General features: G+C 44.8%; 10 protein-coding genes and 1 long non-coding RNA gene across 11 annotated transcripts in view; 7 read left to right on the forward strand and 4 right to left on the reverse strand.

Moving 5' to 3' along the window:
* The first annotated feature begins 18,589 nt into the window (after positions 1 to 18,589).
* On the forward strand, positions 18,590 to 50,225 carry LOC128274819 (zinc finger protein squeeze-like). Its single transcript, XM_053013134.1, has 4 exons — positions 18,590 to 19,126; positions 30,019 to 30,045; positions 46,297 to 47,251; positions 47,357 to 50,225. The coding sequence occupies exons 1-4, from the start codon at positions 18,590 to 18,592 to the stop codon at positions 47,860 to 47,862; spliced, it is 2,025 nt and encodes a 674-aa protein (XP_052869094.1). The 3' UTR covers positions 47,863 to 50,225.
* Positions 50,131 to 56,128, reverse strand: LOC128274818 (sorting nexin-13-like). Its single transcript, XM_053013132.1, has 9 exons — positions 56,016 to 56,128; positions 55,823 to 55,929; positions 54,823 to 55,326; positions 53,429 to 54,508; positions 53,212 to 53,367; positions 53,023 to 53,138; positions 51,819 to 52,943; positions 51,396 to 51,751; positions 50,131 to 51,323 (listed from the first exon to the last, which is right to left on the reverse strand). The coding sequence occupies exons 1-9, from the start codon at positions 56,126 to 56,128 to the stop codon at positions 50,909 to 50,911; spliced, it is 3,972 nt and encodes a 1,323-aa protein (XP_052869092.1). The 3' UTR covers positions 50,131 to 50,908.
* An 899-nt stretch (positions 56,129 to 57,027) lies between these two features.
* LOC128270510 (transmembrane protein 26) lies at positions 57,028 to 64,939 on the forward strand. Its single transcript, XM_053007916.1, has 7 exons — positions 57,028 to 57,221; positions 58,748 to 59,415; positions 59,550 to 59,709; positions 61,342 to 61,635; positions 61,861 to 61,932; positions 62,174 to 62,404; positions 64,642 to 64,939. The coding sequence occupies exons 1-7, from the start codon at positions 57,028 to 57,030 to the stop codon at positions 64,937 to 64,939; spliced, it is 1,917 nt and encodes a 638-aa protein (XP_052863876.1).
* A 9,595-nt stretch (positions 64,940 to 74,534) lies between these two features.
* Positions 74,535 to 74,963, forward strand: LOC128274322 (uncharacterized). The gene is made up of 3 exons (XR_008269296.1): positions 74,535 to 74,674; positions 74,744 to 74,798; positions 74,866 to 74,963. It is a non-coding gene; the product is annotated as an uncharacterized LOC128274322 (long non-coding RNA).
* Positions 74,964 to 96,382: 21,419 nt separating this feature from the next.
* Positions 96,383 to 111,764, forward strand: LOC128270511 (uncharacterized). The gene is made up of 9 exons (XM_053007917.1): positions 96,383 to 96,463; positions 98,800 to 98,841; positions 99,871 to 100,035; positions 100,473 to 100,593; positions 101,468 to 101,615; positions 101,912 to 102,315; positions 105,242 to 105,397; positions 110,202 to 110,340; positions 110,866 to 111,764. The coding sequence occupies exons 1-9, from the start codon at positions 96,396 to 96,398 to the stop codon at positions 111,762 to 111,764; spliced, it is 2,142 nt and encodes a 713-aa protein (XP_052863877.1). The 5' UTR covers positions 96,383 to 96,395.
* A 133-nt stretch (positions 111,765 to 111,897) lies between these two features.
* LOC128274452 (dual specificity protein kinase TTK) lies at positions 111,898 to 123,522 on the reverse strand. Its single transcript, XM_053012665.1, has 6 exons — positions 123,458 to 123,522; positions 123,325 to 123,393; positions 122,313 to 123,252; positions 122,149 to 122,255; positions 121,439 to 122,083; positions 111,898 to 111,928 (listed from the first exon to the last, which is right to left on the reverse strand). The coding sequence occupies exons 1-6, from the start codon at positions 123,520 to 123,522 to the stop codon at positions 111,898 to 111,900; spliced, it is 1,857 nt and encodes a 618-aa protein (XP_052868625.1).
* LOC128274454 (sex-regulated protein janus-A-like) lies at positions 113,728 to 114,288 on the reverse strand. Its single transcript, XM_053012667.1, has 2 exons — positions 114,238 to 114,288; positions 113,728 to 114,176 (listed from the first exon to the last, which is right to left on the reverse strand). Exons 1-2 carry the CDS (start codon positions 114,251 to 114,253, stop codon positions 113,782 to 113,784), a joined length of 411 nt encoding a protein of 136 aa, XP_052868627.1. The 5' UTR covers positions 114,254 to 114,288; the 3' UTR covers positions 113,728 to 113,781.
* On the forward strand, positions 114,620 to 116,045 carry LOC128274453 (pseudouridylate synthase TRUB2, mitochondrial). The gene is made up of 4 exons (XM_053012666.1): positions 114,620 to 114,822; positions 114,889 to 115,080; positions 115,152 to 115,505; positions 115,585 to 116,045. Exons 1-4 carry the CDS (start codon positions 114,693 to 114,695, stop codon positions 115,851 to 115,853), a joined length of 945 nt encoding a protein of 314 aa, XP_052868626.1. The 5' UTR covers positions 114,620 to 114,692; the 3' UTR covers positions 115,854 to 116,045.
* On the reverse strand, positions 116,700 to 119,960 carry LOC128274451 (heat shock 70 kDa protein cognate 4-like). The gene is made up of 2 exons (XM_053012664.1): positions 119,824 to 119,960; positions 116,700 to 119,038 (listed from the first exon to the last, which is right to left on the reverse strand). The coding sequence occupies exon 2, from the start codon at positions 119,036 to 119,038 to the stop codon at positions 117,071 to 117,073; it is 1,968 nt and encodes a 655-aa protein (XP_052868624.1). The 5' UTR covers positions 119,824 to 119,960; the 3' UTR covers positions 116,700 to 117,070.
* Positions 123,523 to 126,862: 3,340 nt separating the features above from the next.
* Positions 126,863 to 138,112, forward strand: LOC128275734 (terminal nucleotidyltransferase 4A-like). Its single transcript, XM_053014344.1, has 6 exons — positions 126,863 to 127,530; positions 132,479 to 132,657; positions 132,745 to 133,191; positions 133,260 to 133,394; positions 133,469 to 134,163; positions 134,260 to 138,112. Exons 1-6 carry the CDS (start codon positions 126,863 to 126,865, stop codon positions 135,142 to 135,144), a joined length of 3,009 nt encoding a protein of 1,002 aa, XP_052870304.1. The 3' UTR covers positions 135,145 to 138,112.
* A 2,096-nt stretch (positions 138,113 to 140,208) lies between these two features.
* The window catches only part of LOC128274198 (glycerol kinase-like), a 4,729-nt gene continuing 2,546 nt past the window's right edge, over positions 140,209 to 142,391 (forward strand). Inside the window, exons 1-4 of the mRNA XM_053012307.1 lie at positions 140,209 to 140,730; positions 140,807 to 141,065; positions 141,131 to 141,675; positions 141,756 to 141,923. Coding sequence (XP_052868267.1) covers positions 140,662 to 140,730; positions 140,807 to 141,065; positions 141,131 to 141,675; positions 141,756 to 141,923 — 1,041 coding nt within the window. The 5' untranslated portion in view covers positions 140,209 to 140,661. The remainder of the gene's footprint in view (positions 140,731 to 140,806; positions 141,066 to 141,130; positions 141,676 to 141,755; positions 141,924 to 142,391) is intronic.

Here is a 142,391-nt window from a genome sequence, read left to right on the forward strand (position 1 = left end):
CAACCTAACACCTCTAATCGATCCGCTTTGAATTGGCCACCAATTTTCGCTGCATGAGCATTAACCTAATTAAACTCAGCCCTATCCTTGGCCGACCCCCTTGCCGCCGGCCTGAAGGGGTCATAATTACCGCGAATGATGATCATCTTCTAATTCTAGTGACGCCCTCAGGTCCGGGGACGCTACAGGACGCGCTCACAGCTTCCAGTCCGATCGAACGTCGAAGAAATGGTGACGCCGGGAGCTGCTAACACCAGAGGCATCCCGGGTCTGACCTGGGGAGATAATTATAGCCCCGCGGAAGGCTGCAAAGGCGCGCACGCGTACTCCAAGTGCCGTTGAAATAGCGTCATTAGGTAAAGGCTTCTGGAAACTAGGAAGTCGTAGAAGAAAAAAAACCACAAGAAACACTAAACCCAACTCTAAAGAAATACTGTAACACGTTAGTGTTCCCGCGCCTAGTACGCTATAAGGCGAAGATGCTCCAAAAACAGTGGTTACTCCAAAGCGCGGCCCATCGCACCCGATCGGTCCAACTTTGCATACTCGTTCTCGGCCGCTAATGATGGTAGATGAGATTTTTTTCGGACTCCAGTTTCGAACACCAGCAGCACGCCGCCGGGCGTTGGGTGCGAAGCGTGAAAATCGTGCCACGGAGCGTCACGCCTCATCGGCGGCTCATTATATGGCGCGTCCCGATCGCGGCCTTCCGCCAAAGGGGTGCGATCGGACCGCCGTCGCCGCCGCCACCGAAAACATGATTTTTTCATTCGATTTTCAATACCTGCCCTGGTCTGGCCGTGCGGGAGCCAAATAATTTAATAATAGTTAATAAACTTTCCGGCCAACCTCCGGGACGCCAAACGGGGACGCCAACTGTTCAATTTGTCGAGGTCAGACCGCGGCCGCCGAAGCGCCGAAGTGAGCAGCCCTGGAGCGAGAAAAAATACTTACGCAGTCCCTCGCTGACCCTCGCACTATGTTCTATTATTAATCATCGAGAAAATTATATAATCATTACTGGCCACCGGGGCTGGACAGCGTCGTGCGGCGCTTCCGTCCCGAAACGATGCCCGAAACGTGCGCGGGCCGCGGGAACAGTTTGGAACCGGGACCGGGCTGCTGCTCCCGACACAGCGTGCCATGACTAATGAAGAGGAAGAACCAAGACGTGCACGCCTTGGCTCCGGAGACCAACCGCGGACCGCATCATCATCGCCAACCGCCGCGTCCATGTGGCGTAAAGTGGCGCAGACATCATGTGTTCTCCAATCGGTGGCGCGGTGCTAGAGCCGCGCGCCTTCATTAACGCCCGGCCCAGGAGACCCCCACTTGAGCCGGGTGTCGGATTTTCGGCTCAGCTCGTCGCGCCGAGTGGCTCAAGAAATTATTGTAATGAACGGCAGAGTAGGTGAAGAGAGGCCGCTACTGGATCGCCCACTGGTTGGAAGAAATGTGGAGAGAAATTTCATTCTGAAAAAAATTCTCCAGGAAAAACCGGCCAGGGATTCATTGACCAGCCGCGATTGATGCTTCCGCTAATTCGGACCATTGATTAAAATCGTACTGGAAGCCCCCCTTGTTCCTGGGGGAACGTGCTGTAAATCGCATTACGGATCCGATGATCGACCATCTGACTAAAGTTGGACGTCGTAAACGGTTCCGCATCGTGAAAGAGTCTCATAAACGCACCCCAGAGACCCGAGCCGGACGTGGTATTCTTGGGAGCGGATACATTTAAATTCCTGCTCATTCCAGAGCACCTCCGATATGCAAATGAAATGAATGTCACCGCAAATGAACCCCCAAATGTCATTTGCAGCCATATTCCATAGCATGTCTGCCATATTTTGTGTTGTAAAACATTATGGAATAACTGCTGCAACGATTAACTAATTCATATTCTTGGCGTTAAAAATTGATCTCCAACAAGTAGACACGGATTCGTGTATGGCCGGTTGACGCTTAATGCCCAAGAAATACGTACAAAACATACGAAGGCTGTTCAAAACTTTCAGTGAATTTTATGGTTTTTCAAAAACTATTGGTTTACTAATGAATATTTTTCCAATCCTCGAAGCACTTCAAAAATTCATGATTTTTGTGATCTTGTTCAGCTCCTCCTTCGATGCAGTCTTTATCTCCTAAATCGCAGCGTAGCGTCATCCTTTCATGGGCTCCTTCCGTTTCCGGAACAAAAAAAGGTCACAGGGGACCAGATCTGGGGAATACAATAGGCGGGCATCACTAGTGTGTTATTTTGGTAAACAAATTCTCGCAGAAACAACGATTGTGCATAACTTGCAGGAAATATTCTTTATTGACCGTTCTATCCTTTGGCAACAACTCATGATGCACTCTGACGACCCTGCAATCGAAGAAAATTTTAAGCAAAACTGTTCACATTCGAGCAAACTCTTCGTCGTTCACATCTTCTCGGCCCTCTGAGAACATTTTAAACCACCGATAAACGCTGCTTTGGACCACAATAGCTTCACCATAAGCCACAGTCCACATTTCGAATGTGTCCGCGACCTTAATTTCGTTTTTCACACAAAATTTGATACAAATTCCTTGCCATTCATTTTTTGGAATAGACACAGATCGAAGACTTGTCAACATACGTGAGTTAGATGAGAAGCAACATAACGCCACAAAAAAAAATCGAAAATCGTATACGCAACCCGCGTATACGTATACGGAAATTCAAAATTATCGGTACTTTTCTAACAGCCCTCGTAGAGCAGACTATTGTATAGCGTCAAAGCGATTGAAGAGTTAATCTAATTAATTCTAGATTTACCCACTTATTGCTTGTCAAGCTGAAAAATGGTTGCTTCTATTTTCTAGAACAAGAATTAGGAGAAAATGATTTGCTAGAAGAGGAATGAATGTCATATTAAGATAGCAACAAACCGCCAAAAGTTTCAAACAGTCTATTCTTCCACGCACTTTGTCAATTTCGAATAGAGCCAGAAATAGCGGGACTTTGGGATACGGGATCAAATTCTTTCAAGACCATGGTCATTCCGTCCACTGTCCACTGGAATTTGCGCAGTTTAGCAAATTTGTGTGCCACCGACTCTGCAAAACCTTCCGTAAAGCCGTCTATTGATGTGCATAAAATGCCGCTATCTGCAGTTCGGGTCGTTTGCGGTAAATAATTTGCCAATCTCCACTGGCTGCCACTTGGTGGCCCGATAAGTGGCGATCGCAGCACACGCCCGGTGCCCGACGATGGGTGTCTTAAGTCGCGCCACGCTTCGCATTCGTCGGCGTCAACCTAATACCTGTGGCCACTACCTGTTATTCGGTCCCCCCGACCGTGGTCCTGGGCAACACCATCCTATCACCAGGGCCGACTAGATTTTCGGGCGCATAGTTTGAATTTGAAAGTAGTTTCGCGCAAAGTGCATTGACCTCGATATCGCGATTTTCGCCAAACGGACGCCACCGTTCCGCCACGTCCACCGAGTTCGCCGAGACTGGGCCGCCGATTTCTTGATAGTTTTCAACATTTGCCGTTTTTTTTCGGTTTGCTGTTTTGGTTTTCTCTAAACCACTTTCATGCTGCACCCAACGCCTTGTCCCCCTTGCGGTGGTTCTCCTTGTTCCTGGTGTAGCGGGGGGGGGGGGGATTAACAACGGTCTCGCCGAAAGACTCGCCTTTTCGGCGGTCTGTTTTTAGGCTTGGGCGATGGCCGTGGGCTGGACGGAATCATCTTCCGCGTTTCATACGACCCCCGGGATCGGTCGGTTTCGCCCAGATCTGCGAGGTCCATCGCCGATTCGCAAAAGCCTGCACCAAGATGTGTCGCCGCCGACCGGCCTCCTTTTGGGCTAGACTAGCGCCGCGGCTACGGAGTGGGCCCGGGTACCGCTATGATTATAATTTATGGTGTTTCGCGGACGACCCTTTCGGCGGCGTGGTTCGCAGCCCCCCAGAAGTGGAGTGGGAAATCGAAAATGTGGGGTCCTAGGACCACCGTTCCCGGAAACCGTCTCTCCAGTTGGTCCCCTTGGCCGCTGGAGACGCTGTAAAGCAGAAAAATGATTACTTTTCTGAAATACAATATCTCCGCTCGTGGTCGGTGCAATAAAACTTAATAACCTATTTTGTTATGAAAATTAACGTTAACGAAATATTCTAACAGAGACCGTCACTCAAAAAGGAAGAAAAGAGCGTTGAAAAAAGTGTGGCCATATACACTCCCAGATTGACGCTGGCCTTTGAAACGGAGAATTCATTATGATTGATGTGGCACCCCCCCGAACCGGCCGGAACGTAATGAGACATCCCAAACCGAACGGACTAAATGAAAACCCTTTTCAAAGCGCACCGCCACTGCGCCACCAACAAACGTAGAGCTGACTAATCCTTGGGTAGGCTAATTTTGGGAATACACTGATTTTGGGCGAACCGAAATGGGATCATATTGCCGAGAACGTGCAAAAATGATCGACTGCTTTAGTGTCCGATTTGCATCAGGCGTGCCGGAGGACGAGGACGAGGCCGGAAAGGCGTGAGGCGGTGGTGTATTCGCCAAAACCACGCTCGATCGATCGATGTGTCGATCCAGCGTCGGTTGTCCTGTCTAATAATCTTGTCTTCCACCAAATGAACGGCCACAATCGTGGGCACAATTCGTTCCCAATCGGCCCAAAAACATCAATCAACGGCGCAAGTGCCGAAGTATCCTGAAACGAAATCAATCCCTTCGTTGTTCCCCACGACATAAAGCAACACGAGCACGGCCGTGTCGTGTGCGGATTTCAGAGGACCTCGAAATTGTCCTCGGATCGATGTATCGGATTCGGTGCGAGGGATACATATTCCCGGGACGTTTTTTTTTTTTTTTTTTTTTCGTTTTCACTCTTCGCACTCTTTCATCTGCCTGATTAGCCCCGGGAATTATCCCTTTTCCGTCAGCACAGGGCACGGTTGCGGTTGCCTCAATCAGGATCGATGAATTAACCGGTCGTTATGGGCCCGGGAGGCGCGCATTGATTACCCTTCTTCGATGTTCGAAGTCCGCCACGGCTTTGCTGGCAGGAGACAGGGGCAAGCAAACAGGAAGACGGCAAGGTGACGGCAGGCAACTCGCAGGCAGGAACTGTGCCGGGGAGAATCGGGAGCACAACAATGCCCTTGCCCGTGCCCGTGCTGTAAACGGAGAAGGTTTGACTTTTATTTATGCTCACCGTCCGGATCGGGTCCTGCGGGATGTGGATTATTGGCCGATCGATACCCGGGGGTTTGTCGGGTTCCATCACACAAAACCCCTTTCTTCCGGGCTCACGTTCGGTGCGCACAAAGCGCAGCATCAAACCGCAACCACACCGCATTGTGCTGATTTTTTCGAACATTTTTAATAATTTGACAATCGGACGAGGTCGACAGCAAGGAAAATCGGATCGGAAGTGACTGCTGTAGCAGTTCAATCGATGCCACGTGATCGGTTGGTCCTCATGGCCGTGGCACGTGGACCGATTGTGCTTTTTACAGGTGAATAAGTGGGGCTCACAGATTGTTTAGGGACCAACACCTCGTTGGACTTTTGCTATTCACATGGTTATTTGCATGTTGTTCTAATAGTTTCGATTTGATACGCCTAAATAATAATACCTGCGTAAGAAAGGCCGATGTTGGGGCTAGCTTATCAGCCGATAGCCAAACAGGGACACACGGGCACGCCCCCAACTGCCACAAAAAAACAACAAAGTACTTCAGGGCGACTCCGAAAATCGTCTTCCCCTCTAACCGCCCAACGAATGTTCCCCAAAAGTGAAGAAGCACGTTTCAAGCGTACTCTCATTGCTAAACAAACTCTCTTCACTGCAAACGTCGAAGTAAAACACACTCCAACCGCCAGCACCGAGAGGTCGAAGAATTTGCATAAATTTGTCTTCGTCGAACCTGTCGACCACGCGGAGCGGTCCAGTGCCTCCCTCCCCTCCCCGGGCTACACCGAGCACCGAAGGCAATGAACCAAAAATCAACAAAAAACCACTTCAACTCGAGAGGTTTCGTGCCGGGCCGTGCTCGGAACCGGGCTTTCGGGGCCGGACCCAACTTCCTCGCGAAACAGTCGCGTTGGCGTTAACCTTCGCCTGCGCATGGTCCACGCGCTCCTGTGAAGCGTTGAGGTCTCGGCTCGGTCGGTGTGCTCGATTTGCGGCCAGCCGATTTCCGCCCGGCCGAGCCGAGGTCCAACAGATGTCATCATTAACACCAAATCGACGGGAATCGGTGGCCGGCAAGTTTGGTGGTTCCGATCGAAGCTCGGCTTTTACCTTTCCGCTCCCCGTTCCCAATGCGCACGGTGCGGTGCGCCAATATCCTGCCGAGCCTTGGGAACGTACCGCAGCGAATCCAGCTTCCTGTCCGGGCCATTGTGCAGTGTTTCAGGCGGTCTCTCTTCGTCGGCTCCCATCCCATTCCATGCGCTCTGGTGGGCGGTGGCTCAGGTTTGTTTCCTTCCTTCTACACCGGGTCCCGGTGGCGGAGGTCCTTTCCCACTGCTCGCAATCGGAGATTAGTTCACTTAATCTCGTTATTGTTGAAAAGGCGCGGGAGGATGCCACCGGGGTAACCCGGGGACGCTTTGCACTCAGGTGGAACATGCTCCGTTGCGTGCAACAATACCACGGTTCGGGTTCGGGTTCGGCAAGACGCTTTTTCCCACACCGAAGGACGATCCGTGATCCGTTTAGGAAATCAGTGCTCACAACAAAACAGCAAATCGGCTGCGAAAGTGAAAATGGATGTGTCAAGATGAACGTTTCTGGAACAACGACCTGGCCCCGGCTGGAGGTTTGCTCGCCGAGGAAACGCTAATGGATCAGCTGGCTTACCTCAGAAGATGCCTGAGTTCTTATCTGGCAGCCTATCAAACTTGCTTCAGTCGATATGAAGTGTTTCAAAATACATTTTGTTTAGTACCCAATCCTCAAGGAAGCGTGCAATAGTTTACCATCACACCATTTCGAAACATGATTTATTGCTGCGACTCATCGTTTGATTAATTGCCCTATATATTAATAATATTAGGTTATCTGCCCAAATGCCCGAAACCAGACAGATGAAAGCAGGTTTTATAAGGTACTTTTCCCGCCTTATGCACTCACTTTGCATCCCGCTGCGGGACGCATCTGTGCGCTTTTTAATAACGGCACACGAAAGTGCACCTGCCTTCGGATCCGCGGCCACGCGATACACAAGAACATCCACAGCTTTACTTCCCCCCTTCGTCCCGGCAGTTGGCTTGACGCCCGTAAAACCTGTTCCTGCCCGATCGCCGGACTTGCGGAGATGCCGAAATCACGATACCGAAACGAGCCGAGGAAACTTGATTAAAATATTCGTCGCTGACTTTTGGCGAACGTTGGCCGTTGGCCCGGGACCGTTAGGTTAGCCCACGCACGTCGAGCATTAAGCACCTCATGTAATAGTTTTTCAACAATTCACTTCATTCCCAATCCCTGTTTCAATTCAATCCACGCAAAGTACGCGCAAAGTTTCGCAAGTAACCACACGGTGATCACTTTCGTTTCGCATTATTTACATTTTTGTAAGCTTTCATCAAAAGAATGCTGCTGAAATTTCACAGTTTCGCTACCTTCTTCGGGACCACAAGGAACACGCAATGACGTGGCCAATTACACACCGCCGCTCGGCAGTGTTCGGCAAGGACCGCTCCGCTCCGGGGCGATATCGTGCCGGTTGTAGGTTTTTTTTGTACTTCTTCTCGGTCGCTTCCGTTGCATCTTAAGGGATTCGGCGAGCAGCGACCGCTCGATACATCCGCCGGCGTTGCGCAAACCTCCGCGTCGTCGATTGAAATGCATTTCCCGTGAATTCTGCCTCTCTCCAGGGCCTTTCTCTCGTTCTCTGCTCATAATGTTTCTTCTTGACTCCGATTGGGCTGGCTGGCTGTTGGATTTGGGATCATCGTCGCTGATGCGTTTAATCTTCGCCCACGGTGAAATCAGATCGCATCACCGCCGTGGCCGCTATAAGTAGTGGAAGAGCCACCGCTGCGTTGCGTAGTGGAAGAAGTTGGAGAAGGTAGCCCGGACACCCGGAAACACCTTGCCGCGATGTGCCGAGCATAAGACCCGAAGTGAAACGAAAGTTCATGGGAACCAAATCTAGAGCGAAAAGGTGCGAAGGTAATTTAGGAATAGCTTTTATATCGTAGTGAAATGAAAGGAAAACAAAATGTTAAGGTCTACGGATACATCCATCGGGATTCAATGATTTTTTCACTCAAATAAACTTTTTAGTTTAAAGTAATCGTGGCACATTGTTCATGCTTTTCGTTGGACAGTTGGAATGCAGAAGAATAAACATAAAAACTACACATTTTAATTATGTGTTACACATTTATTAAGTATGTATTATGTATATCGATAACCGTCTATGCAACGCAAGGCAGAACAAACAATTTGTATCACAAGAAAAGCGCCTTTAACGGTACCAAATACTATTTGCTGAACGGTTTTGGGTTTCCCTTGGACGGTTCGGTCAATCCAGTTAGAATCGAATAGGGTAGGGCCGCTTAGGATTAAATTTCAAGCTACATACTGACCATACCACGCAATCGTCCGAATGAGCTGCACCAAGAAGGGCACACTTTCCAACCTGTCCTCAAACGGCGACCCAGAAGAATAATGCCCAAAAAAGGAGTGTAAAATTTGCTAACATGAACACGAGTGCAAAAAAGCGCTTCCATCATAACCCATGCGCGCGCACGGCACGATCCTGGTTCTCCTGATCGCCATGGACGCGTCGCCGGCAATGCGCCCGTTGCCCACTTCTTGAGGACCGGTTCTTTGGGCTTCGCGTTTCTGTTCTTTTTTCCCGCATTTCTCTGAACAGAAGATGTTCCTTGTCGTCTGGGCCCGTCGTCGACCCAGCACTCTCGGCAGCCGCACGCTACAGGAAGCCTGCCAGGCAGCAGGACGATGGCAAATTCCTGCAGCACATCAGCGGCAAGGTTGCCTCGTGGAAGGTTGACCGTGAAGCGACTAGAGCCGGGGCCGGTGGGCAGAGGAGCAGCAAAAAAACGTGGGAAAATATGCTTTTACATAAGAACCAGCACTCGGAACCAGCAAGGGATCCGCAGTAGCGGCAGCACACCGCACGACGCAGGTAGCCAGCGCACCCCGAAAAGGACGCCTGCCGATCCTTCGAATTGTGCGATCCTTCTTCGTCCCTTCCAGGATACGGACCGGCATACGTCATTTCGTTCATTGCACTGCGCGTTAGTGATGGCCTGTGTTACGAATGGCCCCATGCCTGGTGTCCGACGGGGCTTCTCTCCTGGTCTAGTTATGTTATTTTACATGCTGGGCCCGGATGTTGGAAACATAAAGCAAACCCGCGTGTTGAGCGTTTATTAAAAATTGGCTAAAAGTTTTCATTTTCGGATTTGAAATCACAGACTTTCTTACGCCATCTCTTACGATTGTCATGTGCTGACGAAATTATTTATGCATCTCTATCGAAGGGGCTTCGGTAGAAGACTTTCGATCACCCTGCTTGATGATCGATCGTTCCAACCGGCGGATTCACGAACGCTGGGGGCAACATTCGTCCCGAGGCCCGTCCGGAAAACGGCGGTTACTGACCTTTCTGACCCCACAAAACGTAGGGACCCAAATCGTCCGGCCGGCGACACATCCTGCATCCAGCGCCCTGTGTCTCAACCCGAAGATGCTGATCCGAAGAAATTTATGGCAGATTTCGGATCTTTAGCGTCCATTTGTTGATAATAGCCGAGGGTTCTCCGGCGTCCTCCTTCGGACAGCAGTTTCTCCCTGGAACACTAATTTGCAAGCCAGCGAATCGTCCGCAAAGATTCGCACATTCTCAGCCTCGAACACAAAACCTCGCCGGGGACGCCGATTCCATCCGCACACATCACATCACATAATCATATGCCTGTCGAGAGCCCTGGACCTCGTCCTGGAATTGCTTTGCATACCCCGCGCGCACACACACACAGCCGATGATGGACCCTTTTTGCGTGCCGAGATTTGCCATGCCCTAACTAGCCGGTCGAATCTCCGCCGGTCCAGGCTCCGTTTGAATCTCGGAACCCTCTTCTTGGGAATACCGCCGCAACAATGCCTTTACTGATGATCTTAAACCGTTGGCCCCCTTTCGGATTTCTATTCCGAGTGCCGCGAGCCGATGGCAAATCGGACATTCGCGGACTGTGTCGTTCAAGAAAAGAGTCGCAAATCAAACGTTAGCGGGACGATCTCGTGTGTGTGTTATTTATTATCGATATGATCTATGTTTTAATTGCTGCGTATAATCGAAACAGTGCGACTAAATTGCTTGGTTTTCCTGTTTTTGACGTGTCCCACTACTACCAAATCGCTCGAACTGTTGCCAACACGTTTTGGACTGTTGATATATGATAATACAAACAAAATAATATATAAATAATATAAATAATGTATCAATTAGATTATTTCACAGTATTACTTTTAGTAACTTGTACAGGAAGTTGTGTTGATGAAATAAACAGCTTAAAGCTTAATTATAAATGTTTCCAAACAATGTGCGCAGTAAATCCTAACTGTACAGCAAACGACCGTAGTGAAAACCCAACCAACCCTCCCAATAAAACCGTTGGAAAAGGATCGACCAGCGTGTCAACCAGAGGTTGCATCCCAAGAAGCTGGCAACATCCCGAAGTAAGGTTTGTTGTACAAAAAAAAAACACTCCACGACGACGCGTGCTCACGATCTTTCGGCGCGTGGACGAAATGGTATTGGAATGGTTTTTACTAGTTTTGGTTTTTTCTTTCTCCAATCCCCCTTATGCATCGCGGCTTTGCAGGCAAAAAAACACCGATTCAAACGTTTCATAAATGCTCCTTTTTTTGTTTTTACTGCCCGAGGTCCAAAAAAGTCGTATGAATTAGAATTTTTGCTTGCGACTCCATGAAAAAGTGTATCAACAATAAACGTGTGATGTCAATTTTTTTTTTGGTTTGTTCAACAAGTGCCTCATTGAAAAAAAAAACATTCTTTTTGTGCTCCTTCGTGACAATATTCCTTTTTATTGTTTGTGCGTCACTTTGAACCGTGAATTCTTTTGGTCCGGGGTCAAGAAATAAGACGGGATGTTTGGCCGTTGATTCGTGCCATTTCACCATCAATTCGTTATAACCGAAAATAGCCGAAAAACATATCGGTGTGCCATCACGCACGAAAGTATGATATAATTTTTGGCGAGGCGATTCGGGGTACCGAAACATCACGTCCAAATATTCCCAAGCTCGAAGCAACACCAATAGTGTTACCATGCGCAGTGTTCTGGAGGGCACATTATTGGTCTTGTTTGGCATAATGAAATGACAATCCGTGCCAATCCAGTCTATGACCTGCGGAACCACTGGTCAGCGATTAAACTTGAAACCCGGACCCCGGGGGCGACAAAAGCGATCGAGTAGACAGTGCGTTAAACAAACGGAATGGCTTGCACTTTCCGTGTCGTCTTGCAGGTGGTGCAATAGAACACGATCGCGGATTGCATCGTTCGAACCGAACTCGAAGCATTACAAAACACTCCTTCGACCGTCGGGTCAAAGAATGGAGGGTCACCAGACGAAAGGCTACATAACCGCCGCAACCGCAACCGCCTGCAAATACCACAAGTAGAAGCAGAAATCCCGCAGACGCTAACAAGAACTACTTATTCGTCGGGTCCTCGTAAACCGCGGCGCAGAGCAAAAACAACGTCAGTTTGCCGAAAACGGTTTGACGCTTACGATTTAATTCATAATTTTACCCATGCTTAGGCCGAGGGGCCTGACTTGACAACAAGTACACCCGGGGCACCGCCGAATGACACACGAGCAAGGTGAATGAGGAGTGCGTGTCGTTGCATGGGGACCAACAACAGGGGCATCTTAAGAACGCAAAAACGCAAAAACGCAAAAAAGCAAAAAAACGGGTGTCAGTAACACATAAACGGTAGAAGCAGCACGTTTTGTGGCGTTCATTCACACATTTCTTGCCGCTTACGATGCGGGCCCGTTGGTTGGGCGTAAGCCTGGACCTCGTGTCACGTTGCAGTTCTTGCGGTAGACGAAAGCATTGCGCCCCCCCGAGCGAGGTGAAGGTGGATCCCAACTGTATCCCAAACACTAGCACCGGTACAACCGGGGGACACCAAACAGTAAACACCGGACCAACGGCTAACATGTAAACAAGCTGGCCCCCCGGCGGCCGCCCTGAGAGGTGATCTTTTTTGGCCCTCCCGCGAGCGAAAGCGTAATCCGAGCGGTCCGTGGTGTTCTAGGGACCCACGGCATGGCAGTGTAAGGACTGGAGCATTGGCAAAAAAACCCGAGAGCCTGATGAGTCGCCAAAAGCTAAAACCACAGCGCAGTGGGAACCAAACGACCCTCACCCACCGGTGATCGTGCGACAGGAAGAGCAACCAGCAAACAAATAACACGCCACAGGAAGACGCGGCCGAGTGTTCCACGGTCAGCTCACGTTTGCGGGACTTGGCGCGTGACGAAAACGATCATCTTAATCATCTAACCCGCCGCCGACTTACCGCAAGGACACTGCTGCTGCTATGCTTAATCAATCCACACTTTTCAAGCGATCTAGCAGGACACTTGTCTTGGCCACCGAATGGTCTTGGGCCTGCAATCGTGACAATGTTAATCTCTGTTGCTTACTGTAACGATGTGTTTTTACGTGTACCGGTTGAACGGTTGGCATTTGAAATTCGCAGCCAGAGTTCGTCTGGGCTTATGAAACAGTACGGTGTTTGAAATCGAGATACCGAGAAAAATGTCCACCAATTGATATGTCTTATGTTCTAAATGGCCAACTACGATCGGTCTTCTGTACCGCTTGCCATTTATATTACTAATGTCCGGGTATTACGGCCCATCAATTATTCAGCCATTGCCCAACATCAAAGTGGTACGTCCATTAAAGAGCGGGCGTCGAATTAGTCCATTTCTTTTTTTCTTTGGCCTGTAGTTGCCATTTTCTTTGACACGTCCACCAGGGGTTGTCGCTACGGGGCTGGGCGTGCGCAGCCGGGGAATGGCCCCAAAAAATGATGTCGAGATCGGTGAAGACGTTCGTTGCCAATGAACGATCGCATTCCGCGCATTCGGCGATTTGGGTAGTTGTTGGGAAATTTTCTTTCTACCTCCCAGGAGATTTTTCCGAAAAGAATTAGAGGAAACGGACGCCCACCCACTACCCACTGTGCCCGAATAGCCTCGAAAGCCCATTTAACTCGGTCTGACATTAAATTTTCATTTCTATGGCAAAATTTAATAACCCCTTTTTGGTCCTGGTCCTGGCGAACTCGACGGACACCGGGACGGGACGAACGCCGGGGCGGACATGTCAAAGCCAGGCACGGCCATCTTTCTTGGTACTTTTTTTTTCGTTCCTCATCAGTTCCTTCCTCTCCCTCGCTGATGATGCTGGTGAAAAAGAACAAAAGGGGGAAAAAAAGTAAATGAAAGTCTTGAGAAGGCGCAACGCGGAGGCGGAAGGCGAAAGGGGCCTGGAAACAGTGAGAAAAAAAACCTAAATTAATCTCCAAAAAATGTAATCAGTTTCGTCCCCGCCTGTCAGCCCGCCTGCCGGCCCCAAGCACGGGACCCCCAGTGAATCCTTTGGCGCGGTGTTTGTTTGCTATCTGTTTAAACTTTTCCCCACGAAAAATTTAGACAAGAATGCTCCTCGCCCCAGCCTCCCCAATGCCAGGACGCGCCGCTGTCCACACTCCTTGGCCGGCAGGTCCTTTCGGGGGGACCGAGGCCGCGACGGCATAGTTGATCGGCGACATAAATTCGGGCCACAAAGAACTCAGCCCACGAAGACCAACCCATTCCAACCTCCCCTGGCGATGCAGGCGGGGCCACGAGGCGGCGAGTGAAAAATGGTAAGAAAAGTTCTAAGATACAAACGGATTGGAGGAAGCGGCCAAAAAACCCCTTCCGACCCGACACCGCGCGCAAACTGAGCTCTGAACGGTTAACGAATTAAAAAACGGAGGAAAAAAAAGCGAACGCACACTCAAGAACCGCGGGAGCGAAACAACGCGAACTCCTTTTCCTCCTTCCGGCCAGGGCGGGCAAGGGCTGAAAGCTGGGCGCGAAAAAAGGGGTTCTTCCCGATTCTATTCCTTCGATCGCACCCTACGGCCCACCATGAGCAACACTTTTTTTCTCCCTCCTCTCGCTCTTCTTCTTCTTCGTTTCATCGCACTTCCCCAAGGCTCGGGGCGAAAAAATTAAAATCTATAAAAAAGAACTAGTAACTCAAGACCCGGGCCAGGGGCAACACACACACCGATGCGAAGCCCGGAGCCCGGAACATGAAAAAAGAAACCTTGCGACGACGCAGAATTATGCGTATTTTTTCCCTTTCTGTCCCTTTTTATCGTTTTCCGCTCGGCTCGGAAAAACCCAACCCTCGCTTGAGTCTAATTTTCACCTCCCCCAATCGATTGGGGGCCACGGAGAGAAAATTAAAAATTGGGCACCTTGGTTGTTTGATGATTTTATAGGGCCCAAGACAAATTAATGCCGTTCATTGGACACAACGTGATTGGCTCGAATGTTGCCCAAAATCCACCATAAACATAAGAGCTGATCAGATAGTAGCTAACACGCGGGCTGAAAAGTGCCGAGCCTAACACATAGCTGGTGCTAATCTTATTGCATTCATTGCTTACCTTAGAAAATATCATGATAAGTTTTCACTCATAAGATTGGGAATAAAATGTGTTTTAATTTTACACTCATTCTTAATGGGAAAAAATCCGTTCAAACGAAGCATGAGGGATGGCTGCATACTATAGAATACTGAAGAATACTATAAGTACTGCTTGGTTTGCAAATGTGGTCGTAGAAACACTGTTGAGGCACCAGAAAACATAAACAAAAACCACAAGCAAAACCAATAGTTTTTAATTATAGAAAAGAGGTTTTCCGTGAGTTAGTTAACATTGTAAGGATATCAAAAGAGCGTGTGGTCTTTATATTGCATGAACATTTGACTATGAGAAAGCTCTGTTCGAAGTTGGTGGCTGCGTTTGTTTGCTGTTAACCAAAAACAATAACGGTTGGATGATTCTGAGCATTGTTTGGCCATTTTAAAACGTAACAAACCGGATTTTAGGCGTCGATACAAATTGCTTTTACGCTAGGTTTCGAATTGCTCCCACATCCTCCATGTTTGCCAAATTTGGCTTCCAGAGACGACTGGCTGTTCGTAGTCCTGAAAACAAATGCCCTCCGGTAAGAAAGAGATTATCAGTGAACCTGAACCAAGCGAAAAAAAATCGTTCTACAAAAGAGGTATTGGAATGTTAGGGCGGCGAAACTGTTGATGGAAATTCCGTTGATAAAGTCAATGTTGAACAAACGAAAAACGCGTTGGACCCGGAACTTTTCAGCCCATGTCGTTATGCTTTGGGAACACTTCCGACGATCGATTTTGCGCGATCAGCACCGAAAGTGATGGGATGAGAATGAGCAAAGTTCGCGCCATGTGAGATGAACTCTTGTCCGCTCACCGGCTCCCAAAAACAGTCATTAGTCGAAAACGATGACGATGACGATGACGGTATGAGCATGCGATCAAAGCGAATGCGTGTGTTGGTGTTGGGACGATGTGTACATAAAAATAGAAAGAGAAAAAAAACACGGAGCATATATTTTTGCACTTTTTATGACGAGCCGTATGTAAACTAACGCTAGGGTGCTATCTACTCTTAGGAAAATATGATAATCATAATACCGCACCGTTTACAAGTTGCTAATAAAGCAAACTCCAATAGTTTAAATCAAATTTGTTTCTGGTTCACAGAACAATTCAACCCACTGGTAAGGTTCAAAACAGAATCTGTTCAATGTGCGATGATTATCAGTAAAAAAAACTACCAAAACATTGTCTTCAGGTGTGTTGGTACGGATTAGTGATTTTTTAGTAGCTCCTACCCAACCTTAAAATCGGCTTCGCTCGGCCGTGAGCTGCGCGTGAGATGTGAGAAGGCTCGCTCTCTCAGGCGTTTCTCACTCAAATTGCTCACCACGCACACCACTTCGTGCCACAACCACCTCACCACTACCGACACACAACGAAACCCAAATTTAGCCGAAAAAAAGGCCTGTGTCCTGTGTGCGTGCATATGTACACACAAATGAGCCGATGTGTGTGTGAGTTCGAGTACGAATAAAAAAAAAAGAATAAGTAAAAGAAAAAGAAATGACAATCGCAAATTCTCTCACAAATCTCATTTCATTTTTTTTTTCTCGCTCTCGTTTCGTGTTCGGGTTTGTTCGGGATTTTTCGTAACTTGTTCGGGTTTGTTCGGGATTTTCGTAGGTTGACTCGGGTGTCAGGTTCGTCATCAAAGTTAGGTTCGCAATGTCAAAGTTGGGTTCGCAAATCGGTCGAATTATAAAAACAACCTGATCAGTTTTTTTTCTGATTTTTTGATTATTTCGGCGGCAACGGAGCGCATGACGACCGCGGCGGGTGGCCGAATCGAGACTTTCCGGTGTATATTCTGTGCGTATTTTACGGGCGAAGTGAGTTTTGTGTAATAAACCCAATGGTCGTCTGGTCGCAAAAAAGTGTCGTTTAGGAACCGTTTTGAAACAACATGCGGGCCGCGTGGTGGCGATCGCGTGCATGATCGTGCTGAGTGCGTGATTTTGGTGCGTAGTGGACAACGGTTGGAAGTGCAACTTCATTCTTTTATTTTCTGCTCCTTTTCGTCCTGTGGCGGGGCCCGTTGAATTTCGTGACCAAAAATACGTGGTGACACAGCCGATGAGTAGTGAGTAGTGAGCCAGACACGCGTGCGCCGTGCCTCTTCGCCAAGTGACCTCGCCATTTTTCTGACCGCCAATCACCGAAACGGACGGACCATCACCAGGTCGCGGGTCGCGAGTTGCATCTCCAGCGTAGCGTGACCGATGGGATTTTTTTTTGCTGTACCAAGGCCATGTCCGAAGCACGGAACCTCGTAGTTTTTGGGGGATGCTAGGTCCCGTGACGCACGTAGCTCCTCCGGTCGGCCGCCGTATTTTATGATTTTGTTTTAGTATTTTCCCGTATCTCCGACACCGTTGGACCGTCCATCGGCCAGCGGTTCCTTCCCGTGGGGAGGAGGCGATCCTTTTTCCTGGTCATCCGTCCCAAAAAAAAGGACGCACATTGTAAACTTCCCCAACAAGGGTTTGGACTGCCGAACGCGGGTTGGGGAACGGGCGGGACATTCGGAGAGGGTTCGAGATGATGCTCCACAGCCGACGACGGCGACGTGCTCGAAACGTGCGCCACCGGAAACGTGCCCAAAACCCGTCTCTCTCACGACCTGACAACACATTTTCTAACCTGAGCCGTCCAGAAGTGGTGCTACCGCCGTTTTTTTTCTGTACGGGTTTTACGCCGGGCCGAAGAGCGAGAGAGAGCCGAAGAGCTCCACCAGGCCACCGACCGACAAAAAACACCTTCATCGCAACCCCCGCACACACACGCACGACACGGAACTTCCATCCTTTTGCGCCGCTGATGATCGGCTAGTGTGGTGGGGGAGAAGGGCACCCACCGCCAGCACACACCCCCTGGAACCAGCATAAAAAGAGGCTGAAAAAACCGGGCGGCCGCCGCCGACAAACGGTTAACGCGCAAGAGTGACGTCGTGACAAGCGAGTTTTTCGAGTGTGCGAGAAGCCGCGCGGCCGAAAAATCGCTTTTTTGACAATTTCCGATAACATCCCCCCCCGCCCTGGGGTCCCCACCACCCATCGCTAGTGCTCTCACTCTATCGCATCCCTTTTACTGTTGCTGTTGCAGGTTCCGTTCCGTCTGTGTTCGGTTGGATCATATTGGAGAAGCGCTCGGATATCACGGATTTCTACGCCAGGTGGACGTGCGGTGGCGTCTGATGTTTGAATGTGAATGTGAACGAGAAGCAGGAATGTGCACTACACACTAAACAAATCGTTTCAAAACATAAGCGCCCCCGGGTTAACTACTTCCCGTTTGCCCTCGAGCCGGAATCCAGATCCCGACCGGGGAAAGTGCAACGCGAGGCTCGTGTGTCCGAAAATCGTTTGTTTTTGTTTCGCAGTAATCGACAACGTGTGTTTGGCATGTGCTTTTAGCTGCAGAAGGAACCGTTTCCCGCCAAGGATCACCATCGACAGCCACACTGTGACGTCGACGCAAAACAATCGTGAAGTCCTCGCTTGTGTGTGTGGTGCATTTTGTTGATCGTGACCTTCGCGTGGTATACTCTGTGCATCGCTTGTGCATCGTGTCTGTGTGTGTGAGTGATTTGACGGCGTTTGCCGGTGACGAGTTTCCGGTGAAAACACGGAACACGGCCACGGGCAAACCGGGCCGGCTTTTTTCAGCACAACGGACGCGGGAAACGGCTCCAAAATTCTGTCGCTACAGCATCCCTACCATCACCACCACCACCCGAACACCGCCGGCAACACGCTGGAGGGCAGAACGATCGAGTACCGGCCCGGTGGCGGGCTGGACTACCACAACTCGCCGCTCATGGCGGAGATACCGACCGGCGACTACAGCCACATCCACCGGTCGATCGATCAGCTGCGATCGATGAACGAACGCGGTGTCCTGGGGCAGCTCAACGCTCTGCAGGCGGCGGCCGCGGTCGGCAACGGCACGGACCTCCGGTCGGCGCTGGTCCACGACTACAAACCCTACATTAGTGACCTGCGCGCCAACAACGACCGGCTCATCGACTATGCCGTCGCCCAGAAGCACCACCATCATCACCAGCAACAGCAACAGCAGCAACAGCAACAGCAGCAGCAACACCAACAACATCCGCAACAGCAGCAGCCGCATCCTCACCAGCAACAGCAGCAGCAACAGCAACAACAGCAGCACCACCAGCAACAAGCGCCTCCGCACCTGCTGGACGATCGGACGGGGAACAACAATAACAACAACAACCATGAGACGGACCTGCGGCTGGGCGAGGACCACAAGCCGCCCCATTACAGCGCTCCGTCCACACCGCCCACTCCGCTGGCGATGGTCGAGACGCAGATGGCCGAACCCGGGAAGGTAAGGATCAGCCGTGCCGGACGAGCCCTTGAGATTTATCCAATGTTTGCCTTGCTAGAATTCGTTTCGCTGCCCAAACCCGTGTACGGCTGTGGTTCTGTAGCATCGACCATCAAGCAGGAAGCAGAAGAAAAAAGAACACTCCAAGCGATGGGTTTCGCTCCGATCATATACGGCGAACGCGGGCTGCCAAAGCATAACGCAAAAGGGGAAGAATCTTTATCGCACTGACCTACTGATCCATCGACCAGTTGGGACCAGTTTTTCGATTCGGTTCTCTGCTGTCCGATGCCGATGCCGGACGGAGGGTTTGGTTTCGAGCGGTCAGTTTGCACCTTCCGTTCTTTCTTAGCCATTCACACAGACTATGCGGGACGCGAACGTCGTGTGATCGTGTACTTTTTAATTCACACTTTGCAGACAGTCTGCGATACGATCTGGCGTTCGGTTTCGAGAATCCTTCCTTTTGCTAGCGATCATTGACATTTGTCGTCGATGAGCCGAATTCGTTAATGATAGGTTCTTTTTTTTAGTGCTAAATATGCATCTAAATAGTTTCGAAACCTGTACCACCTTGATCAAAAAGTTCCTGGAGTATATTTCAAAAATGGACGATATCTACTTATGGTTAATACTAGATATTGTTTCCATCAAAGTAGCCTCAAAGCCTTTTTGCAACTCGATGTTTAGTAGCTTCTGAAATGCATTCTCGGTGCGATGCGACGATCCTCGAGTTTTTCGCCCACAAATCCTGGACTTTGCGACGGATTGATTCATGCAAACGTGTCAGAATACCCAAACAGTACTCCGAGTTGACAGTCTTAGCTTACGGCAAGAATTCACCATACACCACGCCGTGGTAATCCATGAAAACCGTGAACATTGCCTTCTTTTTCAAGTAGAAAGAACGCCGATTTTTTTGTTTCGATTTTGCTATTTTTGAATATACAAAAATTCTTGCTCATTCTTATACCGACACCACAAACTACTGTCTCAATACTGTCTTTAGGCTCAATAACTTTTCTTCCAGTAGACCCAATGTCATGAAATTTTGAATGGAAATCGGGAAAGGATGTACCTTTCAAACAAATATACCCACATCAAGATGGCGCCACCAGAAATGACCCTATTGAAAAAGTCCAGTTTACTATGAGACAGATCTTGTATATTTCCCCCATTTTTTTGTACTAGGCTGCTCATTAAATTCGGAGCCTCGACAACTTAGAGCGCTGCTAGGAGTGTAATTTTTGTTTTGTTTTATTTGTTCACTCTTCAAACGAACGTATGTAAAGTTTCATTTCAATCGGTCACTTACTTTTTTTTTTACAAGCCATTTAGTATCGACATGTCACAGTATTTTTCACAATGGAAAAAACCAAGTATCGTGCAGTGATTGAATTTTTATTTTTGAAAGATTTAAAAGCAAAGGAACATTATGAACGAATGTTGAAAGTGTATAAGGACTCTTTACCTTTAATTAGGTGGTTAAAAGAGGGGTTTCTGAGTTTAAATGCGGTCGTAGTAGCCTTTAAGACGATCCATGTCAAAAACGTCAAAAAACAGACACAACATCGAAAATCGTAAAACAATACAGAATATCGTTTTCGAAAATCGTCCAATCACTGATAGAAATTAAGTACCATCCCTAGCCAACTCATTGAGCAGTATAACCAATATTTTGACTGAAGTTTTGGGTTCCTGAAAGCTGTTTGCAACATGGGTGCCGCATTTGTTACAAACGCATTCGAATGCATCTTTGTTGACAACATTTAAAGCGTTTTCGATAGGATAAAGTGGATTTTGTGCATTGAATCATCGCTAGGGATGAGACTTAGGTCTATTACCATGATCCTGAATCAAAACAAGAGGTTAAGGAGTTGTGTGAACCTTTTTCTTCAGTTCCGAAACAAGTTCGTCCAGAAATTGACTAAAAAGATGTTAGCATCAGTTTTGTGGGATGCGAATGGAATTTTGCTAACGGATTACTTGCAAATTGATAAAACAATAAATTTTGACTAGTTTTGTAACATTTTAGAGCAACTGAAAGCGAAAATTCGTGAAAATAGACCCGGTTTGCAGAAGAAAAACAACCCCTTTCATGAGGGCAACGCACCCTGCACAGAAGAGCATTTTGAAAATAGCAAAAATCCATGAATTAAAGTACGAATTGTTGTAGTATCCACCCTATTCGCCAGATTTGGCCCTTAGCGACTTATATCTGTTTTCAAACCAAAAAAAAATCGTGCACGGAAAGGGTTTTTCATCAAATGATGACGTCATAACAGCTGTAAAAAAGTAATGTGACACGTCGATACTAAATGGCTTGTTAAAAAAAAAGTAAGTGTCCGATTGAAATGAAACTTCACATACGTTCATATGAAGAGTGAACAAATAAAACAAAACAAAAATTACACTCCTAGCAGCGCTCTAAGTTGTCGAGGCTCCGAATTTAATGAGCAGCCTAGTATTTTCTTCAAAGTATCGTTGCGGAAACATTCCTCAACATATATAAAGTTTGCGAGTGGTTGAGATTGTTTTTAACACAAATTTTCTCGTCGTTGCTTTATCAAATCCATTCTTAGAATTCTCATAAAACGTGAACACGCTCAAAAACACATGTACTTAACTCGACATAATTTTCACGACTGCTGATGAAATGACGCCAAATTTTGATGGGAGTATCAGGGCCAGTTGAGCGGCGATCATTGTGGTATGCTGTAATCGGTTTAAACTTGTGCATGCAAATCAAAAACAGACAGTTCCCACTGAAGTTTTGGTTTATTTACAAATTATGATACCAGATGCATAATCTCCATTATCAGCGGCTAAACACAAGAAGAACATCGATGATCATTATTCCGTGGAGTTATCTGTGGAGCTATTTTCTAGCTATCTGCGGCTAGATGATCGTTAGAAAAATGCGTACCGGTGGATCGTCAAAAGGTTCATCAAATCATTCGCTACTGATTGGCAATTTGAGTGGTTCAATATTTGGTTAGATTTACGCACGGGCTATTCCACCAACGAACGAACGCTGTTTACACTCGGCCGGAATAAGGCAGCGGCTTGCGTCAATTTGAAGTGTGGTAGCTGACGTTTTCAAACATTTGTAGTTGAATTTAAATAGTATTAGATTTGAATATTCGTAATGAAGTAACGGGCAAGCGAGAGTAAATCGGCAAACACTGTTTCCTTAGCAACCGCCCAATGTTTGCTCACATAACCTTGTACACAAAAAAGGCAGTAAAATGACAAAACCCATAAGCAAACAGTAACAAATTAACAAGAACAACATCTAATAATTAGCCATTAAGCAGCATTTGGCATGAGGCTTTTGTCAAAGCTGTGGCTACGAAAGTCTCAGAGATTTATTTAACTGGTGGTGGTACTACTGGGGCCAAAAACTATCGGAATTTTGTTTATAACTCGCCTTATTTTTCTCTTCATTTTTAAATTTCAAAATCTATGCCATTATCTTAAAAATGATTCCAACGGTCCAAAAAGTTTATTTTAGGAATGGCCTTCAACACATTCTTCGTTCCGGTTCCTAACTATTCTAAGTCAAGCGAATGCGGTGTTTACGGAACGATATGGGTCGAGTTTGTGACGAAATGATCACGTAAATGTAATGCTAAAACACCACGAGGAAGTCGTACCAAGAATTGTCTCTCCCCAAATCCAGTCTTTTTTGACACACAGCACAGTTGACCGTTTGGAAGGAATTCATAATGCATTACAGGACTGTTTCCCGTTTGTTTTGCTGGTCACAGTAGTATGTATATGCCAATAGAATACCCAGGATAAGCCGTTAAGTTCTGAGTCACACTGCGGAATGTTTGAAGTTTGATCATAAACCCGAGGAAAAACGGCGTTCCCCGAAGGGCGTGATTAGCTCGGCGGTCGATCGGAAAATCCGCCAGTAGCTCCTCCTACCGATGGGCAACGACCAGTCGTGGCGGGGGGGGGTTCGCTAAGCAATAGTGCGGTGCAATTGTGTTGCCACTGGGCGCCCCACGTTGCAGTGAGGCGCCACAGTGGGCCATTCTGGTGGGAAAAAGGGATCTCCCAGCGCGGTGCGGTGCCGTGCGCCAAAGAAGTGCAACAATCGTGCGCCTCGCGCCGCAGGGGTTGAGCCAGCTACACGTAAGACACACTTTCGTGAAGAAGTAGCGTTTTTTGTGCACCGCACCGTCTATGCTAATGGAAGCTGCCCTCTGGGCCCCGAGGCTGGCAAGAGAGCTTGGGGCCCCGGGAACGCTTTGCGGCCCTCGTCGTCGCAGTCGACGTCACGGGGTGGTGGGGAGGCTTTATCGAAGCCTTTCCACCGGGTGAGCGAGCTGAGAAGTAAAAGCGATAATTAGCATATTTTAATTATAATTACCTATAACGCCGATGCCGATGCCGACGCCTTTACACGGCCCTCTTACAGGCTGGGCTGTAGGCTGTTCGGACATTGTTGATCAAATCGGTACTCCCTTTGGCTCCCTGTCTCTCTCTCTCTGTTCCACGGAGCGAGCCAATAGAGTGGGGCCTGGCTAAGGGTGGGTTTGGTCAACGCAACGCAACAATGCACACAATTTGCCGATGCACTTCTCCCGGTCGTCCCGGACGGACCCACGGACGAATGGAAATGAAACAAAAATTAATTTAAAACAAACAGAAGCGTGCAAAAAGTACAAAAACGGGGCGGATCCTAATCCCCGGAACCGTGCGTGAAAACCGGGAACGGAGGACCACCACCGGTCGGAGTGGGTGGGTCACTTCAGCTGAATGCGTGTCCTCCGTGAGCCCCCGAAGTGCGTGAATGGCTCCGGGGTGTGTCTCTCTTGTGGGTCGCAGGCCAAAGGCTGGTTTGCACGCTAATGAAATGCTTCAAATCTCTTCCGTCACCTACATGCATCATCGCCATAAATTGTTGCCCGCCGGGCCGCGAAGGGACCACATTTTCCGCTTCGCACAGCGCGCCGGGCTCCCAAATCACGACTTGCTGACGAATTGCCGCAGAACGCGATCTTCGCGGGAATGCGTTCTGCTGCTCGGTGCCGGGGACTGCGTGAATTAATTAGCTTGAAAACGTAGGGCAGGAGAGAAGCTTCCGCGTCCAAGACCTTGTGGCCTGGCCCCCTCCCGGGGTGGCTAATCTTTTTAATGGGAGATCGCGTGCCGCTACTTGCGCTGGAAGTGCGTGTAGTGCGTGGCAAACTGACGTTTCCAGGCTCGCGGCACGGTGCAAAGCTGTAAATCATATCAAGTTGGAAATGAAATCATATTAGAAATTCATATCGTCATCGCCCAGCGCGGCGATGGGGGAAGAATCACACCCAGGATATCCTGACTTTCCGACGGTTGAAGTGTGTGCGCCACCCCAACACTCCTTTTGCCCATCTTTTTTTCTATCTTACGTGACACGCTCGCGTGAAACAATCGGCAGGTGTGTGTGTGTGTGTTTCGCGCATCGCACCGAGATCCGAAAACCACCGTGAAGGAGAGAAGTTCAATGCCAAAAAGGTTCACAAATTGGAACCATCGGCTGTGCCTTTAGCCTTTAGACTATGCCAGAGGGGTGCCACCGTGTGGATCTTGCCGTGATCTTGATCGTGCCACCGCAAGCTCATAGTCCAGAAGAATTCCTGTCAAGTTTTTGAAACCCCACTCAATTTCTTCAAACCAGCAACTATAGACGACCTCAAGACCGAAATTCACATTGCCATTACAGAGATAGAAGCACAGACAGTTGAAAATGTACTCAAAATAGATCGATCGAATGGGCTCGATCGTTGGGCTAAGCCCAGCCGTAGAGGACATTTGACCAAAATTGTTTTTCATTAAAAAAATTGAAGAACCAACCTTTCAAATAAATGTTCAAGCATCGAAAAATATTAAAGCGTTTTTGTTTTACAAGTAAATGAAAAAAAGAACGCTGACTAATACCCTATAGTTCACAGCTCTTAAGACCCAAGACTTCTATGAGTATTAACCACGACGTTGATCAATCTTCAATCCACTGGCACCTTCAGAGAAGAACATAAAACACTAGACTAGGTACTGGACTAAATAGACTCGACACTGATCACTGGATGATCTGTTCGGATCTAACTTACAATTCAAACAAAGTGTCGGCGGGCCACCACTTGAACGAAATCGAGCCAAAATGTTCGTGAAACGATCGAACCCTTCACCGTTCGGCGCTCACGCACACGCAGATATTCCGTGAAACGATCGGCACTTCCTGCTTCCCAAACATTGCCCGATCGCGATCACCTCCGAGCTTCGGGTGGCAAAGCATTACACCACCGCCGACTGCGGCGCCGGTCGAGGGACGCAGGAAGGGAGATCCGTTTTCAGGGTCACTTGCTATCGACTACTGTCCGATGTTCGTTAGTCACTTCACGCACGAAATCGACGACCATGTGGCGGCTAAGAAGAGACACATGTACAATCGTTACCAAGTACACGACATGACAATTCAAGCAAATTTGTTTCTACAGCTTTTTTACAACTTTTTTAAACCACTACTAATACGGTTAATGCTATAGCATTATGACTCCTATCTCTCTTATCGGTTGTTGGCCCGTTGGCGGACTGTCGCTGTTTGAGCGGCAATCAATCAAGTCATTACTTTGGGAGCGATATAGATTGAAATCCCCGATCTCTCTGTGGAGCTTACGTTTGGGACATTTTTGAATGAAGCCCGTTTTATGATGTGTAGTTGTCGTTTGAGTCGCGGATCATCGCAGCGGTCTTATCTCGGAGTTGTTTGATGGTCTTATCGCCGCATGATGCGAGATTGGAGGGTTTTTTTAAACTAAGGACGAATGTAAACAAACAGTTCAAGCCACAATAATATACCTCATTGTGAGCCTCTACGATGCGTCCCTGCGAACGGGGATTGTTCCCAGTGCAGCCGTGTTAGACTGATTTCTTGTTTCGTTGAATTATGGGTGAAGACTCTTCGATGTCTTTGCTGTAAGATTATTTGCCAAATAAATTTGAACCATCGTATTGTATCGCAAACTGACATATACTAGGCTGTTCAATAAGTTCACTGTCTCGATTAGAAAACATATTTTTATGGTTTGAAATACACTTGGTTATTCAGTATGGCCTTCCTGAACATCAATACACTTGATCCAAAGAGATTCCAATTTATAAATTCCATCCCTGAAGTGAAAAACTTGAACGCCTTCAAAATACGCCTCCACAGCTGTTATGACGTCATCATTTGATGAAAAACGTTTTTCACGCATGATTTATTTGGGTCTGAAAACAGATCAAAGTTGCTAGAGTCCAAATCTAGTGAATACAGTGGATACTCAAACCATTCGAACTTTAATTCATTGATTTTTGTTATTTTCAAAATGGTCTTGTAACCGGGCGCATTGTTCCATTTTTACCGAATGCGGCAACCATTTGGCAAACAGTTTTTAGGAACCCAAAACTTTAGTCAAAATATTGGTTATACTGCTCAATGAGATGGTTAGCCCCCAAAACTAAATCTTATTTAGTGGTTCGACGATTCTCCAATACGATATCCTGTATTGTTTCTACGATTTCAGGTGTTGTGTCTGTTTTTGGACGTTTTTGATGGGATCGTCTTGAAGACCAGTACGACCACGTTTAAACTCATAACCGCCCCTTTTAACCACCTAATTGTAGGTGAAGAGTCCTTATACATTTCAACATTCGGTCATAAATATCCTTTGCTTTTAAACCTTTCAAAAACAAAAATTCCATCATTCCACAATACTTGATTTTTTTCCATCGTAAAAAATACTGTGACACGTCGATGCTAAATGGCTTGTAAGCAAAAAATTAAGCGACCGATTGAAATGAAACTTCACATACGTTCATACGAAGAGTGTACCAATATAACAAAAACAATTTGGCTCGTAGCAGTGGCATCTATTATCGAGGCAAAGAACTTATTGAACACACTAGTATTTCGCAGTTTAATGTTCTCCTAACGCACCTGACTTTGGCTCGCACCTAACCTCTCGAGCGCGTCCTTTTACTGCAGATGCTTTAAAGTGCAACGATGTCGAGTTGGTAATAGTTGGCTGGCGGCTTTAAAATGTGATCCTCATTTGCCCCCCCGTGCAGTTGCCTTTTTTCTCCCGTCCGATTATTGTTATTAGCAAAACCCGGTGACGATGGCCAGCGAGCCAGAAACCTTGCTAATCTGCTCACGCCGCCCGCGATGCCCGCCCCCTGCTCGGCCGCCGGGGGCGATTTATTTTATTTATTTTGTTTTTTGTTTTTTCCCCATTTGCCGTTTTTAATTTAAAACTTTTATGAATTACAATTTTTGCGACGCCGTCTGGCGGCTGCGGCGGCAGCACGGATGGGTGCGTCACGGGTTTAATTTCCCGCAATCACAATCGCGCCATGAAAAATCACATGCTCAGTCAAACGTGCAGCAAAGCATCATTTGGCTGCGGTTTTTGAACGGGGAATGGTTAGGGAGTCGCTGGACGCGCTCCGCGGACCGATTTGTGCCCGGGGGGGGGTCGGACGAGAGAGAGATGTTATTAATAAATGTAGTTCCGATGGAGGACCCCGATCACCGGACCCCGGCCTGTGGTCACACCGACCCGCCGATCCACCTCAGTCTGGCCGCCGGCGGAACACCCTGCCCCCACCCCCGGCCTCACGGAAAGGCTTCATTTCCTAAACTATTTAATTAAATCAATTATCGACCAGTTTGGTTTTGTATTTATGGCGACTAACCGAACCATCAGCAACCGATGGCGTCGCAATGGCCCGCGGCGGTGCTCCATATACATTGGCAGGAGCGCAGGAAAAAAAAGCATTATATGTTGATGTTTACTTTAAAACGATTTTTATCGTTGTATTTTTTCGTGTTTTTCACCACAAACGGTCGGTGGTCGGTGCATTTTTACTCCCAGCCCGGCGATGAGCAGTTAATGCTCCCGTCAAAAAGGGGACAAATCGATCCTTGGTCGGACGATTTTGAATCGGAACAAAATGAATATTAGCCACCAGCCGGAGCTGGTGGGGGCCATTACAGTGTCCGCGCCATAGTCCGCGTGAAAAAGTTTGGTCAGTGGTTTGGGGCGGAATTGATAAAAAAATGTGTGATGAAACGTGAAAACTCTAGACCCCCGCACGGGTGGATGGTCGGTCATGACCAACCTGCCACCCCCTCCCCTCCTGTCTGATCCTTTCTGGCCTGGGAATAATTGAAAAACCGACGAATAAAACAAACGAAACCAAGTGGAGCCAATCTGCGGTCGGAAAAAAGGCACCCACAGGTCAAAGGTCGGGAAATGGTCGTGGAAACATACGTAATAATTCAATGCGGAAGTGCCGCTGCGACCGGCGGCGGTGTGGAGGTGAGGGGGCCGGTGCATGTGCACGGGCTGTGGTCAACTCTTCGGTTTCGGATTCAATCGTGCCCGCCACTGGCCGGTGTCTCATCTTTCACATCAACGCCATCCGCCACCGGGTGGCGTGGCACCGGCGTCGATAATACATCGTCATCATTATGTTGCATTTGAAGTTCACTCGGAAAACGCACACACACACCGAAAAAAAAAAACACAAACAATCCCGCAACAGCAACGCAGATCAGTGGCTGCAGCATTGGCCCCTTTTTGCAACCTCTGAATGGGTTCGCAATAAAAAAAAGTCACCGCAGAAAAAAACGGGGAAAAACCACTAAAGGTGCTGATGATGTACATCATTATTCTGTTACCATCAAACCGCGACATAAACAACCGTGATTTAAAAAATGATGCAAAAGAGCCATTACGCGCGCGGGTTTGGACAAGCATCGGGGTGCATCGCTCTGCAAGTTCAATATAATTATCCGTTCAATCTGCCACTCAAGGGAGAACTATTAAAACAAACCAAATTCTGTGGCATAAAGTTCTACTGCTTGAGGTGAAAGAAAGCAACACTTGAAAGCTTACGTTTGGCACGAAACTGAAAAGGATCGGCCCAAGCCAACAGTGCTCATCTTCTTACCGGAAAGGTCACACTTTCCAGCGGCCTCTAGGGAGTCACTGTTACGATCAACGTGTTTTTGTCACCCTTTTTTTATCTTGTTGTCACTTTTTGCACACGCTCCGCCGCCCATGGGGTGAGCCTGTGTGGTGATAAAATGTGTACCGTGGTTTCGTGGCGAAAAAATACCGGACCGGTGTTGCGCGCACGTGATTAAACAAATGAAAATATGATGAAAACAGCGCGAAAAAGGGCCCACAAAAAGTAGTGCGCCTAATGGGGGAATAAAAAAAAACACAAAAACCTAACAGCCAGACCCTCCAATGGGAGGCGCGTACATATATTTTTTTCTCATTATTAGCTTAACACTTTTTTTTTGCTCTTCAGTCAAAAACCATCCGCGCGCCCATCTGAGTGAAAATAGACAATCCAATCACAGGAGCGCGCGGCCAACAAAAGCTTCAATGATTGAGCTACAGGAAAAAAGCTGGCCAAGAGCTATACGGATAAACATTTTTATTTGTGCAATTTCATTCTGCTTTTCATCGGACGTCGTATAATAATGCGGTTAAACCGGGCTAAACAAAAACTAAACCGTTTGCGCCGCGGTGTTGTGCGTCATTAATAAAAAAATATAACCGATTATTCGGTTTTGTCGATTCGAACAAAATGCTCCAACAGAATGATCGTTTCGTTTCACTTTGTATCGTTCCAGTGGTTTTCGGTTTTTTATCGATATCTGGTTTTTATTGCTTTTATTGGCTGTTTTATAACGCCTCGGAAGCAGCATAATTCAAACGTTGCCAGTTTTAACGAAATTGTGTTGAGCGAATAGTAACAAATAATTATGCTAAACAAAGCAAATCGTATCGCGTATGTAACAGGCACTCGTGTACTCATCTTTTTCTTCTTTTTTCCCATTGCAGAGATACGGAACCAAAGGTCGGAAAAAGGTATGTAATTTCAGCGTTATCCTTCAACGCCAAAAACCGGGTTTTGAGGTGGTCGATAAAAAGCGGGTTCGTTACCGGGCAAAGTCTGATGGGGGAAACATCAGTCATTACAGTCTTTTAAAAAACGCTCCACCTTGTTGTCTGGTTGTTGAACAAATTGTTTGATTTTATTTCGTGAATTTCGATTAAAGGCCCACTTTAAGGGCGCAAACCAACGCTCCCGCAAATGATCGATATCGGACACGATTGAATGTGCTGTCACACAAGGTGGTAATTTGCTACCGACACTTCATTAAAACGAGATGCGGGCATCGTAGAGACGTTCTCTCGGAAAAAGCGAGAATATCTACCAAAATTGCTCACAAAACGGCCGCATTCGGTGCAACTGGTACGGCCGCCTGCAGACACATTTCTGCACTTACGGACAACAAGCCTCAGGAGAAAACCGGGTCCTCGACAGTGAAAGGCCAAAAGTAACGCGCAGCAGCACTCAGAACGCAGGACGGCATGCGCATATGCAACTACAACGCACCAGCGCCTGCTTAGCATATTGACCACTTTACATCTTTTCGCAATTATACGGTAGAGAGAAAAGCCGCTCACAACATTCGAAAGGAAATTTTAATATATTTTAAACTACGCCAAGATTAATGTTGATAGCAGCATGTTGGAATTGGCACCGGAGCTCCTGGTGCAGGATAATGCACACATGCAGAACCAGGAGCTGTAAAGCGTAGTCTGCACAACGATTGATAATCGCGCAAGGCTCACTCATTTCTTCCGTTGTCGGTAGCGCGAGGACCTGGTAGCACCGTGCACCGTTTGGCCGCATTTTCTGATTGACAGTCAGCTGGGGCTGCTGGCGATCCTGGCGCCAGCGACTGGCCTCGCGAAACGGCGATCTGAAAGGCGATCACGATAACATGATTCGAAAATTACACGTTATCAAAAGGCCATATTTCTGAGCGTCTTGTGCACCAAACGTCTCCGTTCCACACCGCGCCCCGCAAAACACCATGGCTGCTGGGAACAGCGGAATATTCCGCTGTTAGGATGCGTTACTTTTCACGACAAATTATTTGTCTTCCTTTTTTCGCTCCGGTTTGGGAAACAAAATATTCAAAGCGTACCGCTCGCCCGGAGAGCTGTTTAGTGCAATGTTGCGCGCCTGTTTTCGGCTTTTAATGAGGTTAGCAATTTTTCATCCTTTTTCTCACACGTTTTGTGTTTGACATTAGCATTACCGCACGCGCGGACTATGCTAATAACCAGAGAAGGAGCGGCCAAAGAACGGGCGTCAAAAACCAACGTTCGGTTGGCCCCGAGAAGGCTCGAAAGAAGTTGTCGGAACTAATTTTAGTTTTATTTTTTTTATTGTTTTACCACCCAATTCTCACCGGCCGCTGTTCCTTGCGCGTGGTTCCGTTGTTGTTTTGTTTTTCTTCTTTCATCCCCCATAACAACGTCCTGGGAGGTATCCGGCCTCTGGCTTACACTCTCCGCGCTAAATGCCATTTGAAATGTGTGCCCACATTTGAAACATCGACACTTTCGGTGTTTTGAGTGTTTTCTTTTTCGGTCGCCCCTTCCTGCTCTGGATGCCACCGTAACAGAGTGATCGTAAAAGTGCGGTCCAGACGACTTAGGGGCAGGAGCTGTCAAGGACTGTCGTTTTTTAAAACTTAATTCCTCTTCGCCGGCGTGCCAATTTGTTCGACACAAGTCGCGTAGCTGCCGGGCTGCGTCACATCGTCAAATTTTACGATGATCATCATCCGCTTTCCTGTGCGGAAGTTCCAAGGAGGTCCTTCAATTATCATCACCTCAACTGCCGGAGTGCGTTAGCGTGTGCCCACCACTGGTGTCGATCGCGTTTGCCAGAGCAGAGCGAGCGAGTATTCCATCGTTAGGATCCGTGTCCTTGTAAAAAATATTCCCACTGGGGGTTCGTAACAAAACAAAAAATTGCGATCGGAAATGATTTATGGCCAGCGCTGCCATCTTGGCTGCGTGTAGCCAAGACCTTGGCTCATCAGGACTCTGGGGCTGGGCGATGCATAACGTGCGCTGCGCAACTGCACCGTGCGGCGTCTCCTAATGGAGGGCAGATGCAAAGCAGCCTACCACCTATCTTTCCATTAAGCTCGCCACCGGCGCTCCGGCGTCGGTGCCGGACATATTTATGATGGGCTGAGTTACCTTCACCCGAAGCCCCGTGTCCCGTTGGCAATTTCGTTGAGTTATGCTCGACCGGCACCGTACATGTATCCACACCTTTGCTTCATTGCGTTGGGTCACTAATTCGTTCTCTTTATATCCTTTTCGGTGCTGCTTTTTTCCTCGAAAAGCGAGAAGGACGAATCGACGAGTGTGTTACCCTTTTTCGGGCGCGCAGACCTAACGGGTTCCGTTTGCCACGCAGGCAAAAGGCAAAAACGAAATAATTTCACAATAAATAAAGCCTTCTTACACGTGTAGTGCAACGCATGTCCGTCTCGTAACAGTTAACGAACGGGGAAGAATGGGTTGTTACCTCTGGCAACGCTACCAAACCGAAATGTGGATTATATTTTGGAAGAATGAGCGAAACTGACCGGTGCCTGAAATGTAACCCACAGTCAATCAGTCAACCATAATATTTGAACAAAGATCTTGCCTTCCAAGGACGAGCCGAAGGAGTGTTAGCAACCATCGCCTACGCGGCGGCAGAGTCCTGACTGGCTGCCACCGTCGCCGTCGTCGTGTTCTTCACTCTTTCCTCAATAATGTAGTATCGCTAGTTTTCTGAACGAATGACCTGACAGATTTTTTTTCCCATTGTTCCGTAGCCAGCGAAGGTAAGTTCTTGGTGGATGGTGGATTTTGCGTACCTAGTCCGTGTAAATGCTGAGCAACGAAAATTTCCTCCACTGACCATTTGTGCTAAGCAAACAGTTTGTGCTATTGACAAACGCGACAAAAAAGTTGGCGCCAGCGCGGCCAACGAGTGAATGAACGAACGCTCAAGACGAACGCAACAACACTTGTAGCGCAGGGGTTTCGGTCAAAAAAAGGGCAGACGTTCGTCTTGTAGGACAGCAGCAGTTGGTTAACTTTTCGTCGCGGTGCGTCAATGGGTTTTCTATGGCACCCGTGGCAACAGCGCGCAATCGCACCGTCGTCGTCGTGTGCGACAGCGTTGTTGTTACATTTGTCAATGAACCAGACGGGTTCCAACCACTAGCTAGCAACACCACATATTGTTTCCGGGCCGTCCAAAACGCATTCGCTAAACAACAACACGAGCAGAGCCCCTTCGACTGGGGTGCTCTCGAAGTCGCGAAGCCGCGAGGTGTGTCCACTGAGCGCGGCCATCAATGAATGCTTTTCCACCTTAGTATGTAATAAATATTTTCATACATTTTGCCGACACAAAAAACAACAAATGTATGTGAGAAGCAAACCGCCCAAACCGAACACTTCTTCACTACTTCTGACTGACTGCTGACGCGTGCAGATGATGTTGCTACGTGTTCGATGGCGGTTGTTAATCGCTTTACGACTGCCTGTGGTATTCCTGCATTCGCATTTCTGCCCCAAACCGTAATGGTTTTCGATCGACAAATTCGATCAATGATCTCAGCATGAGAACCTGCCTGCCAAAATGAATCGAAAGCAACATACAAGGTTGACTTAAAAGTAATCCATTATTTTTGGGTAAAGTTCAAAACTTTATTTAAGATGTTTTCAATGGTACGATATGCGTCAAATATGAACCGTTTTGTTGGAAAATTTGTTGCCTATATGCCTTGTTGCTTTGTTGCCTAAAAATACCTTCAAATAGCCTTTCTTGTAAAAGGCTTAGTCGTTATTGGCGAAAATTTCGAACAATCCATTTTCACAATTCTTTTTTGATCTAAATTTTTCATCACTCAGGAGATTTTAACTGCGCGAAATCGCTTAGTGCAAGGTCCGGACTATACGGAGGATGCTTTAAAACTTCCCAATCAAGCTCCTGGACTTTCTAGCGAGTCACTAAAGACGTGTGTGGCATTTCGTTGTCCTGATGTAACACAACACCACCTCTTTTGGCAGATTCTGATCGTTTCTGGTCAATCGCTATCATCAATCTAATGGTTGACAGTAGAGATCTGAATTTAGTGTTTAGCCACACGGAAGCAATTCATAATAAACGATTCCTTTCAAGTCCCACCATATACCCAGTAGAACCTTCCTGGCCCTGAGTCATGATTAGACCGGTTAAGCTGCTCCATTACGCTTAGACCACGATCATTTTCACACAGGATTGTCGTATGTATCCCATTCCTCATTCCCAGTACCCATCCGTTTAAGGAATGGGTCGATTTCGTTCCATTTGGCCAAATTTACGCAGATGAAAATTCGAATCATCATGTTTTTTGATGTAAATAGGGTAGCTCCCAAACCAAATATCGAGCTTCATTTAATCCAGCTTTTCACAAATGGCTTAAAACTGTTTGATTGTTAATCTTTTGGTCCTAGTCGACGCTCTGACTACTAACCTGCCGTTCAACTATGATTAGTTCTGTGATTTTAACGACATTTTCGACGACGGGTCTGTCTGGGCGAGGTGCATCTTTAACACCCTAAAAACCTTTAGCGGGTCGACGGAAACAAACTTTATCGCAACTAGCTGGTAGAGTATTGGCACCATAAACAGCATGAGAAATTTCAGCTGCCTAGCTTGTATTTTCGCCTTTATCGGACAAAAACTGTAAGTTGTATCGATTTTTCTCTTCGTTGACTTCCATCGTTAGTACGCGTTAACTCACAACTGAATGGAGTAAACAAGAAATAGTGACAGCATTTTTTTAAGTGTGAAGTTTCAGATTTAAAACGAACACGAACTTGAAACTGTACGATCGATACTTCGCGGGATGTCGATCACTAAAGTCATCTACCATAGAAATAATGGATTACTTTTTAGCCAACCTTATACTTTTACTGGACCTTCACCAGAGCAAACTTTTGGTGTCAGAATGGGTCCTCAACTGAACCTGAACCTTAAGTATTAGTTCCCGTCTTCTACTTCATGGCTTAGTAATTGGTAATTTTCGCCGTGGTTGGACTGGAGACTACGTCATATACTGCACCGTAGAGCGAATTTATGTTGTGGGAGCTCCTCGCCTTTTTGTCGTTGCTTGGCGCTTTTGGGCTGATAGTACCTGGCCTGCCCAAAACCCAATTGCTAGAGGCCGCGTCTGATCGTACTCGCGGGACATGTTGCATGTTTTGGCACTTTGCTTCTCGCTGTTCACTTTTTGTTGTTGCGCTTGTTGCGCAACGGGGTCACTTGATCGGGATCCGTTTGTTCTCATGGCGCGATGCGGGGATCATGGTTCTTCTTCTTCATCAGGCGGCGGCGGCGTGTAGAGGCACGCACGCACACACTACGTGACGCGCGACGACGGGGCTGGTTGACAAAGAGACCACAAGAAGGCAGCGTGTCCGCGTGGTGGTGGTGTGGCCGCACCGACGATCTCCGCCGAAAAAATCTCCGATGAATAGATTGCAATTCTTTTGGGCAGCCGCTCGGAACGCCGGGCCAAGGAAATTGCACCAACAACAACCGGATGATGTGTGTGTGCCTGGGTTGTGTGAGAGAATGACAGAGAGAGAAAGACAGATACTGCGCACAAACAGAGATCTGAGATGTGGGTGTGTGTGGGACAAGAAAAAAGAAATCCCAAAATTGCAAACGATCATCATCATCGTCATCGACTGGTCGCACACTAGAAGCCGAATCGAAAGGATAACAACTGCCGGTGGACGATGAGGGAAAGATTCGATCCTAAAAAGCGTGGCCGATGGTGTTGGTTCTCTTGTCGCTTGCGCCGCAAAATAAACCCCATATTTGATCAGATGTCAGATGATGATGATGATGAGGCTCGTGGTGCCACTCACTTCCACTCGCTCTGTCGTTGGCCACCGCTGATGATCGCGTTTCTTCATTTCGCTTTCATTAAAGTTCCGTTACTGGGGCACGACGACCGGCGACGTCTCTGGTCGGTGGTGGTGGAGCCTGATCGAAATGGGAAAGTCGGTGGTGGTCGGTGGAAAATGTGTGGTCATCATCAGCGGCGCCCCGTGCACGTTCACCGATTAGCGCAAGAATCTGCATCGGAAAAAATCGAATCTTAACATGAGCAAGAAAAAAAACGATAAATAAAACGCTTCACCCGCCCGCCACCACCACCCCCGCCGTCGTCGCCGTCGTGCGCGCGCACGCATAACCTCGCATACACGCACACACATTTCTCCGGACACCCAAAACGCATGCCGAAAGCCGAGGCGGGTTCGGGTCGGGACGCGGCTTTTTTATTTTGATGGGCCGCCGATCTCGTGGGGGTGTACTGCGCGGGTGGGTGGTTGGGGGGGGCCGGTGCGAGAGGTGGTCGAATTTTTTCGGCTATTCGCCCGCCCGCCGGAGGGAAAGATAAAAAAAAACGGAGAATCTGCTGAACGGCGCGCGGGGAACGGATGATGACGACGACGATGGTTGCTGCGATTTTTTATTTTCGGTTTCTTTTGAAAGCGTATCTATGTGTGTGTGTGTGTGTGGAAGGGGGATGTGTGAACGAAAGAGCAGACAACGGAACAGAGAGGCATCGTGAGAGAGAGAGAGACGGAAGAGACCACAGACGCGCCAAGTTGGGATTTTTTTCTCTTTTTTTCGCGTTTTTTACGAATTCTTTTTCGGTTCGCTCGATTTTTTCGGCTGCTCACGAGCTGTGTGTGTGTTGGTGTATCCGTGGTTGCGCGCGTATGTGTGTGCGTGCCGATTTTCGCGGTTTTATGCATTTCCGTGAAATACACTTTTGGACGGGCCAAGTGGTGGTGTTGGGTGCCGCTCCAGGGACCTCGCAGGGACACGTTGGGGCGACGATGACCACGGAGCAGAGAGGATCCACCACCTTCACCTTGCACCGCCATGGCCTTCACCCCATCCCCGCGGCCGCACGGATGCAGGAAGACGGCGGCAGACAGCAGCAGTGTGTAACAGTAAACGTGCTCTGGGAACTGTGTTTTGCTGCACATATAAACACACACACACACAGCACCGAAAGACGAAGCTACAAAATCCGCTTTTTTTGGTGCAGCCAACGAAAAAATTCTCTCACTTTTCCCGTGCGTTTCCACCCAAAAAACCCATCGGGATGCCATCGCCGCCGCCGCTGTCGTTCATTACCCCCAAGGCGACGTCACGGTAAACAATGTCCGTTGTGCGTTGCAGTGGCCCGAGAAGGGCAGCAACTGCAGTATGCAAATTGCCGTTGCCTTCCGATTGGTGCTTTTTATCATTATTTGTCAAATATGATAAGCCAAATTTTAATAATTGTGTTTGGAGCAACAAAAAAAATCGCGTGTTTCCGGTTGGTGTGTGGCGAAACAATAAGTAAATACGAAACCCGTAGAGGGTTGATTCGGTTGAGGTCGCGACAAAATTTGGTTGGACAATGGGTGAGCCGAAGTCCGAAGGTGCTGCTGGTCCAATTGTCGTCGAACCCAAAAATTCGCCCTTCGCGCATCACGCGCCACCACAATTCCCCGCGACCCTTGCCTTTGCCGGGAACGTCCGCTACCCGCTCTCTGTCTCTCTGAAAAATTGACGGCCGTTGGGCCGTTTTTTCCCCTTTTTCTTTTTTGACTATTTTGCAAAAATTCCGTTGTCCGCGCGCGCGTGTCCCTTCTTCCGGTGTTTTGATTCTTCCGGTGGTGGTGGTCCCTTTGGTAGGTAGGGGTCCGGCAGGCGCCCGGACCCTTCGAGGAGAAGGCTGTGTGCGGGGAAGGTTTTTCCCGTTTTGCCGCGATTGTACATAATATGCTACGCGCGCACACACACACCTCCTCTCTTCTGTCCAGGGGCCGACCGGTTCCGCGCCGAAACCCTCTGTAGGGCAAAGGGAGCGCGCCAACCCGCGGTGGTTAGAAAACGACGGGAGTCGGCAAAAAAAAGCGTTTTTCGCTTCAAAAAATCCAACGTTCGGTGGTACGCCGCTGTTGACTGTGTGTTGTGCGAATGATGATGATGATGATGATGATGGTGGTGGTCGGTCGTGGTGACGACGCCCCGTGTGCGCCCGGCGAGAAGAGTTTTCCCGAAAAAAGCTAGCTGAAACAACCAGAGAGTGAGATAGGGCGAGGTGGAAATGAAAGGAATCTTTTTTTTTGGCGGAGTCTAAAAAAATTGTTAAAAAAGAAGTCTGTAATTGAATTTTATGACGAAAACGACACATTTTCGCGAACAGCGTTGGCCATGTTTTCCGCGGCACAATTTTGGTGCGATTGGAGTTTTTTTTTTGCATCGAAGCAACCCATATGTGCAAACGATGTTCATTAAGTGACGCTATTTGTTTAATTTTTTCTTTTTCTGTGTAAAAACCGATAGAAAAAGGTGCGTTTTACACTACGTATTTTTTAGCGCTCAATCGGGAAAAATTACGATAAAAAAACGCCCCGCCAATTGGCGGACATTTTTTTTCGCTCGTCCAATTTTTAATGCGATCTTTTTTTTCCGTGTTGCAATCTCACCCACTCACTGGCTCTGTCTCTCTCTCTGGCTGCTCATGCTCTCTTCACTTTCATTGCTCACGCAGGCTCTCTCTCTCTCGCGGTGCAGCGCTTGTGAGAGAAAAAATGTATCGACACCGTGTACCACAGCTGAGCAAAAGAGAGCAAAAAGTGAGCTTCTTTGTTATTGTAGAGCATATTGACAGCTCGACTCATCGCCGCACGCGTGTGTGCACCGCGTTTTTCGGCTTCTTCGTTCTCCAAGGGCCGTTCCGACGACATTCGCGAACCCTTTCGGGCCCAATTCGGGTGAATTTACTTCTTTCACTCATCATCGGTCCCTTCGGTCGCAACCACTACCGGAGAGTTAACCGGCGGCGGTCGACTGCTCTCACTGCTCACACGTGCTCACTGGTGAATGCTCACTGCGTAGAAATGTGTACATTTGCTCGAACAAAAAACTGGTTTGTTTTCGTACGAGAGCTCGACGCGCGCGCGCTTCTCACGCACAACGTCTCACACACAGGCTGGCGGATCCACCAAAAAAAAAGGAAAACAGGCTCACACCCCCACACGCGCAAAAACGACGCACACACTCTCGCCGCTCCCGTTCGCTCGCTCTCACCATCTCCGGGGCGGCCCGTGAATGGCGTTTTTTGTCGGCCCACCGCCGCAATCTGTATCCGAGAGTCGGCAAGTACGGGAGTTGTGCTCTCTCTCCTACACAAAAATAGATATAAAAAAAGGAAAACACAGCGCCCGACCGAAACTCCGCCACCGTCGCCGCCGCCGGGCAGTGTCACCGAAAAACACAGTTTTTCCCTTTCGTTGGCGGGGGCTGGTGGGGGGCTGGCTTTGAATTTGCCGTCTTTCCAGTGTCCACCGCAAAATATCCGTGTGTTACCAAATTTGTTTTTTTGGCAGCTCCCCCACCGTGTGTGTGTGGTGGGGCCATTTTTTCTTCACATTCGAGTGTACGCATGTGTGTGTGATGCGATGTGGTGTGTGCGTGTGCTCTTGGAGGTTGGCGCTGTTTACTTAATTTCCTTCCCCCTTGGGCGCCATGACCTGCCTGACCCCTCCCAAGTGCCGACCCTACACCCCCCAGTGCACTCCGCGTCTATTGTGTGTCTATTGTGTTAAAAGAAGTGCGCCAAAGGGGGAGACCGGTGTGTGCGAGAAGAGCCTCGGAACGGGTGATCGTCACGTTCATGTGCACACACACACGCGTGGAAGAATACAATGTTTGTGTGGCGTGAGGTGATCAGCCATCAAAGGCGGCTCGTCGGGAACCTGCTGGGGAGCTACCCCACGGAAATGTGAACCTTTTTTTCTGCTCTCCTTTTATTGCCACCCCACGTAGAGGTGCTATTCGCGGATCCTGTCCACCGCCTCGCGCCTTAAGGAGACCTTCTTTTTCCCTTCTTCTGTCCTTTTTGGCGACCAGTTTTGGGATCTTTGTGTGCCGTGAGCGTGTGTTTTGGGTGTTGTGTCAAAAAAGCCTTAAAAATTATCAAGCAAAAAATAGAAGGGCTCCCGTGCGGATTGGTGAAAAAAATGACGGCGTACGGTCGCGTGAGCACGGCACGGTTCGCCGAGTGACTCTCGATTCTCGCGACTTATTCTCACTATACTCAAACGCGCTCGCTCTGTTGTTTTTGGGAGCACATTGCCCGCAGAAGAAAAAATCTCATCCACTTTACTGTAAGGGGCCGCGGGGGGGGGGGGGGGGGGTTACAAAAGGGTGCCGGTTTGGGGCGAACCCCCCGAACCGAACCGCATGGTGAGAGCGAACAAAAAACTTCTTGCAGATCTGGTTCACCGCGTGAGCATTGCGAGAGCGCGCGCCACACACGCTCGCGTGAGTTGAGTGAGAGAGCGAAAATAAGAGAAAAGTCAAACGGTGAGCATTCACTTTTTTCGGAGCACGGAAGCACGTGAGAATTTTTTTCCGCCAGAGAGAGCCAGGCCACCGTTTTTTCTTGAACAGGCTTTTGGGGGTAGAGCACCGCTCGCCGGGATTTCGGTACACATTCTCAAACTGTTTGATACCCTCCAAGGCTCGGCACAATGGCTGCCTGGGCTGTGTGCCCTGGCCCAAGTGTGTGTTGCTCGAAAGCATTAAAATGATAGATTGCCAAATGTCACAATTCTCCCGGTGGTGTGTAGAGACGAACGGGCCTCCAGTGTGAAGAAAACCAGTTCAGGTCCGTTCCGTTCCGTTTGGCGCTAAATGAGTTGCTGGAACACGACGCGTGAGCGAGGATGAGTGAGAGCCAACGAGCGAGTGTGAGCGAGAGGTTCAAGCGAAAACCCTAAATAAGCGTCCCAGGCTATAGGAAGCGCGAGAAACAATAACAAACGGGCCCAACACACTAGAGAGATTCGGTCTTCGCTGGCCATTGTACAGACCACGGGGTCGAAGAAAGGACAGTGCATCGGTGCGGAAGTGTGTGGTTGTGGAAAGCGCAGCAAGAGCAAGTGCTTCCAGTGCGTTTCTATGTGAACACACGCCCCTGGGTCCCGGGAAGAAGGGGGCATCGTCGCCGAGACGCCGTATCGGGCCGGCCCGAGCTATGGCCCCAGTGTTTGGCCAGCTTTTGCTGGCGTCCGAGGAGGGCAAGATTGACCCGACCGCGATTCAAATGAAGCGCGAAAAGAGCGAAGAGTCCGACGATCTCGACGTGAAGGTGAGTTGGTGGCGAGGACATTCAAGACACGTGGAACACACTTTGTGGGGGGGCACATTTTACGGATTGTAACAACTTTTATGTTTCTTCGGTCACATTTCTACGAGCGGCGTGGTCTACTCTCTGTTGCTGTCCCCCGATTCGGTCGTCCTTTAGGTCGCACGTAGCTTCCTTTCCAGCGTTTGGTTTACATTTTTATCTTCAGATACTTAAACTCGCCCTTGCCGGTGTGGAGGATACTCCAGGATATAGTCCGCCGGTGTAAAGAGCATTTATGGCATTCACCTTCTACGGGAGGTTTCCTGACGTACTCCGTCCATGGTTTCTGAAATGAACCCAGAGATTTTGAATTCGTCCACGTAATCCTTTCGATTCGTTTGACTCACGCACTTCGATCCTTGCGTGGACGCGTTTTTTGTTGGCGCAGGATACGGATGACGCGAAGAGGGGAATTCACCGGTGATAGAGGTCCATCGCGACGAGGGCCAAATTCCCCCCCAGCACTTGTCCAGGTGCGGTGTAGGGGGAAAAAAACATGACAGTAGAAATAACAATGCCATCTACTAAAAACAACAACGCGAAAGAGACAACGAAAAGCAAGGCACACACACCCACATTCAAAAACCCGAGCCCAGCCCCGGCAGAGCCCCCCCACGAGTCGGTGTGGCTGTGAGTACAAAATGAAAGAATAACAAAAACATCACCAAAAGAAACCAAAACGATTCCACAACCATCATCGTCATCATGATGATGGTCTCGTACACCTTCGCTTCGTCGTCGCTTTTCCATGTCCTCGGTATCGGGACTGGCTCCTGGTTCGCTGTTTGGTGCTCTTCCGTTGTGCGGGGGTCCAGAGTGATAGAGTCTGCACTTTATATGCTCGCTCTCTCGCCACGCCGAGTGGCCATTCGGCCCTTTATTCTGCTTTATCTTACTTTTGGCAACTCCACCAGAACTCCTGTCTGCGGAAGGGAAATGCAGAAAACAAGTACAAGGAGGAGAGTAAGAAATATAATAAAAATAATAAACCCCGGAACCCCGGAATGCGCGTCTTCGTCATGAAGGAGAGGCATGTTTATTTTTTTTTTCGGGTGCTACTTCTTCTGCTTCTTCCCCACGTCCGAGTTTACTCTCGTTTCCCTTGGTCCTACGACCAAGAGAGGAAGGCTGTGATGTTTCTTTCACGCCGTTCCTCCTTCATTTTCTTCGGACGCGGGAAGGATGGAAAGGATCCTGGACGAAAGCATCCTCGGTTCACGGTTCGGAGAATGAGCGGGAAACCCCAAAACTGTGTTCGCAAAAGCAAAAGAGCATAACAGGTGACGATGGCGGATAGCAGGGCGGCGTTCCGGGGGAATCGCTTGCATATGTCACCTTCATCTACGAGGTGTGTTCAAAAAGTCATGATAATTTTGCATTTGTGCGGGCTACGTATGTACGATTTTTGTGGCGTTATGTTGCTACACATGTCAGTGACTTATGGTGAAAAGATCGGCCATTTTGAGTTATCAGTCAATTTTTGTCAGCTGTCTTGCTTGGACGTGTTTTGGCTCATCGTCGATTTTTGTGTACTCCAAAAGTAATTGACCACGAAGCTGTAATTTGAATTTTGGAAAAAAGAAAAAACAGGAAAAAGTTACAGGGGGCCAAATCTAGAGAATACGGTAGCTTTGGCATCATTAGTGTGTTGTTTTGGTCAAAAATCCGCGCAGAAACCACGATTAACAGGAGCGCGACAGCCAATTTTGGGTTTCCCACAAATCCGGGCATTTGTGACGGATTGCTTCGGGCGAATTGCGCATAACTTGCAGGAAATATTCTTTATTGGCCGTTCTATCCTTTAGCAACAACTCATGATGCACCACGATCTCGCAATCGAGGAAAACTGTAAGCAAAACGGTTCACATTCTACCAAACTTGGCTTTTCGACGTTCACATTTTCTTGGCCCTCTGAAAATTTTGTGAACCACTGAAAAGCGCTGCTTTTGCTCTTAAAAGCTTCACCATATCCCACAGTCAACATTTCAAATGCTTCCACGCTTTTAATTTCGTTTTTCACACAAAATTTAATAAAGATTCTTTGCCATCCATTTTTTGGAAGAGACAAAAATCGAAGATGAGCCAAAACTTGTCCGGGCAAAACAGCTGTCAAAAAGTGACTGATTATTCAAAATGGCCGATGTTTTCACCATAAGTCACTGACATGTGTAGCAACATAACGCCACAAATCAAAAATCGAACGTAGCCCGCGTAAATGCAAAATTATCATTACTTTTTTAACACACCTCGTATATCATCCCGATTGAGCCCCTTCTTTCGAACGTTCTTGAAGGACTTCAAGTTGCATCTCTGTTACAGCTACACTTTGGTCTTGGATGTTATTGCATAGGTTATTGACGCTCTTTTGCTCTTGGAGTGGAGTGGAGTGGATTCTGCCTTATCACTATGTGGCCAATGCGACAAAAAATGACGAAATTATGCAATTTTGAGAGATGCATATGTTTAAAAATGTCCACCAAAGACAACCAAAAAGATGTTAGGATTGTAAGATGTTCGTCAACATTGGTGATAGGTTAATGAAATTAATACGAATATAAGGATGGCGCGGATTCGGATGATGATTTAAACAAAATACTCTGTCTTCCCTTTTTCTACCGTCACGTTGTTTGTGTTTAACTTTCAGTGGTGTTTTGCCGAACGCCAGCAGCAGTACATCAATGACAACATTCAACAACGGTCGAGCAATTTGTTTCAAGCAAACCTCGACACCGCTCAGGATGGTCCCTCCTCACTCGCTGGCACGCGTTTATCTTCCGCGCGCTGCTTAGCTCCACATGTCGCAAGCGAGACTCAAGTGCGGCGTTGGCTTCTTCGTTTTAAGAGCCTAATGGATATCGAGTGACGCACAATTGGCGTACTACGAGGAGGAGGTGTATATGTTTTTTTTTCCTCGCCACCTGCCGGCAAATGGAAGCTGCGGCCACGGTGGAAGGTTGGCAAACTTCGCTCCACCGTGCTCCATCACGGCCCGTGGCGTGCTTCAAGTAGTGACTTGAGTTTCTGGCCCACGAGATTCTTCCCGATATGCGAGTGGGACCAGAAACATTAATTTTTGTTTTCGTTACCCTCCAGCCGTCTGTGAGGACCTCTGACGACGGCACTTCAGCACGCGTATCGCGAGAAGAAGTTCCAAACGAACCGTGAAGCGAACACCCTTGTATCCACAGATCTGCGTGTAATATCTGTGCAATGAGGCACGGGGACACGCGAAGCGGAAACTACTAGGTTGATAGTTTTTCTTTCCGTGCTGTCTAAACTAATAGAAGGCGAATTTAGGACCCATCAAACAGCAAAATTCCCGACAAAGGCATTCCCACAATATCATCAACATTAAATATCATTCTTACTCCAAACTATTGATAACTAATATGACGTTCTAATTTCGGAGACACGTATCATTAATTGGATGCAAAAGTGTATTTCTTGGTCGATTAGAATTAGTGGATTCCACCACAGCGGCGGGAAGACAATCGTAGGGATATCGTGGACACTCCGACCCCTCCCTTCTGTCTGTGCGGATTTTGTGAGCTTTTCAACGAAAGGAGCTAGCAGCTATCGGATCCAATTGGCCTTGAGGTGGTGTGCCTTGGTGTAGAGGAATATTATGCTACTCGATCTTCATTAGACACCCCACGGGGCGGCAAGGCGCACCAGAAGCAGCAGCGGAGCAACCGCAGCAAATTGTTTGCCGCGAGACGCGGCCGTAGCCATATTTTTTTTCAGGGTCACATCCCATTCCCCCGAGCGCCCCGAGAGTCTCTCGTTCAGCTGTTTCTGGTCGATCCGACCAAGAGCGAGTAGCGTCGTATGTTCTCATCTTGGCAGACTGATTAATTAGTTAGGTTACTTGTGTGGATAATTTGGATCCTTGTTTGCACGCGATTGAAAGTCCGAGCGCTACGAAGCATCTTTCCGAGAGGTGGCCAAAGAGAAAAAAATTGACCACAGAATGAGTGCGCACCAGACAATGTTACAAACAATTAGGATCACCCTTTAACACCGCCATCTATGACGAAGCCGCGCTCTAGGCTTTTGTAGTCAGATTTGGTAGGTTTTTGGTCACTGATGTGGCCTACTACTGTGCGGGGTGCCACCGTCATGGTTTCAGCCGCCTTTTTGCGCGTCGACCTTGACACTGTGCCTTTGCCACTCGCGTCTAGCGCCGCCGCTTGACGCGTCTTGGGTACGACGGTCGTTGGAGCGACGTTCTGGTGAGCATGAACAAGCACAAAACAATGTTTCTGTAGACCGGTTTCTTGGCTCGTTAGCTTAGCCTCACGTAGATTTGGAATGGAACGGCAACCTAAACACAGCAACCACCCCCCGGCACGAGTTCCTCTTCCTTAACGCGTCGTTCACAGTGACCGCGCCACATCAGCTACTAGCTGTTTTAGGTCGCTTTTGGGGAGAGTAGTTGTTTCCATTTTGATGAAAGTCGGTTTTTGTTCTTTACAAATATTCGAATCTAATGTCATTCTTATGCTCACTATTTGAACATTAAAATGAGCTCAAAAACGAAGCTACCGACTCCGCACTCGTCGTCGTGGTGAGTTTGCGTTGCTCACAAAATCATCGCCATCAGTTTCGTGAAATAATTGATGAGCAACGGGTGTATGTTGCCCACGTGCCACTCTTTGGTTCATCGCAGCAACAGGTCGTAGGGCCCACCATCTTTGGCGCGCATCCCTGGACCGTAAACGGAAGTTGCGTGAATTTTTCTTTGTTTTCCTCACTTTTTACAATATTCTTGTTGGTGTTTGTTGCTTTCAGAGAACAGGAACACGAAGAGTGCTCACGATAAATTTTACAACAATCTTTACAGAAGAACATTATTCTTAGAATAGAGTCAGCCGATTGGTCGTTCCGAGGCTAATGACACAATTGCAAGTGTCACTGCATTCCAGAAGGAGTACTATAGGGAAGGTTTGATAAGCGTGTACTAATGGTTTGGTTTTTTTTTTATTGTTTTTAGATCTTTTCCGCCAAGGCCGAACTGCAGCTTCACGGTGGGCAGCTGCAGATGCGGGAAACCAAACCGTACAAATGCACGCAGTGTACAAAGGCGTTCGCCAACTCGAGCTACCTGTCGCAGCACACGCGGATACATCTCGGTATTAAGCCGTACCGGTGCGAGATTTGCCAGCGCAAGTTCACGCAGTTGTCGCACCTGCAGCAGCACATCCGGACGCACACCGGCGACAAGCCGTACAAATGCCGGCATCCTGGCTGCCCGAAAGCGTTTTCGCAGCTCTCCAACCTGCAGTCCCACTCGCGGTGCCATCAGACGGACAAACCGTTCAAGTGCAACTCGTGCTACAAATGCTTCACCGACGAGGCCTCCCTGCTCGAGCACATACCGAAGCACAAGGACTCGAAGCACCTGAAGACGCACATCTGCCAACTGTGCGGCAAGTCGTACACGCAGGAAACCTACCTGGCCAAGCACATGCAGAAGCACGCCGAGAAGGAGGAAAAGCGACGGAACCGAGGGGGCGGCGGTGCTAGTGCGACCAATAACAATAACAACAACAGCAGCAGCACCACCTCCGGCGCCAACAACAGTAGTAGCGGGGCGGCTGCCGCGAGCGGCGGCAGCAGCACGAGCAATAACGTGGCAGCGACGGTGGCCGCTGTAGCGGATGCGGCCGCGGCTGGTCTCGCGGGCCTGGCAGGACTGGGCCTCAACCGCATGGGAGGTATGGTGGGCAACGTGGCCGCAGCAGCGGCAGCTGGTCTCGTTGGCGAGCACCCGTACTGGCCGAAGGTGAGCCCGGATTCGGCGGCGGCCAGCCTGGCGGAAGCGATGCAGCAGCAACAGCAACAGTACGATTTCAGCAACAACAGTGGCAACGGCAACTCGGGTAGCAGCACCGCCGGTGGCACCGGCAACAACGGTGGCACGGGAGGAGGAGGCGGCAATGGCAACGGTATGTAGTGTGTAGTAGGAGATGCGCCCGGGTTTTCCAATTCCAACGGAACAACAGTGCGGTGCGATAGCGCCTGATGGTAGCTTATCTGTTCCATCTTTCCAGATCATCATCGTAACTTGAACGGCGGCGGCAGTGGCAGCGGCGGCTCGTCCGCCAACTCACCCGACGACGTCGGCGAGGATCTGGTCGTCATACGGCACAACTCGCAGCACCAGCAGCAGCAGCAGCAGCAGCAGCACGTTAACAACCAATCGAATTCCTCCTCCTCGAACTCGGCCTTCACGCCGATCAACGTGATGCCACCGCATCTGAACAGTTTGGCGGCCGCCCACCAGCACCACCAGCAGCAGCTTGCGGCCGCCCAACGGCCTCCCTCCTACCTGTACGATGCCATCAACTTCCAGAACCAGAAGGCGGCCGCCATCAACCAGAACGCGGCGGTCGCGGCGGCAGCCGCTGCCAACGGCTTCCCGAACCAGCTGATCTCGCTGCATCAGATCCGCAATTACGCGCATCAACCCGGTGCGGGCGGTGGCGGTGGCATCGGTGGAGGCCTCATCACCGGCGAACACTTACTGATGGGTGGCGTCGGCAAGGTGGAGAAATAGTCTGATGAACGCGGTACCGACCCGGTTGTACAAGCTGCAAGGCAAGGCACAGGTGGTGGTGGTGTTATCGGCGGTCAATGGCACAAAACGAAATGGGACCGCGGCGCGAAGGACGAAGGACGCGCCGCCGCGCTTTATTCTGCGTAGAAAATGCCAGGAAAAGGAAAAAATATTTTCGCCGGCGAGAAAAGAATGACGACGAACATCATTAGAGGGCATAAATGTAGCGAGGGCAAGGGCGCGATACAGTAGACACAAAGCCACAGATGTGTAGAGGGCACACATTTTGTTATGGAGTTTTCTTCCCTTCGTCGTATTACGATCCGGGATACTATCTTTTTCCCTTTCTCCGGGACCTGTGTAGCTTCGTAGTCTGATTTCTTTCTTTGATTTGATTACTTCTCGGTCCCGTTCATAAAACACACACACACGCGCGCGCATATATATATAAAAACAGCAAGGTAATAGATAATTATATCCAGAGAAGGTTAAGTAAGCTGCGTGCGAGAGGTTCCACTACCCGTTCTGGGGGTTGCTGGAACCCCGACGAAAGAGGATGCGATTGGAAATCGATCCTCAATTTCGCCACCGATCGCTCGGCTCCCTGTTCCTTTCGTGTTAGTGTATCTCTTTAGTTTGCTTTCTCTATGGTCATTGTGGGTAATGGTACCTAGACAAAGGATCGGATCTCGGTGATTGTAGTCGGTTAAGAAGCGCAGGACCATTGGCCTAGTGAAAAGCGGGCTTGTTAGATGTAGTGTGCCGTACTTTTCATCAATAACAAATTCGATTTCGTTTAAAATTTTATCAAGGAGTACTCACGCTCCTATACCCGCCACGCGCTCACTCTCTCACGTGCAAGCACACATACAGCACACTCTGCTTATCACAACGGATACAACATAGTAGACGGGACGAAGGAACAAAATATGCTGTAAATAGAACGAAAAGGTGGTATGTGGTAAGCTTATCGGAATGTATGTGTGTGGGCATTTGCGGGAGGTGAGGGTGGACGTATGTGTTACTGCCGTTACTCCGTGTTCGCTATCAATGCGCGGTTACCGCCTGCGAACGGTTAGTATCTCTTCCCTTGCCTTCTGTGTGTGTGTGTGGTTCGTCGTTCTGATCGATCCGTTTTTGGGAGAGTTTTGTGCATTTAAATCAGGAAGGACGAAAAGAAGGAGCAAACACTCTGCGCCCTTTCTCTCTTGCTGTTGTAGGATTATAGTTATTATGTAGATTTTTGTGTTTATTATTAGTTTTTTGAACTACACTCATTAGGAGGATTTTTATACAAACGAGTGAAGCTGGTCCATTCAGGAACCCCCCCAAAACACATCGACTCTCAATAATCCTACATGAAATAGAAGATACAAACAACAGAGCTCCAGAGGAACTCGCCAACTGTCCCGCAGATGTGTTGCGCAGAACAACTAGCGATCGTCCACGATCCTCCTTTGCGTCGGTTTAGTTTCGTCGATCGTTTTGTTAATGTAGATTTTTAGTCGAACGAATTGTAAATGAAATATGTATGTAGTCACGTCTTCTGTGGTGTGTGGTGTGCGTAGCTTCGTTTTAATTTCGAATCAGTAACATCCCATCCCCGGTGGGACTCGGTCATTTTCTCTCCCGGCCCATTCCTTGCACCCCAATTGTCGCTCGTACGTTACGTCACACTGTCGTATGTTCGAAGTGCTTGTAAAGAACGGTGCAATGCATTGGCCAGGTCATTTTTGCGAAACAGAAAAAAACGAAACCAATACCTACACTACACACCACGATACCATCCGATAAGGTTGGCAGCTAGAATTTCGACAGGGATTTGCTCTGATTGTCTAGTTTTTAAGGGCAAAGCTTGTAGAGATTTACTTAACATAAACAACAAAAAAAAAACAGAAAAAGAAAGAAAAATTCAACACAAAATGTAGGGCGAATGGATGTAGCAGAAAGAGATAACAAAGAAAGCTAAATCGGACAGAAACATCTTAATCATTCATTGGTAACATAAAAACAAAAAGCACCGACACAAAATGAAACAAAAAAAAATCGTGTCTCGGTGCTTGTGTCAAAGTGGCACGGTGATAAGAGCGAGGATAATTGAAAATCACAACAAAACAGCACGCAAAGTTCATGAATTAAAGCAACAACAAAAAATGACGGTGAAAAATGCACTTTATTTCAGCGGATACAAGCAAACATGGTCTACAGTGGTAGTGGAAAAACGAAGGACAGAGCAAGGGCGTCCGAAAGGAAAGCAAACTGATGTAATTAACAGGAACATGGGTGACACGTGGAAGGTAATGCAAAAACACACAAATCTTTTACGATTGAATAAAACAGAGTAAAAAATAATTTAAAATAATAAGCCGTACGCCTTCGGTAGCTTTTCTTTTCTTGAGAAAATAAGCATGAATGATTTATTTTGAGAAAAATCAAACAAATGAGTCTTTTCGGAGGTCTGTCATGATGCGATGCTACCGGTTTGTATTTACTCTGCACAAACGTTACATTATATGCAATTTACAGCCCGACGGAGTTATGGTACAATTTTACACAGTTGGTATCACGGTTCACGGCAAAAAGATCTTCAATTACGATGCAACGGGACTCATCAAATATTTCGTGATAAAAACAAAACACCTACGTGCACGCCTCTGAATGCACCTAATGTTGCCTCTATGCACTACAATTTGTTAAAATAAAAGTAACTAAAATTAAAATAGCCTTTCAAAGTGGTGTCTAGTGGCTCAGAATCACGACTAAATAGCACCGCCCGCCGTTGCTCCATGTAAAATAATTGCAAAAACCTACAAGTAGATAAACAAGTTAACAATCCCTAAATAAAACCTAGCTCTCTGCAATTAAAACCAATCTTGCTAATAGGCACAAAACTGTTTAAAACTGAATTACGAAAAGGGTTCGGTACGATTAAAGCATTATACTGTTCGTTGCGAATACAATAGCCTAGCGATCAAAACTAGCGATTGGTCGCTTTTGAGTGGAATGTACGATTTGCTACAATTCGTCTCTGCGTTCAAGATACATCTCAGTATTTGCCAGTTTTGCGGGCGCTTGTTCCGGTCACGGTAGTGGAACTTCCCACGGATGAACCAAAACGAAACGACATCGGTGGTGCATTGTCAGTATTAGCAGTTGCCACAGCCGTTGGACACGAAGCAGCGATGGCATGTTTGGTGAAATTTTCTGTCTGAAAGATCACCAGCAGCAGCTGATTGAGGAGAATCAGCAGAAGCCGGGTGTTTAGCTTTCGGTTTTGTAGCATCTGAAAGAACTGCAGCAATCCACTGTTGCACGTGACCGAACCGACCACATGCTTCAGATCGTCCGAAAGCAGCGCAAAGAGGGAAATTTTTGCTGCCAATTTCGTCCGCAGCCGAGTGCTGTCCTCCCGTAGCGTCGCGCTTGGATTGAAGCGATCCCCTTCCGGCCACATGTTGTTACTGCAATAATCGCAACAATGATAGGAATGATACCGTCGAAAACGATGATAGTTAATCTCGTAGAAGACTTACATTATGGATGAAAGAATGGCTTCCAGCTTGTCCATGGCCAGTAGGCTGCCGGCCGTCTGGACTATGCGTTTGTTCGTCGCGTGGCTAACCCACGGCGCACCAAGCAACCGGTTGATGAGGCCACGGCGCAGCCATTGCGATTTGTTCTGCAAATCGAACACCTCGTCCAGCAAATGCAAGGCGGAGGCCAGGGCCGGGTACTCCGTTTGCTGCAGCTCCAGTGTCGGGATGTCTTGAATGTCGTAGAATGTGCGTTCTTTCAGTGGTCCCTTGCCGAGAAACATGCGTGAAATGCCGCCAACGAGCGTGTCGGGCATATTCCGAATCTTGCTCATTCCCGATTTGAGGCTTTCAATCTGGAGATTGGAGATTGAATGAAGAACGATTCAAATTGAATTCCATTTCAGCAGCCGGTTCACTTACCGTCTTCACTACCGTTCCACCGTGCATCTTGCGATCGTCGGTGTCCGGTTCGAGAAAGTTCCTGATGATAGTCATCATGTCCTCGGACAGCTCGGCGCGGGCACAGATCTCACCCAGGAAGCGGTTTAGCACCTCCATCCGATGCTCCAGTACGGCCCTTTGAGTGTTCTGAAATGCTTTCTTGCCTGGAAAGGGAACTCGTTCGAGTGTTGGAAAACGCTTCACGAGTTGTTTCTTTAGCTCCAGGAACTTTGAGTATCGCCGATAGATGTGCCACGCCTTGTGGTGATTGTCCTCGATCACGTGCACCTGGATGGCATACACTGCGTAGTGGCCCTCGCAGTGGATCGCCGTGTTGATGATTCGGGCGGACAGCTTGTGCCTAAAGTGGTGGTGCTGCTGTTGATGATGGTGGTGTTGCAACGGTTCAGCGTTTTCCACCGAGTTTCGTTCTCCAACGGAGGATGTTTGCAATGCAACGGGGCTCGGGACCGGTTTTCGCGCAGAATGATACGTCGTCGTGGCCTCGGAGCCGGAGTCGTTGCTCGAACAGTCGGACGATTGGCGTAGCTGTTCGATGTTGAGATCGTTAATGGCGGCAAACATTCCGGTGCAGTCACTGTGAGATCGAGCATGTTTCGCCACGTTGCCAACGGTCGGCAGAAGGTTGGCGGTACCCACTGCTTTCTGTTTCTTGGCGTCCGTTCCTATCTGCCCCTCATCGTGCCTTTCACGCTCTTCCCTGGCTCTCTCCGGCTCAACCGTTGCCGGTACAGGTTCATCGTCGTCGTCATCCGTCTCATCAAAGCGGATATCACCGCTGTTCGTGTCGCTCGAACCATCACCCAACAGTCCGTGTACGGTGAGGTGATCGAGCGACGGCAGATCGTTCATATCGGGCGCATGATGAAAGTCGAGCTCACGCAAAAGCTGCTTGTAGGCCGAACTTTGGTAGAAGTTATTCAGAAACACCTCCTCGTTCTTTTGCTTCTCGTAGATGTACTTGCAGATGGAGTCGAACCAAGTGTTTTCCGGTTGTATCGTATGATCCTTCAATCGAATGTTGAGTGCCTCGATTAACCCCGGATCGATGTTCAGGTAGTTGGAAGATTTATGGTGGAGGTACTAGAAAACCAAATCGAACACAAAGTACACGCCACATTAAGCGAACGGCGGGGCGGGAGATTTGCTGCAAAAAGATTACCTCTCGATAGAGATTGTTGGCCTTTTCGCGAATGCTTCGCAGCACCTCATCACGACTTAGTTTCGTTTTGTTCACCTGTATCTCGGAAAAGCTTTGGCTAGTTGTGAGTTTCCATTCTGAAAGACGCACCAGTGAACCCAGTGTGTTAGCATTCGGATCCGTTTGTCCGCTTGTCCGCGTACCACTTACCCTGAGCGGTGAGGTAGAATATCACATATTTTTGCAAGTTGAGAACGCTAAGATAGTCCAGATAGTACGACACGGCTAGCTCCTTGCGCAGGATATCGTCGAGGCTGAGTTGTGGCAGATTGGAGGACACCCGTTCGCGCTCGCTTTTGCCAAAATCTTCAATACAAAAAACAATTTTAACAATAGATTTGTGCACAAATGAAATATTATTGTTTACCATTTTTGTTGTTCTGCAAATGGCTAATGCGCAGGTCGATCAACTTTTGGGTGTACTTTAGACTGCCTAGCTCGGCCGTACAGTTGCTGTCCTTGTACTTGGCGTCCATCTCTTTGGTGATTAGCTGGCGGCAGGCGCGCAACTCGGACAGGTCGCTCGATTGGCGGATCATCTTCAACAGAAACTCTCCGGCCGGTGGATCCTTCATGAATTGTTTCGCAATTTGCAGATTAACAAAATCCGGATCGGCCAATGTATCAAATAGGGGTTTCAACAGACTGTTTGACAAAAGCGCGCAAAGAAGCGTACGCAATGCGAGGCAGTTGAAGTCCTCTTCGGGTAACAAAAAGTACAGCACCGTCTCGGCTATGCGTTTCAGGTACTCATTGAGCGCGGCCTCATCCATACACTCGCTCCGGTAGTCCTCGCTGAAGCCAAAGAATGAATTCAGGAGCATTGTGTCCGGGTCTATAAGCGACTGTTCGTCCGCCTGGGTACCATAGAAGCGTGAGTTGGCGACGTTCTTCTGCAGCGCCGCATTGCCCAACTGCCAGGTGAGATCGGTTTCGCTCTTGTTGCGCCGATGGCCTTCCATCTTAACGTTGCGCTTCTGCGGGGACAGTTTCTCGTGGATTTTGGTGCGCTTCTGCCCGGTCACCGATAGTTTGCTCGCACTGTTGGCTACCTCTTGCGTGGCCAGGCGGTAGAAGCGCGTATGCTTGGCGAGATCATCGATCAACCGTGTAGTCATGAGCGGTAGCAGATCGGCAGATCGGATGCGTTGACAAATGCGCAGCACGAGCGTTTCGATGCTGTTACGAATGTGGCACTCGGAAAACTCACGGCTGTCCGAAACCATCGTGTACCACGAGTCGATAAAGTCTCGCACCACGTAATCTAGGATGGAATGGATGAGCTTGTCGACCGGTTTGTTGCCGCTGAGGATTTTCTTCTTCCTCGGCGAACCGGGCGGTGTTTCCCGGCCAAGCAGCGCTTCCTGTGGATGATTGATGTACGATTTGAAGGACGAAAGGGGTGTCGACGAGACCGACACTTCTTCACCGACCGATACGTTCCCAACTGCGAAGCGAAAGTATTAAACTGTTAACTTTCTCTCTTTGATTGAAACAAAATTACTTTTCAGTAAAGTCTCCTCTGTGGGAATAAAACATGTTTCACCAGGACCAGGACCAATTCTTATTTTTCTGTGAAATATGCTTTAACCCCAAGTTGTATGTAAGATCTTACCCACCACCACACATTATGCTAGTGTCCTGGCCTTTCTAATTTTTTTTAGCGAAATCTAACATACATTAAAGCAATTCGTTTGTAGCATACGGAATGGTGGTGAAATGGGATTAGAGTCGATTGCGTGACGCGCAAATTTGTTTTACCATCTTTCCTCCGCTGTCGTCCCGCTTGTTCCGCCGGTTCTGTTGCCCCGACCGATGATCCCCCCGCACCTCCGGCGCGCTTGTCTGTGTGAATCTTGATAGTATCGAAGGGTCTCCAGCGACTTCGCTCCTCGGGGGCTGCACCACCACCCGGGCCGGGCGGCGTAGGTTGTCGGTTGGCCGGGGCCTGGCCTGTCTCCGGACTACTATCTAAAATGGTATGGTGGTCCCGTTGGTGGAAGTGCAAATGGCCACGGTGCATTAGGTGATCGGTGATTGCGTTTGGCTTCGCCGCTGACGGTAGCTCGCTGTGACGCGGTTCACGCTTTTTAAACAGTAACTCGATTCCGGCATCGAGAAAATTGCGACGCCGACCACCACCGTGCGCTCCACTGCCATCGGTGGCCGCAGTTGACGGGTGACGAGAAGAAGCCCGTGACGACTCGGTTTGAACTTTGATGTTGGGTGAAATGAGCAGCAAATTACCGGGCTTAGGATCGCAAACTATTGGCACGATAGATCGGGCACACAGAAACATACACCGGTATTCACACGGCGGGGATGTTGCAAGGGGTGCGTGTGGGTGCATTTAAGACGAATTTTGGATAATTGTACAGGTGAAGCAAAGGTGGTGGTGGTCGTGGAAAAGAGAAAAAGAGAGAGAGAAGAGAAACGGTGGGGTTTCGATTGAGGCGCGAATGAAATTTATGCCAGGGGGCGCATGTGACAACAACCGAAAATCAGAGCACAAAACTCTAAACGAGATAATTCAAACCAAAGCGTGACGTACACTAAACAGAACATAAAAACATAACGAGCGACAGAAGCATGAAGACAAATCACGCTAATGCATGAAATAAAGCAAACCAAACAGCGACATGAACAATACAACATAAAAAAACGAAAGCCAATCACAATCATAAGGAAGTTGAACCGAAACACATTTGAAACAAAACTTTGCAACACTTTGAGGAGTTGCTAACGACGTTGCTCTACGTACCTATGCTGAGGCCCAACGTTTTCGGTTCATCCAGTGGATTCTCCAGCAGTCCACTGTCGAGGAATTTGTCTAGATCACTGTGCTGCAAATACAGTATGGTCAGAAAGCTACACCAAAGACATGACCAACGTAAACAGTGAGATTAGCAACAAATGGTTAACGGCACACACAAACACGCAGTACGATGCCGTACCCGAGAAGAAACGCAATCAAACCGATAGCCATTGTGGTGACCCAGAACACTCCGAACAGATTGATGGACACCGCCACGCTCAAGGCGATCCAGCTAGCGTACTTAAATTCCATCCTGCCGAAAGGATAGCGTCGCACACCGAGCGCTCGGTGAGTTATCAAGTATTACCAAATTATCAAATTATTCACCGCAGCGGTCGCTCTGAACTCCTCCGAGGAGTTACATATTTCATCGATATTTACGAACTGCTCGTGTTTTGCTTTTCACAAAAACAACTTTTTTTTTTTTTGTTATGAGTTTGTTTGGTTCGTGAAATGACAGCTATGACAGTTGCAGCCCGGTGCAAAAGATGCATACCTCGCTTCCATCGTCCCGGGGAGTACTAGAGTCGTTTTGAAAATGAATATTCACTACCGTTACCATGCCGTTGCGTGTTGTTAACCCCGCGTTGGTTTTTTTTTGCCCAATGCCGAGTGGTGGTGACATTTCGTATATAAAAAAAGTAAAATCAAATTCAAAGAAATATAGCAAAATTCGGGAAATATAGCATTTAACACACGATTAATCGGTGCACGATAACCAACTGTACGCTTGCTTTTTTATCTGCTTTAGAAGTCGAAGTAGTAAACCAGAACTGTACGTAGAAAGCGATGCAAAATGGCAAATCACTGCTTACCCCGTACCCATTTCCTCCGCCATTGGGATAGCGTTTCCAGTTTGAATCGTTGCACTATTGATTTGATTGGTCATGTTTCCTTTCGGCGACTATCATGGCTATATCTATCAAGCATTCGTATGATTGGCTATTTAGCCTACAAAAAGAAAGAAATATCGCGAAAAGTCTGAGGTTCGATTTTCCGTTGCCAATCAGCAGTCAGTTTTACGCGGTCCGCGGACAAATATGGTCAAATTTTGAAGCGAATTTTGATTACGTTGTTGTAGAGTATGTGGTTGAGGGCATAAAAAAAAGTATTGGGTATTCGTTCCATTAAAGCACTGTAATCGAAGTGAGATGGCAAAGTTGCTGGCCACGTTTAAAGCCATTCTGACAAGGATTCTGTTTGCCGCCCACGGGTTTATTGCTATCTGGCAAGTGACCCAAAACAAAACCGATCCCATCTACTGGAGTCTGTGTGCTCCGATCGGCGTGCTTTGCATCGAAGGCATCTTTACGCTGGCGATCAAAAAGAATCAGGAATGGCGCTGGTAAGGCTTGCGGAGCGGAATGAAAGATAGTAGCCGTAAAATCTAATTTCCTGCCTAGACTCAAGTGCCGGTGATACAGGAGAACGTGGTCGAAAGCTGCGTGGTGTCGCACCGGATAGGTGCTGTGTGTGTTTGCTCCGACGGATGTTTCGTTCACCATCGTTCCGTGCTGGTTCATTGAGGACATGATTTTGTTTTCAATGTTGAGAAGATACTAGAATGAAACGAAAGTGGAGTGAAAGTCGTTGGACGTAAGAAGCGGAAGTAGTAGAGTGACGAAGGCGAACGAATTGTAGAAGAAATGAATTTTGTGCCTCAAAAAGAGGGGTTCCTTTTTCGTTTGGATTGTGTTGAATGTCACACGCAAGGTCCTGATAGTTTCAAATAGAATTTTCAAAATGAGTTTTCCTCGATCAAATGATAGGGATCTTTTCATAGTCGAGCGAATATATTTTCCTGCCAATTCATAAACAAACGAGTATGCCGAAGGGAAGCTTCCGTGAGATCTGCCTGGACTTTCTTGGGTTCTGTGCGAGGATTTGTATGTTTTATTAAAAAACTGTGTTCAATATCTGATCTAAATAGTTCTCAAATACTTGCTACTATATTTAATGCAAGATTACAATTTACACAAAACAAATAAGTATCAATCATATCGCGTGTAACTGAATGAAAGTTCATGTAAGATTTCCAGTAAATGACCCCTTTCTCCTTGTTAAACCAATTTAACGGTGACGAAAATCTTAATTTATCTATTCATCTGAACAGGAAAGAATAGCAAAGTTAAACAACATCTACAGTCTAGTAATTTTTACCCCACGAAGGACAGTTGTTCTTGTACTTGTGCTGGCTCGTTTCGGATTATTAGAATATGTTTTCTATTAAACATGCACGTTGTGTTGTTGATTGTATGAAACATAATCCTAAAGCTATTGTTTTTTAAGCCAAACCGTGGTCAGTAGTTGTTAAATGTAAATGTTAAAGGCGCTTAAAGTTATAGATTGTTTTCATGCAGGGAACAATGCCCAACCCAGCCACCGTGTTTCTTTCGTTCCATCAACCAGGTGATGGAGTTTCCCAGAAAATGTATTGTGCTGCTGTGCGCTGCGAAACTTTTCCTAATGGGCAAGACGGGGCATAAATATAGATTAAATGTAATCCTTCGCTTTTCATGGCCCTGAGCGCAATGCCGTCATTTTAAGAAAATTTCACCTTATCCAAACCTTATCACAGTCTGTAAACCGTATCAGTAACCTTACAGACACAGCACGCAGGCGACCGGAATGTTCACGAGCTACTTCATTAATTGCTGGATTTTCTCCTACATTCCCTTTTCTAATGCTTTAACTTAATACGTGCTTTGAACAACTCACTAGCTTAAAGGCCTTGGTTTGAGCGAAGTAAACTTGCAGCAGAACGTAACACTAAACGGACAGCCCTTTGTTAAAAGCCAAATAGTTTCCGTTGGTTGTTACAAATACCGCAATAACTCCTAACATTACGCTGTCATTTGGCTTTTTGCGCAGGTTTTGTCCGTCGGTATTTCTGTATCTCTCCAGCATCGTACCAGCGATTTGGTTGTTGGAGCTGGATAAGCTGGACAAACGAACACGCTACCAGGACCAGATGCTGAACGAGACAATCAATCTCGTGGCCACGGTCGGCAAGGACCTCAAGGATCTGAACAAGATGCTCGGCGTGAAGATTCAGCTACCGGACATCCAGCTTACTGCCGAGATGTGGGTTACACTGATTGAGCAGTTCCTAATGCTGGTGCTGATAATCGGCCGCTGGATGTTACCCAAAGGAGACCTGACCCGTGACCAGCTTAGCCAGCTGCTGCTCGTCTACATCGGCACGGCGGCCGATATTATCGAGTTCTTCGATTCGTTCAAGGATGCAAAGATAGCCAACGAGCCCGTGCTGGTGCTGCTGACGCTCAGTATCTGGTCCTGGAGTTTGCTCCAGTTCACCATTGTCCTGTCGGCTACGCGCGCCCGGAAACCTCGCGGTGCCGGCGGTGGCACTCAGGCGGAGCAGGACGATACCGACTGTTGCAACGTGGCGTGCTGCAACATCGACGTCTGGGGAATTGCGCTCAACATCCTGCTGCAGGACGCACCGTTTCTGACCTTCCGGCTGCTGATCATCATTCACTATAAAATCATCACCTACATGAACATCTTCTTCACCTGTGAGCATTGCTAGTGGGATATCTTTCCATCTATGCCACCGAGCGACTGGACAATGCTCCGACAGGCAATCCATCGTGTCTGCTCCTGTCTGAGTTGGGCTTTTCTTGGGGTGGTGCTTCCATTTCTTCGGCAGGCAAAAATACGCTGGTGATCCTGCTGCAGCTGTACCGGCTTTACGTGGTGCATTCCGAAAACCGAAAGGCAGCAGCCTCCAAGCAGCGCAGCTCCAAGGTACGGGCCAGGATCGAGGAAAGGTCAGGGCGCCAACAGAAGCAGCGAAAAGTCAGCAGACGGTGAGTCCATTTTTGCTAAGAAACTTTTCTCGTTCTTTGCGGTTCTTTGGTGCCACTTGCGGAATGTGCAACTTGCTGCACGGGCCAGCGCGGTGAAGCGAACAACAAATGCGTACTTTTTGTAGCGATTCTAATTAAAATGTGTTTGAGTTTCTTTTGTGCACGGGAAGTATCGCTTTAAAATGTACACAATGGATGAATAGCGCTTTTGCGTACTTCGTCCTTCTTCAACGAAACCAATAACGGTATTGTAAGTAACGCGAGATGCTAGAAGGTACTTTTCCAGACGTTTGCAAACTTTATACCGTTTTCGCGATTTTTGTCCTATGATGAATGTGCATGGTGATAACATTTGTGGAACGTCAATGTTTCTGTAAACCAATTAATTACCCCGTGAAAGTTAACATCTTTGATGGGGTTATTTGGAGTGTACGGAGTGCTTTATTTCCATCACTGACCGAGGAAGCAAAACAAATTACATCTCATTCACTGCCCTCCACCTTCAAGCCAGCCAAATGGCATCACGTAAACATTCGGTTGAAGCTGCAATCACAAGCAGGTCCGTTAACCTTCGAAATGTGCGGTCGTTCCAGCCACTGGGTGGATTGGTGTTTCGGCCTTTCCTTTGCGGAGTAACGGGCGCGAAATGCAAACCAAAACGACACGCAAAAACTCGGCGGACGGCGGGATACATTAATCATGCTGGCCCGATGCGAGCGAAAAGAAGGAGTGCGAAAGTAGGCCATCGCTCCGGATGCAAGCCAAGCAACTTTTCCTGCCTTGGTGTGGGATCTTACTTCCTGCGGTGCCCTCGGGACCGTTCTCGGGGTTCCGACTGCCCGGTGGAAGGCCACTCTTCAAGTCACGAAGGATTCGATCGATTATTCGTCTCTAACCTAACGCCAGAAGGGGTTACATGCCGGGGGGCACTGCGCAAACCTGAAACTCGATTAGCTTCTGTCGTGGAGGTATATCCGCCAAGCGAGCTGCCCCGGAAGAGCCATCGTCTGCTCTAGCCGCTGAGTCGCTTCTTATGAACTACATCACCATAAGAGGCCTGGTTTGCGGAAATAAGCGCATGATTCGATTTCACACGCGAAACGACGGATGCGCACGCGAAGATACTGTAGTTTGAAATTCCCACTTCAAAGATCAAGGATTAGGCCATTGAAAGGATTCTTGGAAGCCTATATACAGTTGACCATCGTGACACCACCATCAGAGTAAGATTCGTGTCGGCCGGAATTAGGGTTCGGTTATGTAGCTTAAAGTTATTCTGAATATGATAAAGAATGTTGTAAACCACTTGGACTCATCTTATCACGGCACTTGAAAACTGTCCATCCAAAAGCATATAAAACGGCTTTTGGAATACGATAAAGTGTATAATTTGTTCTCTACTTCAGCATGACACACCAGCATAAGAAGCTACATGTATGGTGAATTCCGCGTGTCAATTGTTCCGTACGTTGCCATTTAACTTCTGTTCGTGTTTCGCTAGTGGCGGCATTCGCGGAATGTGGTCCCATGAGAGTTTACGGTTAAAGACCACGCACACCGTAGGTTAATGTCTCCCGATGAAATATACAACTCGGTGAGTAAGTTAAACACTGTTGCCTGAACCAACTGCAGGATCGATTTTTTCACCCGCAAACAATTACCGACGGAACTTTGTTTGACGGATGAGTCATACTCACTGGGCCAACTAAGTTTTTTCTTCCCGAACGAAAGTTTGCTCCCCAATGAAACGGTCAAGTTTCTGGCCACAATTTGCTCCACAGACTGGAAGCTGTGCTTCTTGAACTACTTCGACCTACATTTCAGCTTCATTCAACAAACGGCCATCGGCACTAGAGCCTTTGCCCGAACTAGCCGGCGTTCAAGTTTCGCAATAACGTCCACCAACTATTTCCCGCCGGACGAAAGGTATACAACGTGAAGCATTGAATTTGGCTTCGTGAATTTGGATATATACTTCCGGCGTGGACATCCGGCGTGAAGAAACAGAAGTACCAGAGCCAGGAACTGCTGCTGAAATCCTTGCAAACTCCTCAGCGACCCATAGCGACAACTTGTTTGCAGTACAAATTGGACCGTTTTTCGCGCCGTTGACCATTTATGTGCTTTTTCCTCTCATTTTACGCCCCACAGAAAAGTTGCCGACATCGCCGATGATGAGGCGGACGATGGAAAGCGGTCGAAGCGCTCGAACCGGAAAAATCGGTAAGCATCGTGGAGGGGGGGAGGGGGGAAAACGGAACGGAGACGGCAGCAGCACCGGACTGAGACCGAGGTTACAAATTAGTGTCCCGAAAGCTTGATTTGCAGATAGCTAGATTAATTATGCGCAATTAATCACCATGGAAGCAGCGCGGGCACGTGGCCGTGTTTTAAGAGGATTTTTTTTCTTCCGCTCACTGGTCGCCCGCCCGCGATTGCCCGACGGTACGCTATTTCTCGCCAGGTCCACCTCGTCCCGCAAGGACACGGGGTATTCGACGGCCAGCAGCCAAACCACGGCCGAGCAGCGCCGTGCACGTCACCGGAAACCACTCAAATCTCGGACCGACACCCCAGATGGCGATGGCGATGACGCGTTGTTTCCACCGCCACCGGCCCTTGCGCCCGACGACGAAGGGCAATGCTCGGAGGGATCGCCCGCTCCAAGTCGACGGTCCAAGGACTCAAAGGAAAGGTAAATCAGCCTCTCCGCTCTCGTCAGACGGGTCGACGGGCTTGGTGCGGGTTTGGCATGTTGGTCTCGACGAATACCCCCTGCCTAGGAACTTCCGATTCGCTTCCTCGCTTGTGAATTATATTTGAAGCGAAACGTGACGCCCTTTGACCGACACTCTCGCGTTGGTTGAAAGTCTTCGTACGAGATACAACGCTGCGGTAGCCGTAAATTTAATTTCAAAAGCCTTCACGTATTTTCCTTCTTCGTATGAGATGCCAATGTGAGTTGGGATAGACACAGAACGTTTTTCGACCCGAGCTCCGGGATTATGTTGTGGCCTGTTAAAGGAATACCTCAGCGCTAAGTCGCAAGTCTTAAAGAGTGCAGTCTAGAAGCTGTCGGATAAATACAGGGTGGTCAATCTAGTGATTGGATTTTAAACTACCGATTACCGATTAGGAAATATTAAAAAGTTATTTCCAAAGTCTTCAACTCAAACTGTACCAAATTTGAAAAGTTCATTTCACTTAAGCTCATTTTCACCTCGATGGCAGTGTTAATAAGCAAAATTGTCCTATTTTGAGCTCGGAAAAGCCAATGCACCCACAGCGAGTGGGAGTGTTTGGCGCCGATTTGGGTCTGGCGGCATCATCGGCCAATTCGCTCCTCGAAAATGAAGAAGGAGTCGCCGTAACCGTCGACGCTACCGAGAAGTGTTGGCTGATTGGTCCTTGGGCGAAATTGAAGCTGAGAACTTACACGACATTTGGTTTCAACAGGACGGCGCTACGTGCGACAACCACAATCGATATTTTGTGCCCTTTCTTCGAAAATCGAATAATCAGCAGAAATGCTGTTGTGAATTGGCCTCCAAGAAGCTGCGATTCGGCACCATTGGACTATTATTTTTGGGCAGTGGTGAAAGATGAATGTTACGCGCACAAACCAGCTACCATTGACCTCAAGACCCAAATTCAAAATGGCTACCGCCCCTAACTCGGCAATTGAACCAGAGACCTGTCAGAGACAATTGAAAACGATCTCAAAAATTCAGTCGACCGAATGGGCTACTGCCAAGCCAACCGTAGTCCGGTTTTCACCGAAATTCTTTTTTATAAAAAAATGTCATGAATCAGCCTTTCAAATAAATGTTCAAGCATCGAAAAAAAATTAGCCGTTTTCTTTTCATAAACAAATGAAATTCCATTTTTTTAATGTCCCTCCGTACAAGGGAAAATACCATGCAAAATGTAGCGTGGCTTCGGACGTTTTTGCCAATTCGATGCCTAGAACAAAGATCATTTCACAAGGTTTCTTACGAAATACTCACGACGTCGTGGCGCAAATATGATGCTCCCGATGCTGTTGCACACTTTACGATTAAAGTTTCTATAACAATGATTCGATTAGATACATTGACGTTTGATGTGCTGCATGGCCAGAGGAGTTCACGCGAGTCGCTTATAGCGCAACTCGAACCGGAATACACGCCACGCGTTGCTCATGTTACGTCCATTTTGAGACGAGCCCTTTTGCTACCCAAAGGCAACCCACAAGCTTAGCGCATGAAGCATGGACATAATTTTGGCTGCCACCATCGCTAGGATTATGATAACACCAAATGCTCCCGTAATGGCACTAACACATGTGTCCCATCCCATTTCAGACAATCTATGCCGGCCTACTCTAACGGCCTCCAATCATCCGGGCCCCAGACCCCGAAGCCCACAAATGCGTAGTGCTGGCTGGGGATTAATATTAACCGCGAACGATATCTCTTAACCGATCCTTAATCGTCCCTCTCTTCAGTGGAGCGAAGTAAATTAACGTACCAGCATGACACACGATTACCGCCCGGGATGGGACCGCTAGAAGCCACAATGTGTGAATCGGAGGGCGGGTTCCATCTAAACTTGGTCCAATAAAAAAAAATATCGCTCGCAATGTAATGCTATCCTTCCGAAGGCCAATGCCGTGGGCACGGAAAATCGGTTTTCGTAAACCATCCGTTTTTCGCGCGCTCGTTTGGTGAATTGGATGAAGAAACATGTGGCCTCCTCGAGTGAGTTGGATTATATTACAATTTCCCGGAATGTTATGCCACAGACGCGTGTCGCATACCACGGCCCGTTCCGGTTCCGATCTCTGCTGCCTTCGCGCCTCGTGCGCTTCCGCATTAATATGCCTCCTATTTTTTATCATTATCTTTTACGTCTTTGCTGATACTTTTGTTTTGCTTTGTGTGTTTTGTGCAGAAAATCGTCTCGCCAACCCGACGGCAAGACACAAGGGGGTACACAGCGGAAGCGAACCACCGCTTGCAGTGATGAAGACGAGCACCGCGACGGTGTGCCGGCGGCCGGCGGAAAGCATTCGCGAAAACGGCGAACGGGTCCGAGCGAGTCCAGCGGGTTCGAGGTTATCCACGAAAAACCTCCGAGTGGTCGTAAAAAGAAAACCAAACCGGCGGAAAGCCCATCGTCGTCCAGCTCGTCCTCTTCATCATCGTCGTCGTCGTCGTCAGCCTCTGGATCGTCATCCGGCACAGAGTGAGCGCTGCGACCGATTGCTGTCCGGCCGTGGAAGATTTTTGTTCCTGTCTCACTTTCTGAGCGTTGGATGAGGAAAACCACCTTTAAGTAAAAGGAGTAAGCCATCCACGTTCAAACACTGGAGATTGTACGACGCTTGGAAACAGTTGTGAAAAAAAGTTTAGCACAGAATTAGTTGGCCTCCAGCCTTAATCTTTGGGGCCTGTTCGCATGGACGCGCAAAAGATCCTGCCAGTTAATTAAGATTTGAGTATGGAGTAAGTTGATAGATTGTTGAGGCACGTTAAGCGCTCCTTGCCCATTGCTTGGGTTCGGCTCAAATTTGGTAACGAGCTGACGAGGAACAGTTGTTGAGAGAGTCTCTGTTGACACGGGTAAAGACATAAGAAGGAAAGGATATCGCAGATAACGATTGCAAGGTCTACTGTTTTACTTGTGTTGCTCCACCGGTCCAAGTCAAGCTTTCTGTTGGGGTCGGAGTCGTGCTGTGTGAATGCCACAAACAGAAAACTCCGGTGGAATACCGGTCATCAACTACACAAACCGACGGTCGAGACGGTCAAGAGGCTGGCCATCCAACCGACGGTCAGTCTCTCACGGTTCGTCAATGACGCAATTTGGGTTTGCGATGGAGATAATGCTTGTCACTGATAGGCCGTGGGGCCCGCCCGTAATTGACGAGGCACAACCGATGTCCGATGGAGACGCCTGGTATCCGGTGTTAGTTGGCTTCCGGTGCAGGTGGACGATGATTGTCTTCCACCTTAGCAGAGGTAAACGGCATTTGAAGCAATCGAATCGATTGGCATTAAACACCATCATAAAGTGGTCTGTTCATTCAATATTCTTAATAATGAGCTTTAATTACTTTTTGGTGCTTCCGCCATTCAGTTTCTTGCGCAGAACATACTTATAACAATCGGAGCTAGTAATTTGTTGTGTGCTCATATTAATTCGCATGCATGCTTCTTGCATGTTTGTGTTAGCCGCTGACGACGATTTAAAGTTTTTTTACACATCGTTTGACACTTCAGCATATATATATAGCTTTAGAAATTGTGGAGATACTCATCAACGCCAGGACCGTTTCTTGTCAACCTAACAACGGAGCGGTCACTCATTGAAGATTTTCCTCTCTAGTTGCGTACGTCACAAGGACCATTTCCCATAATCGATTATCATTGTTGCACACATCTAACACGAGCCGTAACGAGCAAATGTGGTAGTGCTCAAATCAGGTCCCTTGTCACTCGAAACAATTGTGGTAAATGGAGAATATTGAGCATACTTACACATATCACGTTACTCGTTCAAAATCAACGATGTGATGCAAATTTGGCTGAACTGTGTTGTCGGATTGAAAGAATCAACTTAATAGAATTACTTTCAGTATGTGGAAACATTCATTGTAATTAAGGAAAGGAAAAGTGTCCATAATTATTGGTATTGTTTTGAACGAAACGCGAAACAATTTTCAAAATTTGTAAATTGATTTCGAAACGTGGAAGGATAGTGTATAAAAATGAATGAAAAATCTTTGACACTTTATGAACTCTTTTAATAAATTAAGCGATTCACTCTGCATTGACTTTCGCGATAGCATAATAAAACTGTAATCCTAGTACACAATTCATTCTATAATGTAATATTGTAATGAAAGGGACTGATTGGCGGGGCCACACGCTATAGTTAGCTGATATTGTTGATTAATTAAATTTTGTTTGGGCTAATACAATTGTTTGAAGAATGAATCCAGAATTTCGTAGAAGCAGCCAAGTGGAGGAAAATTTACGCCATAGTGGCACTGGAGAATTGTAGGAGAAGAAAGGCGGTCGTGAGATGCAAAACAAGGTGTGAAAGGTGAATGCTGCAAAGCGCACAGGATTTGAAGCACACACCCTAGGTCGTTCCGGAGATTTTCGTACGGTTCCACACCATAAGCGGATGAAGTGGACCTGCCGATGCTGAAAGTCACACGAAAATCGATCATACGCTGCACCATCTTCGGTTTTTTTGGCTCTTCGCTGGGAGCTTGCAGAGTACGGAAGTGGATCAACCAGCGCTCCGCCAATCTGTTTCCCGAATGCCGGAAAGCCGATAATCGATAGAGTGGCAGCCGATGTGGAACATCGTTTTGGAGTACGATGTGAGGTTCACGGCGGACGCTAGGCTCGTGGTTGTACTATATTCGGGTTAGAAGAGGCATTTATTTCGAACGCTAGATCCAAGTACTGCGAATGTATCCACGTCCTGTGACCGCCTCGATACTTTTTGGCACGTAGCAATATGATTTTCTTATTACCATCATCACAACATAATCGTTTCTTCGTGCACTTTGCCACAGCGAACGAGAAAAAATACACAAAGCTGAGGTCTGAGTGAAAAATGTCTGCCGAATCAAATAGTGTACCGTGAGGAGTTTGAGTCCATCCAGGTGCCTCGAAAAAGCATTACGATACGTGTTACGGCTGAGAGAAATAATAAAAAGCAATTCGATTCAACTAAAGTTTTTCCTATGTAGTAACAACACTTCGTGTGGTGTTCGTTAGAAAATTGAAGCCATTTCCTTCAATGAAAGCCGGCCCTCGGTTCCCGTCAACCTGTGACTGTGGTCATGAAACAATTCAAAGAATGCGGCTCACCATTCCCACATGCCCGCATAGGGCTCAGCGGCGAATAGTCATGCTGTTCGTTCCACTTTCGTGTGAAGTAGGTTGAGTGCATCGAGCATATCAGGAAAACTAACGACAAAAGTACACTTCCGGCTGGGTAGCTCCGGGCACAGGTGCCGGTTAGTGGCAGTCCATTCAACAAGCTTCGCTTGGAAGAGGTTTTATTACATCTAAGGGAAGCCCGCCACGGATTAATTTTAAACAAGTTTTGCAGCAACAAGCACCACTCTGAGCTAAGCCTTTTGGCGGATTACCCGTTTTTCTACATTGAAAAGAATGCTAAAGCTTGAAGGTAATGCGCATTCGTACACTTTATTAATAGACGTGTACTGCACACTCGAATTGGGGCCGGCCGCTTTATCCGTCGATGATGTCATTGCGGCACTGAGTATAGTCAAAGAATCTGACGTCAAGGAAAGAAAAAGAAAAGAATAAGGTGAAAAAGATTTATAAAGTAATGCAACCTCTAAGGTTAGCAAAAAATAAACGAACACTCACCAACAAAACGTGCTCTTTCTACCGCCTCAATTGTCCGCAATTCCTGCTTGATGGTTCCTGTAGAATGAATTATTAGTCCGTCGTACACATTAGTCCCATCGACCATCCATGTCCGCCTTACCTTACCTACCACCAAATGGACAGATCGACCGTGCATAAATTAAAGTGGTCAAAAGAAGACGTTCCGTTCCGCCACCTGTTCAGCCGTGTCGTAAGCATCTAGTGCGGGTCAAAACGCCGTTCGACGGGATGGAAAAAAAACTCGAAACAGTACTGCCAAATGGATCGATGAAACGAAAAAGCTCTCCCCAGGCCCGGCAGGAATGGACAGGGCCGCTGAAGTCCCCGGAAAGCCCCACAGGGATGCCGCGGCACAGTTCACGAGTTTTCTTTGAGTGGAATTTAGTGTTGTTTGCGAGAGTCCGACTGTGCGTGCGACATGTACCTTTAGACCTTAGCGAATTTCTCCCTACTTTCCCGCTCGCTCCACATATTACTCGTTGCCCTTGTCGCTCGTGTCCCTATCGGTTCCGGCGAGAGCCGCACCGTATATGTGCTTCGTACTCACCGCAGCCACTTCTCAGCCCAATAGAAACGTCAACCGGACGAGAGTAAAGTAACCGTTTAAGCAGAGCTTCTGAACGCGCGTATCATCGTTTTGGGATGTTTACCCAAAAATTGTGGGGATTCCGTACATCGCTTGAACAAACTTTTTATACGAAGCGAGCAGTTTGAGGTTCCTATGTTTTTTTTCTGGCTATATTACTTTTATGGTGTTTGTAAATAGACAAATTTGCCGAATCCCCCAGCCAACCAGCAGCTTTCGATCATCCGAGCGATATTATGGCTCCCAGGTTTACTGACTGTTGTACTGGGGTTGGAAAAATCTTTGGAAGCCTCCTTCACAGGCCAACAAGTTTCTGACTAAGCAGCTAATTAATCAAACCAGCTTAATGTAAATTTTTATGGTCCATGTCTTACGTGACGCAGTAAATACTGGGGTTTGAAGAAAGATTTTTGTTTGTATTCGCTACGTGCACAACATGTCTGAAGCGCCTTCGTTATGTAAAATTCCGAATAGAGCGATGCTGCATCTTAACACGTTTTGCCTTCACTTATTTAGGGTTTTACGCTGATGAGCTGAATGTAAATTGAGTTGCTTGTGCAAAAGACTATAGATCTCACTAGCAAAATAGAACGAGTTTTATTTATTTCTTCACCTCATTCCCTCCATCCAGAATGCATGCTTTCGAGGAACAACATAATATCGGTACGTTGGGATCGTATGTATAGTCGAATGTTGTTTTCGTCTGAAGATAGAAAAAGATTTATGTTTATGAGAGCTCTACATTGGCGATAAGGATAAATAGTGTGTAGTTTTTTCGGATTGCGAATTGCGTATCAGACAAAATGGATGCACGAAATGCTTGATAGTGGCAATATTTTACACTAATGGACGTTCTGCGGAACCCACACTTTTGTGTGTTGTCAAGAAACGAGGATATAATGGGTCTGACGACAAAAAGGACCCTCGCTTTGTGTGTCTATCAGGCAGCTATAGTTTGTCTATTTAGGTGTGTATTTACTTAAAAATTGGCAAGTTCGAGCATGTAAACATACGAAAACACGATCGTCCAAATATAACTCACTAACAATTGGCAAATATTAACTATTTCACTAAACTTGTTCTTGATCTCACGTGTCAAACAGATGTGTGTGGTGCAACAATCAGGAATATTCGATTTCATGCTCAGACCCATTGCTATAAACACATCGTTTAGTTGTAGTCAGTCGTATCGCTTAGCTTAATGCGACGGAAAATGGGTAAAGTGAGACTTTTAGATGGAAAACGCTTCATTTCCATGCCCCAAAACCACATTCCGTGCAGAAACCTACGCGAGACTCGACTAGCACTATCGTGATGTCGATCATTTAGGTACATTACCAAGCTTGGTTTTGGTGTTTCACGGTTGATCTGGCCGCCAATGACGATGAAAAGAAACCTAATCAATTAAGTGCTCTCATCACATTTGCACATGTTCGCCGCTATCGTCGCTCTGGTCGGGCTCCAATCGAACGGAACGTTGGCACCGTTTTAACGAAATACCCTCGGGGCCACTATTTACTTTATTTCGGTTGTCTAGTTACATATTTGCTACCGACTGAAACTAATTGCTTTCCTAGCTTATGGGCCTACGGCAGTCACTTTCACACATTTTCGCCATTATCATACTCAGCGAAACGTGCATGCGATGGATACGAATTTTCCATTGATTACCACTTCCTGCAATGGCGGAGCCGAGTTTGCTTCCCTAAAGGGTTTCTTTCGTTTGTTGTTTGGTAAAGGTTGGTCGATAAACCCTTTTCCCCGAAACGGTTTGCAGGTTGATAATAAGCAGACTGGCAGGCAAAAGTAAAATATGCTGTACACGAATAGACTAACAAGATTGCTTCCAAAAAGAAAGAAGTAATAATTATTTACTCAACCATCGGTAAATGTCTATCTTTTTTATCTCGATGTAAATACATTGATTGACCCCGTTGACTGAGCAGTTGACTGTCAGTAAAGCTGGTCGATGTCACGCAGGATTATATTGAAATCATAAAAAAATGAAAAAGTCAATGATAAAGTAAATTAGGTTTTCGAGTCACGACTCTTAATATTGGTGCGAATCTATTACGTTTGGTTTGAGTTTTCTTTTCTGTGCCAATCACTGAGATGCTATTTTCGTAAATCCTCTCCACACGCTCCGAACATGAGCACACATTTTATATTTATCTGGATTGCGATTTTGATCAACTGAATCAAAGAAAGCCACAAAAACTCGCATAAATGGAAGTTTGCCAGCTATACAGAATGGAACTAAGCCTTGCGATTGTTGATATTGTTTGTCACCCAACATCCGGCGGCTGACAAGTTCGGTAGTTAAACTTTTCTTCCCACTCCGAGCAATCTCATTCCGGATCGCCAGCTTTTGCTTCGCGGTGGCTCAATATTTCTCAATCAAAATGAGGGCTCTTCGAAAGATTGCAATCATTCAGAGCTACTTTTCTACTACTCTACTTCTAGTAACAGAGTATTGAAGTAACTTGTTGATTGTTCAGGCTTGATGTTATAAATTGTTGATTTGCTGTCCACACTACATTGTGGCTTCCGGATCATACATTTTTTAGCAGTCTTAGGAAGTTGTTTGGGCTTAAAAACGACTATCCTTGCCACGATGTAATGCTGTGTAAAGTTCCACGAACTCATTATTAAACTTTTTTTACACTTTTTTCACCTCTGTCAGCCGTAGAAGTAGAAGTCCATGTCGATAGTAGACGAATACTTTTGCTTTCAGTACGATTGGTGGCCCAGCCGTAGTAATATTAACAACAACAGCAGATGATTGAGATGAGGGTGTTCATTCGTGAATCCAAGACGCCTTCCTCTCTCGAAATGAAGGCGGTTATTCTCTTGGATTGCACGCACGCACGATACTTTCACAAGAGAAAGAGAGAAAAATAGGGAGCGAATGGAGAGCAAATCACGAAAATGAATGCAACGGGGTAAGTGGTTTTTCCACAGGTTGTATAAAAGCATACGCGACACGATCTCCGGCAGTCATTCGTGAACCGGACGGCCATTCGGATAACACCTTTTCGCGCTGCCTCGTTGCCAAGTCCTGGACAGCTAGTGTTGTGAGTTGTGACAGGCACGCACGGTTTTTGGTTCGTGTGACCGCATTTTGCCTCGGGCACCGATTTATCGACATTTTTCGAAGAAGAATTGTCCTGCGGAATATCGCTGCCGTCCGACTCTGAGGTGTCGATTTACGGTGTGACGGTGTGAGTGTGTGTGTATGTGTGGCGCCAGTGCGCGTGACGTCAGAGGAGGTCGATTCCCGCCTGTTGGACGAAGGTTTTCATGTGGCCGTCCTTCAGGCTGCCGTTGATCGACGCCATGGGTCCTTTGAAAGAATTGACGTCCAGCCTCACAACTGTGCTACGTTAAGTGGTTTGGAAGTCAGGTAGTGTCGATGGTTACAAAGTTGTGGATTTGTTGTATGGCTTTTAGGAGAGTGCTTCTGAAGTCCTGATTCGTGGTTTCGTGTAGTTTTTTGCAGCGCGATGAAAACAGAATAACGAAATCAGCAAAGTTTGTGGAGTGATCACTTTTGAGGACTCATAAGGTACTGCGAAGAGTGTCGCGCTAGTCGAGAATAGCAAGCGTCTCGGAAAGTTGATAAGTCTGACATAGGAGTGAAAGTGAAATTGGTTTCCGTTCTTGATAAATTTAACGGCATTTCTTTGGCTTTGTCGGATGCATTCTTGTGTTTGCGGGAAAAGTAATCCTTTTGTGTCACAGGATCAAAGGCATCCTGCAAGTGGCGTGTTCTGAACCGTCCGGCTCGGAGGGTACGATGAAAAAGGTCCCGATAAGCAGCAGATCGACCAAAAGAAAATAGGGTTACGTATCCTATTTACTTCCACCCATAGAGTTTTTTCCCACACTGTGAAAAGAGAACCCGTAAAATTACAACGAAAACTGTGCTTCTAAATTAAAAAGTGGATATAGTACTACCGGAAGACCAGCATAGTCCCCGTCCTAATCTCACACTGTTTCAAATCCGAAAGCAACGGAGCAACAGCAGAATCCAACTTCCAACTAGTGAGTGGCAGGAAGGGGAGAAGACTAGGGAGAAGACAGTAAAAGCACACGCAAAAATTGCGCAGAAGGTAAGACCGAGACCATTCCAATGCTGTTAACCAAGCCTTAACCTGGTTCAATTAACAGTAGGCCCATCATGTCGTTTATTAATTTTGTTGCCGAACAGAATGGAGTCATTGGATTGACACTAACTATTAATAGTAGTAATCGAACGGGTAATGAATGGTGAACCATGAAATGGCACGATGATTATTTGTGGAGTTTTAAAGTTTTAGTCTCTTCCACTAAACTCAGTAACGCCAAACCTCTTTCCTTTGCTGTATTTAAGAAATCGTAAAGCAAAATTTTGCTCTGCAGAAAAGAGCCGCCGTAATTTTGGTTTAATGTTTTCAAGAACAGCATTCAAGAACAGGACCATTAACCTGGATCAGTCCTTGAATCTTATATCAAATATCATCTTCAAGACTTCAGACTTGTTACTTTCTTTATTCTTTATTTATAGCTGAATGAATAATCATAATAAAACTATGGCTGCTGCTGAACATAATGTTTGGAAGTTAAGACACAGAACATAGAAAAGAAATAGTCAATGCATCGTGAAAACACCAGATAACTTCGCGGTTGCTGGGGCAATGCTCATAACACAAACACAAACAAAATCATGCGGAAAACCACACACATAGAGCGGCTCGCTAGTAGTCTAATTTTGTATTAGTAAATATTTACTTTTACACTCCACCTGCGGATAATGTTATTTTGGCAAACATTCTCGATTCCGAGCCAGATGAAAGGGAATGAAATGTCGTGCCGAGTACGGCAAACACGGCTGAATTTACCTTCGAATTTCTCCTGCCTAATGCGTTTTGCTACTAGACACAGTCAGACCTTTCGGTTTCGTTTACGTTTTTCATGCTAGCCCAAATCGAACAGCAAAAATGGAAGAACAAATACACTGACGGAGGAAAATCGACAAAGAAAGATCTCACGTCGCACGATGGGCCAATATTAATTTATACAGTATTTACATTGTTGATTCATCGTTATCTTTTTCGAATCAATCATTCATGTAGCCTTTTTCTTTACCTTTTCTGATGTGCTCTGGGTCCTGCTCTCCTTTTTGCTCGTTCCCGATCGCTATTGCGATTCACTCTATCATTAGTGAACCTGCGTTGCTGTCATTATCGCCCACTGGAGCGCCTGGTTAACTAATGCTAATCGTCAAACGTGAAATTCAAATGAGAAATCATGAGAAAAATCAACGGAAGGGGAAAAAAGTATCTAACGGAGCCCGGCGGAAGATGTGCTACCCAGTGAACAATTTTGAGTGACCGAGGTACCCCTCCGCCTGAGGAGGGGACGAGGAAGGCTGAAACGAGTGAGCTCGAACGCCCCTCTGCCTGCGGCAAAGACGAGAGGGGGCGGGCGCGACGCTCGCTGCAGTGAGCAGGCCGGCTCATGAGGGTCCGCTCGTGGGCAGCGGCGGAAAAGAGCGGAGGAAACCACGAGAGGAGGGAGTTTCACGCGCGAGCTTGTGGGTTTCATTTACCGGGGAGGGAAGGGTGCCAGAACCGAGAGACAATACGAACGCGAGCTTGTGGGTTTAAATTACCTGGAGAGGGAAGGGCGGAAGGGCCGAGACGCGAAGCGACCGCGAGCATGTGGAAGACGAACGGACGGGGGAAAGGGAAAGGAATAGAGAAAAAGAGACAGCGAGATCGAGCAAGCCGGCCGAAGCTGCGAGCAGTCTAAAACTGTCTGAGTCCAGGAAAGCATGCTGCCGGGACTTAGACCAATTTTGCTCTGCAAGTTTACCTTGCTCTAAGTGCCAGTTTCTCAATTAGTTACTCCTAAGTGTAATGTTCCAAGTGCAAGTGCATCTCGTACCATCATGTTTGATCCTGATAAAATAATACAGGTAAGTTTATTGGACAGTGTTCAGTGACAGCGAAATAATGTTCAAAAGTTTTCACTTTGCTCGTTTCAGTGTCAACTGTGTCACAACTGTGTCTCGTCAGTTGTCTCGTCAGTTTGTGGAAAAGGTAAGAAAAAATGACAGGATTGCAATGCAAACAATCTAACAACAATTTAATTTCTTCTCTTCCTTAGAGAAATGCATCGAAGACCACGCGTGAAATAATCTACGCACAAACATAAACCCGGCTGGACCCACCGACAATGTGTGTACGCGGAACAATGTGTTCGACGGGATGCCTCTATACCGCCACCAACGCAGACCTCACACACAGCCAACGCTGCATAGCGCCAGGAATGCACGAATAGGTAGGGAAGTGAAACCGTGAAATAGACGAGTGAGCGAAAGAGAAACAAAAAAACCGAAAATAAACCGAAAACCGAACCCCTGTATTTTTACTTCGGGAACCGACAGGGGATACGAGAGAAAGAAAGAGGGAGAGGGCACATATGAGAGAGGGAGACGACAAGGGGCACGCTCGAGAAAAAAATCGGGTTACCAATTTCTGCCATCGGGGTTTTGGGGCCATCTCACAAGGGAGTTCTAATGGAGAAATTACATTGGTAACCCGATGGTAACCCGTCGGTAACCCGATGGTAACCGGATGGTACCTCGATTTTCCATAGTGAGAAGAGCGTCGGTCACTCAATTTTGCTCACTGGGTAAGTGTGGTTCTCACTCGAGCTGACCGATTATGAAACGGATGAATGCGTCGAAGTCTATCGAGCCGGCGGATAGGGCCATCGTTAACGGGTCTTGGGCCGTGCCGCGCCGTGTTTCTATTTATCAGATAAGCTCACTCGACACCGGCTTGTCCACATGTTTTCATTGGCCTCGGAGCTCTTGGCCACTTGCCGGAGGATGTTTAGTCGATTGTTGAGTAAACACTTCAACAGGGCACACACACACACACACACACAGACCAAGCTAAACTGGCGTAACGCATGAGCCGGCATCGGTTAATAATGTATTCCGCGCAGTGTGCCGGAGGAAAGCAACGGAGCTGCGGCATTGTTTAGGGAGAGCATCGCAACATAATAAATACATGATGGAGTGCCATCCGGAAGTGCACCGTGCCGGTGCATTAAGTCAGTGACTATGAAGCCATAGGCATTACCGTCGTTGTGGGCCGTCGTAAGCTAAAGCTTTTTCTATTTGTTCGCTCAATAATGAAACCACGTATGGTGTTGATGCCGTGAACTTGTGGACTCTTTTATGTATAAAATATGCGTGCATGCAAGCGCATTTCAATGGCAAACGATGGATGAAGCATAAATAGTTACTGGAAGAACTGGTTTCGGCCATTTTTTATGAAGATCCATTGTTTAATATAAATTGTACACTAAACTATTTAAAAATAAACTTAACTTAACTGTTTAGGTAAAACAGCGATACACAAACTGCGTATCACTTATTGGGTACTCGCCTCTCATTTACTCTTTATTCCAACATGTTTTCATTAAAACTTGATTCAATTTCCTCTAAACCTATGTTGAGCCGCTGGTTCCATTGGGATTCGCTTAAATTCGACACCAGAGGAGCATTTGGAGTCCGAAATTGGTAACGGAAAGCTTCCAAAGAACTGATATTGCAAACAAAAATGTTGCCCTCTCCAGGTATCTCGATGGGGTTATCTGACCGATTTCTTAGAAGCGATTCCCGAAGTGATTGGATTCGTATGGCAACGGCAGCCGAGGAGCATCTTCTCAACGGGGTTTCCAAACGCCCTACGTTTGATAGCAAATTGCAGACCTATACTCTGAAAAGAAACCTTTTCATCGTTGTCAATAGAACTGTGAGCGATCAAAGGGTGGCAAAGCCGGTGGGGAGTTACTTAATTTGATGATAATAAAACATTGCTGATGAGTTCCGCTTCCTAGAGGCGTTATAGTAACAGTGTAGCATCATCGCAGTGTACCAGTCGGCGTTGCGAAAGTGTTGGCAGACGTCGGAATTTTGACTAGTGAAATGTTCCAAATATTTGTTTTGTCTTCGAAATGTTTCGGTGATGGGATGGGATTCCCGAGAAGAAATTTCTTTTACATAAGATTTCATATTTATCCCTTGCACCATTTCAACCCCGACGTTCAATTATCTATCACAAATATAAGGCTCACGTAAACCGAAAGTGAGGCAAAATTGTTAATTGTAAAAAAACTCTATCAAACGTTGTAAAAAGGTTAGTCTGTGTCATAGAGTTTTCGTTTTTGGTTGGTTTGGAGAGGATTGGAATTGGTTTCAAGTCTACGGTCAGTAGTATGTTTGAAGGACGGTGATCAAATGTTTGTTCAAGCATTAATTGAGCAGCAAGCATCAAGCTTGATTGCAATTCATAAATCAATACTGAACCTATTTCTGCAACGCTTAGCGCCTTTACGAAACCATGCAAAAAGTACCAACAACGGTGCAAAAGAAAATAACTTTTCTGGATTATTTAGCCCGCCCACCGTTTGGGTGAATATACAACAACTTGTAATGAATGGTTTGGTTGTAGCTATTTGATTGACTTCTACTTCCACTCTAATTTTTTCTTGTTTTGCGCTAACACTTTCACACAACGTATAAATCAATAAATCAAGGCTAATTACACATAGCATTCAACCATGGAACTACTCGGTAGTTCATTACTGAATTGAAATGTGCATAATTGAAACGAATAATGAATCTGACAGATTGCACCAACTGTCCATTCGCAATGAAACAACAGCCATGTGCATCAAACGTAACATTTTAACACATTCTACAAGATAAGCAACATAGCTAGTTTCTCATGTTTAACACGGTTTGAATAGCACCGAGCAACGAATTTATGTTAAATATTTTTACCTATAGCGAAAAGTATTCATGAGAACCGCACGTAATTTTCTATTGCAATATGAACTTCCATGCGGCTTACGCAAAACGGTCCTCCAAAACTACGGATGGTATTGAATGTTTGTCAGATTAGGGTAGAGATCTTGAAGTACAGCATATCACTCGGTGTTGCCTGTTGCGAACCAGATACATATGCTAAGGTAAACCGAGCTGCGGTTTGTTGATTTAATGGATTAAGTAAATGAATGCCACCACCACCGTGGCAGCCACCAACTCCGCTTCAATTTGCACCTCCAACAGGACACTGAAACCACAAGCACTATGGAAATTTGACGCCCCAACCGCCGTTGGCCATTCGTTAGATGAGATTGGAATGCAACTACTGTAACGGGGCAACGGGGCAGCATATTTTTGGTTCGAACGAAACGGAAATAGTGTAAACCTGCGCACCGGAGGAATAACTCATCGTCAATTATTGATCGATCTATGGACCTGGATGAAAACATTAGTGTCGTTTTGCATAACCACATTTGCAAGAGAAAACAGAAAACTGAAGCTATTCAATTATGCCTCTGCCAAATCATTTGCCATTCGCCGTAATTACTTAGCATGAAGAATTGATTATCAGCTTCATTGGCATGATTTCGAAGAATTCGCCAAGAAGAATTATAATAAGAGAGGTCTCATTAGCGGTTGGCAAAACTTATTTTACGAACGTCGAACTTTGGTGCGTTTTGGAGGATAATGATTTTGTTGTTCGATTTATGAGCTCCTATGCTCGTTCCTATGTTCGATCCTTCGCAGTTTTGATAAATTATCGACCGAGTGTATACAACATGTTGCTACATACTTCGTTGGTGATTCCACATTAGTTCTGTTTATATCGTGCTAAGGTTAAAGTTTTCGCATCGGTCAACTACTATTTATGCCAGTTTCGCATGTCTAGTACTCATTTTGCTATAGAAGAGGATGACGATGGTTTATTAAAAAAGTTTGGCCAACACTAGCATACGTGCTAGCTAGCAGTTTATTGAAGGGTGAGCGCTCGGATGATTGGTTCTGTCGCTATCGCTCTGTGCTAGAACTAGTGCTCTACTTTTTCGCCATACATCTCAATTGTGTCTATAGTTTACTGACAATCTGGCAATAATCGAGACATGTAGCAAGCGATTCTTGATGACAGAGGAAAATAGAAAACAAGGACACTCGTCTTCATACCATATGGTTGATTGTTAATGACCTGTTACATTGTTTTATAGAAGTATGTAAAGCCTAGCCTATCAGTGCAATCTTTATGACTAAAAAAGAGGAAGTTGGTTCTTCACTATGGTATTGTGTTCTTTTTTTGAAGCACTTCTTTTTAACTCAATTTTATATTATACTATAGATTGCATTTATCTTATATAATCTATTAAATCACTTCATATTGTTGACGATGTCTTTTTGATGATTTTCTAAAATGTGTTCTAAATTGTCAGATCTATGACAATAAGTTCCTCTATGAATTCACTTTCAATCGTCGAGCATCATTGCTTTTTAGTTTCAGCTCTTGAGCGTTTTACGTATGTAAATCCACTGATGGTTTGCATGCTTTCAATGTGGCCATATGGTTACTGACTTCAATATTAGTGCAACAGGTTGGCCCAGGACAAAAGTTTGTCCAACTGTTTGAGTGCTCATCCCTGCATTGGCAGACTTGTACCGACAGAAAACCTGTGTCGAGCGTCGGTAAAACATGTAATGTGTCACAACCAGGCGCTGAAGAACAACAATTTTAAACAAACTTGGTTCAGAATTGCAAACGATAAAAGGAAGATTGTAGCTTGGTTTCAGTAAATTGTTATGTTGGCGTCATGCAAAATAAGTTTTCATAGTTGGGAATTACTATTAGTAATTATTAGTACATGATTTGCTACTCATTTTGGTGCGAATTCTGTAGAGGACATCGAAATGAGTTTTCCATGGTTTTAATTTTCATCCAGTTCTTCTCTTACGTTACGTGGCGTACTTTAAATTAAGATACGTTACGTGGCGTAAATAAGATAACTTTAAATTGTCTTTTTTTGCATGGGCTGTGCTGTGATGATTTAAGTGTTTCGCTTTGACGGAAACGTAAAATACCTTTACATACGAGAACTATTTTAACCGCACGTATGAGTTTCTGCAAATAGAAGCCCTTGTAAAAATCGTATCAGAATCAAATCGTTATGAGGAAAACGATAATAAATGAGGAAAAGTTTCAGAAAATCCTTATTTCATTGTTACGTGGCTTACAGCGATAGCAGTCAAATTAAGATTAAGACCGAGGGTGAGGAAGATTTGGAGCAAATGGAAAAGTTCTCTTTTTCCATTTTCATTTCCATTTTAGGTTGAGGTCTGCACGCTACTGACGCCGAGTCGGAAAATCTTTAGCTACCTTCGCAAGAGATTTCGATAAGGGTAGAGTGAACCCGCCAGTTATCCCCTGGCTGAGAGCAAAGTGAATCCGCTGAAAATCCGTCTAGCACAAAAAGTCCAGACAAAAAGTTATTCAATCCTGACCCACCACGAAACAGTTGGCAAACTACTGGGCTTGTGGGCATTATAATAAACTTTAAAATGCCTTCCTCGAAACCAAAAGTAAAACTTATGGATCGGTTTTCGATACTAACCTTTGAACTGAACTAGATATTATTATCGACATCTGTTCATCAAGCTTTCCTAACATAAATTAAATTGTGTTTCAATTCCACACAATTAGTTTCGTCAGAGAAGTTAAACTATAGCTACATGATGCTTATTCGTAATCATCCAATGATGCGTCGTCAATGAATAAAGTATTTCTCGTCAATAAAGTGATCTTTTTTCTCAGTTGATTTATGCAACGCCACGCTACATCAGGACCTCATTTCCGAGGCGCATCCTAGATGCGCGAATTTCCTGATGAGGAAATGTCACTTGGAATCATCAAGATTTATTATCCTTTCCCGGCTGGAGATCTCACCCTGTTGAATCTTGGTAGGACCCTGTGGCGAAGCGTTGGCGGTTGGCGGAATGATGCCAGACGGCGGCTTAGGGGTGCAAAAATGCTTCCCAAAAGGATTACCGTTTCATTTCACAGCAAGCAACGAGCACAGAGACAGGCCAATGGAGTAGCACAAGTGAACAGCGGCAACCAAAGCCGAAGTAGTACGCCATTTTGTGCCACGAAGCTAGCGGGTTAGCTAGGGCTGAATGATGATGAACTGCTCCTAATCCAACCGTCAAACGCCGCCTTTAACCGGACGCCGCCAGAATCTGCCTTGTCACGATAATAGTTCGACAAACAATACCCTTTCACATTGAACGGGTGCGCCAAGCAGGAATCCATCAGAGCACTAAAAGCAACAACAATAAAGATCGATGGAAGATAGATTACAGCGGTATGTCGAGATGTACAGTGAAAGCTGGTGAAGTTCCCCAGTATGTGACGGTTGACGGTTTTACGTCAACGAACCGTGCCAGTTTGAAGCTGAGTTTCACAAGCCAAAAACGATGTTGCATTTATCTACAGCGATGCTAACACTGGACTGGAGACACAAAGAGCGAACGCATTAAACCTTATCTTTCATGGTTGGTGACGCTGGAAAATTCGTGCCACACGAGCATAAGCATCTAGACGATAAAAAAAGCCTGAAAACAACTTTTATGACGCCCATCGGTCACCTCACCGGCAGTGATAAATGATGACTACTCCTCCAATAAGCCCCGGAAGTTTTCGAAATTTTAGCACATTATGTTTATGTCTCTGGCTTCCATCACGAGACACATTAAAACTTTCAACAATGTTGTGCTCTGTTTACAAAACAATGTACACCTGCTATTCTGAAAGAAACGAAGATATCCTGCTGAAAACAAATCATCCGCAGTGGAGTTTTAAGTTCATTTTGGACTTCAGCAAAGTTTACGAGGATTGCAGTGCGAGTTACATGTAAAAAGATTTCTGAATAAAACGGCCATTTGTAGGATAGCAAACGGGCTTGCTGAATGTTTTTTCTTATGTTTTATTATTTACTGAGCACTCTGTTTTCATACTGTACATATGTTTCTATGCATGTGCGCCATACTTAACATGAAAAAAATACAACAAAAAGAAGCGAGAACTAATGGAACAATATTTACGTCGTTTAGATTTACATGTAACATTAAAATGAATGGCTTGTGAAATTCATGTATTGCCCCCCATGGTCGATTTATAAATTCCGACATTCAAACCGAGCCCAACTCTCGATGGCTTTTTAATATGAAATACGTAACGCAGGACCTTTCCGAAGTTGTAAAAGATGGTAGAGGCATAAATTCATCGCGGTCCATAAAAGGAGGCTTTTCCCAAATTTCATCTGGTTGCCAAACATGATGATTCACAAGGATCGTCGGTTCGAAAGCTATAAAAAAAACCATCCATATGGTACACACTCAAACAAATCTCTTGCTTCCTGATTCCATAAAATGAAGCGATGTTCATAAAACAAACCATATTAGAATCTTCTATCGGATCAATCGACGATATTTTTCTACATCACAATATATCGAAACGACGTTACGTACGCATTTGCCGTTTTGTTTCAAATACGTTTACTTATACATTTACTGTAACAATTATGTTATTATTATTTACCGTGTCGGTTGAAAAGCATCTCTTACGTAATCGACAAACAAATGTGGTAAATTTGTTTCTTACTAGAAACAACATTTACCAACATTCATAAAGTCTCTTTTAAAAGCCAATAACATAATATTTGTGTTTGATTGACGAACGCTTCTATTTTATCGTCTCGTTTGGCTGCTGAATGAAAATGCTCCCGGGCTTGTCAATGTTGGTTTTCTCAATAAACCGTCGATTGTTTACATCGCAGCCGATGGCAGCCAAAGCGTGACGAACAGCCATTGCCGTCGCGAGTGTAAACGCACTCACTCATCGCGCTGTGAGAGAAATGATAGTCATAAATAAAAATTTAAACAGGATCCTGCTCCCCATGAAGTCTCGCACTCAGACCCAACTCAGCGCATGACTTTAACCGTATGAACGATTAATTGCCATTCAGCAGCAAGCAATTCTTCAGAGAGTTTGCTTCAAGTCGGAGGATATCGTATTGAGACAACCCTCATCTCCGTAGTCTCGCAGATGTTTTATCATGATTGAAGAGATCGATTAGTTTCACTCAATATTATTGCAGAAATTTAATACAAGTACACGTCCGCCATAGAAGAAGATTACACCTGTCGAATGTCAGAAAGTGTATATCAATGATGAGTGATGTTTCACTTACCACGAAAAGTATCGCCCGTTAACAGACATAACATTTAGGTGATGTAGGAGTGGATGTAACTGAGGCACGGAATCCCTCCTACACTTTGTGAGCTGCACGTTCATATTAAAACGTGCACGAAGCCGATACGCATTGGGGACCATCATATGAGAACGATTCGACTTACACTTCGTCGTCAACCCATATTAAGACAGACCGATGTTTACAATCCGGTCATGCAAAGTGGAGGCGGCCACTGGATTTGTGAAGTCTCGATGAAGCTTATTTTTAGACCAGGTTGGAATTTGAAGCGTGTGACGTACTCTCGTGGCTGGTAAATGTAGACATTACAGAAGCGCATCCGCCAAAATATGGAAGTGTTGGATTTTTATGAAATTTCAATTCGCCGTGTGAATACAGGTACGCATCTCCATGACGCAAAATGATTAAATTCACGAAAACCACCACAAATTCCGAGCAGATATTTGTCAATCAGATGAGATTTATGTTGCGAACAATGTGCGCGTTTTTTCAACTTGCACTACGTGCCTTAAGCTGAAAATGCAGCAAATAATTATAGTTTTTATGGTCAAATGTTCGGTTTGAGCGGTATTTATTTCAATAGACCGTGTTTATTAAAATTGCCAATACTAAAAAATATGGTTTTTGGATAACAAGCCGCTATCCGGTATACTTTGGAATGGCCAATTAAACTTGTGGGATAATCAAACAAAAATACTAACCCCAATATTAGCTACTTTACTTAGGTCACAACAATTCTTCTTTGTTCTCGAAAACTGTGTAACGTAAAGAAGTTTTCATAAAATAAACATAATTGAAAGAGCCTGCATATGGTCAACAGTACTGTAAAGTTCTATTCATACAGCGTTTGATAATTCAAATATATTGTTATCTACTTATAAATCAATTCAATTTCGTCAATTACGGTCAATTTGTGTATCTATGAGAGCAAACGTTGACTAACCATATAACATGTAACAAAAAAGATATTCATTCACTAAAGTTATGTTTTTAACTGATATTTTCACTTTTTGAGACAAAATTGGTGGATGTTGTAGAGAACACCATTGTGTTGGTTTAAATTTTAATTGAGATCTCTTTTGTAACCCTTTTTAATTTTGGGTGTTTTTGTTGTCATTACTATCCGTTGAGTTTTTGTTTAAGTTGAAACAATGGTAAACTGGACTCATGCGCTTTTATTTAAAAAGTCTAACGATTAACGAAAGCTACGGCCAAGTCCGTTCTTCTAAGAAAAAAACGATTACCGTTTTTTTGTTTAACAACAGAGAAAAGCAGGGTAGAGCATTTAATGGATGTTTCTATTCCGCCTACACCCGTCACCGGCTGGAGTAATAATGAAACAACAGCAAAACGGGGTATCTTAATTCATTAGTTGTTAGCTCTTTCTTAGTCTTTTTTGTTCTCATTATTTATTTACCTTGCTAGTGGAATCACATTTCTCGAAAGCGAATGCGAATACGAATGCTCGAACTCTTTACAAGTAATGTTACTGCCGAGGACATCTCTTTCTCTTCTCATCTCATCTTCTCATCTCGTTTCCTAAGCATTCGTTTACGGTAAAAAGATGAAAATAAGAAACGCAATAAAAGATGCATCAAAGTAAAATGTATAAATATCATCATCAACCATCACGAGTGGTAGCTGTAGTTGAATTCAGCGTTGGAGGCGCTCTTTGTTTTTTCGCTTAAACTTTTTGTTTTGTTCCTATTTTGGCCAGATGCCCCATTTAGCAACAGAAAAACCTTGCATGTTGAAACCCTGTATTATAAGTCTGATTTCAGTTCACCAAAAGCAATACTGTAGCTCTACTTCATTGAGTTATAAACTGAAGTATGTTACAATCGTAGAATTAAGCTGATAGGTAGTGATTGTCATTTTCCAATGGTCAAGTCCAGGCTAGAACAACGATTTACTTAAGGAAAAAGCTCCGAACTCCTTGAAAATATGAATACGGTCTTATACGACCAGTTAATCAGTTAAGTACTATTTTCAGTAAATTTCTCAAACATAGGGACGAATAACCTGCACCAAAATACCCAGTGGCAGACCTTCGACAGACCAGCATCATTGAAATGTAGTCATGTCAGCGCGCTTTTAAGGCACCGTACAATAAACTCTGCCCCGTTTCTGAGAAATACTTTTGGCAAATCATTAAGGCTGACGCTAATCACGAAATCGTGTTAATGATGAAATGGAAGAAAGCAAACAATAAGTAAAGTACCGTGCCTGCCTACCTTGATAAGGATTATCTGCCAGCAGCCGCGAGTTTTTCGCCCCACTGTCTGCCGCGAAAAAAAACCTTATCTAGTTGGATAGAGCTTTTGAAAGCTCAACAAGCTAGAGATGTTATCCCATATTATGTTCTTTTGCTCTCATCCTGCACAAGTACGCACAGAGGGGAAACTTTCTGCTGAATCACCATGCGTCTCCATCGGGCCGGTAGTGTCGGGAATTGATCAATGGATCCATAGGGAGTCTGCTGTTCGAGGAGTGGCGAAGCAAAAGGTATTTTGAGCTTATCTTTCCTGCTGCTCGATGGTTTGCGTTGATTAATTATCCTTCGAGCGTGACCGCAGGTTGCCTCTCGGGTCAGGATCAAACATCGCTTCCGCTTGCGTTGATGGAATAAACTAATGAAAATATTCCTATGAATCCTGAGTGCCAAATGACACGTCCTCTAACGGTAGTACGCCCTTTAACCTACGGAGAACGTCTGAATAGTACAATGTTTAGCCATGTGCAAGCAGGAGGGTTAAATTGCACTTCTGCAAGATGCTGAAGGTTTTCTTTTTTGCCGTAAATGAAAGCTGCTCGAGGCTCGCAATAACAGCGTCAGCAAATGAAAGCAACGTCATTATAGTGCAATTATGAAAACACCTACCAGCTAGCCGTGCAAGCGGCAAGTGCAAATAACGGTTGAGATGTGGGACCGTCCCGTAGCGAACGTGTGGCTCACATGACGTTACTCGCGGCGCCCAGGATGTCGCTGGCAAACTTGCAAATCGTTCTCCACACGTACATGTTGGCCTACGTTCCGAGAATGCTAAAAGTTGACCACCCTGCAGATCAAATGTGGAGTACGTTTCTCTTGACGTCACTGGAAGTGTTAGTGATGGCAGTCAAATCTCGAAAAAGCGTTACTGAAACGCGAACGATAGTAATTGCTATTGTTTCCATACTACTGAAGTCATAATCATTCACGTCCGAGCACAATCTTCAATAACCCTCGTTTCGTATGTTGCTCTTTTTCTGTTTTTTGATTCCCAGTAAAGAAGCGGACTAAATACAAAGTTTAGAAAAAATAAGGTCAATTCCTTCCCTGTATCCTCGTCGTTTCTGGGAATGTTCGTACAATTTGAACATATCTTTTGTCAAAGATTTTTGTCTGACTGTCATAAAATTTAACTCCGGGCAATATTTAGAAAAGTCGAAATTCGATCGATCAATTCATCACAAATCCCCTTTGTTGAGACCAATCAATACATAAAGCAGCAGACAAGTTCTCCAATGTTAGAGCTTTATAATGATACAGATACAACATAATACCATAATACAGTCAGATCAAACCTAATAAACAATAACAAATCAGTGACATGTCCCTTGGTCATATAATATTAATTTTTGAATGAAATTCAATTTTGATTTACATACTAGTAAACGGAAAAGCTATGACTATCGTCCGACACTTGGGAGGAACCTAATGATAAGACAATACACACCAAGAGTGCATTCATAACCAGTTGAGCTACAATATTCCTACTTATCAACAACAAATACATTTTTTTCATATGAAGTGGATTGTTAGTAGTGCTTATGACTGACTTACTTACAAAATACACTTGTCTCAGTCCACATCTTTCGGCTTTTCTGTGATGTGTTTGATTTTAATTTTATGACCTCGGCGGGTTTCTTATAATTTCTTTCCGATCGTTCGAACATCAAGTGGCTTAGAGATTCTTGCAAAAGTAATTACATTTTGCGATATACTTTTATTGCTGCCCGGCTTTCCGCTCGAGACTTTCGATGCTCGTGTTCAAGATAAGACAGTCGCTCCAGACATCCAATAAAAATATTACTCACTCATCGAGGGACCGGACACGTACAACAAAGTGCCCGACACTTCTTGGTTTATATTGCTTCTGAACGACGTTAAACTGATTACGTGGTTATATAAAACTCATCCAATGTACGATGGGACATTGGTTCGCATGAAACGTTCGCAAATTGACAAATTGTGTGTTCCTGATGGTGGTGAAAAAAAGTCATACACGAATTACGGTTGAAACAGCGCTTTAACACTCCTGAAGGTCCTTTTGCGTGGCTTCCCAAGCAGAATGGTAGATCGTGATATGGCAGGAAGAAAATATGCTTCAGTTGCGCTCATCTGTTGTCGCGAAATACGTAGAATAGTTTCAGTGCTGCGCAAAGGGTTGCTAAATGGTCCATTTGTTAGGAATGGCTCTAGCCGTATTTGGTACACCTCAGCAACCATCCCATTCACAAGAACTTGGTGCACAATTCGCGTTGTCTGCATAGCTCCCGGCTTCCGCTGACTACCTAGTTCCATCAATAAAAGCAGGTCATTGTTCCCAGTAAACACCCAATGTCACATCAAACGTGAGCCGGTTTTTAGCACCAACAAACAGGTTTAGTCCCGTTACCAACGGGTGAGGTGCTAAACAGACGAAATATTGGTAAATCAGTCGGAAGCAGCAAAATAGGGCTTCAATTGCCCGGAATATCATGTCTGCCGTAACAAGACGATTGCTCTTTCCGATGATGCTCTGCAGTAAGCTTGCTCAGCAAGAAAATTTTAGCTCACTCCGTAGCAGCAGCGTTCGTTGTACATTTTGTTCATTTGGTACCCATGTTTGTTAAAAAAAACCTGGAACCATGGCTGCTTAAAAGCCATGGTTCCAGCCAACGATCGATCATGGAAAACTTGTTCCATCTCCAACCCGTGCGCCAGTTCTACTATCGCTCTACATACTACCGACCGATGACGATAATGTAATCGACACAATCCAATACTCGAAGTTCGTTTAATGATACTCGCCATCTGCCGACACGTCTGTCGCTGGTGTTGTGGTGGTTGCTAATATTATTTTCACCGCATTTGGGTGCGTTGGCAACTTAGGACGCAGGTATGACGTATGACCGACAGCCAGCTCAGGTGCCGCGTACCATGTACTGCTTCTTCGTACTAGGGTGCTACTACGAACGGTAAACAATCGATGGTCTTCGAAGGTCACGGAATCAGGGCCCGTATGTACCACCACTGTAACCCACGGACAGTGAGGAACTTTCATTCAAATGGTTTACCAAAAATATTATCAAGATTGTTCCATTCGATGTCGAAGACTTAATACAAAAGAAGTCCGGAATCTCACATTTTTAACGTGATTGCTGTACGAAAGGAAACAGTTGTAGGGGGTTCTATGATACCACTTTAATAAAGTGATAATTATTATCAATTATAAATTATAGATAAGGTTCAACAATATGATGTTATGTGGCGCAAAAATGGCAAATATTCCTCAGTTACTACTTTACTTCAGTTATGGTATACTATGCTGATAATTGCAAATGTTTCCGAAAAAAGTATGTAATGCTGACTATTTTCATTCGCTTCAAAAATCGAAACGACGGTTTTTTTTCATCGAAATTTTACTTTTAACTAATAATACCAGATAGTAAATAAATATAGTGTAGTAAATAAATTCACTATACACATTCACTACATTTTGAATGGTGTCAAATGAATCACATTTGTCTCAGCTATGTTACATAATACAAGTAATGTATAGAACTGAGTACAAAAAACATCTCCCTTTGCATGAAAATTAATCAAATCATCATCACATAAAGTAATGTTTTCGATTTTTGGAACACTGAGGGTTGATGTATCGTTTGGAACGTTACTACCTCCAGTTTTCTTTGTTGCGTTGTGCCAAAACTTCGTATGTGGCGCCGTGGATGCGAATAGAAAAAAGATTGGACCGAGCGTAGTTCGAGCCCAGGTGCAAGAAGAAATATATTGAAACAACTAAACTCTGAACTATGACGTTCAATCAATCGACTCGGTTATGGATCGTACGGCCTGTATACGTTCTTTGTAGCAATATATAACCCGGAGCCACTTGTCATTCACGAAGCAAGAAAAGGCGAACCAAAGCTTGTGTTTTATGTATGATGCTCAAACATTGTGGAAACATTGTGTCGATATTCATAGGACCAAACTGCATTTAAGTAAATAAGCTAATGTCCATGACCGATTTATTGATGATGACTTGTTTCTGAGCTAACGAACTTACACACTATACAGCACTCTACCAATTAGAACAAATGGAAACGAGCATGACATTAACTTCATTACCGCAGCATCGATCCCGGAAAGGTTCTATTCCGGTCGCTGCACAACGAAGTGTCATCTTTCCCACGCTTTGCAACACACTCAGCTTGCTATTTACCTGAGGCATTGAATCTGCTTCTTTGTCTTGTCTTTCACAGTGCTCAACGATGGCTCTATCACACAGTTCCTCCCATCAATATTGACCAGGCAAGAGAAAATCGATTCTACTACTAGCCCGAGAAGCTGTAGGTGTAGGTGTAGAAAAAGGCCAGCGATGGTTGTTAACTCTAACCAAGTAATATCGTTTGTTAAATCAAACAGCAAAAACGCTGTCGAAGGAGAACCCCACTGCAACGCACAAAAGCTGGATATCCATACCTTAACACTCACCGTACGGCTGGCAGCGAAATGATGCCAACGACGGGCGACGAGCACCGTTCCTTTACTTCAATGTCTGCCAACGTTTTATGGGCAGAGCAGCAGCGTCCTACGCACCGGTATCAGCAGCAACAGGAACCACTAAAGGATCAGCACCAGAAAGAACGGAAGCTGTGGAAGAGCCTTAGTTAATATCATATCACATCAGACGCCCGCGTTGCTCGTCACCCTTCTGGTCCTGCCCTGGTGCTCCTCGTGCATTTCGCCGGCGAAGCATTGATCTGCAGAGTTGTAAAACCAACAGACGACACCAGACCGTCACCGTTGCATCGTAGTCAAGCTGCATCAACCCCACAACCGGTAGCGAAGGATGTTGAAAGAAAGGGAAGACCAGGACCTGGAAATATGCAAAGCCCCATCGCCCTCTTCTGAGGATAGGTAAGACATTCGCCTCGGTCAGTTTCAGCGCCTACGCTTGGTAGATCGTCCAGTGTTACAAATGAAAAGCGATGCAGTGTCCTCGAGTGCCCAGGAATGCAATATGAGGTAATAGCGTAACGAGCACAATTCCAAGAGTCGGTGAAGAGTTTCTGAACCAGAAGATTGTTATGGTCTTTAAAATGACAGAACTTCGTTTGCAAACACCAACTGGTAATTCAGGATTTTCTTTTTGCAATAATGAGCAAATCAACTCATAACTGGATTGGATGGATTATACCGAAATTTTTGAGCCTATTTTTTACTGTAAAGAGTAGATACATAATTAAAGATTCATGTGATTTCCCGGAGATTCCTCTGTTCTGTTGCCTTGTTAAACGGCAGCCCACGATGGCAGGAGGTAAGATGAACGATGTATACCCGGAAGGAATAGCTGATTCAATTGCCAAACACGTACTTTGATTTAAAGCTTAGCCCCCATAAAGGATGTGCCCACTATCGTAAATTGCATCTCTCCAGCTGTAGAAATTCCCTCGGTGTCGGGCCTTTCTTTCAATTTTGCTTTCATCTTTCAACCTTCTTCAGTTCCATTGAAGTTATGCCATTCTGAATGGTAACAAAGGTCCGAAGGTACGAAGGTCCGAAGGAACAAAGTGTGGCATGTAAATTTAATACCCTGCACAGCATATGCGATCCTGTATCCTTCGAAGGACATCTCTTTCTCTTCTCATCTCATCTTCTCATCTCGTTTCCTAAGCATTCGTTTACGGTAAAAAGATGAAAATAAGAAACGCAATAAAAGATGCATCAAAGTAAAATGTATAAAAATATCATCATCAACCATCACGAGTGGTAGCTGTAGTTGAATTCACCGTGGGAGACGCTCTTTGTTTTTTCGCTTAAACTTTTTGTTTTGTTCCTATTTTGGCCAGATGCCCCATTTAGCACCAGAAAAACCTTCCATGTTGAAACCCTGTATTATAAGTCTGATTTCAGTTCACCAAAAGCATTACTGTAGCTCTAGTAACAAACCATCCTTAATTTGGCAATGGGATTTTTTATTTCTTTAAGAACGGATTATACTTCATTGAGTTATAAACTGGAGTATGTTACAATCGTGGAATTAAGCTGATAGGTAGTGATTGTTATTTTCCAATGGTCAAGTCCAGACTAGAACAACGATTTACTTAAGGAAAAAGCTCCGAACTCCTTGATAATATGAATACGGTCTTGCACGACCAGTTAATCAGTTAAGTACTATTTTCAGTAAATTTCTCAAACTTAGGGACGAATAACCTGCACCAAAATACCCACTGGCAGACCTTCGACAGACCAGCATCATTGAAATGTAGTCATGTCAGCGCGCTTTTAAGGCACCACACAATAAACTCTGCCCCGTTTCTGAGAAATAATTTTGGCAAATCATTAAGGCTGACGCTAATCACGAAATCGTGTTAATGATGGAATGGAAGAAGGCAAACAATGAGTAAAGTACCGTGCCTGCCTACCTTGATAAGGATTATCTGCCAGCAGCCGCGCGTTTTTCGCCCCACTGTCTGCCGCAAAAAAAAACTTTATCTAGTTGGATAGAGCTTTCGAAAGCTCAACAAGCTAGAGATGTTATCCCATATTATGTTCTTTTGCTCTCATCCTGCACAAGTACGCACAGAGGGGAAACTTTCTGCTGAATCACCATGCGTCTCCATCGGGCCGGTAGTGTCGGGAATTGATCAATGGATCCATAGGGAGTATGCTGTTCGAGGAGTGGCGAAGCAAAAGGTATTTTGAGCTTATCTTTCCTGCTGCTCGATGGTTTGCGTTGATTAATTATCCTTCGAGCGTGACCGCAGGTTGCCTCTCGGGTCAGGATCAAACATCGCTTCCGCTTGCGTTGATGGAATAAACTAATGAAAATATTCCTATGAATCCTGAGTGCCAAATGACACGTCCTCTAACGGTAGTACGCCCTTTAACCTACGGAGAACGTCTGAATAGTACAATGTTTAGCCATGTGCAAGCAGGAGGGTTAAATTGCACTTCTGCAAGATGCTGAAGGTTTTCTTTTTTGCCGTAAATGAAAGCTGCTCGAGGCTCGCAATAACAGCGTCAGCAAATGAAAGCAACGTCATTATAGTGCAATTATGAAAACACCTACCAGCTAGCCGTGCAAGCGGCAAGTGCAAATAACGGTTGAGATGTGGGACCGTCCCGTAGCGAACGTGTGGCTCACATGACGTTACTCGCGGCGCCCAGGATGTCGCTGGCAAACTTGCAAATCGTTCTCCACACGTACATGTGGCCTACGTTCCGAGAATGCTAAAAGTTGACCACCCTGCAGATCAAATGTGGAGTACGTTTCTCTTGACGTCACTGGAAGTGTTAGTGATGGCAGTCAAATCTCGAAAAAGCGTTACTGAAACGCGAACGATAGTAATTGCTATTGTTTCCATACTACTGAAGTCATAATCATTCACGTCCGAGCACAATCTTCAATAACCCTCGTTTCGTATGTTGCTCTTTTTCTGTTTTTTGATTCCCAGTAAAGAAGCGGACTAAATACAAAGTTTAGAAAAAATAAGGTCAATTCCTTCCCTGTATCCTCGTCGTTTCTGGGAATGTTCGTACAATTTGAACATATCTTTTGTCAAAGATTTTTGTCTGACTGTCATAAAATTTAACTCCGGGCAATATTTAGAAAAGTCGAAATTCGATCGATCAATTCATCACAAATCCCCTTTGTTGAGACCAATCAATACATAAAGCAGCAGACAAGTTCTCCAATGTTAGAGCTTTATAATGATACAGATACAACATAATACCATAATACAGTCAGATCAAACCTAATAAACAATAACAAATCAGTGACATGTCCCTTGGTCATATAATATTAATTTTTGAATGAAATTCAATTTTGATTTACATACTAGTAAACGGAAAAGCTATGACTATCGTCCGACACTTGGGAGGAACCTAATGATAAGACAATACACACCAAGAGTGCATTCATAACCAGTTGAGCTACAATATTCCTACTTATCAACAACAAATACATTTTTTTCATATGAAGTGGATTGTTAGTAGTGCTTATGACTGACTTACTTACAAAATACACTTGTCTCAGTCCACATCTTTCGGCTTTTCTGTGATGTGTTTGATTTTAATTTTATGACCTCGGCGGGTTTCTTATAATTTCTTTCCGATCGTTCGAACATCAAGTGGCTTAGAGATTCTTGCAAAAGTAATTACATTTTGCGATATACTTTTATTGCTGCCCGGCTTTCCGCTCGAGACTTTCGATGCTCGTGTTCAAGATAAGACAGTCGCTCCAGACATCCAATAAAAATATTACTCACTCATCGAGGGACCGGACACGTACAACAAAGTGCCCGACACTTCTTGGTTTATATTGCTTCTGAACGACGTTAAACTGATTACGTGGTTATATAAAACTCATCCAATGTACGATGGGACATTGGTTCGCATGAAACGTTCGCAAATTGACAAATTGTGTGTTCCTGATGGTGGTGAAAAAAAGTCATACACGAATTACGGTTGAAACAGCGCTTTAACACTCCTGAAGGTCCTTTTGCGTGGCTTCCCAAGCAGAATGGTAGATCGTGATATGGCAGGAAGAAAATATGCTTCAGTTGCGCTCATCTGTTGTCGCGAAATACGTAGAATAGTTTCAGTGCTGCGCAAAGGGTTGCTAAATGGTCCATTTGTTAGGAATGGCTCTAGCCGTATTTGGTACACCTCAGCAACCATCCCATTCACAAGAACTTGGTGCACAATTCGCGTTGTCTGCATAGCTCCCGGCTTCCGCTGACTACCTAGTTCCATCAATAAAAGCAGGTCATTGTTCCCAGTAAACACCCAATGTCACATCAAACGTGAGCCGGTTTTTAGCACCAACAAACAGGTTTAGTCCCGTTACCAACGGGTGAGGTGCTAAACAGACGAAATATTGGTAAATCAGTCGGAAGCAGCAAAATAGGGCTTCAATTGCCCGGAATATCATGTCTGCCGTAACAAGACGATTGCTCTTTCCGATGATGCTCTGCAGTAAGCTTGCTCAGCAAGAAAATTTTAGCTCACTCCGTAGCAGCAGCGTTCGTTGTACATTTTGTTCATTTGGTACCCATGTTTGTTAAAAAAAACCTGGAACCATGGCTGCTTAAAAGCCATGGTTCCAGCCAACGATCGATCATGGAAAACTTGTTCCATCTCCAACCCGTGCGCCAGTTCTACTATCGCTCTACATACTACCGACCGATGACGATAATGTAATCGACACAATCCAATACTCGAAGTTCGTTTAATGATACTCGCCATCTGCCGACACGTCTGTCGCTGGTGTTGTGGTGGTTGCTAATATTATTTTCACCGCATTTGGGTGCGTTGGCAACTTAGGACGCAGGTATGACGTATGACCGACAGCCAGCTCAGGTGCCGCGTACCATGTACTGCTTCTTCGTACTAGGGTGCTACTACGAACGGTAAACAATCGATGGTCTTCGAAGGTCACGGAATCAGGGCCCGTATGTACCACCACTGTAACCCACGGACAGTGAGGAACTTTCATTCAAATGGTTTACCAAAAATATTATCAAGATTGTTCCATTCGATGTCGAAGACTTAATACAAAAGAAGTCCGGAATCTCACATTTTTAACGTGATTGCTGTACGAAAGGAAACAGTTGTAGGGGGTTCTATGATACCACTTTAATAAAGTGATAATTATTATCAATTATAAATTATAGATAAGGTTCAACAATATGATGTTATGTGGCGCAAAAATGGCAAATATTCCTCAGTTACTACTTTACTTCAGTTATGGTATACTATGCTGATAATTGCAAATGTTTCCGAAAAAAGTATGTAATGCTGACTATTTTCATTCGCTTCAAAAATCGAAACGACGGTTTTTTTTCATCGAAATTTTTACTTTTAACTAATAATACCAGATAGTAAATAAATATAGTGTAGTAAATAAATTCACTATACACATTCACTACATTTTGAATGGTGTCAAATGAATCACATTTGTCTCAGCTATGTTACATAATACAAGTAATGTATAGAACTGAGTACAAAAAACATCTCCCTTTGCATGAAAATTAATCAAATCATCATCACATAAAGTAATGTTTTCGATTTTTGGAACACTGAGGGTTGATGTATCGTTTGGAACGTTACTACCTCCAGTTTTCTTTGTTGCGTTGTGCCAAAACTTCGTATGTGGCGCCGTGGATGCGAATAGAAAAAAGATTGGACCGAGCGTAGTTCGAGCCCAGGTGCAAGAAGAAATATATTGAAACAACTAAACTCTGAACTATGACGTTCAATCAATCGACTCGGTTATGGATCGTACGGCCTGTATACGTTCTTTGTAGCAATATATAACCCGGAGCCACTTGTCATTCACGAAGCAAGAAAAGGCGAACCAAAGCTTGTGTTTTATGTATGATGCTCAAACATTGTGGAAACATTGTGTCGATATTCATAGGACCAAACTGCATTTAAGTAAATAAGCTAATGTCCATGACCGATTTATTGATGATGACTTGTTTCTGAGCTAACGAACTTACACACTATACAGCACTCTACCAATTAGAACAAATGGAAACGAGCATGACATTAACTTCATTACCGCAGCATCGATCCCGGAAAGGTTCTATTCCGGTCGCTGCACAACGAAGTGTCATCTTTCCTCACGCTTTGCAACACACTCAGCTTGCTATTTACCTGAGGCATTGAATCTGCTTCTTTGTCTTGTCTTTCACAGTGCTCAACGATGGCTCTATCACACAGTTCCTCCCATCAATATTGACCAGGCAAGAGAAAATCGATTCTACTACTAGCCCGAGAATCTGCTGAAAGGTGTAGAAAAAGGCCAGCGATGGTTGTTAACTCTAACCAAGTAATATCGTTTGTTAAATCAAACAGCAAAAACGCTGTCGAAGGAGAACCACACTGCAACGCACAAAAGCTGGATATCCATACTTTAACACTCACCGTACGGCTGGCAGCGAAATGATGCCAACGACGGGCGACGAGCACCGTTCCTTTACTTCAATGTCTGCCAACGTTTTATGGGCAGAGCAGCAGCGTCCTACGCACCGGTATCAGCAGCAACAGGAACCAGTAAAGGATCAGCACCAGAAAGAACGGAAGCTGTGGAAGAGCCTTAGTTAATATCATATCACATCAGACGCCCGCGTTGCTCGTCAGCCTTCTGGCCCTGCCCTGGTGCTCCTCGTGCATTTTGCCGGTGAAGCATTGATCTGCAGAGTTGTAAAACCAACAGACGACACCAGACCGTCACCGTTGCATCGTAGTCAAGCTGCATCAACCCCACACCCGGTAGCGAAGGATGTTGAAAGAAAGGGAAGACCAGGACCTGGAAATATGCAAAGCCCCATCGCCCTCTTCTGAGGATAGGTAAGACATTCGCCTCGGTCAGTTTCAGCCGCCTACGCTTGGTAGATCGTCCAGTGTTACAAATGAAAAGCGATGCAGTGTCCTCGAGTGCCCAGGAATGCAATATGAGGTAATAGCGTAACGAGCACAATTCCAAGAGTCGGTGAAGAGTTTCTGAACCAGAAGATTGTTATGGTCTTTAAAATGACAGAACTTCGTTTGCAAACACCAACTGGTAATCAGGATTTTCTGTTTACAATAATGAACAAATCAACTCATAACTGGATTTGGATGGATTATACCGAAATTTTTGAGCCTATTTTTTACTGTAAAGAGTAGATACATAATTAAAGATTCATGTGATTTCCCGGAGATTCCTCTGTTCTGTTGCCTTGTTAAACGGCAGCCCACGATGGCAGGAGGTAAGATGAACGATGTATACCCGGAAGGAATAGCTGATTCAATTGCCAAACACGTACTTTGATTTAAAGCTTAGCCCCCATAAAGGATGTGCCCGACTATCGTAAATTGCATCTCTCCAGCTGTAGAAATTCCCTCGGTGTCGGGCCTTTCTTTCAATTTTGCTTTCATCTTTCAACCTTCTTCAGTTCCATTGAAGTTATGCCATTCTGAATGGTAACAAAGGTCCGAAGGTACGAAGGTCCGAAGGAACAAAGTGTGGCATGTAAATTTAATACCCTTCACAGCATATGCGATCCTGTATCCTTCGAGGCTAACCCAACGGTGAGCATAATTCTTCGAATTGAGGACATTCGATTTATGCTTCTATTCCCAGTCCAGCCTCCTCCGGTTGTTCGAACTGGCGTGGCGTTAGGGGTTGGTGTCCTTTCCATTTCATCTTGTGGGAGCGTTGTTGTTTTCGTTGATGCTACTAATGTGGTCCCTCGTAGAGGGAAACGGCTGGTCGGTGCCAGGAAATTTTGCCGGCATTACTACGGACACCAAACGGGTTGTAGCATAACTCAATCTTCAAACGAATCGGTATGAATATTTCTTCACCAAACGAACCAAAATTGAAAACCTCTCACTAATGTAGAAATGTATGTGTGAGTGATGGCCATCCCACTGGTGCCAAAGAACTGCTTCGGAGGCCGGATCGAACTGAACACTTTCACCAATACCCTTTCCTTTGTCAATAGACCTCTTCTTTAGCTGCTTTGAAGTTACCTTTAGCAAGTAAACCGCAAGCTCGGGTGTTGAAGGAACTGAAACTTTACAAGTTTAACCCAAATCTTGCCACGTTGTTGACTCTTCCGATAGCACGGAGCGTTCAGAAGCACCAATTAAATTACCAGATGTTTCCATTATTGCATACTTCGTTCAAGGAAAGCTTCGTTCTCCGATTTGTTGAGTGATATTTTTAGAATTTTGTATAGTAATATCGAGCAGAAGAAAACTGCAGTAAAGGGAGAAAGAAACTGATTTAATCTAATGGCAATATAAGCTGTAACAGGGTATATTTGGAAATCGCTTTTGGGTTGCTTGGATAGACTGGAATTATTTGCCGCCTCTCAGTCTTGTATGTGCCAGAAAGTAAGTAGCGCTTTTTACAACATAGCCGAAGCCACCCAAATGTAACGTATAAAGTATTAAAAGTAATGTTAAATATGCCTCTGTGTTTAAGCATTGGATTCACCAATCGCTTTGCTTGAAGAATTTATTCACAAATGGTTGTTGTGGATAAATTCACATTAAGTTGCACAAATGAGATTTGTAAGACTTCAATTGGCAACTGGCTTGGCTTATCTTATGTATTATCTTATGGTTGCTGAATCATGTTCATCATCGTTGCTGAAATGACTTTTCATATCGTGATCGTGAATACTTTTTCAATTTTTTATTTTTACTTTGCAAATTAAATATTACTCAATATTCAATGTGCCATGTGTTTCAAAAGCATCTGAATAGTTATTCGTCCCCCGACCTCACCGCAAGACCGATATTTAAATTGTGATTGTCGAGATAGGACCACAGACAGTCGAAAATGTACTCAAAAATACGTCGATCGAATGGCCAGCCGTGATGGACATTTGAGCGAAATTGTTTTTCATAAAACAAAATTCATGAATCAACCTTTCGAATAAATGTTCAACCATCGAACAATTATTAAGCGGTTTTTATTTTAAAACCAAATGAAAAAGAAAATCTCAAATGGCTCATCCTGTACGGACAGAGCCGTGTTGGCTGCAATTTAAAGTTTGCCACTCGACTCAGGTTTCACTGTCAGGGTGCAAAGTAACGAATTTCGTTTGGAAACGGATGGATCGGTGCAACGTAGACGGATGATCCTCGGACGAACCGCCCCATATTTAATTTTTTTTAATTTGTCTTTGCAGAAAGCTACACGATTCGGATATTGATCCTGTTGGATCGCAACGGTAAGTTACTCACATAATATTTTTTCCTTAGTACTTTATTGACTGTACGTAAACTGAAAATCCACCATCGAGTATCGAAACATACCTGTGTTTGACTTTTTGCCTATTTAGTCGGCCATTGTCATTCTACAATAGCTTGAAGTACCTTCGTGCAAGTGGAGACAGGCAGTTTATGTTGTACCATATAAAATTGGCATTCATAGTCATTACACAAAGCAAGAAGCGCAACGAAATGCAAACACGGTAACGATTGTTTAATCGAATCACCGAACAGCAAACACCCAAGGAAACCCTAACTCATCATTCAATTGATACGCACAGAGCCACTGAAAGGCACGCAACGCTTGCTGCTAGGTAATTGTTTGTTGTACGGAACCTACCTACAAGGAAGCAAACTTTGGGGAGGAAAACATCCCCATGGGATATGTTACAATCATCCCGGTCAGCAGAAATTCTCGTTTGATTCAACGAATTCTTCAAACCACGCCATGTTCTGTGCGCAGACTCGCACCAAGCTGTAGTGTATAGTGAACACAGATTTACGAAACATAGCAGAAATATTTTTACAATTAAATCCTGAGTTGAGTTATTATTATTTACAGGAGTTGCATTCATTCAAAACAACACACTTTGCCTAGTTGACCATTTAGTAATGTTCCCATCGCGGCGGCACAAATTTATGAAAGCGGGTGGGTAATTTCGCTGGGTCGCGCTCCCCAAATTATCACAATCCCAAAAGACCCTTAAATTATGCTTAAACGTGAAATGTACACTCTCCTCGAGGATCGATCAAAATTATGAAAACTTTCTATAATATGCGACCGTTCCTGACAGGCAGGCAAGTTGTTCCCTTTAAAATAAGCTCCACTTCCCAACGGTCTGCCGTAATTTCGGGAGTTGTTGTATTGAAGCTTTGCCTGATTGGTTTTAAAATGTATGCAAAAATACACCGCCCTTTGCTCTATGTCCCACAGCAGGGAAAATTGCTTTAAAATAATGGCGTTTGCCCTTACTCACGTTCATCCACAGTGTTTACAAGAAAACATCCTCCAACCAGCTGCTAACGTTGTACCTTGGGAGTCGGGAACTGGTTGCTCGGAAAGGAGTTATCGAACCACTCAAGGGCGTGCTCTACATCGATTCGAAAATAGTCAACGAGTCTAAAATTTACGGACAGCTCACATTAACTTTTCGGTAAGTATTATTGCTCCTCAGAGCGTAAGGTCACAGTGCTGTGATTTAATGCTAAATCTTGATTGGTTTGTTCTTATCAATGAAGTAGCAGCAGCAAATAAATATAGGCTTGACAAACATAATCCCAAGTTTTGTTTTGCGGTAGAATGTAATTTTTCTCGCACTAAACATTGGTCTACTGGGGCTACTTCTTAACAGGTTTACTATATTTGTTATGTTAAATCTTGCAAAAGTGGGACCAAACTCGACAATTAATTTTTCCTTCTAGTCTTTCGTTTTCCAATGAAAATAATAAAAAGGTTCACTGTATTTTTTTTTCTCTTGCTTTCTATCTTCCTGTCTCCGAACTTGATCCAAATTACCTTCGGTCGGCATAATTATTACCACCGCACGTCGTGACACAATAACGAATCCTGCGGTGGTTCTGCGAACGACAGCTATGGGCGTGAGGACGAAGAAGTTATGGGACTTAAGTTCTGCAATGAAGCCGTTATTGCTTTGCAACAGTTTTGGCCACGACCGGCAGGCTGCGAAGTGGAGTCGCTTACACCGTTGCAGGTATGTATGGTGCGGTCGATAAGTACAAATTTTATGTGTTGCAGCCATGTTTAAAATATCCCTATTTTTTTTAATTTATTTCGATATTGTTAGCAAGCTTCTTATTAATTGAAATTTCTACCACTAATCGCACTCTGGGCCAAACAAATAATGGGAATCAATTGTTAAAAGAGAAAAACTTAAAAAGCAAAAAATTCAAAACAATATTTCTACTGATTTCGGTTTCCCGAAACCTTACCTTTTTTATACGCATTGTGCAACTGCTTCGTGAATATAGACGGTTTCGAGGAAATTGATGTTTTGCCCTTCAACGTCCTTCAGCCAACCGTTTCCATGGGTTCGACAGCTCCTATGGGACTGCATTGAATTTTGTACAAAAGTATAAAAAATAGACATTTATGATGAAAGAAAGTAGGAATTCCAAACGCGACAAACTGCATACCGCCAACATATCAATGTTCGCTGCAGGTATATCGCCCACAGCATTCCGATGGCTTTAACGCTCATAGACCTCGTTACCAGCGTTACGGACAGGAACACAAAAAGTTTATAAATAATTGTGGCATTGTTTGGGAAGGATTTTGGAGTGTGGTTCCACGAATACAGCCTGCGCACCAGGTTTCCTCGGCAATCGGAAATCTAATAACACAGCGGAGGTGGTTCAATGATGCAGCCAAGCCCACCTTTCATAATTAAATCGGCCATTCCCTTCCATGCTCATACCTGTACCAGAAATTACTGCCACAGGATGTCCCAGTAACGAAGCCAATAAGCGAACGGATGATTTTTGCCATTACGCTGCCCTCTTGTAACGTTCGTGAAGCGAATAATCGAGCCGCGCTCTCTTTTTGTTTTTTCGCACGCACTATGATAGGAAGCACTATTGGAAAGGCTAGGAAAAAATGCGGTTCCCTTTACGCTGGAAATTGGAACGCTGGCACCACCGAGTGTGCAGCTGCTACCGGCAAAACGTTACACCGGAGCTCCGATCGGTACCAGCTACGACGTAAGGGTTTACACGGGTAAGTGCACTATTTCCGGTCAGTTTGCCCACTAAAGTAAAGTGCGAGAAAAAAACGCGATACAGTTCCACGTTTTTTTCGGTTTGGCCACGGTGGCTGGAACTCCACTGGACGATCCGTAGCTGTGCGCGTTCGAAGCAATCGAACGCGTCATTGGCATCATCCGGTGGCTCCCGCCGATGGCTAATTGATTTACGATGCTTCTTCCGGTGTTGTTGATTGTACCTTTTTCTCTCTATCACTTCACTAACTCGCATCCATCCTTTGTTATGTTGCTGGCCGGCCACGTCCTGCAGCAGAAACGTCGGGAGACGAACGTGTCCAGCGTCGATCGACTGTGAGATTAGGTATAAGATTAATCCATAAGATCTGCCTTGATAGTACCAAAGCGCCGGCCGCTCTCGAGACGGCCACAGTAAATAATTCTTCCTTCAACGATGGTAGCAGCCTCAGTGCGGCTTCCTCCGGAACTGGCCCTGGACCGAAAACCCCTCCAGCCCTGGCTCCTCAAGCCTCGATCGCCTGCGGGCCGGACAGCAACGCTAGCAGCACCGTGCCTCGAGCTCTACGGTTGCGCCTTTCGCCAAAATCCCTGAAGCTATCATCGCTCCACCGGCACAGCAGCAGCGTTGACAGTACAAACGGAGGCATCAAGTCCTACGGCGATCATGCCATCATCGAGCTGACAGAAACGAATAAGGTAAGCTTCTGCTGTCCATAGGTAACACAAAATTTATTGACCTCAGGCCACCCGGAGATTTGGTCGTGTGAGACATAAATTGAATTCGATACATCACGACATGACGGACTACGCACAGCGGAGGAAGAAAAATACTCAAAAAATATTGCTTTATCGTCAACGTAGAAAAAATGATCAAACAATTTAGGAAGAACCTATTCCTATCCTGACATTAATCACTAGTGACACAACTTGGAGCAATTTATCAAAACTAGAGATATGTTACTGCTATACCAAATACTGGTTATGCTCCAAAACTATGTGCTCTCACGCCACGTTAGCAATACATTATCATAGCTTTTCGTTATGTTATCGTGTTTTCATCAACTAACACTGCAAATTGCACTTATAATCCGTTAATTGAGCAGTGCTCAAAAGGAGCACTAAAGTAAAAATGGTAAACATATCACCAAGATTTCTCTCACACGAAGATTTCGTCTCGTGAACTTTTCTTGATAGGAAGTTTTGTATTGTGGTGGCGCCTTGATCTTTATCAACACCAGGCGCCTCCATTAACACAAAATGTAGCAATGAAAGGACTCGCAGCTAAGCCCGATGTGTATATACCTTTTCGACAAAATAGATAAAGAATCAATTTCGTAGTTTCGACAACAAACTTAAAAATGAACAAAAAAAAAGAAAAATGTGCCCCGTCGCTGAAGCTTATTTTGTTCGAAAAATTATCGTTTTCGCATCCTCACTTTTGCAATAAGTTTTAATAATTTTAACACGTCGTTAAGCGATTCATTTTCTATTCATCTAAAGCTTTGACACTTGGGTTTTCAGATATATTCGAAAACCATAAAATGCCAGCCCTGTGATTTCGAAACTACGAAATGGATGACCCTGTATGATCTACATATATTGACCTCAACGAAGTAGAACGAAGTATTCTGCATAGATGCAGAATCTACTGGCAAAGTTTGCCTTGATTAACAAAGACGACACCGAAAAGTTGTGGCAGCTATTTTTTTTCCATCAGTACTATGTAATGTATAGAGGTCGAAAGATTTGCATCTAGTACTAATAATGCGTATAAAGTTAGTTTTAATAATGCAAAATCAATAAAAATAGCGTAAGCCACGAGCAGCAGAAGCTGCCCGCTTCGTGAGTCAGGTACTCACCATAGGCCTATCGGTGCCTATTGTCCCCCTTAACAAGCATTGTTGAAGAGTGAACAAGAGATTGTCAAACCAATAAGAGACACATTAACAGCATATGCTATGCGGCAAGCTGCGGCCCGTGCCATACCGCTCAGCGAAGAATGTTTCTTTTATTTATTGAACAACCTTTTCCTTTTTCTCCGGCTCTGTCTTGACTTTGCAAACAGACGAACCCTATCCAATTACGACGGTCATTATTTGCTTTTATGATGAGGGATCATGTCCGTCGCCGAGATCGTCGTCATATCTTATCGTACAACCAAAACCAAACAACAGCCTCTTCAGTAGCAGCAGCAGTAACAGAACAGGCTTCATGCTTATCAGAACCTATTTCCGGTCACCTCCACTCGTCAACAAAGAAAACTCCGCACATTCGAAGGTTTTGTCGCTGAGTACGGTTAACGGAGAAGGTAAATAATTGATCACGATCTTGGTCTCGGTCGAAACCCAATTTTACGCCACCTGGAACGGTAATATGCTTAAAATTTGTCTTGCGAGAACCTTACGAACGGCGGAATTCTGTAAACGTAAGAAACTGTTAAGTTTTAACGTTAGAGACTGTAAGAGATTAACTGTGGAAACTCAACAGCAAATCGTTAAGAAAACCGATCCACATAATTCAATATTTCCTTGAAAGCAAATTGCTTTTCCCATATTCCTTCTATCGTAAAAGTTCATTTGCAGTAAATTCATTTGCGTGGCAACGTTGAGGTCAAATTAGAGGTTTTAGTATACTTTTTGAGTGGCTTAATGTTCTCCGTAGAATTCTGGTTTATGCAGCAAACAATCAGCGCAACTCTTGTTCACTCAAATCGGATTTCCCACACGAAATATGTGCATACGATCGTGCACCAAGTTTCTTTGAACTATATCATCCTATTAACTTCTCACTCACTTACTGATGGCTGTGTAATATGTGATTTACAATTGAATTTGGGAAACCCTAAAGCCTCGCCATAAGCATGAATGATAAAATTGAAGAAACCATTAAGCTTCGAGACACGACATCGCGTGCCGCAATCGACAACAAAACAGCTTCAGTGAAACACACAAAATACTAAGCTTCCCTCATATCGACATTTCGCAACTAGGCCATCGAAAGGAAGTACGGCTATGATGGTGTTTCGAGATGCTGCAGTAAAAAGACGCACACAACACAAGCACCAATCACTAATATACTCTAGGGCTTAGCAGCATTCATTCCAATAGGGATTTGTCACAAACTATCCATTAGATCGTGCGTAAATGCTATATTTCGACGAAACAGGCAGAATTTACCCAATACCTCTCGCTGCAATGTTTCTTGCTATAGCACGCCAACTGTCTAATCAACAATTTGTAACAAAGACACAAATTCAATTCTCGCAAAAAATAACTATATGTTTTGCTCTTGAAAAAAGAGTGTCCCGCTAGTCAGACAATAAAAAAGATCTCAAACTCACATAATATCGTTGCGAACAGTGTTAACTAAACTTGTTACAGAATTTTAATATCCCTTCTGAAGTCAAATAAAAACATTTGCAAAACGGTAGTCCGTCGCTACTTGTTGCTACCTCTTCAAGTCGCAACATTCGGTGAAGTTTTCTAAGGGGATGTGAGGCTACATTTAATCGTCTTGTTAACCTTTTGCTTTCTGTCACAGCATGATGAAGGGGTAGCCAAAAGCGCAACTGAAGAATAAGCAAACAAACTACAATTGCTGTCCGGTTTTTTCGGTTTTTCAGGGACCGCAGCTATCTGTCGACAAACCATTCTTGTGGGCTGACGGCCGTGTCAACCTGAAGGCATCCCTCAACAAGGCGGCCTATGTGCATGGCGAAAACGTAACGGTTACCCTTGACATCAAGAATGACAGTCGGAAAATTGTCCGGAAAATTCGGGTAAGCGTTGCAGCTACTGGAGGAAACTTTCTGGGCCGGGCGGTTGGCTCTGGCCATGATTTTCCACGTGCTAAATAACAACGGTGGTTTGTGATCAGCAAAGAAAAGGGCACCACTACGTATCAGCATCAGCGTTTCTTCAGCTTATTAGCTTATTTTGCACAAATAAGAAATACAAAGCCTCAGTACCTGTTTAACATTAGATTTGGTCATGTCAGCTACCGTTGTCGTATGAAATCGCTTAAGGACGCCATGAATGAAGGGCTTTTTGTCGAGTTTCCACATTTTGGTACAACGGTGCTACTCAACTAATAGATAAAGAATGTTTATCTTGTCAAGGCGCCGTTCTAGGTGATAGCTATGCTTAGAGTAATAGCCATCACCTACACATCCTTCAGACGTACCACGTTCCCCAATCAACGGAGATTTTGCCTGAGCATGGAAAAATTAGAGATCCATTGCTGGTTGGAAAATTTGGTGACCAGAGAATTTTGAGAGGCTTGCTGGACGATCGAAAAGCTGGGCATGCCAGTCGAAGCATAGTTATCATAAGCAAATCCTCAAATATATCATATTTAATATCAAAAGAATAACGGGCGCTTCTAAAGGTGAATCCTGGTGTAACATGAAACACGTAGGTTAATCCTCAACAGCACAGGTGTAGTTCTGCTTATGGTGTAACCTAAAGTTTCTACCAGCTACACCTTAGAGCATCACGGTAGAGGATTGCTTGTTGCTGTTTGTAGCTGTCGAATTTTAAATAGAATTTGTAGAATTTAGTTTGAAGAAAGAAACCAAAGAAAAACTGACTGACTGAAAACTTAAGACTGTTAGTTTTCGTATACTTTAGAAAATGTTGTATACTTTAGATATTTCGAAAGTGTTAATTTCGTATAAACGAGGATCTATATTATTATTATTCTTTTTATTTGGCGCTACAACCGCTGGATATTTATTGGAACGATTTTTGATCAATTTTGAACCATTCCGGTTACAAGTTTCTAAATCACGCAATTTGTAAGGTACGGACACTATTTATAACTTTTCGTAAGACATTTGGTTGACACTTTTCATTGATCTTTAAAACCAAAATATTGAATGTAGACAATTTGGCAGTGCAAATGCAACAAAACTTGTTATTGATTACTTGATTATATAAAAAACTTGAGAACGCTAGATGAAAATACAGACTGTATGTGTAAGTCTTGCATCGTATATCTATCTTCTATATATATAAAAGAGTACCGCGTTATTGGCTGTTTACTTATAACTCAAGAACGGCTGAACCGATTTGGCTGAAAATTGGTGTGGAGGTAGCTTAGATCCAAGGGCCCCAGATAGGATACTTTTTATAATCCGATCGCGTCACAATGAAGCCACAATACGCACAATGTGTTTTTTTTCATATACTGACAACGGGACAAACAGAGCGCGCAACAGCAAACAATTGTTGGCTTCTTTTTCTCGCTAATGAAGTGTTTGGGTTCGAATGTTTGGATTTTTGTTTGTTTGGGAAAAGTAATGAAGGGTTAAATTCGTGTCAATTCCAGAAATCCTGATCTTGAGATAAATGAGGAGATACCAGCTTACAGTTAAGAATGCCAGCGCCAAAACGTGAAATGAATGACGCATATAATCGAGATGTTTGGTGCATGTTGCGAGAAGTTTTGGAGGCGCAATGATTTTACTGTCCTGAAATTTACGCCAAACACTGCCAGTAATTCCAAGATCAGCTGACGAAATGAAGTTCTTCTCTTCTTATTGGACAATAACCGTTGAGCGGTCTTAGCCTGCACCAGAGACAATGTTAATCTCTGATGCTTTCTGTAAGTGTTTGTTTTTACGGGCGGGATTGTTGGTCCCGAACCAACCACCTTCCTGTCACGCCGTTATCGGGAATCGAACCCAATCCAGCTGCGTGACAACGACGAGCGTTACCAACTGCTCTGTCAGCGGGGGCAACGAAGGCCGACGGGCCGACGAAATGAACGCTTGCCTCAAACCATAGAATCTATGGCCTTATTTGAAGAAACTCCAAACATGATAGTTGCATTGCTTAACGATACATGTGATGATGATTTGTCTGAGCAATTGCTGACTATTTGTAACGGTCGAGTACCTGTCGATGAATCAAGCGGATTGATTTAATTTCCTCCGAATTTCTGTCTCAGTGAAAGAAGAACTTATCAACAAAGTATTTCCAAAAATCATTTCCAACTTCAAAAAAAGTAAATGATTGAGTGAACGAGCAATTTTGGCGGCACAGAATACAGATTTATAAGTGACCCAAGCTATATACCAGGGGTGTGCGTTGAGATTGGGACTGTTTGTAACACACAAAAAATGTTTATAAAATTTTAATGCGATTTTCTGTTTTATTCAAAGTATGTGCCATCGCTAGCTATACATTTCTCCTATCGCTCCGCTAAATCATGGATTCCCAGACGAAAGAATTCTTCGACTTTTCAAGTAAACTAATTAGTCATCACATTTCGAGTTCTTCGTAGAAAAACGAAGGGCTGCTCAGCCAATACGTGTCCCATCGATGAAAATGAATGATATTCGGAAAGAACCAAGTCTGGTGAAAAAGGCGGGGAGGGATAGCAGCTCCCATCCAAGTGATTTGATAGTATCCTGAAACATTTTTGTTTTTTGGAGCGCCTGGTGCTTGATTCCACGGCCTACTAGGCGCCTCCATTGTAAAAAACTGGAACGGCTTTTTGGTCGTTTTCGATCAATGCATGTTTCAAAATGATCATTTGTTGTCAGTAGCGATCGGAATTAACGTTTCCATCAGGTTTTAGGAGCTTGTGAAACAACACACCTTTCTGTCCCATCAGAAAGTCCGTTTTTTGGAGTCCTTGGACACTTTTTTTTGTAAAGTCAAAATCGCAATTTTGAAACTTTTTAAACCACTTAAAGCACTGCGATTTTCCAAACACAAGTCCCGACAAGCATTTGGTGCGATTCCGAAGCAGTTTTCTTCAACAGGAGCAGAAAAATTATAATCCCCGCAAAACATCATTTTCAGGCACAAAAGTTGACATAGTTTAACCCTTTCAATGGTGGTTTGCAAACCGAAATAATTTATTTTGCCACCTGAAATCATTTACCTGATGTCAAAACAAGGTAATGATGAATGAACCGCTAAACTGGGAAGTCCCAATCGACAGGTACAGCCATCTTTTTAACAGTCCCAATCTCAACGCACACCCCTGGTAATTCAGAATAAGATCATAGGAACAACACATTCATGTACATCTATTGACTGTGTAACAAATGAAGATGAAGCCACCAACTATCCAATTGAATTTCTAAACTGCTTGGATGTGTCACGCACGCACAATTTACGCCTAAAGGTTGGCTCCGTAGTAATCATGTTTCGAAACATAATCCAGCCAAAACTGTGGTAAGGTGGTAAGAAAATTGATGAATATTGTGATTTACGTGACGATTGGAGGAAAATTTGAAGGTGAGGTAGTTCGCATTTCGAGCATCCCGATGATCCCAACCGATACGCCGTTTGATTTTAAAAGAATTCAATTTCCGATCCGTCTGGCATTCGCTATGACCATTAACAAATTAAAAGGCCAACCCTTGAAAAATTGTGGTTTGAATTTGGAAAATCAATGTTTTTCCCATGGTCAATGGCATGGCATGGTCACGGGTAGGAAGACCATCTGCGTTGTTTGTTTTTCCACCTGATAAAAAAACAAAAAATTTAGTTTATCACAAGGTGCTTAACTGAAGAAAAAAGAAAACATAAAAGAGCCTACTAAAAAATCGTTAAAATAGTAGATTTTTAAATTTATCCTAATCCTAATTTAAAAAAATTAACTAGATAAAATCCACAATCTGTTTACCCCTGTTTGCCTTTGGGGCGGAACAAAGTTCGCCGGGTCTGCTAGTTTAGATCTAAATTAGCTAAATGTATTGCATACTTTGTGGATTTTACGCGGTTTTAACTTACACTACAGTTGATGGGTGATAAGATCAGTAATTTTGCTCGAATTCAAAATAATACAGCTGAGTTACTTTGCAGACCTATTGATGTGCTTATTAAGATTTGCCAAAGCGTTCGACAATTGTCTCCGGCTACAATTACCACCATGTTAAACAATCTCTGGTATTGTTTTGAGTCACCATTTGAGGCCTGTGAAAGTAACAAAAGCAAAACTATGCTCGACAGGAACGGTGTCACAACATTTTCGCTCTACCGTTTTTGGAGAATGGCACATATTTTCCCTGAACCTTTTTCTGAGTGGTCTTTTAGTGGCACCAGCGTCAGCCATCGACCTCGACGTCGGTATGAATATTCATGAGAAGCTTCGTCAAACCCAACATCAGATTTTAGCATATCTTGAAGCAACGTCTAAAGGGTTAAGGGTTTGAGGCTACAGTTACAGCTCCCGCATTGATCGCACGGAAGAAGGGGTCACAGACTTTCCGAGGAGCGCTAGAAGTGTTGACTATGTTGGGTTGGGAGTGGAGTTTTCTTCGGTAAGCATTCACCGTTTTACACAAAAGCTGTGAGAGCGTAACTGAGGTTAACCTGTCTTAGCATTGCCAGCCCTACCTATAGTATGTGATATATGCATTACAATAAACGATACAAGGAGCTATCCTATGGGCACCCTTAGGTAGAAAAGTGATCACTGTGAAAGTTAAGAAACTTCATCTTTGCATAACCTAACTTTCTAGAACAGCAATTCGCGATTGTTTGTTTTATTTTTTACTCTTAACTCATTTTTTCTCTTTCTCTTCGTCGTGTGCATATGCAAATATGCATCCTACCGCAACATAGTTGGTCGCAGTGCAGCATGTGGACGTGTGCATGTTCAGTAATGGAAAATTTAAAAACATCGTCGCCGAGGTGGACGTCAGCAAACATATCGGACCGGGAGACACGCTTCACGCATCCTACTCTCTGCTTCCGGTCAGAGGTAAGTGATATTTATGGTCTGGTCCGCGGCGGATATGATGTGATGTATTGCTGTATGCGGCTCGCTGTTTCAGAAGAGCAGAGCTATCGAGCTTGAAGGAAATTCTATCAAATGGCACGCTGTTTATACTTGCTCCGAGGTGGCCATACGAGGCAACAGCACAACTTCTCGTGGAACTTTAGTACACCTCATTCTTTCCCATTGATTATGGCCGGCTCTAAAAAGCGTTGTTGGTGAATTTAAAAAATCAATTACAATAGCTTATTTGCAGAATCTGTGGCAAAGTATTGATAACAAAAGGATTTACGTTCCGTGTAAGGAGTATCACTCTAGTAATTTACTTCTAATCATTGTTTTCCTGGAATCTAATATTCTAATAGTGTTCTAAAATGCTCATTAAATCGAATCGTTGAATCAAACGAAAGTTCTCCAGCGGCCTACACAATACATGAGAACAACATTATCACTCGATATGCACAAGTTGCGTTATTGCACAATGACTAATAACTGAACTAATCGTTTCAGGAACCACAAAAAATTGGATCGCCGTAGAAGGTGCCTTAGTCAGCAGTAACAGCGCTGATCCGAGCTCGTCGGCCTACAATTCTAAGCTGGCCACCAGCGCCCCGCGTGGCATGCTGTCCGCCTCCGTAAGCTCGACAGAGGAGAAGAATGTGTTCGCCATCTACGTATCATACTACGTCAAAGTAAAATTAATACTCAGCAGCATGGGTGGCGAAGTATCGCTGAAGCTACCATTCGTGCTCGGCAACGTGGAGCTTAGCAACAACCCAGACGGCTCCAAGCCGCCGGATACGTTGAGCGGGCTCAAGAAGATGCGAGAGATGCGACGAAAGTCTTCGGCCATCACCACCAACGGTGGAGTCGGTGGAAGTCTCGACTTTACGCCCTGCCGATCACCACTGTCCAAAGAACTTAGCGTGCGTGATACCGACGAGCCTGAGGACGAAACTATAGAAAGCGCCTCGCGTGTAAAAACCGTTAACCAGCACAATCAGATCTCCGCAACGGAAGTAGCAAGCGTCCGATCCAGCCGTCGGATACTGACAGATGTGTCTCCCTCGGACAGCAGCGGGCCGCGGGAAGAACAGATAACAATCAACAGCCGTCGGGAGCTGTTCAAGAACTCCAAGTTCAATGACAACCTTAGCAGTACAATCGACATAATAACGGAAGACTTCCAGACGATCACGGCCAACATTTCCAACCTGATTAAGTCGGACTCGAGCAAATCGAATTTGAACGAGGCCGGCACCTGCAACCAGGAGATTAGTGTCGAAGCTCAGATCCACTGTCCCCAGATGGGCACCACAATGGACGACAGAATCAGCAATCAGCCGTCACCGCAACGCTCCCCCCAGAGATCCCCACAGCGGTCACCATTGCGACGGCCAGAACATTGATAGTGTCGATAGGCTTACTATGAAAGGTTTCGAGTACCAGTGGCATCAATGGGTGACCGATTATTGAATAGTACTCTGAATTTGGCCGTTTGTGTGTGTACATGCATGCGTGTAGTTCGTGAGTTTGAATGTTTCAATGTGCAGTGAAGGATTTGATTTTCATGGTCTTTTGCCGTGGTACAAGGGTAATTCACCATTGTTACTGTCTAAATAGAATAAGGGAAGGAAAACTACGAGCGTTAGATGAATTTTACTTCCTCAAAGTATTGGAACATCTAGGAAATGAGTGTCTGAAACTAGGAACCTAAGCATTTGAGTAGCCCTGGAGTAGCTAGTGGCGCGTTTTTCACTGACACCTGCAGGGACTATCGCTCTCCAGCTAGCTAGCAGTAGCAGCTTTAACTTTTACACGCCCTGTTCTGAAAAGTTTTGACGAATATACTACACTTGTAGCAAAGGTTTAGCAAATATTCAATCTGTAGTGTAGTGTGTGGGCGCTACGAGAAATCGTCTTTCTTCTGTGCTGCATATGTTCCTTGAATGTGGCAAGTACAAAACATGCGGCAATTACCAATATAAGTCCTGGTTTGCTCAACATGCTGAAGCAACGGACCCACGATTTAGAATATTATCTGCAGGTCCGTTTGGTTTGATTGTTCAAACAACACTCCTACAATCATTTCCGGTAACATTTCCGTTCAACCTCTTACTAATCGTTCCTAACATAGAGAACGGAACCAATTTGCCAAAATGTTATCCAGCTGATTTTAGCTTAACTTTTGGCCATCTCTTAAACATATCGAAAAAGTTAGAGCCCGAGACAAAACTTTAAAGAAGAAGAAGCTGTTATTTGCCAATTAGTATAATCGCTCCTAAATTGTTGTTGCAGAGCCGGAAGAAATTTGCTAGCGTACAATCGAGGAGCAGTTATTAGTGTTAGAGTAGCGGAGTAAGCCGTTTGTAAAATGGAATCGTATAAACTTGTATTATTTCCAAACGTACTTGAATTCAATTATGAAAGTATTTAAAACTGATATGCCATCACAGCGAAAGGAAAACTGAAGACTAACCATTTTTTTACTTTTTATGCTGCTTCTGGTTTCTTAAGTTACTTGCGAAGATGCAAAGCGTGCAATTTCATGTTGAAAGAGAATGTCGCCTTATAAAATCTGTTTTATTTCACATGTAGCTCATGATACTAAAATACTTATCCTCCACTAAAATACCTACACGGTTATTACGTTCCAAGTGGAATAGTTGAAGCTAAAAGAGCTAATTAGCATCGGTCGCCAAACAATGAAGACCGACAATTATGAAGACATGAGCATTAGCATTAACGAGAAAATAAGAAAAACTGTTATTTTCGTCAACTTTTACCTTATTGTGAAACTCAAATGTTCTCATCTCCACACGTTACTTTGATACACTAGCACTAGAATCGTGCTTTTTTGAACATATAACGATCAAAGTTGGATAAGCGGGCTAATCTTCGTCGTAGTGAACCGTTGAAGTGGTGGAAAGGACCATTGCAGAAGTTGTGTGTCATATGTACCAGGCGGTCTACTTCCGGTTTACTACTGTGAGACTTATACTTAGCTGTAGCGCTATTAAAGATATCGAAACCTGAAAGAATACATTCAAGCAAAAATCTAGAAAGACGCAACTTCGACGTACTGGTGAGACGCCGTAAGTTATATTTTATCCCGATATATATTTGACGGTGAGTTCTATCTGTGGAATCCCTAAGTGTGCAGTGATACCGATAGATATATAGATGGATGAGTAAATAAATTGATGTTTTGTAAAAATAATAAAAATTTCTTTCATTTCCTTGTAGAGGAAGGATAAAATACAGGTAGCCTTAGTTCTCTTTGAACCTAAGAACAACTTATTGCATTTTTTCTTTTAACTGATACGATAATTGTAATAAATAGTGCAAAATCATCCACAAAATGCATTACAGTGTCCAATCTTTAAATAATTTATTTTTTACCATTCGATGTCAGCCTTTTTTCCCTCAGTATCCTTCATCGGAGCAGTTGATTTGGAAATTCTTGAACTTTGTTAAAAGCAGACGACGTGTCTCAAGATGATCTGCCTTTCCGTAGCCCTGAGAATACCCGTATACCTTGATCTGCTTTAAATCCGGGCGATTTTCAATGCGACCACCACCTAGACACTCCGTTTCTAGTCCCAATCCCATCAGGGACGAGCTCACCTCATCGTAAATGTCCGAGTGCCACTGGGCGCGATTGAATCCACGGACAATCAGTTTACTTGGCTCTGTGCCATCCGCTTGCTCCTTAGCGTAAACTTTGATTAACACGTACTTGAAGATTCCTTCGTCGATATCAACTAACGATACTGCTTCAAGTTTGGCGTCAACCATTTTGCTGAACGTTCTCTTCCAAGCTGCAATAATGTGAGAAATATGAATATGAAATATGTTTACCAGGGCACATTTTTCACTCACCTGTTCTTAGCAACATAAATAAATAAATTAAGCCTTGAACACGAAACCGGCTCGCTGTCACATCAGAATGTGCCTAGTGGTCGAAGAGCAATAAGAAAGACGCGGAAACAAAACATGACCTTGCTTGCTTTTTCTCGTAAGGTCATTCTGTCGTGATGTAAAGTGGTTGGACATTAATATAAATTAACTGATGTTTGCAGGATGGAGTGATCGGGTGTAATAATCTTTTATTCTAAAGTTTAATAATGGTGTTTTTCTCCTTACACACCGTGTTAAGTTTTGGATATGCACTTTAAACGTTTTCGTCGGTTGTCATTTTTTGCGCCATTTGACAACAAGATCGTATGAAACAAAACCAAAAAATACAATACTTGTAACCTGAATAATTTCCGCCTGATAATAATTTCAAACATTGATTACTACAGAGTAAAGCTGGCCAATCCTTTCGTTATCCGATGGCTTTGAAATTGGTCAAAGACGCCCCAACAGTGTGGAACTTTTTACATGGTGTTATCAATCTCTACAAGCCGGCAGGAGTGACGACCCACCAAGTCCGGAACACTGTTATTAACAACCTATGTCGAGGTAGAAAAACATCGTGAATGTCCCGATGTACTAATAACACAGTATTAATACTTTTTCTCCTTTCAGAACTGAATCAACTTGACGTGCGTCCTGCTCTTCAGCGAATAGCTATTGAAGACGGTTTCAAATCTCAATTGGTGGTCCGAAAAGTGGAAGATCTTTCGGACAACGTTCTTGTGGCTGGACCCCGATATCACCCAGAGGATTTAAAGTGTAGATTTTGCGCAAACCATGGCAAATTCACGAGTGGTGTGACAAGTATGTAGCGTATTTTGTTTGTCTTTCAACGATCGACACGATCTTTTAATAGACTTTTTTTGATTTTCCAGTCCTTGGGATCAACAAAGGCACGAACCTTGCTTTCCAGTTACAGCAAAATCGTGCCTTACGTGTGTACTTGGTGACTGGATTTTTGGGGAAAGCAACTGAAACGCACTTTGACGAATCGAGGGTTACCGCACGTGCCACTGTGAAGCATATAGGATCGGAAAAAATCGGTCGTTTACTGGCATCAATACAAGCATCTCATCAGAGAAAGATGTTTGAACTAAGCGGAATCGACATACAATCACAAGCCGCATACGAACTGGCATGTAAAGGTACCATTCGACCGGCCGATAACAGACAACCCATGATCTACGGCATTCGGTTAACGGAGTACAGGAAGCCTTTCTTCACAATGGGTAAGTTCTTTCCCGGAATCCAACGCCCCTCTGCCATGGGCGACGACAACGTAGTTATCTAACAAAATCTTTGCTGCAGAAATTCATGCGATCAACGAAACGGAAGCTTATATTGGCGAACTGGTACACGAAATCGGAATCAATTTGAAATCATGTGCGCATTGTGTTAGTATACGATGTATACGGCACGGGCATTTCTTGCTAGAAAATTCGTTGTTGAGAAAAGACTGGAACCTGCAAACTATTCTCAGCGGAATGGCGCACACGAACAAGCTCGTCAGACAATATCCAGAAATGCTGGCGCAGGAAAGTTCGGCTCTACAAGGTATCGACATGGAGGAGGAATAACCCATCTAGTAATATCAATAAATCAAGCGCCAGGCACTTTCCTTGGACTTAAGGCGACGCAAAATGATCATGAATCGAGAAAATTAAGTTGTTGACAAGACTGTAACAAGAAGCAAGACTAGTGGGCGAAGGCTAGCTTTTATTGCTTGCTTTGTTGTCTGAAGGTAGGTCACACAGAATGCCTTTCTGTGAGGGTAATAAATTAAAATAACACATACGAAACTGTGTTTTGTTTTCACGGTCTTCGCTATATTCGTTTCGCAATCGCGATGTGCATATTCTGGAACCTGCTGAGAACAATTGAAATTGTTCCACAACCAGATGTAGCAATCGATGCAGACGGCAGCTGACTTTGAACGCCCCACAATAGCGAAAGTAATAAATCGCTCCTTCGCTTCGAAGATAATCGTTTAGTTATCAATAGCAAATTATGTAAATTCTTTTTCTATAATTTCTATAGAATTTGCGGCGCTTTGTAAGAACAACAAATACACATCATTTGATGAACTAATTAGTTATTCGACAACTGTAGCCGCGGAGCGGATATTGATCGCCAATTAAGAGATAAAAGGCTCCATGTGCATATTCATTTTAAATTTTAATACTATAAATAATGTAACATGGAAAACAAATCAGCAAATGGGTATGCAGAAAAGCCGTGAATGTGTTTATTAGTGGCCGTCCTCGTGTTCGTCCTTCCGTCTGAGATACAAACAACGAAGACGAATATTAAAACCGTAAGGTCAAGGCTCTTGGCTTCCCGCCCTCTTCTCATTGGCCGTGACTTTCCATGTACCATGCACCATGTAAATTTCCCCCCTTTATGTAGAATAAAAAACAATGGTATTCTGTTTTCTAATTGGCCCAGTGGGATGTTGTTTTGTTGATGGCCTTTTGCTTTTATTTTCTCGTTCAAAACTTGTGTTAACCGAGAGATTGTTTCGTAGTATTTTTTCGCAATGGAAGTGGAGAACTTTGTATATTGAAATAATGAACATTCAACAATAAATTAAAAACGGTCTCAAGCGGACAAGCGCGAAAATTGCTGGGTTCAGAGAATCGAAGGCATTCTCATCATTTAATTTCGTCGGTTTTGTAGATACTAGCAGCGATGCTGAATATGGCGCTGTGCTGGTTGTAGCAGAAAAGAATTTGAGGATGATTCAAACTAGTGTTTGTTGTCTGGTGTCAAGTGATGGATCGGAATGTTGCACTGTTTAATCGACTTCCTCAATGGTAGGTCCAGAGCCGGAACCGGCACCGGGAGCGGCACCGCCAGCTCCGCCAGCAGCGCCCGGAGCACCACCCGGGAATCCAGGCATGCCTCCCGGAGCGCCACCAGCACCCTGGTAGAGCTTGCTGATGATTGGATTGCACACCGATTCAAGCTCCTTCTGGCGATGTTCGTACTCCTCCTTATCGGCCAACTGATTAGCATCGAGCCACTTGATCGTATCATTGCATTTGTCCAAAATCAGCGTCTTGTCGCTGTCGCTGATCTTGTCCTTCAGCTTGTCGTCCTCCATAGTGGCTTTCATGTTGAAGCAATACGATTCGAGGGCATTCTTGGCAGAAATTGTCTCCTTCTGCTTCTCATCCTCAGTACGGTACTTTTCCGCTTCGTTTACCATGCGTTCAATGTCCTCCTTGCTCAGTCGACCCTTATCGTTGGTGATCGTGATCTTGTTCTCCTTGTTGGTCGACTTCTCGAGAGCGGTAACGTTCAGAATGCCGTTCGCATCGATGTCGAATGTAACCTCAATCTGGGGCACACCGCGTGGGGCCGGCGGAATGCCGCTCAACTCGAATTTACCCAACAGATTGTTGTCCTTCGTCATCGCCCGCTCACCCTCGAACACTTGAATAAGCACACCCGGTTGGTTATCGGAGTAGGTGGTGAAGGTTTGCGTCTGCTTCGTCGGAATGGTGGTGTTGCGCTTGATCAGAACCGACATCACACCTCCCGCGGTTTCAATGCCCAACGACAGGGGTGTCACGTCGAGCAACAGCAAATCCTGCACCTCCTCCGACTTGTCGCCATGCAAGATAGCGGCCTGGACGGCGGCACCGTACGCAACAGCCTCATCCGGATTGATCGACTTGTTCAGCTCTTTGCCGTTGAAGAAGTCTTGCAGCAGCTTCTGCACCTTCGGAATACGGGTCGATCCACCGACCAGCACTATGTCGTGAATGCTCGCCTTGTCCATCTTCGCGTCACGCAGCGCCTTCTCGACCGGTTCCATGGTGGAGCGGAAGAGATCGGCGTTCAGCTCCTCGAAACGAGCACGAGTGATCGAGGTGTAGAAGTCGGTTCCCTCGAACAGCGAATCGATTTCGATGCTGGCCTGGGTCGACGACGACAGCGTACGCTTCGCACGCTCGCACGCCGTACGCAGACGACGCAGAGCGCGCTTGTTGGTGGACAGATCCTTCTTGTGTTTGCGTTTGAATTCCTGAGCGAAGTGATTCACCAGCCGATTGTCGAAATCTTCGCCACCCAGATGGGTGTCGCCAGCGGTGGACTTAACCTCGAAGATACCGTCATCGATCGAGAGAATCGACACATCGAAGGTACCGCCTCCCAGATCGAAGATCAGGACGTTCCGCTCACCAGCGGTCTTTTTGTCCAGACCGTATGCGATGGCGGCCGCAGTCGGCTCGTTGATGATACGAAGAACGTTCAGTCCGGAAATTGTTCCGGCATCCTTCGTAGCCTGTCGTTGCGAATCGTTGAAGTACGCTGGCACGGTAATGACAGCGTTGGTTACCGTCTTGCCCAGGTAGGCTTCGGCGGTTTCCTTCATCTTGGTCAGCACCATCGAGCTGACTTCCTCCGGGAAAAATGATTTCGTTTCGCCTTTGTACTCGACCTTGATCTTTGGCTTTCCCTCGATTGACTCCACATCGAACGGCCAGTGCTTCATGTCGGCCTGGATGGCGGGATCGTCGAACTTGCGACCGATGAGCCGCTTGGCATCAAAGATTGTGTTGGTCGGGTTCATTGCAACCTGGTTCTTGGCAGCATCGCCAATGAGACGCTCGGTGTCAGTAAAGGCCACATAGGACGGCGTCGTACGGTTACCCTGGTCGTTGGCAATAATTTCGACCTTGCCATGCTGGAAAACTCCGACGCAGCTGTAGGTCGTGCCGAGATCAATACCGACTGCTGGTGCTTTGGCTGCCATCTATTATAAAAAGCATCGCAAAGGCGAAAATAAAAATTTAAATTTCGGAGTACCGGTGAACGATTTAATTTATTCAAGACCCGAAAAAAGGAGTGCCTCTTAGCCAAAGTGAAGGGCTGAATAGGTTCAACTAAAATATAGAATAAAAGACATGGAAAGAGTATCGAGCGTGTCTCTCGAGCTTGAAAATGAGGTTGGCCCTGTACAAATATGGTGCCGTGATAACCTAACCTTCTATGGGCATGACGCATGCAACGAGCGCTGGATGCTACGACGAAGAACACGGAAAATAAAATCGGATCTGACATTGAATGTGCATGTAGCAAAATGTGCACACAAAAATTAACCATGGGTTCTGCAGTGCTTCACCTTGACATCAATTAAAATGCTGGTAATGAAGAATCATCGAATTGCGTAAGACTCCATTTTGTTTCCTCTCCGAACATTTCTTTTTCTTCCTCTTCCGTAGGGCTGAAACTACTTTGAAAGAGTGAAACAGCAATACACGCCGCACAGTGTCGGAACTTTCCAGAGGTTTCCGGAACACGTGCTTTTGCAAATGGCTCGAGCAATGATTCAATAATTGTCCAAATTTCGAGCATCATGAAAAAAAACTGCTCCTTTACTCCACTAAATTATTCTTCCATTGCCTTTTTCCTTCTTTCTTTGGCACATTTTGTCCCTGACAACCGCCTCGGGGTGGGTGAGTCATTAGACTTTGGAAAAAAAAAAATCCTCCCACACCGGCACGCGATTCTTTGTTCTCCAACCCTGCAAAAACTCACCTTAACGAAATAGTTTCTCTCCGATGTATATTAACTGCAACAAGATTCTTTTTAGTGCTGGTCACAACGATTTCCTCACTTCTTGATCTTGCAGGAATTCTTCACGCACGCACTGTGCACTTCACGGCTGCTGGAAAAATGAATGAGCGCTCCGGCCACTCACGCTTTGCTTTTTATGAAAACCGGCAATTCTAGATGTTTCTAGAAGGCGCTCTTTGAACTGGAAGCGTTAGGCGCATCCCCACTGCATATAAGCCTTGATGAAGAGATCGTTTACTGGAGGGTGAAAACTAAAAAAAATCCACGCATTGCGAACAGCGTTCTTTTGCGATGAATAATTACTGACGTTTATTTTTACAATCTCTGAATATTTTCAAAAAACGTTTTCGCGTGTTTTTTACTTTGGGCCTGTGGTTCTGCGTCCGTGGTCTCAATCGCGGTGCTGTCAAAATTCAGCGAATCAGCGTTTCCGTTAGCTATTTCCAATGAGTGCCCCTTCCAAGCGCGAGTTGTCCGTTCCTTTTCGCTTGACGTTTTTCGTGCTCACGCACACATCTCTCTTCGCGCTATTCGAAAAACCGCATGGCTTTCGTTGCCGTTTCGTTGCTGTGCCACCCTGTAGATGTTTCTAGACTTTTCGAGCCATTTTACAACAAAATTCACTTTTAATATTCATTTATTTTTTATCCTTTATCTTTAAAGCTCAATTATTTTCTGTTTCCTTTTATTCTCAAAGCTTGGTCAAAGATTCAAAAATCGCAATCGAATAAAAAAAATTGAAATCATCAGTAGAGGAAAGATAAAGGGTGTGCCTGTCAAAAATTGGTCAAACAAAAAGAAATTGTAAATCAGTCAAACATGTTATTAAACAATCAAGTAATATTTCTTTTGAAAGCCAGCCAAAACAGAAAAGAACCTTTGTACTTTTTAAGGAATGGCAAAAGACGTTTATTTGGACACTCTCGGACATAAATTTCTTGGTTGATGTTCCCGATCGCGATGTAAATGCCACTTTTTTAACCATAGGAACAGAAAGCCCGCATACGAGATATTTCTTTGCGAATTTCGACAGCTTTATGTTCTTGCAAATCTTTCCTATCTTTCCTCTCTCAATTGCAGTATAGTACTCCTATCACTACTTTCTTCTAGAATGCTAGACTAGCTCGTATTTTAGTTCATAGCACGGTTGAAGACGATACTTCCAGCTTGCTTGCGACATCTCGGACGGAGAAGTTAGTATTCCGCTTGAAACAACCGATCACTCTTTTCGTCGTTTTTGCGGTCTCCTGGTTCCGACTTCCACCTGATCCAGTCTTTCTGACTGTCGTCAAACGTTCTCCGAATACTTTTAATACATTGGTGACCGTTGATTTGGCCACATTCAACAATTTCACCAACTTGGCGCGCGAGTAATTCAGATTTTTCGTGCAAAGTTTTGAGAAGATGCTCCTCTGGTTTCGACGCCATTTCCACAAATGACGGGCGAATGTAAAAATCGAATAATTTGTATGTTGTTGTAATGTTGTAATGATGTAAACGAAGAGTTGTAATGATCTGATTTATTATCATTTCTCTGCCCAATGCGTTGAAAGACAAATATGATTCGGCACATCATTTTTTTATTGGAATAACCATATCATACGGATAGTCCAAGAGTTCCGCTGTGGAAGCCCTTGACTTGGCATCATAACGAAGACATCGTTTCAGGATATCAAGCAACATTGGTGGGTAGTAACTGGCTAGGGGCGGATATTCGATGACGGTATTTGGATTCGTGATGACGTTCACCTTGGTGTAGATATTTTTGATGTGCGCGAACGGTGTACGTTTATAAAGTAGTAGATAAAGAATGCATCCTAGCGACCAAATGTCCGACTTTTTCGACATTTTTATTCGTGGTTGCGACCCATTTGGACTCATCTCACCCGAGGTATCAATCAGCGCTTCCGGGCTGATATAGTTGAATGTTCCGGCCTGCGAGAATTTCATAATGCTGGTTGAGTCGAATGCTATGTTGCTCGCTATGCCAAAATCAATCAACTTGAGCCGTCCACGGATCATAAGAAAGTTGGCCGGTTTCAAGTCCAGATGTATTACTCCATGATCGTGGATATAGTGCACGCACTGCACCATTTGATACCAGATGCTCATCAACGAATAAAGCGGAATGTCTTTCGAGTATCCTTGTAAAATACGATGCAAATCACATTCTCCTTTTTCCATTACCAGAAACAATTGGCCAGCCTCAGGTATATGGGCGCTACAATACAGATTGAATATATTAGTGAGATGCCTTCCTGCGAAGATGTTTGATTAGATACTTACTAATCGTAGAGAGCAATCACATTCTCGTTTGTTTGTAGCTTCGCTAGCAGCTTTGTCTCGTTTAGATATCCCTCAACCAAATTAGCGTCGCCGTTGAGGTTGACGAGCTGAATACATTTTTGAATGTTAGTGGGTTATTCTTATACACCTTTAAAACTACATACCTTAACGGCGCATTCCAAGCCGGACGCTACCTGTTTTGCGAGAAATACTGAACTCGAGCCGCCTGAACCAAGTTTACTTATTACGGAGTATTGTTTTCCATTGATTGTGATGGGGCGTTCTTTGAGGGGTTGGGTTGAGTCTGTACTTGATTTACATCTGTTTTCCTCAGTATTGATTGCCGCTTTCGCTTGCCCTTCGGGTTTCGAAGATGCTGCATCTGGTTTTTCCATGTGCCCAAACAATTGATTCGTGGATCGTTTCGAAGACAATTGTTGGGGTTGTTCGTCGATGGGTGATAAATATTTCGTCTCTCTTATCTTGATTGGTGTATCACTGAGCGTAAGACTCTCGTTGACCATTGACATTCCTGGTGTCCGAGCGATTGCTAGCGGTGTTGCGAAGAGTATCTTTTGGGACTTAAATTCATTCTCTAGGGTATTACGTGAACCTCGTAAAGCCGTCGAGGTCAGCATCCTAGCACCAGTTCCACGAACTTGTCCCATCGGAAGCTTTTCTCTGGGAGTGTAAAACTCATGGCGACTTTTATCAACATCGTTTTTCTCGGCGATTGATACAGGCCAAGAAGGATTGTTCGAAGCGTTGCCTGCGGCATTTGATTGTTTATCTTCAATACCGCCGGGGTCAACTGCGTTGATATAGCTGCTAGGCGCTGTGACCGACGATCCAATAATACTAGTGTTGGTTTCCTGTTGCGATCGTTCGACAAGCGGTGGACGCTTAGTTTTTTTCTCCGCGGGATGGATGTCCGATACGGAGGATATTTTATCTACCAGGTTCAACCGCGATTTCGGGTTTGTAGAACTGTCGCGTCTGGGAATAGTAGATTTTTCACCCGATTGTTTCTGCCCATTTTCAACGTCCTCAGCACATTTTGAAGGCGTCAAAAGAAAGGAATCGTTCAGGATCGCACAGTTCAAGCTGAAATGAAAAAAAAAAACAAATTAGCAACAATTCAATATAAAGATTGGAAAAAAGGATGCGTTGTCTTACTTTCCATCTCCATCAGATTCAGAATCTGATTCAAGGGGCGGTAGTTCCGAAACACGCTTGGGATGAAAACTAAAAAGACGACAAAATTCATAACGAATTGTGAACAACAACTCGTACAACGAAAACAGCTCACCTTCTTGTCGTTCGAAACCCTTTTGGCGAGTGTTCTTCGGAGGATTCTTTTTCTCTAAAAGACATCGTTCAGTGAGTAGGAAATAAATACAGTTCTGTTTCATCATAAATGTTCCTTTTAAAGTGCTACACTTTCGATCGACAGAATAAGTTACCTGGCGTTTTGATCACTTTCATTACCATGGCCGTCTTTCCCGCCATCGCCGATCAGCTCGGTAGTTATTTTAGAATCCATTTGAAGCGGCCTAGAAAATACGCCAAGTCTATGCCGTATCAAAGCCGTATTTTCACAAAGCCTCCGTTGATGACTGAACCTGAACTGTTATGTTTTGCAAAAAACTGTTGTTTTGTTCAATTCAAGTAAAATTTGACAGTCGGACTTTCCCTTTGAAATGTCGGACTTTGTCGGACTTTGCGGTGAAATCAGCCCAAGATGTACAGGGTGGTCGAAAACGCGTGCACTTTTTCATTTGGTTATAAAACAAAAACGGCTCAATATTTTTCGATGCTTGAACTTTTATTTGAAAGGTTCATCACATTTATTCGGGAAAAATAGTTTCCATGGACACACCACTACTGGTTTCGCAGTAGCCAATTCGCTCCCCGCAGCCCCCAATTTTTGAACACATTTTCGACTGTCTGTGGTCCTATCTCGTCAATAGCAACATGAATCACTCGTAGGGGGTGCATTGGCTTCTCTTGCAGGACGTGTGGGGCTTCCGAACCCCAAAAACGACCATTCTGCCCTACTTTACATAAGCATCGAAGTGGGAATAAGCTTAAATGAAATGTGCTTTTCAAATATCGTACCGTGGGTACCAAATAATGGGTAGTTCAAAAAGTGCACGCATATTTGACCACCCTGTATATCTGGAGGGCCATACGAAGCAAAAATAAACGATTTGACATTGATCTTTAACGTCAAATCGTTTATGAATGTGCGGATTCATATACGATTTGACATAAGCGGGATCGATTTGATATTTTTACGCTCGGATTTACGGTTCGTCTGGCCGTTTACCACCCTGTGCCCGAGCCAACCCTGTGTCGGACTGCAAAGTCTTTCGGAGTACGTTTGACAGTCCGCACTGAGCGAAAAAAAATCAGTCCATTCTCCGTTTTTTTTGCCATTCCAGTCGTCGCCATCTACATTCGCCATCGACGTTGCATGGTGTGTCAAAACCCCATTTCGATTCAATTGTGCCCAAGTAGGGAGAAGTTTCAGATTGATAAGTCGTTTGATATCGGTAATCATCACTAAAGAGAGCTACAAAATTACAATCTGCACCGGGTCGAAAGGCTTTGTAAGGCGTGTTTCATCGGCACCTTCGGTGCACAGCATTTGCTCTACAACTTGCTGCTGTGGCCCGTAGGAATTCGAGAGACGAGAACTCCGTGCCAGTCACACGGCTGGCTGAAGGAGTTCCTTCTACGGTGTTACGCGGTACTTACCGATACAGTTTTTCGTTAGTTTAACCCTTTTCACGATTCCCGTGTTCTTGAATATTGAGATAGTAAATGGCTAAAAGTATATTCAGCCATTGAAAAGCTGTGTGCGCGTGTGTGTGTGTGCGTGAAGGGAAGTGGCAAGTGAAGGTGAGGACTTTTTTTTCACTATTCCTTCCCTTTTTAGTCTATAATGTTATGGCTGAAAAAAGGGTTTTTTCTTTCTATTGTGATAGTTATAAAACTTGCTATGTTCTGATAACGTGGCAATGTAACTCATACGTGTTTTTCCGTAGCAAAACATGCAATGTTTTAAAGTGCTGCCCAAGGAAGATGCCGGAGTATTGCGTAGAGTAAAAGCAGGAAACGCATTGGAACATTGAAGATTATAGCAACGCGGAAAAAGTGGGGTCGGTTGCTATGTGTCAAATTTAAATCAGTTCATTCCGGCAACAGCCAATGGCGGTGGAAGTCGGTGTGTAAAAATGATGCATTTTTGTTCTTTTTCGTTTCGTTCTGGCGATCTTCTCTGTTGAATGTTGTAGTGTTGAATGCCCCGAGCGCCTACTTGTCGCAAAAAGAAACACTTGGTTAACAAGTGGTGCAATAAGAAGTAGAAAGGTATTTGTTGAAAGATCGAACAGATCATGAGCAGGTGGGGCCGAGAAACGTACGCGGTTCTAACACGCGTGCCATATGGTTGCGAGACAGAGAAAATGAAAATGGACGAGAGAGAGAGAGATCGAAAGTAAGAAAGGTAAAATGAGAAGTGTGTATCATGTTCAACGGAAACTTGTGACGGTCAAAAGTAATGTTGCCGTAGAAATATTTTTTTGAGAAAGTTCGATGGTCAAAGTATTCGCCAAGAGAATTGGCCCTGCTACACATTTAAATGGCCAGGCTTTACCAAGCAGAATCTTAAGATTGTAAGATAGTACACTTTTACATTGTTGCTGTGTCCAACCATACCTATCATTCAATTCAGAAACGTTAAACAAATTCGTACAAAATAGATTAGTTGAATGAAAATAGTCATTTTTTCTCTTTCTTTTCCAGATACTGGTTCACTGATTCTCGCATCACCGGTTCTCGGACTACTGGGATTATGGTGTGTTGGAAACTCACCCACCGACCGGGATCGTAGAAGTGGAAGCACAACGACAATGAAAATATCACTGTGTCAGGTGGCGGCGGATCGATCTTGAGTGGTTTGCTCGTCAGACGACCCTGAGGCTCACGCGAGCTGATCGGGTGCACGTTGCTAGTGGACAACTTTTCAATTTGCGTTTCAAGAAAAAAGCCAAACTAGTGGCCAGAATTCCTCTTGCTGATCGGACGTAAAGAATTCCTCTTTCACTGTCCTTTTTGAGATTTGATCTCGTAGAAAGCCTGCATCGTTGCTTTGACATTGAATATCGCTCGGCTGCAACATTCGGAAACTTGCTAGGGAAAGTGATATAGCCACCCTTGTGAGAGTTGTGCTGTGGAAGAACCAAACCGAAAGGCTGTTGGTCACGTTTTACTTAAGGGGCCTAAGGGGTTGCTGTGTGTCGCAAAATTATCAGTGGCTGAAGTATTCAGCGGAATTGTAGGATTAGCGTTGCGATCGGTACGGTTTCTTGTGCGAGTGTCGCGTAATTGTTAAGTGATAAAAAGCGGTTGTCGGCTAGCATAAGTTGAATAGTGATTTGACCTCCGGAATTTAGAGAAACATTCTCATTTTAGTGCTGTGCTTCTTGATTCTTGATACCGTGCCCAATTATCATTTTTTGTGATTTGGTTTATGCAGAATTTTGGATGCATACGGGTCGAGCGAACTGCGGTATAGTTAGTACAAGAGTAAGTTCGTGACGCAACTGGTGCTTGCCCGAAATTTCCCGGCCCAGCGTTCGTGATCTTTAGTTTGATCTTACCACAATTTGATCAAAAACGGAGAAGTTCCTGATACAATCCTACCACGATGGATCCAGCAGTGGCATGGTATCAGGATGAACAGGATGGTCCTTCAAAAGCAGTGTGGATGCGAATCTGGGAAACGAACTCCGACATTTGTGGTCCGCTGTATCCTAACTACGGTCCTGGCTCGAACGGCCAAGACAATTTGAAGGCCTCTCGCGGCACAGGTGCTGTTGAACATCAGCAATTGCCTGGCCACCACTGCGATGGTGGAACTAATGCTACCAATGGCAATAATGTCAACAATCATGGACTGGAAGGATTCGGAAAACTCGATCCATCGAACGGGGTGAATAACGTGACTGGCAATGGGACCATCATTCACACCACTAGCAACAGTGTTAGTAACAATTGCAACAATGGCAACAACACTGGAAGCAACAACTCAAGTCACAACATCAACTGCGGTGTCACGAACGGTGGAGAGCTGCAATCGACGGCTGGTGGAAATGGAGGCAATGGTTGCAGCGGGAATGTTGGTCCTATGGCGAAAGGCGGAGGTCTAGTCAGTAGCGAGAAGAACTACAACCCAGTGCGTAAGAAACTGGGCAGCATGACAGATAACAAGGCTAGCACTTTTAACATGAACAAGCAACAGCAACGACTGATTGGTGTGCACGGTGGATGCCCGTGGCGTCCGCCAAACTGCAAGTACGGTCGAGGAATTATTGGGTAAGTGACATCCAGGACATTCATTTTGCTGTCCTGTGGTATAGATTCGCAAAAGGTTTGATACAACATCCATTCAATCAGTTCAACATCCAGACACTTTGTAAAGTCTTAACACATGCTGGCCAATGGGGTTTGCTGGATTACTTTGGTTTTTTTTGCTAGGTCTATGCTGAGCAACAATTTAATGCGCAGTTTCACTGGCTTTGTTGAATGGCGCACACACCACACCTATAATTATCGGTAACCACATGCATCTCCCCGGTCCGTTCTTCTAAGATTAAAAAAACGTTCATCTCAGGGAAAACAGTTTTGGTATTGTTCTGATAATCAGGGATAACTGCTGTAGCGGAGTAAGGGGAGAAAATCACAAACGGCGTTGGTGCATATACTTGATACGGTTCGGGAGATTATGACGGAGTAAACGTTACATTGTGCGCAGCTTGAGACTTGATGCGGGTCAAACGATAACTCTATTTTGTTTCAGTAATTGGCGAAACAAGTCTGCTGTTTTTGTAACGCTTGTATTTAGAAAAATATGCCAAAAAATGTAAAAACCCTAAACGACTAAGATGCGTCTTGGATATCGATCCTCAACCTCAGCTGACAAACATGCAGTTTGTGAAGCAGAGATAAGGACTGTTTGGCAGGAAAGCTAAACTTTCCACAGGGGGCAGAGAGTAAATCATGTACTGATAAGGCTGATTGTTATTATACAATAACCTGAGTTTGGTAGTATGTGTGCACAGCAGCATTCCATCACTACCTACGCACTTGTTGATATGAGAATCGAGCTTTGCATGTGACCAGGAACACTGCGTTTTGGTGGTTACAGTCGTGTACCGAATATTTTGATAATGCTGGAGCAAGATTCCCTTTTTACTGTGTGTTAATTTAGTTTACCGTAAAAGCAAACCCATATGTAAGCCATAATCGCTTCAGTTTATCTAAATTATCAGCATTTATGACAACTATTTTATTTTTAGTGTTCCATGGCATTGAAAACAAAGGTTGCATTATATTGATTTTGAGCGAGAAACCGAATGACCCATTACGCTTATTTTACTACTACTATTGTATTGCTTGTTTATTCGTTCTATATACTTGTTTCGAGTGCTCTCGCAGAAGCCGTAGAACATGTTCTAAAAGTTTTACCATTTCATTTCAACCAAAGTCGATAAAGTCAAAGTTTCTGCTGCTTTAGTCAATCATAGGTTTCGAATACATGCTTCCGTCATCAAACCGCAAGCGCGCGGCTCTGTAAAATGTTTACACCCAAATCTATTTCCTGATGCTCGGGGTTCTCGGACTTGCAGATGCTATGGACAACACGATTGTTGATGATGTTGGTACTGATGCTGCCTGGTCTGGTGTGTTCGAAAATGGAACGACCTTTATGAATATTGATCATTAGCGTGTCACGGCTAATGTTGAGTATAGCTTTGCGCAAATATACCATATATTTCTTCTTTCCTCTATTTCTTCACTTATGGATCGCTTACTTGAACTAGCAATGGCACACATGGTAATCGAATTCCTTTTTCCATGAAAATATCTTAATATCGTGTTGATAACGAACAATGTAAAACAGTGCAGTACTGTGCTGATACTGATATCCTTCAAATGCTCCATTTTGTGCGGCTTTCGTGCATTATATATTTGATACTATTCCTACCAGCGCCGACACCGGAGAAACAGATCGTAGTTTGAATATTCTTATGTGTTACATGGATGATCTATCCGGAAAATCATCTTTGGTTTCCAGTATAGCCAATATACATGGTTAGAGGCAGAAATTTATTGTCAAGTAGTATGATGAATGTTCTTCCATTTGGAGTTTCTGCCGAAAAAATCTCTCGAAAGATTTTTTACGCTAATGGTTTTGTCTCGACGAATTAGAGGATTAAAAAAAATATAATTACACGATCTTGTGTACGAAGATGCGAAGATTGAAATCCTAATTTAACGGTTGACCCATTTCCGCTACAAATAGCTCTGCTCTTCAAGTGCAAAAGAAAAGTACTTATCAGAGACACGCAAGTGTGTGGCAAAACTAAATTTATGTTTCGTCCTCTAAACGTCAGCTCTCAGGCATGGCGACAAGACAGGGCCGAACAGAGCGATGCGATGTATTGGCAGTGCGAAATGCTCCTTGCAACTAGCAACTTTCTTGAGTGGCCACACGAAAGATCGTCTTTCTAAAGTACCTCCACGGTGGGATGCTGCTTGCGCGATTGATTTGGAAAAAAGGCAGCGCAGCGGATGGAGAGAATTGGGGTACATTATAAATTATGCCATGCAGTGGTGAGACGTCTAGCGCTGATATTATGTACATTACCACCTGGTGTGAGGCATTAAACCCTTGATCGATGCGATGGTATTACAGTTGTAGGCACATCAGGAGTGGTTTTGTAGTAGGGTATAATCTCGACGTAGCCCAAACGTGTTTACCGTTCACTGTGGTCGGCCTTGTCCTTTTGATGAACCGGAAACTATACACCCCACCACGCGTCTCATCACACCGCGTGTTACCAAGTGTCGAGTTTGTGACATTATGTGGATGCAGCGCCACGTTTGCCGTTTACTGATGTTGAACTCGTTCGTGTTAAACGTTTCGCGTTTCGTGTTCAAACAGGAAAACTGATTAGTTATGGACGTACGAAGGGGAAAGCTATGTTGGCGCATTATACTCGAATGATGATCGTTTGATGATCATCTACCCTCTTCGATTAGAAATTTTTTTTCGGAAGCATTTGCTTCATTTGTGAATGGAATAGTTAATATTTAACACTTTTGGTAAAGCATGTGATTGTGATGGTTTGATGATCAACCGTCCTATTCTTATCTGTGGCGCTTTCTCAACAAAAAGCAAACAGCCGTAGGTCTTGTGTAGTAAACCACCGAAATCATAAAACATAATAGGGCAACTTTCGGGATCCTACGAGACAAGCCGTACCGGCGAATAAATCTAATTAACTGAAATCTTTAGCCACTTGTGGGGTTCCGATTTTGGAAAAATGGCATTAGCAGCATCTCTATTTTTTCCGTAGCGTGTGGTGGAATCAATGAAAGTGGCTGGCAAATAAAAGGTTGTACATTCACCGTGGTTGGCGAAAGAAAGTTGCGTGATAACGAGAGAAGTGCTAGTCTAGCACTTGCCGGCAACAAGTGGTTGCATTCAGAAGCGTGCAGCCAGGTCCGAGAAGCGTTTTAACGGAGGTCGCTCTTGGACAACGCACGTCAGAGAGAAGCCATGTTGAAGTCTGCCACAGAACACAGAGCAAACGGAAGTTTATTGTGAAATTAGACGCCGCTGTGCCTTACAGGCGGCGTAATGCGAAGCAATGCGCAGTCACAAATACCCACACGGCTTTGCGTATTGTTGTTTATCCAGTTGTGTCTCGCACATGCACGATGACGCTTGTAGTTGCATTTTACTATGAGACATGTACGTTCAACGATAGGAATCATCGTCATGATCCTGTTATGTTTGTGTACCAATGTTCTTTGAAAGGGGTTGTGCCGTCATACAGGTTGGTGATTTGTTTCTTAACCTTTCCACAATAATGAAATCGAGGTTTGTTTTTTCTTTACAAGAATACGGACACCGCAAAAGTTTCCACCTAGTGTAATGTATTATCAAGATTGTACTGTGTGAACATTTGTTGCATTCACAATAAATATTTTTTTTTAACATGGCAAAGTCATGTGAATTCATTCACGTAGAAATTCATGTGAATTAGTGCATAATGCAGTCTCTCTTAACACGTGCACACACCGAAGTCGCACGCGAATGCACAAAACTGCATTAATTGGAAATGCGTATACGTTCCATTGCAACTCCGGGTTTAGCGATACATTTCTTCATAGACCGGAAACCCCTTTTTTAATGGAACCTTTCCAGTGTTGCCCCTCCGACCATGGATACTATTTATGGTGCTCTTTTGGATTTTCTACCAATTTTTAGTTTCTTTTGTGGGCCACATATGATATAGGTTTCTTCGGGGCATTCGATCTGACCGAACCGAAGCAGGCAGCATATCCCATCTTTTTTTGGCCGTAGCCACGTGCGGCGATTTATTTTGCTTCCACTTTAACTTTCTATACGTTTTCTTCTGTAATTCGATCGTGTTCCGCACTCGTTCCCAGTAGTGGCAGTCGATTTTCGTTTCGTGTCCAGCTCTTTTTGTTCACGCACAGTCCTCCATAAATAACAAACATTTTACATTGACATTGCAAGTAGTCATTGAAGTACCGAATTTATCGTAATACTGGGACGGTTTACAATTATGAAACTGGAGTCGATACGCACACAATACTGATTTATCCCGTCCATTTTTATCTTACATTTTAATTTACTGAATAAAATACCCTCCAGAAATCATTAAACAAACTTGTGCTGTAAAACCGTAACGATTGATCATTAATATGCAACTCATTAAAACTAGTTTTACAGATATTTATTTGTTTATTTAAGCATTTGGATATTTATTAATTATAATATTTAGGGTCTGCCATTTTCACTTTTCATCTTTGTGGTACATGTATCTTGATCACTGATGCTGTACTGTTTGGTTTTTGATTGGGTTTTGCCAAATGTTCATGCAATGATGTAGATGCGTGTTCGTTAATAGGTGATTAGCCTCTACTCTGCGTCAAGATCAATCGAGCGCGAGTTTCGTGGTTGTAAACTTTCAAAAAAGCCTTATTTGGGTCATAGTGCCAGGTATACTGGGGTGTTCATTAAGTTTTGCGGTTCGATAACAGAGGGCTACAGGCCTAATTTTTTTGTTATGTTTTTATACTCGGGTACACTATGAACGTATGTGAAGTTTCATTTCAATGTGTCAATTCATTCTTTGTTTACAATCTTTTTAGTATCGACGAATTGGGGTTTTCTTATCGTTGTGGGGAGTCAGTAGTTTGATTAAAATGTTCTTCGTTTTTTTAGGTTACATCAAGAGATAGAACAGTTCTACGCCCACATGGTTCCGACGCCAACCGAGCATGCATTACGGGTGCTGGTAGTTGCTCGGATAGAACAAATTGTGCTGAGTCTTTGGCCCTCGGCTAGAGTCGAAATGTTTGGTTCTTTTCGCACCGGACTCTACTTGCCAACAAGTGACATAGGTATGTTGGTGAAGTTCGTGAATTGTTGTGCACTTTTTGGACACTCGTAGGAATAATATTTCTCCTCTTCTTTCTTCCTTACCTTAGACTTGGTTGTGATTGGACAGTGGGAGAAACTGCCACTTAGGACTCTTGAAATGGAGCTGGTCAATCGCTACATTGCAGAACCAAATTCCGTCCGTGTGCTTGACAAAGCTTCCGTGCCGATCGTGAAGCTGACGGACAGAGAAACGCAGGTGAAGGTGGATATTTCATTTAACATGGAATCGGGCGTTCAGTCTGCCAAGCTGATTAAAGGCTACAAACGTGGCTACCCTGTACTGGAAAAATTGGTGCTGGTGCTCAAGCAGTTTCTACTGCAACGTGATCTAAACGAGGTGTTTACTGGAGGCATATCGTCTTATTCGCTGATACTGATGTGCATCAGCTTCCTACAGCAGCATCACCGAAAGCCGAATGCCTCCTCCAACCTCGGTGTGCTGCTGATAGAGTTCTTTGAGTTGTATGGGCGGAAATTTAATTATATGAAAATCGGTGAGCATCTAGGATTGCTTGTGTGATTCTTGAGCACATTAATGAGTATGGTTTGCATTAAACAACAGGAATTAGTGTTAAAACTGGTCGGTATATACCAAAGGAAGAATTGCAGCGTGAAATGATTGATGGTCATCGGCCCAGCTTGTTGTGCATAGAGGATCCACTTACTCCTGGTAACGATATTGGTCGATCGTCGTACGGTAAGCAGGACATCTTATCTACAACTAACTTTCACAGTCTCAGCAACTAATTTTTCGCCTTTTTGTTCATAAAGGAGCTCTGCACGTGAAACAAGCCTTCGAGTATGCATACATAGTACTAATGCAAGCCGTTTTGCCATTGGACAAGAATTTGACCGACTGCAACCGGCAAAGCATACTTGGCCGGATAATACGCGTTACAGACGAAGTAATCGAGTATCGTAAGTGGATTAAGGACACATTTGAGGCAAGACTGATTCGGCATGCTGGTGTACCGCAAACGGGAACAATGACGTTGCTAAGCGACCAACACTATTTGTCGCTACAGCAACAGGGACTTTCTTTGACTCAGCACCAACAGCAGCAGCAACCGGTGCAGGTACAGGTTTTACACCACCAACAGCAGCAATCTGCACAGCAACCATCGCCGTATGCGAGGATTGTGTATCGACGACGGCCCAGCTCGTCTAGCGTTGAAATGTCGGAAGAAAGTATGGACAGCGATGGGGGCGGAGACTTTAATTGTGTAGCCCGTGATGTGTCACCGACCGGCGTCAACCGCTCACCAATCGAAGTGCACGAATTACAGCAAAGTGTCGGTACAGCAGGCCAGCAAGCGGTTGTTATGGTACCCGCACACATGGCATCATCTCTTCCGCACGATCTGTCGATAGAAGAAAATAACATGATTAACATGGCTCACCAGCAGCAACAGCAACTGGCCGACACAAATGTCGGTGATGGCCCGGTAATCAACTACAACACCAACGTAAGTAGTATGCTAGCGATTTGGCACAGTGCTATGATGTAGACCCTGTAGAAAATGCACGTTCCTATTGTGCCGGTTTGTTTTACCTCTCGGTAGATAAACACTCGTCGCATTATACCGTCGTCTAATCAGCAGCAACAGCAGCACCAACAGCATCACCAGCATCATCAGCATCACCACCAGCAAATTGTGAGTGGAAAGAATTTGTACAATCGTGGCAGTTCTGAACGTTCGATTATCACAAATTCTGTCCATGCTGCGAGTGGGAATTGTAGCAGTAGTGGTACTAATGCCGCCGGTGGTGCCAACAACAGTAACGGTCCTAGTATACAACAGCAGCCAATTAACCAAAGCAATGGTTTAGTTCGTCACAACAGCAAACATAGACGTTCGACAGTTAACGTCCTAGGAAGTTACCAACCGCCCGTCTCCGTTCTCAGTACTGTGAATAACAATAACAACAGCAACTCCAGTAATAATAACAACAATCTAGTCACCGGTATGGTTGTAAATGATGAAAATATGCTTCAGTATGACCCGAGCTGCAAGGCACATCCAGCAGGTTCGATTCCATCTCTTCTATCAGGTGTTCCTGGTGCTGTGGCATTAAACAGTACTGGCAGTTGCCTTAGTGCACCGAATTCCGTTAAACACTACAGCAATATAAGCAGCAGCAACAACAATAGTAGCAATAACTGTAACAGTAATGCCATCATCAGCATTAGTAGTATCAGCAACAGTAGTACCAGCAGCAATAGCAGCAGTAGCAGTAGCAGTAATAGCACAGGAAACGGAAACAGTAAAAAGCACAGTTCAAACTCTTCCAAACGCAAAAAGACCACCTCTCCGGGGGAAAAGAAAGTAGCCGGTGGCTCCTTGCTCGGTGGGCAAGGAACGGCGGCAATTAGCTACGGTATGGTACTGGGGGCTAGTGCATCCTCCGGTAGCGGAAGTACGGCTGCCGGGCTGGACAGTCGATGATAGCCACCAGTGGTGGGAGGGTTCCTTGCAAGGGTTCACTACTATCACTATTAAAACAACAAAAACATACAAATAGGAAAAAAAAACGTGAAAACAAACATGCAAAGAAGCCGTGACGGACGCATCTAATGAATTTGCCAATTGTAGTTATGACCACAACAGAATAAGGGAGATAGCAGAAGTGGATACACAGTACGGAATGGCTGGTCACGAATCGAGCGTCACAAAGACAAAGTGTTAACACAGAAAAGAAGCTTGAAGGTATGTTCAATATTGGCGAGGGTTGCATAAATCGTGCATTACCACTCTAAACCATTAGTTCTACAGTCGATATACATTACCTTACTGATTAAGATTGTATTGTTTTCTACGATTATCAATATCATGCCGCCTGATACCGATTTTTTTCTAAGAGTTGTTGCTATTGCTAACGACAGTGTTAACACAGCCGGGATTTCTTTTTATCCGTGTTTATTTTGTCGAGTTCGGCGGTGTCTCTTTATGGACCAAGTAACTATAACTCTATATTGTTCAACATGACGGAGCATACAGTTCTATAAATTCGCCGAACCTTCTAAAAATCAGGAAAGAATTTTCCGTTTTCCGTGTAAGCACAAAGTGTTTCCAATGGTCGAGGTTTCCTTTCGAACCTAGGTAACCATAACATACAAACTTTAATGTCGGGAACACATTCGGGACTCAACCGTATGATAAATTTGCTTCACTTTGCTTAATTATATTCGTGCAGTCATCATCAGCTTTTACCTGTTTATATCTATTTTCATTGATGTGGTACTCAAAACAAAATCTTTGCGTTAGTTGGACCATTTGGCTTCTTTGAGTGATTTTAGCTTTTTCGAAACTAGTACCACCGAGAAATTAGTGGCTATTTAAAACAAAAAATTGAAGAAAAATGAGTTATTGATCCACATTGTAGCGGTATATGAGGTATGCCTTAGGAATACAGAAGGTTTAGCGGATAGCATCCATCCAGTGAATGAATCAGTATGCTGATAAAAAGATCGCAATGATGTTAGTTTGGATTTTTTCTCAGTGCTCGACACCAGCGAAACAAACTTATACGTAATAATACGGCAAAACCAGCTGAAAACATCTGAACTCCTGAAAATTAGGGTAATAGTTTATAGTATAATGTTATTCAAAGCGAAAAAAAAAACATAAAATGAACAAAAATTATTTCAAGCACGGTGCATAGTGTCACCATGCTCCGGAAGATAAATCGTTAAACAGAGTGGCAGCTTCTTTGTCAAGAGAGGATAAAATGGACGCCGTGATATGTATCAAATCTATTTTATTTATCTGCTGCAATATCCCCTTCAGTGATCGTGTTGCGATACGTGGAACATTTTCTGAGGACAAGATGATGTAAGCGCATACTTTTTTCAAAACGCCGCTATGTATGTGGTTGTAAATACAATATAAAGTTTCGAAACAGTTTCTTGTAGGCTTTTCGCTATAGTTGTAATGTTAGTAATGATTGCATGATGATTCTGCTCACCACTTGCTACTACCGTAAAAATACGACGAATACTACTATTAGTGCTACTACGAACTACAGCTGCTCTAACTTTTATCACAAGAACAACTATTGGAACTATGGCTAATAACACTATTGATATTTCAACTAATGCCAGCACTATTGTATCAGTTACAGTTGTTATTGTCTCGAGAATAATATCGTTAATATAGTTTCTCTCGGTTGATAAATAGTGTGCACATTTTCGACACATGCACATGCCGCAAACAAACACAGTGTTTCTTCATTTTAACTGCTCATTGTTTGTGCTTCGCAGTGCGTTTTGTGGATGAGTGATACGGTTTAGATAAAGGAAAGCAAAGAAAACCATTAAAGTAATGCAATTACGTTGAAACCATCAATGTAATGATAACATTCAACTCAGTAAATGAAATGAACCAATTATCCGAATGAACACATTCAACCAATAGGCGACAGACGCCAATGTAGGCGCAGCAACTCGTACATCAACAGAATTGCACTTCAGCTACTAGCAGCTTATAGTCTTAGGCTTGATGATGAAACAGTGACAGGACGATTTAGTTTCCTCTCCGGATACAAACGATCAACAGTGGACATTGTAAACTAAACAAAAGAATGTGTAAAGTTTTTTGTCACTGGTAAAAGATCACAAATCGAATTAAGATCATACTGCCAATGAATGATAATCTTCACAATGCATTTATCAGCCACAGTTTTTGAATCGCGAACTGATAATTTGACAAAGCTAAACTGGTTGTGAATGACTAGAAGAGTTAGTTCAAACCATTTTAAAGTGCATGCAGCAGTGACTATTGAGAAGCAGTTGTGCAATATTTCCAATGCTTTGCAATTTCTTATTTCTGTATAAAGACGTTTCAAATTGTTTTTACCATTAAACATCTTTCTTGTAACAAACATAAAAAGGATAGTGGAAGAACGTTTTCAAATTCGAATCCGTATTCTTTATTTATAACCTTTCGATTAAACAGGCAAAAGAATCGAATGTAAAAGAACAAGAAATAAATTCGTGAAATATTGGCGTTACGTAATGGACCATCGGTGAGGAGCTAGCTTATGCTTTTCTTGCTTGATAATTTTTCAATACTGCTTTTGTTTTCTAAACGAAACCGTCTGATGCGCCAGAAAAAATAATTATTCCTTTGTTAGCGCTTGTATAATACTAATTGACGAGATATGTATTTCATCATTAAACCTAAGACTTGGCCAAAAGATAATCAAAATAATGGTACTAGGACGATCCGATGGCTGATCGAAAACCAGGTTAAAGAGAGTGCAGTGAAAGGGATGAACAAATAACATAAACCAGTCATTTTGAGTACAAAGAAGCACCTGTATAATTTATGTGTAAAATAATACCTAGGCAATAAGATGTAAATAACGTCAGGAACCAGAAATTAACGAAAATGAAATAAAAAATTACTGCTAATGATACCCCGTTATGGCGAATGCCAGATGGAAAAGAAATGTTTTCTCCCTTGCGCCCTCTTTTTTGGTACTGTTAAGGTTTCAACTGTATATTATGCTTTGCTGAACTAAGGGATACAGCATGTGGAATTTTGGATAAGCGTTGGTATCTGATAATTGTAAGTAAGCGAACGCGGACTCTGACCCTAACCTTGACGTAATGAAGTGAGTCGGACACGACTCCGGCGCACACCCCTTAATGAACTGCCTTTTGCCTGATTACGATTTTGCCTTGTTTTATCGCTAACCCAACGAGTGATTTTATGTGCGGTTCTATGTAATGGTCCCTTTGCCGGGATTAAGTGTATAGGAAAATGTAAGTCTATGAGGGGTATGCTTTGATTGGTAGTCTCTGTTTCAGTTTAGTCAAAAGTGGTTGTCCATTCGAATTGGTTCTATTTAATTTCGTTTCGTAGGTGCGTTTGAACGAAGCAACAGTGTGATAGGATGCATGGTTGACGGTGCAACCAAGTGGGAGGGTTTGGTTTCCATATGTAAATGTTTACACCGGCAGCAGAGAGTATCACGCAAACATTTGCCTTTCAAACTGCACTGTACTTTAACCCCTGTGCTTCGAAACGGTCGTATCGAATTCGGAAGTTTAAATGATACGTCCGTAGACTCGCTATCTTATCGTGTGGTTTCAAAAGTTTTACAGTTTTTACTCCTTAAAAGATGATCAACGAGGCCTTTGGCGCAGATTAGGTCTTTTATGGAAGCCCGTTCACGGGGGGATTTACAAGTGTCACTGCTACAACTTTGAAAATAAGGTGTAAAGCCAAAAATAAAAGCTCAGTTGCAATCATGTTGGCGATACAGACGTAACCTACTGTGATGGGCCGGAACGCTGTTACGATTGGCCCGAATTAACGGGAGGCTCGTCTTCTACGGCAACGTACAAAAAAGGTCATTAGAACACACTTCTTCAATTTGGCTAGCAACCGCGTGGCAGCGAGCTTCATGTGAAACGATGACGTTATAGCTTTCAAACTCGCCGCACATGCGTGTTGTCGCCGTGATGACGTCAGAATAAATTACCGCCAAATGTGTTGGAATTAACTGTGAATCGTTCTAAGAAATTTGCAGAAAAGGACCGCTTGGCGGTTATTGTTGCCGGATGATTAATGTGCTAAGAAAATAGATTTTTTTTCGATGCATACTTAAACCATTTTCCTATGCATTTGTGGTACTGATTTAGTAAATCCGAAATACGCAATGAAGACAAAAGTATTGTTTCAAAATAGCTTCATTGAATGCGAAACAAGTGAATGAGGGACACGTTGAACGTTCGCTGTTACGCGAGAGTCCTTTTATCTCAAATTGGTTGATCTTTTATTTGGATTTACGATAGTTGATAGTGCTCGTAGCCAGTTTGTTTATTTACTAATATCAATGAACACTTAAGTAGGTAAACAGAAGCAGCAGAATATTGTGGAGCGTGATATTTCTTATCACTCGTCCATATTTATTCAACTGCTAACAGTGACAAAGTGTTGCGGCGTGTAAATGTCGAGATCAGCCATTCGAAGCTTGTTCGGCACAATAATTTACAAAACTAAGAAAATAAAGAGTCAGAATAAACGGAGATAACTGAAACCACTCGATTTTGAGAACCACTTCAACACGCGGTCTTTACCCACGTGAGTGTTGTGAGTGACGGACGGGATTTTCTTGCCACAGCGCTCGAAACGTCAACGTGGGAAGTTATCTTACCCGAGCGCAGTGATGACGACCACAATACCGATAATACCGGTAGACGGTTTTGCAAACAGGATTCGATCGTAGAAGACGACGCCGGCGGCGGTTTCGGTTTGGTATTTACACTGTCTGTCCGGTTTGGTTGCGCCATGTAGTGAGTTCACGATGTTTATTGGTGAGCGTTGGCTTCACGCGCCGCTGTCTGGTTCCTGTTTACGGCGTCTAGATAAGAGCCGCGAGGGGGTGCGAGAGACTCGTCCTCGTCATCGCGGAAACATCGTTGCCAGCATGACGAATATAGTCAGTTTCTGGTTTGCTGTTGAACCGCGCTGGTGATCGCCACCCGCGCGGCTTCTGTTTGGGCGATCGTACTTACTCGATGCCGTCGCGTGTGCGATAACGCGCCGCAGAGCGAGGAATGCTGCTGAGTCAGCCTTTTGCTAATGGGCATACCTGGATTGCAAAGTCTCGTGTATAAAGCAACCAATCAACTGCTCATTCTTTAACCGACACGTGCATAATTTGATCGACATTATGCAACGTGTGCAAAACACAGAAAAACGGTAATGCGGTCAAGCGTCTCTCTTGAGAAAACCACGGACAGACGGGCGTAAGTAATAAAAGCGGCCAATCAATAGGATAGTGAAGTGAGAGAGAAAGCAAAGTGATATTCAACGAATGATCATCAGTTTTTTACGTACGTACGTAAAAGACCAGTCCCTCAACGGTGGGCGCATTTCGGTTTTTTGTCAAACACTCCAAAACCTTGAACGCACGGCCTAGCTACCAACCTTAACTTCACCACACGACCCGGTATGGCTTCGTCACAGCGTAGCAAATTGATTGGCGTCATTCACGAAGCCACCAACAGCGCCCGTTTTGTGGTAAGACAGCAGAAGCTAAAGGAAAAAAACTTTTCGAATTGGGTTGATTTTGGAACTACCTTTACTTTCCTCACAGATCTATAAGTTACCCTTGTTCGAGGAGTTGTTCTCGCATCAGGTACGTATCACGCAAATTGTACCCCGCGATGGCTGGAGCGAACAGGATCCAACGGAGCTTCTGGCCGCAGTGCGCCTCTGTATTGTCGAGGCGTGCTACACAATGGAACGAGCAGGATACGTAGTGAAGGACATTGCGGCCATCGGCATCACGAACCAGCGTGAAACGACGGTTGTGTGGGATAAAAACACCGGTGAACCGTTGTACAATGCGATCGGTGAGTCATCAAAACTATACCGTAAAACAATGACTCATTAACACATGTTTTGACTATGATTGCAGTTTGGAACGACATACGAACAGCTGAAATGATGGACAGCGTGCTGGCGCACCAACCTGATCACAGTCCCAGCAACTTTCGCATGATTTCGGGCCTTCCAGTTTCGCCTTACTTTTCGGCCCTTAAGCTCAAGTGGCTAAAGGAGAAAGTAGTCGCTGTGCGAAAAGCATGTCGGGAAAAGCGATGTTATGCTGGGACGATCGACACTTGGCTGCTGTGGAATCTAACTGGTGGCCCTCAGGGTGGAGCCTTTAAGACTGACGTCACGAACGCTTCTAGGACGCTGCTGATGAACATTGAGACGCTTCACTGGGATCCACAATTGACGAAATCGTTTTCCGTGCATCCAGACATGCTACCAGAGATCCGAAGCTCATCGGAGATTTACGGTTATATTAAGGACAACTGTGTACTTGATGGAATTCCTATCAGCGCTATTCTCGGCAATCAGCAGGCCAGCCTGGTTGGTCAGCGCTGTCTGAAGGAAGGTCAGGCCAAGAATACTTATCGAAAAGGATGTTTTCTGCTGTACAATACGGGAACTAGGGTACGTTGACATCGGAAGTTTACATTCTTTCTTTCCAATATTTTCTAATTTCCTTTGCTGCGATATTCATTGTGTTTTAGTGTGTTCAATCATCGCACGGGTTAGTAACGACTGTGGCCTACAAGATGGGAAAAAACGAACCGGCGGTGTATGCTTTGGAAGGTTCGGTAGCTGTTGCCGGCGTAGCTATGAACTGGCTACGTGACAATCTCGAGATGATCAAGGACATTCCAGTTGACTCTGAAAAGGTACGTTTGCGGTGTATGAGCTTTGAAGTATATGAATGCAGTAGACGGTTTATGGTTTTATGAACCATCACTGTGCACACATCGCCTGTGAAAAGTGCGAATTTCGCTGTTTAATGAAAAGAGATAACGAGTATCTAGTGCAATGACCATAATAATAAGCAGTAAGCAGTAAATAATAAGCTTTTCATCACTGAACCTAATTTATTCTTGTTTAAGATATTGTTGTTAAACCTTCTGTTGAAATCCGTATTATCGCTAACTTATGCAATTAAGACGATGCATGACGACGACGATGCTAATTGAATCATTGATCCTCCATCGCCTTTAATTCAACGGAAAATTGAAAAAGGAAACATATTGTCAGAAAAGTTGCTTACTCATTTCTATCGTGTTTCACCGGAATGAAATAAAATTGATAATAACACATAATTCATTTTATTTCTTTTCATTTTATACGGCGAAGGAACT

The sequence above is a fragment of the Anopheles cruzii genome, chromosome 3 (genome assembly GCF_943734635.1).
Source record: "Anopheles cruzii chromosome 3, idAnoCruzAS_RS32_06, whole genome shotgun sequence".
In the NCBI taxonomy this organism is placed as follows: Eukaryota; Metazoa; Arthropoda; class Insecta; order Diptera; family Culicidae; genus Anopheles; species Anopheles cruzii.

What these genes read in the sequence shown, in the direction of transcription:
- LOC128274819 (XM_053013134.1), top strand. Translation starts at nt 18,590, where the DNA reads ATGGCGGAGATACCGACCGGCGACTACAGCCACATCCACCGGTCGATC. An exon ending in AGATGGCCGAACCCGGGAAG is followed by an intron (nt 19,127 to 30,018) that starts GTAAGGATCAGC and finishes TTCCCATTGCAG; the next exon opens with AGATACGGAACCAAAGGTCG. An exon ending in AGGAGGCGGCAATGGCAACG is followed by an intron (nt 47,252 to 47,356) that starts GTATGTAGTGTG and finishes CCATCTTTCCAG; the next exon opens with ATCATCATCGTAACTTGAAC.
- LOC128270510 (XM_053007916.1), top strand. Translation starts at nt 57,028, where the DNA reads ATGGCAAAGTTGCTGGCCACGTTTAAAGCCATTCTGACAAGGATTCTG. An exon ending in TATTTCCCGCCGGACGAAAG is followed by an intron (nt 61,636 to 61,860) that starts GTATACAACGTG and finishes TACGCCCCACAG; the next exon opens with AAAAGTTGCCGACATCGCCG. An exon ending in TCCAAGGACTCAAAGGAAAG is followed by an intron (nt 62,405 to 64,641) that starts GTAAATCAGCCT and finishes TGTTTTGTGCAG; the next exon opens with AAAATCGTCTCGCCAACCCG.
- LOC128274453 (XM_053012666.1), top strand. Translation starts at nt 114,693, where the DNA reads ATGGCTTTGAAATTGGTCAAAGACGCCCCAACAGTGTGGAACTTTTTA. An exon ending in TATTAACAACCTATGTCGAG is followed by an intron (nt 114,823 to 114,888) that starts GTAGAAAAACAT and finishes TTCTCCTTTCAG; the next exon opens with AACTGAATCAACTTGACGTG. An exon ending in ATTCACGAGTGGTGTGACAA is followed by an intron (nt 115,081 to 115,151) that starts GTATGTAGCGTA and finishes TTGATTTTCCAG; the next exon opens with TCCTTGGGATCAACAAAGGC.
- LOC128275734 (XM_053014344.1), top strand. Translation starts at nt 126,863, where the DNA reads ATGGATCCAGCAGTGGCATGGTATCAGGATGAACAGGATGGTCCTTCA. An exon ending in TACGGTCGAGGAATTATTGG is followed by an intron (nt 127,531 to 132,478) that starts GTAAGTGACATC and finishes TCGTTTTTTTAG; the next exon opens with GTTACATCAAGAGATAGAAC. An exon ending in CTTGCCAACAAGTGACATAG is followed by an intron (nt 132,658 to 132,744) that starts GTATGTTGGTGA and finishes TCCTTACCTTAG; the next exon opens with ACTTGGTTGTGATTGGACAG.
- LOC128274452 (XM_053012665.1), bottom strand. Translation starts at nt 123,522, where the DNA reads ATGTCTTTTAGAGAAAAAGAATCCTCCGAAGAACACTCGCCAAAAGGG. An exon ending in GCTTGGAATGCGCCGTTAAG is followed by an intron (nt 122,256 to 122,312) that starts GTATGTAGTTTT and finishes AAATGTATTCAG; the next exon opens with CTCGTCAACCTCAACGGCGA. An exon ending in ATGGTTATTCCAATAAAAAA is followed by an intron (nt 111,929 to 121,438) that starts ATGATGTGCCGA and finishes ACGGCAAAAGAC; the next exon opens with CATGAAAATCAAATCCTTCA.
- LOC128274818 (XM_053013132.1), bottom strand. Translation starts at nt 56,128, where the DNA reads ATGGAATTTAAGTACGCTAGCTGGATCGCCTTGAGCGTGGCGGTGTCC. An exon ending in ATTCTACCTCACCGCTCAGG is followed by an intron (nt 53,139 to 53,211) that starts GTAAGTGGTACG and finishes TGCGTCTTTCAG; the next exon opens with AATGGAAACTCACAACTAGC. An exon ending in CCAACAATCTCTATCGAGAG is followed by an intron (nt 52,944 to 53,022) that starts GTAATCTTTTTG and finishes TTGGTTTTCTAG; the next exon opens with TACCTCCACCATAAATCTTC.
- LOC128274451 (XM_053012664.1), bottom strand. Translation starts at nt 119,038, where the DNA reads ATGGCAGCCAAAGCACCAGCAGTCGGTATTGATCTCGGCACGACCTAC.
- LOC128270511 (XM_053007917.1), top strand. Translation starts at nt 96,396, where the DNA reads ATGTTGAAAGAAAGGGAAGACCAGGACCTGGAAATATGCAAAGCCCCA. An exon ending in GATCCTGTTGGATCGCAACG is followed by an intron (nt 98,842 to 99,870) that starts GTAAGTTACTCA and finishes GTTCATCCACAG; the next exon opens with TGTTTACAAGAAAACATCCT. An exon ending in AGCTGACAGAAACGAATAAG is followed by an intron (nt 102,316 to 105,241) that starts GTAAGCTTCTGC and finishes TCGGTTTTTCAG; the next exon opens with GGACCGCAGCTATCTGTCGA.